This window comes from Podarcis melisellensis, assembly GCF_964234715.1.
Source record: "Podarcis melisellensis genome assembly, chromosome: 11".
Taxonomy (NCBI): domain Eukaryota; kingdom Metazoa; phylum Chordata; class Lepidosauria; order Squamata; family Lacertidae; genus Podarcis; species Podarcis melisellensis.
In genome coordinates, this window is record NC_138543.1 from 43,640,356 (window position 1) to 43,784,534 (window position 144,179).

The window sequence follows — 144,179 nt, forward strand, 5'->3', positions numbered from 1 at the left end:
ATAAGTTGGAGTTCTTGTTATTAAATATACCAAGAAAAAAGCACATCAAGAACTCAGAAGAAGAAGAAGAAGAATTACTTGATATCCGGCCTTTCACTCCCCTTAAGGAGTCTCAAAGCGGCTAACATTCTGCTTTCCTTTTCTCCCCCACAACAAACACTCTGTGATGTGAGTGGGGCTGAGAGACTTCAGAGAAGTGTGACTAGCCCAAGGTCACCCAGCAGCTGCATGTGGAGGAGCGGAGACGCGAACCCAGTTCACCAGATTACGAGTCCACCGCTCTTAACCACTACACCACACTGGCTCTCCAAGTGTAAGTTGAAACTCAGGACAATGTAAGTTTCAATAGACTATGGCCTAACATGAACCTACTGGTTTCTGTTCCATAATTGACTTCTGACTTCTGCTCAGTGATTGAAACTAAGACCTCCACATCGAATCTGACTATGGACTAACATGAATTTATCTCTACTCATAAACTCTTGTTTCTAATTCTGTAACAAATTATTGTGTTATACATATCTTTATGAGTTTGAGTTTATAATCTCTATTTGAATTTGTAATCCTTGTCAGAATACATACTTTTGAATGGATTAGTTTTTGTTACTATTGACTAGCGATTTGCGAGTAGGGACCACTCCCACTATTGAAACTTACATTGGCCTGAGTTCTTGGTGTGCTTTTTTCTTGGCCTCACTCATTATAAGGCAGCTTCTAGTGTCCCTATGTGTTTCCCAATAGAAGGGGAGGCTCTATAAAGAATGGATGGACATACTACCTACTTAACAATATTAAAATCAAAGGCACTTTCTGCTTTATTTTGATGAGGGTGGAATATATTTCAAAATGATATATGGGTCAATGGGTCATTTAAAGAGCTAGTGCAGTGGAAAGTATGATACTTCTGATAAGGAAACTGAATACAAATCTCTGTTAGCCATGAGTGAGGCCATAGCCACTCCATACATTTAAAGCACTTATGGGTATCTGTCTGCTTTGAGAGACAGTGGAGTGCTGCTCTGGGACTCAAGTCAAACCGGTGCATTGCCAGAATCAAAGTGACCTCCCCAGGGCGCAAGCCTGGACAGTGTGTGTGGAGGTCCCGGGCTGCCCAGATGATAAGGCCCCTCTCTCAGCCCCGCTGATGTGGTCCAAAGGAAAGCAGAGCAATACGTTTGACACCAGACTAGCTGCAAGAGTTGCCAGAAGGAGGCGTACAAGGTGCCATCCAACTGTCTTAGGAACTCACTAAGGATTTGTGTAGGGTTTGCTCCTCAACCTTTTCTTCTCCCGAAGATATTCCGCAAGGCAGGTGAAGTTTAGGACCACAGTTTTCCTTCTCCTTAGATGGGCGACCTTCCCAGGTTGACAAACCCCATTTGCTCCCATTTAAAGCACTTTGATACCACTTTAACAGTCATTTGTTGTTGTTTAGTCATTTAGTCGTGTCCGACTCTTCGTGACCCCATGGACCAGAGCACGCCAGGCACTCCTGTCTTCCACTACCTCCTGCAGTTTGGTCAGACTCATGCTGGTAGCTTCGAGAACACTGTCCAACCATCTTGACCTCTGTTGTCCCCTTTTCCTTGTGCCCTCCATCTTTCCCAACATCAGGGTCTTTTCCAGGGAGTCTTCTCTTCTCATGAGGTGGCCAAAGTATTAGAGCCTCAGCTTCAGGATCTGTCCTTCCAGTGAGCACTGAGGACTGATTTCCTTCAGAATGGATAGGTTGGATCTTCTTGCAGTCCATGGGACTCCCAGGGAGCTCTGGGAATTGTAGTTCCTCTTCCAGATCCTGCTTGCTCATGTGCATGTGCTAAACCTTGGTTTAGCTTACTGTGACACGTGAACCAAGCCAGTGTGTGCATTCATATCATGAAAACCCATCTAACATGAAAAATATGCATCTTTGGTCAACTGTACCTGCTTTATTCCATGCTTTCTAAGAGCAAGTAGAGAAGTGCAAGGTTGTTCACTTTCAATGCATAGGATGGCTGTTTCCACTGGACCTACCTCTAAACCAACATAGCCAATGTCCAGGTGTTATTAGACTCCAGCTCCCATCAGCCTCAGCCAGCATGGCCAATGGTCAGGGGTGATGGGAGTTTTAGTTCAGCAGCATCTGAAGGCAACTATGTTGACTACCACTGATCTGAACAGTCTTCTCTGGTTTAGGTTGGGAAAGCTAAAGTGATTTTGTTGAGGCAACTATCAGGAATAGTGTTTTATCTAATGTTCCTTTTTGTCTGGACTCAACAGGGTAATGTGCAATCAAATTTGCATATAGTTGAGCTCCAGGCAACAGGGCTGCAGGACACAAACGTATCTGTCAAAAGTTAATGAGCATCTGTTTACTATACTTGGGCTGCAGTGTTAAAAACACAAATTTAACTCGCTTTTCCCTCCAAAGTAAATATGCCTGCTTTGAACATGAAGGGGTTACCTGCAGACAAAAACAAAACACAACAAAAAACCGTAACTTGAATGTATAGAGAGACTAAAGCTGATCCCTGTAATTTAGCTCTTTTGTAGTACAGCAGTCTAAAGAAACAGATAGCTTAGTTGTTTCAGATGTTAGACTTCAATGAGCCAGGATGGATTTCTTTTAAGATGGCACCAATTTTTATCTAATTTATTGGCTTTGTAGTCTTTATGAGTTTGCTTTCTTAATGTCAACAATTAAAGAGGGATTCACACTCATTTAGTGGTCACCTTCTTCTTTTTGGAGTCCATATATTCTTTTATATTTAATTCCCATGTGGATTATTGGTGTGTCTTTTAAAAAAAAAATCACCTGTCTCACATGATCAGGGCCAGCTTTCAAGATTTAGTAACCACAAGTACAATACCTGAATATCATCTAAAGTTGATGAATAATGACTAGCTAGCTATATGGCTGGCCATCCTGTGGCAAAGGAACCACAGTAGCAACAATGAGTTATTACAGGACACGAGAACCGTTGCAAGAGGGTCTATGAAGCATCAAGCCTGCACTCTTCAGACAAGGGATCATTGCTCTGTAGTACAGACAGGATAGTGGGGAAATTAACTTCAGTTCACATTTAAGGACAAATTGACCTATTTTGGCATTTTCTTTATCCGTTTTCTCCATGCCATGCATAATTTCATAAATTTCTACCATGTCACCTCTTATTGCCTTTTCTAAAAAGTCCCCATCACTGCAAACTTTCTTTGAAGAAGAGTCGTGGCAAAAGGCAGAATAAACCCTCATAACGGGGCATCTGGGGGGCAGGATTGGGCTGCACCACCGTAAGATCCACGGGATCCTGGACAGATCCTGCTGCCCTAACATGATGGCATTGGGCTCAATTCGGACCTCTTTGCTATGCGTGCCCCTACAACTTCCAACATGGATGACACAAGTGTTAGTGCTTTGCATGCGGTGCTGGCTGTGCCACTTCATCAACTCCTGGCACAGACAGACAGGGCTAAGGATTGCACCCTAAGCCAATATGGTTCTCCTACTACCACTCTGTGTGCAGTGCTGCTCAAATGGAGGCCACATTCATGCCATACATGTAAAACACTGTGATACCAGTCATGGCTTCCTCTAAAGAATTCTGTGAGTTGTTGTTTTTTTGAGGGCATTAATGGGTTACTGCCTTTGGTTTGATTTTGTATGTTGTGGTCTTGTTATGAACCGTCCTGAAACCTCTGGGTATAGGGCGGTGTATAAGTTGAATAAATAAAACAAAAAATAAAATGGGGTGCGGAGAGTTGTTAAGGGAATCCTATTCCCTTCCCAGAGCTACAGTTCCCAGAATAGGGAACTATGGGGTCTCCTAACAACTCAGAACGCTTAACAAACCACAGCTCCCAGAATTCTTTGGTGGAAGCCATGACTGTTTATGGGACGCAGGTGGCGCTGTGGGTTAAACCACAGAGCCTAGAACTTGCCAATCAGAAGGTCGGCGGTTCGAATCCCTGTGACGGGGTGAGCTCCCATTGCTTGGTCCCTGCTTCTGCCAACCTAGCAGTTCGAAAACACGTCAAAGTGCAAGTAGATAAATAGGTACTGCTCTGGCGGGAAGGTAAACGGCGTTTCTGTGTGCTGCTCTGGTTCGTCAGAAGCGGCTTAGTCATGCTGGCCACATGACCCGGAAGCTGTATACCGGCTCCCTCGGCCAATAAAGAGAGATGAGCGCTGCAACCTCAGAGGTCCCTTTATCTTTACCTTTATGACTGTTTAAAGTGTCATTGTGGTGTTTTAAACGTGTGGAGTGAATGTAGCCTGATTCACTTCATATCGTGATTTAGCATGGTAACTCAATAGGACAGAGTCTCCACCTGTTGACATGTCCTAACATCTTGTCCCTCCTTCCCTTCCCACTTCAGACAATATGGCCGAACTCTTGGCTCATGTTTTTTGGATGAAATTGTTTGAAACACTTCCATAATTAGCTAGAGCTCCACCATGGAGAAAGCTGAGAAGAGGAATGAGTGTGTGTGGGAGAAGGGGAGCCTGCCATGTTCAAGACTGTAAAACCTCTGCAGTTTTATAAGTAACACCAGAAAGAGCGAACTCCTGCATGCGGCCGTTCTCATGGCTTTCATTAGCGCAGGGAGTTAATCAAAAACACTTCGACCTCAGGCAAGTACCACTCTGCAACGAGAATATTAAAAGGGGTATAAAAACATCATGCTCACTCTTGCATTAATTTGCTTAGTCCTTTTAAAAATAAAAATAATGAAGGAGTTTTGCCTTTAAGAGACAGCACTGTAGGTGTCAGCTAACACCTGGCATGTCTTTGAATTTTCTATGTGTGTGCAAACAAATGAAATCTGATCAGTCGCTCTAGAAGGAAGTTACAGAATATCCTCCGGATGGCTCATCCATTGGACAGAGAGATGGGTATGGTTGAAAAATATAGTAAATGGGAGTGGTGAGATGGTGGGAGCAGAGTGCATATATTCAGGGCTATTTTTCTAGAAAAAAAGAGAAGCCGGAACTCATCACAAACACCTCCCTTGCTCTCTTATAATGGCAATGGCGCCTACCCGAGAGGTGCCAGAACTGAGCTCCAATGTGTTGCAGCTGAAAAAAGCCCTAGCATATATTGGTGCTAAATAGAGGGAAAGGGGGTTCCAGAGGGAAAGGGAAACAAGACATGCCAATGAAAATAAATGAGAAAAGTGGGACTTGAAAGGAACTTGAATAGGTTCTTGCAGGGTATGCATAAAGGAGCAGAACTTTAAAAATGGTCCCAGCCACTTGTAGCTTCTGGAACTTAAGTGGTGAGAAAGGGGGGCTTTTGTGAATAACCCCCATGGCATTAGTACTAGTCTGAGCATTTGAAAGACTGAAAGTCTGAGCAGAAGGGTGATAACAGGGGGGTGGAACTTCATCCCTGCTTTCACCTGTTTGAAAACTGCTGCTACATGCTGGGAAGACTGGCTACTAAATGCCCAAGAGTGGTGATTCACTGGTTTGGTTTGTTTGTGTGGTTTTTGTTAAGTTGTGGATGAACATATCAGACGACACAGCGATTCTTCAAACAGCTCTTGTTTATTCACAGGCAGAACAGAACTGAACTGAAGGGTTCAGTCAGCCTGCTTATATAGAGCTCCAGTACAACGTAACTGTAACAATTTTCTAAAACTATCCAATCACTGAATGTCACTTTCGATCCCTTATTTGCATAACTATCTACAGCATCCCCCTGCTGGCCCAGGGTGAGAACTTCAGTACATAACAGTTTTTTTTGTTTTTTTGTTTTAAACTAAATGAAAGAACAAAAAACATTTACCTTAAAAAAAAACACTTCATGTGCTGATTTCTTTAAAAGCAAAATAAATTAAAAAAAACCCATTCACTTCAGAAAAAGAAAAGTATCATGTGCTTAGTAGGTAGCCTCCCTACCACCTCACACTTAGAATAAAGCCAAGCCAAAGATATCACAAGGTTTTCAGGAAATGGGAGCTCTCAGGAAGATGGCAGAATGCAGACCACTGAAGAGATAACTTGGAGAATGGAAGAAAGGACTCTCACAAAATCTCTCAGCCATCTCAAAAGTCGCAGTGCAAAAAAAACCCCTGATACTCTACTCAGAACTTCACCAAATTTTTCTCTCCTCACTTGATAATTTTCAGATGCAATTACTTTTCTCTTTAATTGACGGTGGGGGAAACTGTGAAAGAACTTTTCATTGCATTATTAATTGTACCTTCATAGAGGATTGTCTTCTGTTAGGGAAATGCCATTGTCAACATTAGGAGAGTTTAAATATTAGATTCATTTGTCCCAGATCTTAAACTTTTGGAACTTTATGATGATGTGTGTCCATTATAAGTTATTCTGTTGCACTAATTAATAATAGAGCGGATGCTTTTGAGTATTTCTGTTTACTCAGCTTGCTCTTCTATGAAACTAATCCACACCTACATTATTTATGATTAATGAGCACCTCTCCAGTTTACAGCAAATAAATTATGCAGAATTAAAGGACAACAGACAAATGAATTAGTGGAGTCACACCGATTCAGTCTGAGATTATTACATTTGTTTGCTCATGATTATCCACAAAATATACTGATTACAGCCAAACTGATATAACTTCATGGATTTAAAAGAACAGACATTAGTTGAGTTAATGTCTGATGCGCATGAAAGATGGCTTTGGAAGGACAGCTGAGCACATCCTTATGATTTCAAATAATAATGATTTGCTGTAGTGAGCATGCAAATTTGCTCCCAGATTGCCTTAAATTAACTGCAAATCAGTGACAATGTTGAGTGATCATGTCCTGAAACAAAAGGCATCTATTGCGTTTAGAATAAGCCCAGGCCTTCAAAATAAAGGTCCACAAAACACCAATATACAAATATAATTTCTGGAAAGCTGTGCTTATTTGTTCATTGGCTAAAGATAAATAACCTCTGAACAGGAAATCAGTATTCAGCATCAAATTCACTACAATACATCATTTATTCAACACCAGCAAAATGACGATCACAGCTATCAAATCACAGTTCAAAGGGGCAGTGCTTGACAGTTCCCATAGTAGTGAAGAGCATTAATTTGTGTAGAATCAAATTAAAACACACACACATGAAAAGAATGTGCTTGGTGATATTATTGTGCCAAGAGCTAATCCTCTACCCCTTACCTGTGTTGCCATGTACCGCAATTTTCGCTCTATAAGACGCACCAGACCATAAGACACACTTAGTTTTTGGAGGAGGAAAACAAGAAAAAATAATATTCGGTTTTTGTGTGTGTGTTTTTTAATATTTATTGAAATTTTTAAGTCAGTGTAACAAACAAACAAAGTTATAACATAGCATAACATGTTTTCTCATCTTCTTGTGACCTCCTCGCATATCCCGCCCCTACCTTCCATGTTAAAAAGTTAGTCCAGCAAATTATCACCTTACTTCCATCCTTACTGTCTGGTTATCGGTTAAATTTAGCCAAATAGTTATCCAAAAGAAAATTTGTTTTATTTTACATTTTAACTTATCTTCCTACTCCACTTCATCTATTTTAATGGTGCCAAATTGTTTATAATCAAGCATCCTGCTTAACATATAAGACGCACCAGACCATAAGACGCACCTAGTTTTTGGAGGAGGAAAACAAGAAAAAATAATATTCTGAATCTCAGAATCCAGAACCTGGTGCAGAAGGAATTACCGTATTTTTCGCTCTATAAGACGCACCAGACCATAAGACGCACCTAGTTTTTGGAGGAGGAAAACAAGAAAAAATAATATTCTGAATCTCAGAAGCCAGAACCTGGTGCAGAAGGAATTACCGTATTTTTCGCTCTATAAGATGCACCAGACCATACGACGCACCTAGTTTTTGGAGGAGGAAAACAAGAAAAAAAAATATTCTGAATCTTAGAAACCAGAACAGCAAGAGGGATCACTGTTGCTGTTCTGGCTTCTGGGATAGCTGTGCAGCCTGAATTTTCTCCATAAGACACACACACATTTCCCCTTACTTTTTGGAAGGGAAAAGGTGAGTCTTAAAGAGCAAAAAATATGGTAAGTTATCCTATTGCCTGCAACTGAAATACTTCCCACCCCCACAAAAAGAATAGACTCCTAGTTTTGGGAACCCAAATTTGCCCCTGAACATTGTGGGAAATTATTATTTTTTCAATTTTCAATTTTGGTTTTCAATTTAGTCATAATGGGTTGTAGCCAAATACATTCTACTCAGAGTAGACCTTTTGATATTAATGAATCCAAGTTAGTCATGCCTGTTAACATAAATGGGTATACTCTGAGTAGGACTAGCATTGGCTGCATCCCAATATTTATAAAATAGGTATCGGAGTCACAGCCACTATAATGCTACACCAAGTGAGAGAGACCAGGACCAGGTTATGCTGCTAAAGGGATAGAATCAATAAGGACAATTCTGCTCAGCACTGCTAAGTCCTGGATTCCAAATTTGCTATTGCCATAGCGGAAACATTTCCACAAGTGCATTGTAGCACTAGCTGTCAGGCTGAAATAATGCCTTACATGCCCTTTTGTAGCTTGCAGAATTAGCTTTATGAAATCCAGCTGTTTCATAGAAATCCCTGACTAGCAGTGCCATCTAGCATTTTACAAAATGCTGCAGTGTTCAGAATGGGTGGGTTAGCATTTATGAAACCAGCCATTTGGTGTAATGGATGCATTTATGGAGTTATTTGCCATCCTTGAATACATAATAGGACTTGCTTTCACAATCGGTGAATTACCCAGTGAAAAATCTGTACACACAAACCATACTGGCAATTAATGTGTCAGAAAGCTTGGAGTCTGATGTATCCTTTAAGAGAGCAGAGAAATAGGAAAGAAGAAAAGGGTTGCATTCAATAGCTTCAGGTTGTATTGCAATGTAGCAAAAATGCTGTAAAGACAGAAATAAGGGATGGCAGGTGTTTAGGGTGTCCCATCCCCACCCCCACCCCCAGCTTTGCTTTAAAGAGCCCACACCAATGTGAAATGAACACAGGCAAGAGCAGCACAAAAAATATGCCAATATTTTAATGATCAACATCTGCCTCCCATGGCTGCGCAATTTAACTTCTCATAATTTACTGTCATTATAAAATAAAAATGCTCTGTGTACATCTTAGGCACTTTTTAATGTGGTAGACCAGGTCCTGAACTTAGGTCCACTTTGGAGGGAAGTGACTGCAAATTGATAAGCAGTGGAGCCCAGAGTAGAATTTTACCCCTATTCCCATTGTCCCTTCATCAGCAACCAAGCAAGGTGAAGACTCTTACAAGGTGAAAACTCAAAGAGTTCCCTGTTTTCAACCTTAAGTGGCACAGCCCAACAGGTGCCTGAGTGGGCGGAGTCCGTTCAGGACCTGAAAATGCTTCACTGTGAAGCTGCTATCTACAGTTGAAAGGCTCAGCAAATGATGGAAACGACAAACAGATCTAGCTGTTCTTGACATTGAGGCAGGTCTCACAGGGAAGGGCCGTAGCTCAGTGTTAGAGCAGAAGGTCTCAGGTTCAACCACTAGCATCTCCTGGCAGGGTTGGGATAGACCCCTGCCTGAAGTCATGGTGAACCGCTGCCAGCCAATGCAGGCAGATGGACCTAATGGTCTGACTCAGTAGACTGCAGCTTCCTAAGTCCCTTTATCAGGGATGTCCAACAGGTCGATCGTGATCTACTGGTAGGTCCTCGGAAGGTTTTGGTAGATCGCAGTCAATCGCTGGGTCCCTTTTCTTAGCGTTGGCAAAACAGAATCCAGACCTGTTTGTTTCCCCTGTGATCTGTTGGTGAGTGACTGTTCCCCTTTCACCCTATGAATGGCCAACAGCTTAGCCTAAAAAGCTCAACAACTTTGATCTGAACCCCTAAAAAAACAGGGGTAGATCAATGCCAGCTTTTAATTCTGTGAGTAGATCGCCGTCTCTTGGGAGTTGGCCACCCCTGCCCTATATGGCACAGGGTTAGAAGCACCAATGTTGCCCCTGCTGCCAGTCATGCCCACCACCCCACTTATCACCAGTGGTGGTTCTTTGGGCAATACTGGAGGACAACGGGCCCCTCGTTCAGAAGGATGCTTTTGCTTGGACCACAGCAGTCAGATCTGTGTTGGGAAAGCATCCAGCCAACTCCAAAAGAAACCCAAAGCATAGATGTCCTGAGGGAAGTTTATCAGCCTTCACCGTATCAGAGGAACAGATCAGCAAGCACACACGGTGGACACAGTGTACAGCATGATAGGAAGGTGCATTTGCCAAAAGCCATTTAACTGTGTGTGTCTCTATGTGTTTTTATAAGCAGTGGAAAGCAAACCTTTAAAAAAAAAATTTAAAGCATACAACCCTGGAGGGAAGAGGGGCACCTCCACGCTACAAATTCTCTCTTATGAAGCTGATTAGATGCCAGAAGCCCTGGAAACACAATTACCATGAGCAAAGCCTGAAAACTGTGGACTTCTGTGACTGTCCGGCCCGATCCAACACTTCAAAGCACTGTGCCACAGTACAAAATACATCTACAGCACAACTCACCCAAGTTCCACGAGTAGAAGTCAGCTTGCCAGTTCTATGTTTTAAAAGATACTGGACCTCTAGGTGGAGCTAGGAGGCAGAGAGAGGGGGGAATTTGGTGGATTATGGGCAAAGCATGGAAGAACGTGGTAGGGCATGGAAGAATATGGTGCCCTACAACCTGGTAAAACCTGGATTGTGTGAGTTTTCACTCCTGAATACTAGCAAACCAGCACAATGCAGGTTTACTGCTCAAACCAGTAAAATTCCAGCTGGTTAGTGTTTCAAAGTCCTGGGCTTTTTACACTTGGTTCTGTCTGTTTTGCCTAACAGGCCATGAGCACTTAAGACATGTTTTTGGCCTTGCTTTTTTGTGTGTTCTTTGTGGGAGAAAATTACATCTTCCAAAAGTAATATGTTATATTAAGCTTTTAGGCTTTGGACTCCAAAACATACAATGCGTTGAGGCATCTCTTCTTTCTTTTTATAATTAAAATCAACTGTCGGAAACCCAATCCCTTCAGAAAGAACGTGGCACCACAATACCGCTTTTACTCTAAAGTTTCTTATTTTTTTTCCTCCCAGTTCAAGGAAGCAAAAATATGTGCTGACTAACTGAATGCCTGTTACAGGGAAATTTCACTCTTCGTCCGGGCAACCTCTGACATTTTTTTGCAACTCTAATAACCCAAAATGTAGTTTATGAAGCAATCAGTATTTCCACTGGAGCTGTAAAGGAAGAAGTCTTTTTCACGTGCCACAGAATAAACAAAAGGTGTTTCCTTCTTTTCTTAGCTGGAAGCTATGTTACTATAAGGCCGATGGAGCAGGAAGACTGAGCTAATAACTTAGCCATTTGTGGATGCATCAATTTGCTGTCACTGCCAGTGAAACTGATGAAAAGTGTTTTCCTATTGCAGGAAAAGTAGCAAAATTACAGAGGCTGCAATCCTACCACCTATTACTCATAAGGAAAATACTGCTCTGCCATCTAGTCAAGAACTTTTTCCTCAATGATCAGAGTGGCCGTCCCATTAAGCAACCTGAGGCAGCCTAAGGTGGTGGACTGGGTGGGGTGGCAGAGTGGCGCCCCCATGGCCTACACCCATGGCTCATCTCCACTTCCCTGCCGCCCCAATGCCTTAATTTTAGGAGGGGTGGTTTTTAGATTGAGGTATTGTGGGGCAAGATGGACCCAGGGAGCTCCCACACTGCTCACACTGAGCGCCAGTGTGGTGTAGGAGTTAAAAGCGGTAGACTCCTTATCTGGTGAACCGGGTTCGTGTCTCCGCTCCTCCACATGCAGCTGCTGGGCTAGTCACACTTCTTTGAAGTCTCTCAGCCTCACTCACCTCACAGAGTGTTTGTTGTGGGGGAGGAAGGGAAAGGAGAATGTTAGCCGCTTTGAGACTCCTTCGAGTAGTGATAAGGCGGGATATCAAATCCAAACTCCTCCTCCTCCTCTTCTTCTTCTTTACACTGTTACAATCTTAGTCAGTATTTGCTGTTGCAGCAATCTGATTGGTGCTGCTCCTATGGGGCCACCTGAGGCCATTTTGCCCTGGTCACCCCAATGATTCAGTCTGAGGAAGGGCTGTCTGGACATAGGGTCCTTCCTCAGAGTGAGGCATTTTGCCTGTGTTGGTGCTATTGAAGCAGCAGCAAAAATGCCGAGATGGTGGTGATGATGAGGCCAGGGGTGGAGGAAGGGTGTGTGTGGTCGGTACAGGCCCCCCCTCAGGTGTCACCTCTGAGGGGGTGGGTGACAAAATGCCATCTGGCACTCACCGTGGGGTCTGCAACACGCCTAAGCTATGTGTCACTCTTGGGAGAGACGCAGTGGCTTGGGCACCCGCAGGTTCCATGCTGCCCCAAACGGTCCACCTGCCACCACCACCCCTCAGTTGTAGGATGGCTGAGTGGGAGGAGGCAGGCAGACTCCTGAGTGGGAGGCTGAGTGGGAGGAGGCTGAGTGTCCTGCCCCACCCCAGCTAGCCCCCACGGGCAGCTGGCCCTGCTCCTGGACACAGGCACACACGCCACCCCAGGCACCCAATCGGCTTGCTCCACCGCTGGGTGAGGCTCACTGATCTGGCATTTTGCTGCCTGACTCAGAGTATCAAACTCTCCCCACTCAAGGTCCATTGTATCCAAGGCCGATCAAGGTTTATAAGCACCTACGGCAGAAAACCCCCAAAGCATATCTTCCCTTTCCTGGTAGTAAGAATACAACAATAATACATCAACAATTTGCTTCACTTTCATGGCACTCAAAACCAGTTGCTTGATGTGGCTTCCTCATTCTACGCAATGGTAGGGCTGGCTGATAAAGACGACACGGGCACAATATCCCTCCCTTGTAGTATTCAGAAGTATGCTGCCTTAGACCTCGGAGGGTTCATTTACCCATCACTGCTAACATGCAGGTAGATCGGCCTCAAGTTTTCATATAAAGACAAATGCCTCAACCACAAAATCCCACAAATTCATATTTTTTTACTAACCTCAAATGAAAGAAGAGTTTAAGCCACTTAAAGAAGATACGGATTTGTGGCCCAAAACTGTCTGGTTTCCTTCTCCAGCTCTAAAATTATCCCGAGCATAGCGGATGGGGTTTGGGCTGGGCTCTGACTAGGAGATAGTTGTGGTGAGCCCTTTAGCCACAATGAAATGGATGGATTTCTGTGGGCTTATTGGTAGCACAAAATGTCACACATTTCCTGTTAGTCTGGCAACATGAAATGTCAAAAGAATCTGGTTGCTTGATTGAAATGATTGTGTGGATGCACAGAAAAGCTTTGCTTATTGATCCAGGTATATCCAAAATGTTTGGAAAGTAGGATTTTGGATTGATGAAATTAAGATTCATGAAAGTAAAATTCTGGATTCATTCCAGTGTTGTTTGCTGCAGCCTGATGCATTTCAGGGTGGGGGGGGGCAAACAGAATGTGTCTTATCTAGAATTTGGAGGGGTTGATTCAGTTTGTATTTAAAGGCAAATCTATCAAATCTGCACTTTTCAAAACAGCACGAGAACTGAAACACAGCCATTCGTTGAAATCCAAACTTACCTGAATTTTGTAATGGAGTTATCCAACCAACATTTACAAAAATGCACCTATTAGTCAAAATAACATATCAAAATGCATTACATTGGGGGGGGGGTTACTTGCAAAAATGTGTACATTCGTCCGAACTGCACAGCCAAAGGTGTTTATTAGTAGAAATTTGCACTAAAATGCCAAAAAATAAATAAATCATGAATTACAGAATTAACAAATTGCTGCAGTTGTCCCATGCACACAATGATTAAGTTGGATATAATGCTATATTTCTGCAGCATAATTTTTTTAACATTAATACATAATAGATATACACTTTGTTGTATATATATATATATGCCATTTACATTACGAAACCTGGACAGAATATATGTGTGGCATCGCTGTAATAAAACAGGATTGTATACATGTCATAATTGTGAAAACTGAATTGTTTCCCTGTCCTGGCCCACCAAATGCATCTCTGGAATAACTCTGGAAAGATCCTACAGCTTTGACATGAGTGTAGACCTTTTCGGAAGTTGTGCTGACCATGCAACAGGGGCAGGCAGGCATGACTCCACTCTCCCACCAATGCCCTGTGTGCATTCGGTGCACACAGTCAAAACATGTGCACAATCTTACTGCCAGCCTTATTTCCCAGTCGTCTTTAAACAAGGCACTGAGGCCAATACCTGCCCAGTCAAAGGAAGAACAATAAAAGGAACATAAATATAGGTGGAGAAGATTTTCGTTCTGGCCAGGATATCTTGGCAGGCTAAATGTGAAGGTGTTCTGCATAACAAGCCTACAGAGGTCAGGAGGGCCCTGGTTTCCCCTGTGATCAGGAAGGCCCTGCCTCTCACAGCACAGTGCCGCCTGATGCTGGCGCAGCTCCAAAGAGCTGTCGAACTAATTCTGTGAGCCCAAGAGGTCTTGACATTTGGTGTGGCCCTTATCACAAACAATTGCCCCCGTGCCACGGAGCCAGTTGTTTTCGAAATGGAAGGGAGGTTCGACATCAGTTTGTCATAAGAAATTTGGGTCTGGGGGTGGCGCTGCCGTGCAAAGAGAAAGATTTAAAACATTATATCACCAGCTAAACATTGTGACACACCGATATATCGTGATGTCTGAAATAAGGGTGGAACTGTGTAGAGAAGAATGGGGTAATGTCCTGGCAACGGCTACTACTTAGGGGTCTAAAACCAATACATTTTTACTTACCGTATTTTTCGCTCTATAAGACACACCAGACCATAAGGTGCACCTAGTTTTTGGAGGAGGAAAACAAGAAAAAAAATATATTCTGAATCCCAGAAGCCAGAACAGCAAGAGGAATCTGGCTTCTGGGATAGCCTCTTGCTGTTCTGGCTTCTGGGATAGCTACGCGAAGCCTCTTCAGGGCAGCAGGATGAAGGAAGAGGCTGTGTGTTCCCCCCTGGCTGGAAGAGGCTGTGTGTGGCTAAGGCAGAAGCCAGGGCATCAAGCGGGGCTCCGTTCCTCCTCCCGCTTCACAGGAGAGGTGCTTCGCTGAAGGGGCGCTGCACAGCTCTCCCTCTCTGCGTAGCGCCATTCGCTCTATAAGACGCACTCACATTTCCCCTTATATTTTAGGAGGAAAAAAGTGCATCTTGTGGAGAAATACGGTACCTTTAACATATTGTTACAACTGTTATTTTATAGTACAGAGGAACAGGGGCAGCAAGAATCACGAGAAAAGTGGTGACAGGCTTCACTATTTTCCCCATATCACAATTATTTACATAGCACACATGCTCATTGTGATTCGCAATATATATTTGCCATGTCAAATATGATGAAACCGTTATCATGATGTGGACTTCAAAACCATTTTGGATGATACATTGTCCAGCACTAGAGCTCAGTTCTAGCCGGCACACAGATGATGGCCTCTTCCTAATTGTGACCACATACAGTATGTATTATTTGTGGTTTGCATCAAATTTGCAAATACTTATTTATATGTATATATGCAGACTTTAAGTACTATAATTTAAATAGAAGTAAATGCTTCCTATATTCCCAAGACGGTGATCAGGTGAGTGTGCCTGCTCAGTCTTTTCCCCCCTCTGTTTTAATTTTTTATTAAATTTTCCAACATACATTTATTGTGTCCAATCTAAATTTATCACATATTTTCTCTTTTAGACTTCCTTCAACCTGTCTGACAATCATCCATTATTCAAATTTTTAAACATGCATTTCCTAAATTTATATGGCATTTCATAAACCTTCACACACTTAGTTTTCATCAATATTGATGACGCCTGCTCAGTCTTTCGTCCAGGGACTAACTGCTGGTGTGCTAGTGAAGACCCCTGCTATCCTTTCTTATGATTCTTTGTCTTTAAATTGCACTTGGAATAGACAGCTCTTCAAACAGGGATTATATATATATATATATATATATATATATATATATATTTATATATATTTATATATATATATATATATGAATGAGAGTCTATAGAACACTGTAGGACACATGACCACCCTATTGAAGTCCCAGAGTCTCTGAGGCAGAGATTGGGTGGGAAGGGATGCTGGCTTCTCAGAGACATACCAGGAGCTCAGTCAAACACAGGACATTGAACTAATACATTGGGTGAATCATCTTTCATAAAAACGATCTCAATAATAGAAGGGTGGCGTGCAAATAGTAAAGAGCAGAGCAGGGAGGAGCAGTGCATGTTCTAGCAAAGACAAGGAAACACAGATATTTCCTTTCTTTATTTTTCCCCGGAGCCCAACCTGTTTTGGTGTAATGTGTTCGACCCCTTTGCTTCTGGGAAATGACCAGAGTGAGACCACTTTTGTAAGAAGTGGCTCCAACGCTCACAAACATGGGAGAAACGCCTTGTCTGTTGGCAAAGTGGGTTTGCTAGGACAGTCTGTGGCTAGCTGCTCTGTGGATTCTGGAAAAGTGCCCGTTGGGCTTTTCTAATATGCTGCAATTTTTCAGAAGAAGATGCCATTTTTTCACATACAAATAGAAACATAAGCAATGCAAATCCCATTGTTTGCAGTGGGATGAGGTGCACATCAAACCTAGTGGCGTGTTTAGGGGGAGCTTAGCATGAGGCTGCAATGATTTGGATCTGTGTGGCCAATTTCTCAAAGGGTTGTATGACAGAATGACTAAACTTCAGACAGCCTACTAAATCTAACTAACATGCTGGATGAATTTGAAATAATGCTCGAAAGAAGATACCGTATCATTAAGCTTTTGCTCATGCACTCTGATGTTTGTGAAAGCCTAAGCAATTTGCTAATAGCTCTAAATCCTGATTCATTTCAGTATTTAGAGGTTGTGTGACATTTCCCACAATTTAATTAGATTATTCTAACTAGAGAAAACTTGTAAAAGTATGGTCCATCCCAAGCCATGTGGCCTGCAGCAATGGCAGGTAATTAAGCTTCACAAAGATACAAAAAATAAAATTAAAAAATGACAATAGCAATGCTGGGAATGAGCAGTGGCCTTTATATACACCTTAGCTCTCCCCTTCAAATTGAAGCTGGCTTGGGAGTCCATAAAACAAAGACTGAACCTGACTGACCAGTTGCCCTCCAGCAGTTTTTTGTGGTTTTTTTCTAGGAAATGAGGCACCATATTTCAACATTTTTTTCTCAAACCAGCAACCAGGTACCTGTTTCCAATTTCCAGAGGTCACTTGTTCGGGAGCCCTTCTTGAGGAAGCAAGATGGGTCACAATTCTGCAACAGCATGGTCTCAATACTGCTGAATGCAATTGCCAATCTACCTTGAAATACATGTGCAGAACTGAGGAACATCAAACTAAATTCCTTATGCACAGATACCTGTTTTTCTCTCTTTCCCTTTCCTCATTGTAGCATGGTCTAATCTTCCTCTATGAATGATATAGAACAGATACTGAAACTTACAGCCCTCCCCTCCCAAACTCTCTCATCCATTGGGATAGCTCTGAGGGAATACCCCAAAATATAAAGCTGGCCTTCATAGTAAAAATGAAATTAGTTATTGCAGTTATTCAATATTAGTCCAATTTTCAACATTTGCATGTTGAAATTCTCCAGATTTTTGGCTTTTGAAGGTATCAAATATAAAGTATTACCAGCTGACAGCTGTCAAATATGAAACACGACTCCATGTCAACTATTCTGTCAACATCAATCTTCAAATACGTTTCAAATAATGAAATCAAATGCTACTGGGTTGATTATGCACTATCATTGGGTAACAGTGATCTGGTGGACAGTCAACATGAATCGTGGGTAGGATTTTTTAACATTGAGATTTAAATGTTCAAAGGAAGTTAAAATGACTCATAACTCAGAATCTGAGATTACATTGAGAAACACTGTGAAGAACAAATTAAGTTATTAAAAACTCATAAACTTAAGTATGGCTACTGAATAACATTGTTTCCCAAAACTATGAATGGGTCTAGCATGTTTCAGTTTGTTATGTGGCTGTTCTAGATTAGCATTTTGTTTTCCACCTTTGGTTTATTTTAATCAAATCAGAATTAGATGGCTACCTATGGTGCCCACAGAGGTGGATTCCAGGCAGCGTGATTGGTTTCCCCGCTCTGGGCGCCAAGTTGGGTGTAGGGGCACTGTAGGCAATCACAACTATGTTGTAGTGCACATGCACATGAAGGTGAGAGGGCACCAAATTTTGGCTTCCCACAGGGCACCACTGATATTTGAAATACCCAAGTCCACCCCTGGGTGAAGACATGACTTTTTACGCAGACAATCCTGATTGTTTCCTTCTCATAGATAACCTAGTGTTAAATGTCTGAATCAGCAAAACATATGAAGGATATGCCTTGTGACTAAGGCACAAAAGCCAAATATGCTGCTGGCTAATACATCTCTAATAAAACCGGGGGGGGGGGGAGAGACCAGTTAAAGAACAACCACTTGCCCTCCCTTTGTACTGCGGTTTTCTATATGCTAACTTTTCTTCCTTCCTGATTGTCAGGGAACTGCCATCGCAACTAGCGGAGGAGGCGAGGCTCCACAGCGATGCTGGAGAGGGGCCAAGCAGGGAGAGAGGCAGGTCTCCGGCTGGGGAAGATAATCGGTGCTACACCAGGGATAGAGGGGGGGGGCGATGGAGGAAGCAGAGAGGAGGCTCCAGGACTCATCGCCAGAGACCAGTGAGGAGAGCACAGGTCCTCCGCTGCCCACACCCACCCTGCGCAGAAGACTTCCGCGCAGGGAAAGTAGGCGGCGACTTGGCATCAAAGAGCTTCTTTGCTGGAAGAGGTTCAAGAAATGCCCACTGACGGATTCTGCCAGTGACTGAACAGCCACGGAGTGGATGGCTGTCCAGCGAGAAACGGTTTAACCAGGCAACCTAGCCCAGAGAGGCGGTAACTTACGCACAAGCAACCCTTAAAGCCATTACACCGGTGCACCACATTTTTTACCATGCTATGACAGCACTAAGCAGATCACTCCATCAGTGCAAGCATTTGTGCTTCCCTGATGGAACGACAGTCCCAGATTGAGCATGGTGTGGGCTGTTCTCCCGCACAGAATGCTGAGCCAAGGGGGTGCATAACACAATAGTAAAACCTATATTTATACGGGTACATACAGAGAAGATCCATAAACAAGCATCTGTACCAAAATGAATTATTGTGAAAATGATAAATATTTAGTTGGAGGGGCACCAAATTTTGTCATCGCTCAGGGCATCTTATTACGCAAGTGCACCCCTAAGCAATCTGCTTTTTCAGGGGCTCTCCTGACTCCACCAAGACAATTTTGCACAGGGGGTTTTGCAGGGAGAGGAGAGGCAGGGAACGCCCCATTGCACTTTTGGAAGTCCTTGCAGGGACCTCCGCTGGCGGAATCTGGCCTGTTAGTTTTAATGGGTATGCTGTGACATAGGTGTGTGACCTTAGGGTCATATACAACCCTTAGTCTTTAAAGGATAATCCTTATGTGTAATGGTTTCCATAAGAGAAACCACATGATCTCTCTAATGCAGGGATGGGAAACCTGTGGCCCTGCAGAAGTTGTGGGATTAAAACTCCCATAATCTCTGACCAAAGTTTTCTCATTCCTGCTGTAATGCAAAAATTGGTGCCATGACTCATTTTATACATCTCTCTCTCTCTCTCTCTCTCTCTCTCTCTCTCTCTCTCTCTCTCTCTCTCTCTCTCTCTCTCTCTTTCTCTCTCTCTCTCTCTCTCTCTCTCTCTCTCTGTGTGTGTGTGTGTGTGTGTGTTGTATACGGCAGCTTCCTATGTCTGATAGCTAAAATAACATGGCAGGGGCTGGCTACTGCTTTGTTATAAACTTTGGGTGAAGGTAATACTTTCAAGTGAAAAACAAAGTAGACAATAGGAATACAGTTTCATCATGTTACAAAATCATTTAAAATGGATTGAGCATATATCCTCTGCTGGGGTAGCCTATTGCTTCAATGTGAAAAGCTCAGGGTTTATTCTTTGCCCTGAAAAACAAAACAAAACACTGAGTTGATAAAGTGAAATTGTGACACCTCTTTTCTGTTTTCTGAATTGTATTATGAGCCCGTTGCAGCACGGATGTGTCAGAGTTCACAAATGTTTGTAGGACTACATCAAGATGAATAATTTGCAAATTTGCAAAGGTCTTGGAGGGGAGAGAGCGAGAGAGAATGAAACACAATTTTAGAGGTAGTAGGTACCTCTTCTAACCTAGGACCTGTACTGAAGATAGCTCCCTTTCAAACCTAGCAGGGGGAACAATTAATAAAGGAACCCATTAAGGTCTGATTGTTGCTGCTAAAAAGGAAGGTTGAATTTCAGTCCTTTGAAGTAACTGAGAATGATTCAGGCCTCATTACAGAGATATAATCTACATTCATACATTTATGTTAGTGATTCAGATCTATTGGGACAGATTGAATTCCGTTAAATAGTGGATCTTTCCTCTGGAACTTTTCTCAGGCTTTTTCAGGCTAACCTAAGAGGGGGCCTAACAATACAAAGTAGTAGGGTACTTAGGGATTCCACTGTGCTATAAAAGAAAGGCTATACAGAAAGTAGGAAAAAAGGAGTGAGATATAATCTAAAAAGCTATGTCAGCTTTTCATTGGGCCTCTGTTTTGTAAGTGCCCATCCTGTCATCACACAGTATACAGAAAAAAGGAGCCCATGAGTGTTTCTTCACCAAATATTGCACCTGCTGTAGCTGGGTTTAATAGGATAGTTTCTAAGATTATTTTTAAATAAAACATTTTGTTCATGCAATCAAACCAAAGCTGCAAAGAGGATCTAAGCAGAACTTTTAACAGTAGGAGCATTGTTGGGGGGTGGGGTGGCCCAAGGGGCTTTCAACCCAGGTCTTTTGCAAATGGTCCTGGATCTCCTACTCTTTCCTTTGCTCTTTTTTAAACTTTATAAATTTGCCGCATTATTTATTTAAAGCATTTATATACCACTTGCCCACTAGCATTTCGAAGAGTTGAATCAAAAATAACCATACAGAATAGAACATTAAGAAAGCACAGATTCTAGGAGTTATGAGCCATGCATCCAAACCAACAGAAAGCCCCCAAAAGTTCTCTTTGATCTATAAGTGATCAGGTGTTCCTTATCAAATATATACCCCACTATCCCCCCCCAAAAAAAAGCAGCCCAGGAAACATATCTGTAAAAAATGCAATTGAAATAATAATAATAATAATAATAATAATAATAATAATAATAATAATAATAATTTATTATTTATACCCCGCCCATCTGGCTGAGTTTCCCTAGCCACTCTGGGCGGCTCCCAATCAAGTGTTAAAAACAGTACAGCATTACAATTAATATATATAATTGTTAAAAACATCTAAAAACAAGGAAACAGGTAACTAACCATGTGTCCGAATACTCACCCAACCAGAAATGTTTTCAACAGACATTTAGACGAACACAAAGATGGCACCTGCTCAAACTGCAACTTCTGCTAGACTAAGGCCATGACTGCAGAATGGAAACTGCATCACACTTGTAGAAGTCAAGTTCTGTAGACTGATTGAGACAGCACATATAGGGTAAGATAATCCCTTAAGTAAACTGGTCCCAAGCCAGTCAGGGATGTATATACCAGTAGTAACACTTTTAACTCAACCTGGTATTGAACTGGCAGCCAGAGTAGATGTTTGAGCACAGGTGCAACACGCTTACAGACTCTCACTCCTGTAAGCAATTATGCTGTAGAATTTTGCACTAACATCAAGCAAAAGGGAAGCCCCATGCAGAGTGCACTGGAGTAGTCCAGTTCTGAAGTTAGCAGTTCCTAAATCACTGTGGACAAGCAGCCCTGGTCCAGGAACAGCCGCAGTTGTCTAACCAGCTGAAGCCTGGCACACACAAAATCTACTCACCCACAGAGCCTTTATCTTGCTGGGATTCAAGCTCAGCTTATTTGCCTTCATCTAGACACCAGTCCGAGACCTGCAGGGACTGTCCTCCTTCAGATGTCATGGAGGAAGAGACCCAAATACCCTAATGAGTACTTGCGCGTTATCCTGGGCCCAAGTTGCTAAGGGCCTTGTACATTACTACAAGAACTTTGAACCTGGATAGCTAGTACAACCTTTTAAGCACTGGTGAGCTGTGCTGGTGGTAGTCTGACCCCATCAATAGTCCGACCACAGCATTTTGCACCAGGTGGAGCTTCCAGACCAGGTGGAAGGGGAGACCCACATTGAGGCAACGTAATAACCAAGTGGGTGCATGAGTTCCCAGCCACTGCCACCCATCTTAATTTCCCAGGGGGCACTATACAGATAAATTAGGGTATTTATATGCAATGTAACATAACAAAACACTTGCACCATGGGCACATGTCCCAGACCCTTAGAGTACGTAGCAATGTCCCCAACTGCTGCATATAATAAAGCCTTTATTATTTCTTTTTTAAAAAATGTAAGAGCACTGTGCATATCTTAAAAATATAACTGCCCTCCTCCCTCAAAAAAACCCACAAAACCAAAATCTGAAAGCACATTGCACATTAAGGCTGCAGTCCTATATGTGCACTTATTAGGAGTAAGCCTCACTGAACTCAATGGGGCTTCATAGTTGTTGTTTTTTTAAAAAGATAAATAGGATTTGCCTGTAAAATTACTGAAGTAATAGTTAACGAATTAGCACTACTGAAAAATGGAACACTGCTTGCAATTTTCATCACTATTGTATCACAGATCTTGTTTAGATAAAGGCCACTGACCAGCTCTACTGATGTGCAACTAGTCACACACATCATCTCTAGTTGCCTGAATCAGGATAAACATTCAAATTAGATGGCTTTAAGAGGGATCAGACCAAGCTTCCTCAACCTCGGCCCTCCAGATGTTTTGAGACTACAATTCCCATCACCACTGGTCCTGCTAGCTAGGGATCATGGGAGTTGTAGGACAAAAACATCTGGAGGGCTGAGGTTGAGGAAGCCTGGATTAGACAAAATCATGAGGGATGAATCTATCAGCAGCTACTAACTCTGATGTCTGTGTTCTACCACCATAGTCAGAGGCAGCATGCCTCTGAATACCATTTGCTGAAATCACAACTGGTCGCACTTAGGTCCTTCTCATGGGCTTCCCATCTGGTTGGCCACTGTAAGAACAAAATACTGGACCAGATGGGCCCATTGGCCTGATCCAACAGGACTCATCTTATGTAATTGTCCATATCAAAGATCACATTCAAGCCGTTCAATGCCACCATGTACATGCACATAAGCCGAAGCATGCGTCCCTTGGGTGGCTCTCTTTCTAGATTAGGGCAAAAGTATCTTTGTAAAGGGGGTCAACCTATCCATTGGGCTGAAATTTACCTCTACAAGGGCAAAATGTATCACAGGCGGGTGTATCTGGTTGGCCACTGTCAGGGCCGGATTTTGGTTTGATGAGGTCCTAAGCTACTAAAGGTAATGGGGCCCTTTATATGTCCAGCTGTCCTTTGTCAACAACAAATTGTTGCTGTTTCTTTGTGTTGAATACAGTGGTACCTCGGGTTAAGTACTTAATTTGTTCCGGAGGTCCGTACCTAACCTGAAACTGTTCTTAACCTGAAGCACCACTTTAGCTAATGGTCCCTCCTGCTGCTTCCACGTCGCCAGAGCACGATTTCTGTTCTCATCCTGAAGCAAAGTTCTTAACCTGAAGCACTATTTCTGGTTTAGCGGAGTCTGTAACCCGAAGCATATGTAACCTGAAGCGTATGTAACCCAAGGTACCACTGTATATGCTACATGGTAATTTATGGACCTAATAGGTATCTAAAGCCATTTGCACATGTTGCCATGCAACCAGTCCATGCAGAATGTAGGCGCCATATATATAGAATCGAGCAAACCAGTGATATTTTAGGAAGCCGGCTAGCAGGCGGCGGCCATTACTTACATCATAGGAGCCTACACAATACACAACACTGTTGCTGTATGTAGGTTTTATTTGTTTTTTAACTTATATTTTGGAAATGTACATCAGGGGGTTTTTTGCTTTGAATTTTTTGAGGGCCCCCAAGAGAGAGGGGCCCTAAACTAAAGTTTGTTTAGCTTATACGTAAATCCAGCACTGGCCACTGTGAGAACTAGATGTGCCATTGGCCTGATCATCAGACATTTCATTCATAACCCTATTAAGCAGCTAGTTATATCACTGAGTGAGTTGGATGATAGTAGATATCCATAATTTCTGGGGCTTCTATGTAATTCCCCACTGTACACATTCCCCCTCCTGTATTATATAAACTTGCCAATTGAGGACTATGCAACTGATGTAGTAGTCCATGAAAACTTATGCCATAATAAAATTGAAAAGGTGCCGCACAATTCTTTGTTGTTTTTACAGACAGACATGGCTATGCTTCTGTATGTTCCCAATAGCTTCCCCCCTTTTCTCTGTAAATAAAGACCTCAACCGTTCCCTAAATCATATGCAACCCCGCAACTTTCCAAAGCGTTTACGCGTGGATCAAACATTAAGAACAGCTATTTCAGAATGGCACAAACAACGTAATAAAACACATGAATTCCAGAACTAGACTTTTTCTTTTTCATTTTGAAGGCTGTTTAAATGTTTCCCCCAGAATCAAAGCCCATAAATTTCAGAAATGAGTCTTTGGTAACGAAGTGCACATCATAATTAAAGAAAATAATTCCTAATTTTCTGCTGCAGCATTCCCAATACACTCGAAAGCCCAAGCTAATGAATCAATCCAATCTGAGAACTATTTGTTCAGCTAGTCAAGGAAAAATTGATTCCAAATGGATATAATATAAATGCCCTGGCTATTTTTCCATTGCATTCCATGGATCAGCATTTTATTCAGATCATGCTTTCTTCCAAGTAATCCGTATGTTTACATATGAGAGAATTTCCTTCTTTCTGTCTTTTAATTTGGAAGGCTAATGTTGCAATAATTACTTTATGCTGGCGTATGCCAGCACAACACTGTCATGGCATGTAACTCTCTAACAGCAGAGTAATCTCACAGGTCCTTAGGAACGAGAGAGAGAGAGAGAGAGAGAGAGAGAGAGGAGGGGGGGCAGTCTCTGATTCCTTAACATCGAGGAAGGTATACAAATTTGGCACATCCCACTGGAAGCCTGTTAAGTGTTGGCAACAACAGAGTTCATCACAGGAAAAGCCTAGTATATCTGTCATGATAGCCCTTGTGGAACATGACAAATTCCCTGGGAGGGGTGGATAATAACAGCACCTTCTGTGGGAAATAAATCACTACTTGCCCTTCATAAACAATAGATGGTTACCCAAAAAAAGTTTTCAAAATGGAAAATGTGCTTCTTTCTGGTAAAGGAAATTGCATTAATAATAAAAAAACAGACAGATTTTATGGGCAAACCTTTGCAATGCCAATAAAAGTCCCCCCCCCCATTTCCCCCTCTTATTTTCTTTTGAAGTCCAAGGCGTGATTTGGTAAGTTGAGTCATGTTAGCAATTAGAAATTGGCTCATTTAAGGGGGGCTTATTTCACGGTGAGTTGGGGAGTGATAAATCTTGAGACGCTCAAAAGGAAGAGTAAGCTTTAAAAGTGCAGTACCCCCCTTTTTTTTTTTTGTTTCAGCAACGGAAGCCAGAAATCATTGATTCGTTAAAATAAATGGGAGAGGGAGTAAGAGAGAAAGAAAGAAAGAAAAAGAGCGAGAGCGCGCTGGAGACCTCCAGGGAAGTTAGCAGGAGGGGAAGCAAAAGGAGCTAATTATGGATATCTGTATTTCCCTCGGACCAGCTTATAAACTGCTTTCTTAGAATTTGTCTGCACTTATATCCTTTCTTCCAGATCTTACCCACACGGCCTCCTTTCTTTATAGAAGGGGGTGCTTGGGGCGGGAGGAGGGAGAGAGACTCCGTCAGCAAAGCAACAAGCACCAGGTGGCTCTCAACTACACACTGCCAAAAAAATAAAATAAAAATCCTTCTCTAGAAAACAAGTTTTAAAAAGAGGGGGAGAAGGAGGAGGGCTCCCTAGAGGGGATTGGCTGAGAGGGGAAGACAGGAAAATTAGTAAAGCATGAGTCTCTCAAGCCATGCTGGTGGCCAGAAGGACTGCTTGAGGAGCAATTAGCTGAAGGCTGCTGCTTGCTGCTGCTGCTGCTGCTATAGGAGAAGAAGCAAAAAAGAAAAAAAGAAAGGAAAAGGAAAAGGGAAAAGGGCAGATTCTGTTGGAGTCTCTCTCTCTCTCTCTCCCGCTCCCAATAGGCGCTTGCTCATTGCAACTTGCAAAAGGGTTTCAGATGTCCCAGCACCGCTGCTTGACCCCCTGCAAATAAAACTTGACCACCAGAGGCACGTCCCACCTCTCTCCTTCCTAATCTCTAGCATTTAGGATACAGCTTCCAACCTGTTGGCAACCCTACGGAGAGAGAGGGGGAAAGGACTTGTTTTGCAATCTTTTTTTCTTTTACTTTTTTCAGGAAATATATATATGCAGATATTTGAGATACAGATATCTATCTGTTTCTGGAAGATTCAAGAGAGGGGGGTGCAAGCCCCTGTTTTCTGCTTCTGAGAAGGACTGCGTTTCTGGGCTTCGGTGAGAGGAAGGTGCAGAAGTTGTTCAGGGTGGGGGGGCGCTGACCCCCCTCCCGTTTCGTTTTTGCTTTCTCCCGGATTTTTTTCCCCCTTGTCCACCACCGGCTCCGCTGCAAGTGTCGTCGCTCACCCGCCTTGTCATCTCTCTCTCTCTCTCTTTGCAGACTTTCCCTCCTTGCCTCTGCGAGAGATGGTGCACAGGGCGAAATAGCCTCGCGCGCTCGCAGCAGCAACAGCAGCAGCAAAGCGGCAAACCAGCCCCCAGGAGTTTGGTGATGGGGGGTTGAAAGGCCTGGGGGAAGAGAAAGAAAGAAAGAAGGAGGGAGAAAGAAAAAGATCGCCAAGAAAATCTGCAAGCCAAACAACCGCCTGAGCTCGCCCAGAAAACTGTAAGGCAACTTTGTGGTGTGTGTGCGCGCTTGTGCGTTCTTGGAAAGGACTCGAAGGATTAATAAAAGGAGGGCGAAGGAAGCCGAACCAAGGAGAGCGCGTGGAAGTGGGGGAACCCAAAGTGGAGCGAAGGCACCGTTTCCTGCGGAGCGCTTGGCCCCCTGAGGCATGGAAGTCGGCGCCCTCCCTCCAGGCCAGATCAGCGCGCCGAGGTCTGTGAGCAGAAGGGCTCCCCATCAGCTGTCCCCTCGCCTCTCCCCGGGGTTCCCCCTTCCAGTATGTTTCTTTTCATGAGGCATCTCCCCGCGCCCAGAGCTTCAGTACAATGTGCAAATGGAGACTGATACAGGGTGCCTCAGCCTTCGCCCACCTGCCTTCCTCCTCCTCCTCCTCCTCCTCCTCTTCTTCCTCCTCCTCCTCCTCCTCCCGCCGCCGCCGCAGCTTCGTCTTCCTGCTGCTGCTCTGGATGTCGTCGTCCCTGGCTGCCCCCTGCCATGAGCACGGCCAAGACATGCTGCTCCTCAAGGCCACCAACTCTTCGTCTTCGTCGTCGTCGTCGCCATCCTCCTCCTCCTCCTCCTCTTCCTCCTCCTCGCCCGCCAGCGCGGGGAGACACGTGCGGAGCTACAACCACCTCCGAGGAGACGTGCGCTGGAGGAAGCTCTACTCTTACAACAAGTTCTTCCTCCGGATTGAGAAGAACGGCAACGTCAGCGGCACCAAGAGGGAGAACTGCCCTTATAGTAAGTCTCTCTCTCTCTTTTCTTTTTTTCCTCCTCTTCGCCTTTCCCTCGAAACGCGGGGAGGGTGGCGTCGCGCAAGGAAGGTTGGCTCTCTGCGCGCGCTCAGAGGCGCCCTCGCCCTTCTGCGGGGCTTGGAACAGAGCGCGCGAGAGGAATTGCGGAATTGCGCCCTGGTTCTATGTGTGTGAGCGAAGTTCTCTTCACAAACCACTTCCCAGGCATTGTTGAAATGGCTTAGAGCGTTACCGTTACCGTCCTTTCCATCTCTCTCAGAGGTGGAATCACTGTGGGGAAGAGAGAGAGAAGCTTTCATCGTGAAGCTTTCTCTCTCTCTCTCCCCCTGCCTCTCTCAGCATCCCTTCAGGTCAGCGCTGTCTCTCCCTCGTCACTGGAATAACCAGCCGGCCCTTTGCTGCGCCTCAGCCGGGGCAGGAAAGTGTCAGGTCTTCGGGAAAGGCGGCAAGAGCCAGGAAAGTTCCGAGCACAACTTAGAAAGTGTCAAAAATGAATTAATAAAACCGGTGCGCGCTCGTGTGTCTGCTCACACTCAGACTCGGCAGATCAAAAGGCTCGGAAGGGGCTGGGGCGGAGGGAGCTCTGGCGGTATCCTGACACGAAGCAAATGCTCTCTTTTGACAGTGCTTTTTAAATTGAGGGGCGATCTCTTCAAAGGGAGGGGAGGGCAACTGGCAGATAAAACGAGCAAGATCTCTTTATATGGCCAGTGGGTGCTTGAGGGTTCCCCTTCACTTCTCAATTTCCCCCTAAATTTCATTAGCTGGAAAAGCTGGTACCCTATGGAGTTTATACCGTGACACTCATGGGTTTTGTGTGTGTTTTGTCTTGTCAAATTCTATGTGTGGCTTGGTGGCGTCCTGTCAGTCCTTTCTTTCTCCCCCTCGCCCTGCTTTAAACGGTCTCAAGTTGCATCCCTGAGAGAGCCTTGTAAACATCTGGGGCTGCATCAAGTCATCCAGACCTCACACACATCTCGCTGTCATTTTTTTTTCTTTTTAAAAAAGAAGTCATTCTCACATATATATCTCTTTCCAGACTGAAGTGGATATAAGTAGTTATTTTTTTAGTTGTTTCTCACAGCCTGTTTCAGGATAGTTTTAAACGACTCTGTCCTGGTGGGTAGATAAATAAATAACTGCAAAGACAAATGTCTCTAGATAAGCCGATTTTAAAAATAATAATTAAAAATTGCCTCTTGATATTGGTTGGGAATCCAGCGAATTCATTTTATTCAATGTTTTGTTCACGCATGGCCCTTTCTCACTCACTCATCTCAGGTTTATCCTCACAACAACCTTGCAAAGTAGATTAGACCTAATGATGACATGGTGAATGTGAGCAGGTTGATCCGGTTTGTTTCAGGGAGTGTGTGAAGGTGTGAATACTGATCTTTCCTGGCCAAATCAGTCTACCACACTAGCCTCAGGAGACAGTCAAGGGAGAAACAGGTACACTTCTTTTCTTTTTAAGTACACTGCTCTACACACACCACACACACACACACACACACGACCTATAAATAGTGTGTGATTAACTCTGTGCCTCACAGCTATAGCTGGACAGAGCAGTGCCAATTTAATCCAAACAAGTAGCATAGCTAATGGGGGACTTATTTAAACAGAAGGCAATGTGCAGTTTTGAGAAGTGTGGACAATGTTGCATCTTGCAGAAGATAACTACCGTATAACTCTCACCAACCCATTTATTTGTGCTTAGTTGGTTAAAGCAGCTGTGCTTTTAACAACTCATGCATTCCTCTGCTGTGGCCCCTGCTGGCTGGCTACACTTGACTTTCTGTCTGCTTTCACAGGCTTGTGTTATTTATTATCACATGCGTCAATGTGTGCAGCGGGAATGCTTGCTCCGTTGAAGAACCACTGTATATGCCAGAGACATTGTTTAGTTCAGGTTTTGTGAAACGGTAATGCCAGAAAGCAATCATATGACACAGAGTATTCTGGGATGTCTGAGGACTGCTTCATGAGTTCCAGGAGAAGCAGGTACATATTAAATATTGTACAGTGTAGCATATTGTATTGGTGCGGTGAAAAACTGGGAGTTCAGACAATGGAGACCTGGGTCCAAATGACTAGAGCAGTCATCTTCGCTCTGCTTCACCTACTTTGCAGAGCTGTTGTGACACAGAAATTGGACAACCGCCATGAGATCCATGGAAATGATATTATTAATATTTTTTGTTTTCTGACCAGAGCTGTCCAGACAACAAACCCGTTTTCATGTGTTCAGTGAATGTGCAAATGTTAGTATGGGATTGGCCAGGGTTCCTGCTCAGAGCCTTGCATTCACAGTCATGCCAAACAAACATGGACTGTCAGTAGCTGGTGGCATGAACCCCTTTCACAGATCTGTATGAACAGCCAGCCAAACCTTCTTGAGAGCTTTGTGCACAGTGAGAATGCAGTATGGTTGAGGCCATGAGCCTCTATTCTCTAAAGACAACCTTAGCTCTGCATATTCGTCCTGCTGTGTTCGTGAAAGCACATTGCAGGGCACCAGAGTTGCTCCCCAGGTGTGGGCTGAGTCTGCCATTTGAGGAACTGAGCACATACAGTTGCCCCTGTTTTATGTGGTGGTAGTATTAAATTCTGCATGCTAAATATTTACTGTGTACTTGTGTCAAGCCGGCGTTGACATATGAAGCAGACCTTTGTTTTCAACTGGCTGTTATCTTTATTCATGTAGGCATCTCCTCTTACAGAGCTGGCTCATTGTGTTTACGGAAAGTGCAGTTCTTAGGGCTTGTGCTTTTCTTTTTTCTTTTTTCGCCTTTGCAGGATTTTCTCTGGGGTATATTAGTTTTATCCTAGAGATGTTGCCATCTGTCGTCACCTTATGTTAGAAGTAGGCTGCATGTATTCTGATCAGAAGTTCCCCTCTGCTCCTTCTCTGTCTCACAACCCTAGAATTAAGATTTACCAAATGAAGCTGACAGGGCAGCCCTTTTCAAGGCAGGCTTCTTTGCGTAACTTGCAGAATTCAACCACTGCAAGATATAGTGATGGCTGACGGCTTAAACTGCTTTGAAAAGGATTATTAGACTCGTGGAGGTCTGTCAACAGCTATTAGCCATGATAGCTTAATGGAACCTCCACAAGCAAGTAGAGTATACCCCTTAGTACCAGGTGCTGGACAAACAGAGAAGGCTATTGGTTTCATGCCCTGCCTGTTAGCTTCCCATAGCCATCTGGATAGTGTTTGGGTCAGATCCAACAGGGCAATTCTCATTCTTTCCCATTCTGAATTTGCTGCCCTCTCAGTCACAGTGCATTCTGTCTTCCTATGCATTTTGCTTTTGGAAATAGAATTTTGTTTGGTCATAATTCTGACCTTGGAAAATAACATGGTGATATGGTTGCCACCTGGCTCTCTGCCTCTCTGCCTCTGCAGCTTTTTAACATGATCCACAACTTGACACAGAGGTGTGTAGGGTGGTAGTACTGCCATTGCAACCAGTGGCGTAGCGTGGGGGGTGCAGGGGGGCCGGCCGCACCGGGCGCAACTTCTGGGGGTTAGGGGCGCAAATCCACGGGTTAGGGGGCGCAAATTCACGGGTTAGGGGGCACAAATTACTTGCCTTGCCCCGGGTGCTGACAATCCACGCTACGCCACTGGTTGCAAGTCACCTTAGATCTGGCTGTGGTGAAGGAGTGGGTCCCGACTCATGAGTTGATGACCAATGTGGGTGCAAATGGTCTGAATGCACCATTAGTCTATGCTTCTCATAGGAAGATATCTGTTAGATACATCTCCCATTAAAATTAACTTGTGACTTTATGTTAACAGGAGATGTATCTAACAGAGAACCCTGCAGGCTATTTCTCAGTGTGGCCACAGAAGAAGACCTCTGAACAGATATTCATAAAAATAAAACACACATTTTATTTTCAGCCCTCTGGGACACATTCTCTTTTGTTTTGGGATTCATTTTGGATGCTCTTCAGGTTTTTGAGTTTTTGCATTTCTTGCAAGTAGCATTCACGTGGAACGTTTGCCACATGGGTAAGCTGGGATGCAGAGGACTTCAGGCGACAGATAATGGCTGCACCTAATGGCAGCAAATTGCCAGTTGTCCATTTGTTTGCAATCTGAGCTTTCTACTGCAGGTGCCATTATCTTGGGCAGATGCTGGGGATGAACATAATGACAGCAGTTTAAAGATGGGTACTTGGGAGCAAAATTCAGAGTGATGTGGGTGAACAAGGAGGACATAACTTGGAGCCTTATTTAAACTGATTTTCCTTGTCTGTGTATGCAGCACTAGCACAGCAGAGTTCAGGGCAGGCTGCTATGTCACTTGCTGCTTTTGCGCACATAGTGGCTAAGTATCTGTTTTGACAAGGCATGGGGCATATGCAATGCCACCTGGGCTAATTCTTCGTGCCAATTCTGGAGTCATGCATTTAAATGGGTCCTGACTTCACTGGGCCTGATTTCCTAGGTTATGCTTAGGGTTTCAGAGGGGGTGGGGTGGGGAGAATAAACAGAAAGTTGGGGAGAGTAACCAGCACCCGCTGATTAAAGTAGCTTCAACAAGATTCATTTCCATAGCAGGTTTGCTCTATAAATACTGTATATTAAGCACTAAATAAAGGTTTACTTTGGCAGATGTTTCCCAACTTGATTACACAGAGCTATTACCTCAGCCTTTTCTATACCTTTAGGATAATGGGAATTGGGGGTGAATTATGGTGGTTCTGTCAAAAGTCTGGGACAGCTTGCATAATTTAGCATTGCTGGAGTATATCTGTCACTAGATACGCGTAGGATGGCTTGGGTTTTGTTTTATTTTCTTTGCAGTTAGAGCTTTGCCCTGAAACTTGACCACTCAGCACTCCTTCTTACCTCAGTGTTGCAGCTGCAAAGGTCCCCCTGAAAAGCTTTCTCTTGAGAAGCTGATTTCCAGGAGTGAACAAAGCAGCTGTATGTCTCTCTCTGATGATGACGACTTATAACATGTGTGAAATAATAGTTAGGAGTAAGCACTCCAACTTCACCCCAGAGACGGCCCATGAAACGTTTGAGGATTGGGTCTCTCTCATCTATAGTAGATTGCAAAATAGAGGACCAAATTTTGGGATGTTTGCAATTCTGTCCTAAACACGATTACTCAGAATTAAGCCCTAACGAGTTTAAGCTGCCTTACTTCCAATCTGGATAAGTTCGTATAGGATTGCAACCCCAGTATTGGTCTAAAGATGGCAAATGTAGACCCATGTGAATTTCACAGTGATAAGTTAATGATGCGGGGGGGGGAATAGGGGCTTGTTTTGCAGTTGCAATCTTGGGGTTGCATTAGGAATATGTTCTGCTGATCTTTCAAGCAATAGTTTTGGGGGCTTCAGGGTCTGAATAATAAAAGTTGTCAAAAGCAAATTGAAACTGGGGAGCAAAGCGAGTCAATAGCCTAAGGATGCATTACATATAAACCTTGACAGCTGCTTTTTCCCAGGGAAAAGCCAATTTGGTAGGGGACAGTTTCGAGCAGAGAAGTGGAGAGGAGGGGTGCCTAAGCCATTCTCCTCCTGCCGCTCTTCTTCATTGATTTCTCCTCTTGCCACTTTTGTACTGCAGCTATCCCTCCCCAAGCTGATACATGCACCCAGCCTTGTGAGTTCCAGTTAAATTGTAACCCCTAGGAAGAAAAGCATCAAGGGGAGAAGGAGCTGCAGTAGGAGAAATAACAGCCATCTAAAAGGTTAAGCACACACATACACACATTATGGATTCACCAGTGTTAACAAGGTTCTTTAAGACCAGGATCCAAATCCTCACTCAGCCATGCATCTCATGGTGAAATGTGGAACATAAACACAATATTAAATAATTTCACAAAAAGGAGGTTGCATATTCACAGGGGTATGGGCTATTGAACAGCATAGCTGTCAACCTTTCCCTTTTTTAAAGGGCGATTCCCTTATTCTGAATAGGATTCCGCGCAAGAAAAGGGAAAAGTTAACAGCTATGTTGAACAGCGGTTTCCAAACTTCTCCTTAAATAATCACTTTCAACTTCAGCTTGTTTACTGAAGAGATGCTTCCCGCCTGCTGTGGAAGCCCTCTGTTTACTTGCAGAGGATTCTGGGACATATTGTAGGCTAGGGCTAAGAAACCTGCGGCCCTCCAGGTGCTGCGGTACTGCACTTCCCATCATCCCTTAGCCATTGACCATGCTGGTTGGGACTGATGGGAATTGGAAGTCCCACCTCATCTGGAGAACCACCGGTTCCTCATCCCTGTTCTTCTGCTTTGAACAAAGTTGGCTTCTGTTGCACCTACACCCTAGAACATACCCATTGTTCTCCACATGGCTGCACAAACTGTCTTTCTCAGAAGTTTGTCTGCCATTGCTCTTGTCATTGACAAACTCTGATGGGTTCCTGAAGATCCCCAGTATTTCGTTTGAAAGCTACTGCTATGCAGCATAGTTCATGTCACAGGGGGTTTCTTCCCAACATAGCCTGAGTCCAGCTCCTCAGTTTTAAAACCATCAAACAATAGTATGGCCAGTTTGCACTTACTGAACAGGCTTTGCAGTGTCTGGTTACGTAAAAATGTTGGTTCCTCTTGAGTCTTTGCTGGCCATTATATTAACTTGAAGGACTGTTGGCAAGGTTAAATGGGAAATAAGAATGTGACGAACAACAGGTGACCATGAGAAGGAATGAATCTTTTGGATTAGGCAGAAGTTCTTAGATGTTTTATGGGAGAAGGATAAGTGGACAGGTCAATCCACTTGCTGAAATACTGTTACGGTGCTTCCTACACCAGAGTAGCATTCTGTTCCTGGATTTGTTGTGAAGGTTATTACACACCACTGATGCAGGGATGCATCATTTAGGGTTGACCCAAGTTAACATTCTCTAAGCAATAAATGTTAAATGCAGCCTGAATGCAATAAATTAGGCATTTATTTGTTTTTTAATTGTACGTATGTCCAGTTCAATATCCTTCTGCCTTCCAATCCACTTTCCATTTGCGTTGCATCTTTAGATTGTAATCCTGAGGCCAGGGACCATCTTTTCCTTTATTGGTCTTCAAGCTGCTCTGGGAGCCTTCTTTGGATGAAGAGAGGGATAAAATTATTAAATAAATAACTGTTACTCGAGTCTTCCTTCAAATTAGGACTCCTATATTATTTATAACTGGTGTTTGGATGTTCCCCTGACTACAGCATTATTAGTGATGCAGTTATATATCTCATTCTAACCATGTCACTTAGAAATCACTGGTTGCTGCAGATCGTGACCCAGCTTGGGATAAGGCAGGCATAGGCAAACTTGGCCCTCCAGATGTTTTGGGACTACAACTCCCATCACCCCTAGCTAACAGGACCAGTGGTCAGGTCCACTGTAGTTCCAAAACATCTGGAGGGCTGAGTTTGTCTATGCCTGGGATAAGGCTTCGTTGTAGTAACATGAGACTTTGAATGGAAATGCAGCAATTGGTTTTCATTGTTCTAAAAGCGTTTCACAAATATGCTGCTCTCTTTTTTCAAATATGTCCTATAAAATACAAATGGGATCAATTTCTCTGCCATCAACACTGCTCGTCTTATTTTGAGATTGGATCTAATCTGTAAATTTGTCCATGTCGGCAACCTTGAGTATCAGTTTCTAGTCTTGCTCTGATTGTTTTGAAATTTAATGGGGAACTGCTTACTTTCTTTCATTTTGGGGGAGGACTTCATATATATATATATATATATATATATATATATATATATATATATATATATGATGTTTAGAAAAATGTATGTGGCAAAACTGCTATTTGGTTATTTTCTTTCAGTAGTTTCCACATTAAGAGACAGATCTTACTTGCTGTCAAGAGTAATTAAATCATTTCAACAATTTTATAAAATAAGTGAGATAACGGCACGTTAAATTCAGAGCTAAAACCTTAAATAGAATAAAAGCAGAATTAGCAATGTGTGCTGTTTTATACTGAATGAAAATGCTTCTGTAAAATCACATTTAATGTTCCTTCAAAGTCTTGTCTTGCATGTTAAACAAGTAAATTTGTTTTTCTTAGAAATAAGTCTTCACAATATTACTGTCTTATTCACTAATATTCACTTTCTAATAAAGGTTAGTTCATGTTGCTGATAGATAAAATAAACAAACAAACATGACATCCAGAAAATAGAAATTTATATACGGCCTTCTAATAGATACTGCTGTTTCCTGGGTAGGGAAGTTGTTGCTTTTTATTATACCAACTGCTTTCCCATTTAAGCCTGGACCCAGGTTACATAATTTATAACCAGTGACTTACAACTGTGGGCATTTAGGATTTATGAATGCGGAAGGGATTGTATTCTTTAGTGTCTACATGACACTCTCCTGTTACCTTTACCACATTCCCATAGGGTAGACCCTCCACACACATCACCAAAGCTTTATCATAAATCTATTAAAAATATACAGTTGCAAGGAGCCTTTGTCTTCATAAATCTGATTTATAGCCACCTGCTAAAGATGACTATAAAAACATTTGGTAGGAATCACCCTGACAACCTGAGAGGAGTACAACACAAAGGCCAAAGGAGCTTGAGTGTCCCACGCTATTTCAACGGGGCTAATCTTACGGCCTTACATAAGCAAAAAACACATGCTCGGATTTTGCACAGGGAGATGGAGCATCACATAGGAACATAAAGTAGGGGAAATGGGTCATGGCCCCACCAACCTCAATCTGTCCTCAGCCAGCACCAGTACCACCCCTTACCTGCTGTCAGAAACTGGATGGACGCAAAGGAATGCTGGAGGAACCAGCTGGGGAACCCGAAAGGGAAGCAGGCTCAGTGCCCAGGGAGAGGTGGTGGGATGATGATGAGTAGTCAGAGGGAGAAGACTGGGAGGAGGAGGAGGTATCAGAAGCTGAAGAGGTTACAGGGCTTAGTGAGAGGAGAAGGTAGTTTCATGCGGCCACAGTCTCAGATTGCTTTGGGAAAACCTTGGAGAGAGGGGGACTTAAACAGCTGTGGAGAGGCAGGGACCTTCAGTCTTAGCAACTGCTTCATAGGGGAAAGACTTACCAAAGATGAGTTGCTGTGCCCATTAAGCCTGACACTCCTGTGCAGATCCTGTTTTTGCTAACTCCACTTGCTTGGTGCAATTTACTGCAGGTTTGCTCCTGTCACCTGCCTTCATACTTACAACCAGCTTGGTGGATGACACTGCCTGTCAGCTTCCCCCTCCTTAATCTCATCGTCACCGTGTTGGAACAAGTTCTCAACCTCAAGAAAACTGATTATAAAAAGTGGAGAACTACAAACTGACAATTGCAGCATGTCTAAGAGCTCGGGCAAAGGTTTAAAAATGGTGCCACCTGCTCAGTGATAAAGGGCCTCTCCACAGGTGGTTTAGGTGGACCCTAGGTGATACTGTGATGATCAGGGATGGTTAATACATCTTCAACATTTGGTGAAGATCTGCATATCTGAGTCATCAGATATTAAATTGCCATCAGGTAAAGCTTTCATATTCAGCCACTGAACTTCAAGTCACCCATTCAGCCACTGAAGGGTTGAAAAGCCAAGTGTACACGTATCTCTCTCTTTGTGTGTATCGGTCTTACGTTGCACCTTTAGCTTAGAAATAAATATTTTTGTATGCAAAGCACTCACATCTAAAGTACTCCCACTAGAGACTTGTTTAAGCCTCTGGGAGTTAATACGTTAGGGAATTGCATTTTTTAAACCTTTGAAACAACAAGTTTAACAAGCTCTACAAATACTGTGTAGTTTTCCATTGGCTTCAGTGAAAAGTTTGATGGGGACCATAGTCTATCTTCACACTTGTACTTAAGGCACAACAGTCAACAGTAGAGCTGGGTGATGAGAGCTTGTACACGAACCCCACTGTAATATGAATAACATAATTATTAACCCCCCAAAATGTGTGTGGATTCACACATGTACATGAACTGGACACCCACCCCTGCTTCTCAGTCTATGGTGAAATGGATAGAGCAGCTTTGGATTACTTCAGTTTTGGAATCTAATTTGTTTAGGGATAACTTTTACTACAAAATCTTAAAATCATAAACCTTTTTGCACTTACTCCCCCCCCCCTTTATTTTTTTACTTATCATGCTCCAATCTTCTTTGGAATAAATCAGGATACATTCTAAAGCACACACAAAAAGAAAGTACAAACCATTTCTCAGAATTCTGTATTCTCCTTCTCCAGTGGATTGGTTATTAAAGCAAGGTTAATTATATTTGGTCCAGATTTTTATTTTTATTTTTACTCAAATGTGATCTAGGAGATATGAGGACCTTTAAAATGTGACTTGGGTCACACATTTAAATAACAGCTTTACAGGCATTCTTTGCTTTTAAATTAGGTCACTGGTGTTCTTTCTTTGAACACTCTGTTCTAATTGGAACAATAAATCATTGACGATATGCAGAATAGATTCCCTTCTAAGGTGGACAACTGGACTGTGCCTTATTACTGCTCCTAACATGTGCAGTGCATTCTGTTATTGCCTGTTAAGAGACATGGTGTCAGTATGAAAGCATTGCCTTGTTTCATTGTTCAGCTAAAGCCAATCTCCTCCTGCATTTACTTGACGTTAATTAATGAATTGAGGCATACTTTCTACATGCCTTTTGCTGGAAGAAGAGCTTAGGGTGCCCTAAGATATGTTAAATCAGGGTCATAGATGACATAAGAGATATAACACTTGCAGATAAGCATTTGTGTTCTCAAGCTTAGATATTTGTGAAAGCAAGAATAAAAAACAGTAGCAAATAGATTTTTCCCTTACCGCTTTGCATAGGTCATGACTTACCCATCCCATACATACCTGCAAAGGATTCTCTTTATTCCACTTCCATTGATTGATCACTGTATCATTCTGGGTTTCTTGTTCAGAAAATGTATTTCCTTTTGGTATATCACAGTCCTATGCTTATTTACCTGGGAAGAATTCTCACTGAACTCAGTGGGGCTTATGACTGAATAGGACTAGACTGTTAAATGTAGTTTATTAATTCTATCTCAATTTTCTCCAGCTTTTCAGTTCTCCCAACCCAGCCAGGGGGGATTTTTTTTTTTCAGCTAAGCGAATTGCAAATTTGTAATACAGCCAAATTCTTCACATCCTTCTGGTTATTACTCTAATATACGAACATGACATATGCAAATGGTGCAGAAGCTATCTATATCTAACATGTCCATACCTCAGAGTTTTGCATTCAGGCCGAGGCAGAGTGCGTTCATCAACTGGGTTTGCTTTATAGGCAAATAACACTGGTGGAAAGTAATAGCCTTTGATTGTTCTTCTTCTAGCCATTTGAATCTATGACATTCAATTCCATTTATTTTCAGTTTGTAGTGTTGATTCCTACTCTTTTATTGCCTCAATCCATGAGATTATTCAAATCCTCTTAATCTAGTGTACATCTATTTAGGAGTAGGTTACATCGAAGTTAACTTGCATTACTTCTGACTGAATTCTGCATTGGATTTGACTGTACACATCTGGACAGAGAAATGAGTGTTTCTTCTGTCCCCCACCCCAAGTGGAAACAGCTCCAGATTGCATCTGGAAAAGCTGTGTTTTCCATAATCAGAGTTGGAAGCTTGTTAAATATGGGCAATTCTTATTGGTAGCTGCACACCCTAGTTGGACTTGATGGTTCTTCTCCCTATGCAACTACTGGAGCTAGCGTACGTAGCTTGGTTAGAAAACTAGCTTTGATCAAGTAACACAACTGCAGGAGGGGAGGGGTAAATTTACTGACTCCTGTGTGCATACACGTTTAGATCAGGCTGCTCAAATGGCTTCTGAAATGCGAGCAGATTTGTCCTCACATGTCAGATGTTGTGGTGGAAGACCCAGAGGTGGACTTAGCCTATAAAAGAAAACAGGCTTTTAGTGCTGGAGGTGCAGCTCCCTGGAATTATTTACCTGAAAAAATCAGGCAGGCATCTAGCATGTTGCTGTTTAGGCGCCTACTGGAAACATTTCTGCTTAGGAAGGCTTTAATGGAAGATATTAATGTCATTAATGGAAGATAAATTTTATAGCTAGTGAGATGGTGTTGTTGCTTTTAAAGGTTGTGTGGATGGGTTTATCCTTTTTAGTGTTGGATTGATATTATTGTTTTTAGGGCTTGTGTTTTTTATTTTCTATATTGTACACTGCCTTGATGTTTTTATGCTATGAAGCGGTTTATAAGTGTGTTTAATAGGTAATGAATAAATATTTGCCTACCCTGGTGTAAAATCGATACATGTTTGCTGCATAGCCTTGAGTGGCTTTCCAAGCCCTGTTCATGCAGCAGCAAATAGAAACGTTTTCTGTTTACCACTCTGTTGGGTGGTAAATCAGAAACAAAAGCATGGGACAATGGATTAGGATAGGGTCACTGAGTAGCTATAGGCCAAGAAAACTACATGTTGTAGCCATGGTGTTTGTGTTAAGAAGCCTATTTTCACATCCCCGCCTCTCAGATGTTCTGATGATAAGTGTTGGCAGAACATTGTCACGGTATAAATCTGTGAATTCCTTCGGAGTTGTTGTGGATATTTAGTTAATCTACAGTGATTAGTATATTGGAAAGCTTCTTTTTGGACTTAATTTTTGTTATAGGAAAGAGGAGTTCTGTTCACATGCTGAGATCTTAGATGCATCAGGTTTCTGGTGGAAATATCATTGTTTCCTCTTCGCTTCACTTTCTAATCTATCTTCTCTTCTTCAGCCTATCCAGAATTCTCTTTCTGAGGTTTCCTGGCATTTACTCTTGGCTGATGATTGGCAGTCATTATTTCATCCTTTTACGGGGACCACATAATTAGACTGTTAACAGTCACTTACTTGTCTCAATAGAAGTTTCTATAGGGATTGGGGAATTTTCAGCACCTCTTCAAACTTTATTTCCCAGGATCCTTGGGTCATGACAGTTTAAGTAACAGAAGCCTATGAACACTTTGGATATAGATAAATGCTCAGTTTTGAGAAATCATTTTAGAGCTAATCACAATCCTTTTTTAAAAAAACAAACAAACTAAACTATTCTGAATAATTGAGTGTTACCATCAATCATCACCCCCCCCCCCAATGATGCAGGCATCTTCAACCTTTTCAGACCCAGGACACACTTTTTACCCAAACATGCACTTGGGGATCCATTTCTTAACCATTTACTATATATTTGCATGGTGCTCGTGCTCCTCTTGTGACCTACATTGGATCAGACCACAGACCACTAGTGGGCCCTGACCCACAAGTTGAAAACCAGCGCTCTAATGAATTTGTTATGACTTGCATTTTTCACATTCAAATGCTACATTTTTAGGTGTATGCATGTGTGAAGAGTGGGAATGAGGAAGAATTTTGATTCAGCATTTAAAGGCAAACCTAACACAAGTCACACTCTTCACAACAATATGCAAACTTCACACTTCTCCAAATTTTGCTGTACAGAATTTATCCAGACAAGCAATAAGTACCGAAATGCATGTAATAGGTTAAAGTGAGCACCTAAAGGTATATATTAGTGAAACTAACATAAATGGCTTTACAAATCTATCTGTGTTAGGCAAAAATGTGTCTATAAGGAGAAACATGCAGTAAAATGCTGGTTAATTTTCATGAGGACTAAAAAATACCACATAATTTCATTTCCCAAGGTTAGGAAAATGAAAAACTTAGAGAAATCAAAATTGTCAGATCCACCCATCCCCAGTGAAGAAGACTACAATTCATAGCCATTTTAAATGGCTGAGAAGAACCTCGGAATGTGTTGCTACTTCTGGTTAAATTGTCCAAATTGGCCTTCCAACTTGATATACTTTGTCAATGTGTTAAGTTAGCTTTTTAAAAAAGGTGAGACTTTGTAACAGGGCTGGGGAACCTGTGACCCCTCTGAAGTTGCTAGACTAGGCTTTCTTCATGCCTGACAATTGACCATGCTTGTAGTTGGAGTTGAAGAACATCTGGAACTCTAAGGCTCACTACCTTTGCTTTCTAGAAACAAATTATGTAAAACAAACGAAAGAAATGTTATGATAATTCAGCATGTTATATGCTTCCCTGAGCTACACTGCAATTAAACTCAGACATTTCAAATAGTGAGGTGAAATATTACCTTATGCCTTTTGGTTAATATTAAGATATTATATACACTCGTTCAAAAGTAGTATCCACAACTTTTGTGTTGTGCATAGAAATTGGCAAGTTGAGAGAGAGAAACTTCAGTGTCTCCTGCCAAACACAGAAGCCTGTGAGATGCCAAAATAACAATGTTTGACATAGCCTTGTCCAGTTCTGGCACTAAGTGATGATATTTCAGCATGGCGTAGGTTGGAATTGGTCTGGAAACTGTGCTGAGGGGAAAGGCAGGCACAGTTCAGCCCCCAGCTAAATCCTTTCTTAGGCAGCATGCTAGGGGAAGTCGCACAGGCTTAAAATCTGTTGGCCTACTTATTTTATTGGCTCTCAATACAGCTTACAAAAATTAAAGTAAAACATAAAGACACAACTGAAGATATCAGGAATGCCTTTAATTTAAGTTACAACTTTTAACACACACCGAGAGAGAGAGAGAGAGAGAGAGAGAGAGAGAGAGAGAGAGAGAGAGCGCGCGCGCTGGTGCACAAATGCATTTCTTCCTTTACTTGATTCTTCAGTATCCTCGTTCCGGAGGTCCGTTCTTAACGTTCTGAAGGAGCATCTCCACCCCCATTGTTCAGCCTGAGATCCAGTGCTGAGGGCCTTCTGGCGGTTCCCTCATTGTGAGAAGTGAGGTTACAGGGAACCAGACAGAGGGCCTTCTCGGTGGTGGCGCCTGTCCTGTGGAACGCCCTCCCTTCAGATGTGAAGGAAATAAGCAGCTATCTTCTCTTTAAAAAAACATCTGAAGACAGCTCTGTTTAGGGAAGTTTTTAATATTTGATGCTGTATTGTTTTTAACACTTGATTGGAAGCCGCCCAGAGTGGCTGGGGAAACTCAGCCAGATGGGCAGGGTATAAATAATAAATTGTTGTTGTTGTTGTTGTTGTTGTTAACCTGAAACTGTTCTTAACCTGAAGCACCACTTTAGCTAATGGGGCCTCCCACTGCTGCTGCTGCACCACCACCACGCAATTTCTGTTCTCATCCTGAAGCAAAGTTCTTAACCCGAGGTACTATTTCTGGGTTAGCAGAGTTGTAACCTGAAGTGTATGTAACCTGAAGCGTATGTAACCCAAGGTACCACTGTATAGGGTTGCAAGGGACCCCAAGGGTCATCTTCTCCAATGACCAGCAATTTCTGTGTCCCTTCCATGGAGAACTGTCATATAGACATAGCCTCCACTACTGGGCTAAACAATCTGACAAAGGTGCCTGAATAACTTTGCAATCCCCACTCCCACCCCCTTTTCAAATGTCCATAGAAGTGAAGTGCTGCCCTTTAAGATACCTATTTCACATGAGTTTTTGGTTCAAAAATGTGTGGTATGCAAGAAAAGGAATGAATTAATAACATCTTCCTGGTAGTTACCTTCCCTTGGGCAGCTGTTGTTTTCTCTTTATGCTTTCCAGAGAGAATATTGCAAAGTCATGTTGTGTCATCAGAAAGAAATAAAATAAAATTTTTGGCTGTGGCATGGAAGCATCTTTCTAGGCACGTACGCATGCATTTAGCCAAATGTTTTTGGAGGTTTGGCAGCCACTGGCATACATGCATTCATCTGGAGAGCCAGTCATCTGTGGCCATGTCGTATGGTGGACTTGATCCTATCACAACCTTTTCTGCTCGGGTTCTGATCAGTGGTGTGTATGTGATAGAAATTGTTTTGCCATGCAGCCAGATGAAACTTATTGGACCAGGTACCAAGTAGTGTGTAGGCTTCCTGTTAACCACAGTTAAAAGACTGGGAGTGCACTGTAGCAGTGCACCAATCTCTAATCTGATCATGCAGTGCCTTATCTTCTTGGGAGTAATGTGCAACCCACCTGCACACCTGTATGCCACCATCAAGGCATTGGGTACTAAGGAAGAAGGGGAGGAGGAGGAGGAGGAGGAGGTGTTTGGACTTGATATCCTGCCTTTCACTCCCCTTAAGGTGTCTCAAAGCAGCTAACATTCTCCTTTCCCTTTCCACGCTCTGTGAGGTGAGTGGGGCTGAGAGACTTCAGAGAAGTGTGACTAGCCCAAGGTCACCCAGCAGCTGCATGGGGAGGAGCGGAGACGCGAACCCGGTTCACCAGATTATGAGTCCACCACTCTTAATCTCTACACCACGCTGGCTCTCTTTATGCAACATTTCATTGTCAAAATTAGGTAGCTCCTATGGATGGGTGGATTTGTCTCTTTGTAAAGGTAAAGGTAAAGGACCCCTGACAGTTAAGTCCAGTTGCAGATGACTCTGGGGTTGCAGTGCTCATCTCGCTTTACAGGCTGAGGGAGCTGGCATTTGTCCGCAGACAGTTTTTCCAGGTCATGTGGCCGGCATGACTAAGCCACTTCTGGCACAATTGAACACCAAAACCAGAGCAGTGCACAGAAATGCCGTTTACATTCCCACCAGAGTGGTACCTATTTATCTACTTGCACTTTTTGGCATGCTTTCGAACTGCTAGGTTGACATGATCTGGGACTGAACAACGGGAGCTCACCCTGTTGTGGGGATTCGAACCACTGACCTTCTGATTGGCAAGCCCAAGAGGCTCAGTGGTTTAGACCACAGCGCCACCCGCGTCCTTTTTGTACTCCATGTCAATTTTACCATATGTTCATTCATAAATCCATTCTGTCCCATTTCTGCATAAACCTGCATTTTTTCAAAAAACAAAACCAACCACCATGAACAGTAATATTTAGATACACACCTCAATAATATTGAAATAAGTATATTATCTTAATGTATGCATTTCTTTGAGCTGAAAACTCTGTTGCAAAATTAAGATAAGTGTGAAATCTGAAGGATAATAGCATCCTCATCTAAGCATTAGACTGGGACTTGTGAATTAGGTTACTTCCTTAAAAACATGGACTGAAAGAAATTCACCTCCATGCTTAAAGCATCTTAGTTACTATCTGTATCATACACAAATCAATAACTATAGCACAAAATTAAAAGATCCCAATATACTCTGGCACAATGCAGGAAAATCAATCATTTCGTAGTAAAAGCACCAGTTGGAAACCGAGTGCTCCTAGTGGTAGATTTCCAGTATGATTTGAGTTAATGTGGTTTGATATTTGGCACCATTTGTAACCTTGAACATTATCATAATTGTTTCTCTCTCCTGCAGACGCAATCCTCTGTGAATATGGTTTCACACAAAACCAGCAATTGCAAGATAAACAGCAGTTGATTGTGGTACTTTGGAAAGCCTATCTTGGCCCTAGAAGTCCTGTCTCTCTGTCTCTCTCTCTGGCAGGAAAGAGGGAAGCATATCAAATAACATCTGCATTTAACATCTGAATATGGGTTTTCACCACTTGTCCCATGGAGAACTCTGTCCCCAATTTTCCTCCCTTCCCATGCGGTCTCTCGAAAACATGTTTTTTTATTCTTCTTTTCTTTCTTGTTTTCATCCCACCTCCTTTCTGGAGAAGACAGCAGAATGTGTGCACACTACCTCATGCAATAGATTTGGAAAGGGCGCATTACACACCCAGTTGCCTTTTTTACCTGCAGCAACACAGTTGCATGTATTTCTGCACTTGTGGGTTTTTAAATGTGTTTAAGGGGTTCAATAGCTTTAAACCTTTTAAGATCTGAGGTCCAGCTTGAGCCCATGTTGTGCTTGGAGTTACATTTATTTTTATTTTTGAGCAAATATTCCTGTCCTTGGTTTTCTGTCTTTCTTCTTCCTATTCCCCTTCACTCGATGCCTGTTTTGGGACCCACTTTTATTTATTAAATTTCACTTTTACCCTGCCTTGCCTCCAAGAAACTCAAGGTGGCATACATAGTTATGATCATTGCCTCCTCATAAACAGCCTTGGACACTAGGTTAAGCTGAGAGATAGTGACTGTGCCCAGAGTCACCCCAAAACCTTCAAGGCTGAGTGGGGATTTGAATCTGGGACTCCCCAGTTTGAGTCTGATACTATGATTCAGGGATGGGAAGAGCCTGTGGCTCTCCAGATGTTGTTGAACTCCAAATCACATCAACCTCAGCCAACATGGCCTGTGATCAGGACTGATAGGAGTTGGAGTCCATCGACATCTGGACCAACACAGGTCCCCTATCCCTGCTATAAATGCTAACTCACACTTGACCCACTTTACTCATCAGGAGAATAATATTTCTGGTTTTGATTTTTTTCGATGCTACAATTTGTTTTTCTGCACAAGCATTTCAAGAATGTAAAAAAAAAAGTGTGTTCAACAAGGGGAAAGGAAAAATGAAAGACCACTGAGAGTGAAGGGTGGAGATGTAATCTATATTGGATAATTACCTCAAGGAATACAACAGAACATAGTGGAGAAATTTCACTCACCAGTGAGGCCCCTATGGTAAGGTTATATAAGGTTCATTAATAAATCTAACTTGGAGATCAAATAAAAGCTGAATCGTTTGCGGAGAACAGTGCTGCAAGCCAAAGAACCTCATTAGTTTGAGAATGGAACTGCGTAAAACTTCTTGAAGGTCATTTATATGCCGAATGGACATATACCAGGACCAGCAAATTTTTATTATTATTATGTGCCCACATAAATCAGGGAAAGTAAAGCAAAATCAAATCAACACTAGGGTAGAATAAAGAATGTAAGCAGGCAGATGCTGCCATGTTCCCTTGCAGGTTCTCATTCGTCATCCCACAGGCTATTTAGCAGGCAAGCTGCAAACTGGATTAACCTGCAAAGCATACCTTAGCAAGGGATCTGCCAATTTGGACAGGTGCAGCCAAGGATAGCTTGCTCTCCTACGTAGCTTTGGATTCTGGGGTGCAACTTTAAGCTGAAGCCTTTATAGGGGATCCCGAGGGAGGCATCCCTCTAAGATCATGTGATGCCTTCATGGGCACCCCTAAAAAGATTTCTGCATCAAGCAACAACTTTGATTAGCCACCCCCAAGTTTGCATCAACCAACACAGCCAGTGGTCAGGTAGAATGGTAGTTGTAGCCCGGCTAAGCTGGAGGGCACCAGGTTGAGGAAGGCTGGCTTAGGTTGATTTTGTAATCTAGCCAGCCATGAGTTTGGAACTGTCTACCAAAGTGGTCTCTCCTTATAACACAACAATTGCTTACTAAACAGCTCTGCCTGATAATGCCTAAAGGAATAAATAATGCAGCTTCAGTGCTTTTTTGGCAACTTTCCCATCACCCCTCCTATAGTGGACAGTTTTTTCCCCTCCTTCTCCCAACCTGGAGAGAAGTTGGGTTTTCCAAAGATAGACATTGGGATGAGCTACAGATATTCCAGATTACTTCTCTTTTCAGCCCCAGCCAGCATGGTCAAGGGAGGGCAGCAGGTTGCTTATCCCTGGTCTATTCCATTACCAACTGCACCATCCTGAAGTCCTGATTATATAATAAAACAGCATCTGGAAGTGTTCAAAAATTCAGAAAGGAATTGATCTAGTCTGGTATTAGATGTGTAATGAGCCCCTCCTATCTGTATGGTCACTTCTCCATGACCTGACTTAAGGGAATATGTGAAATTCATTTCAGTTAGTAAACGGTATTCTGTGGCTTTGCGCCTCAGACCACACACCCAGAAAGAAGCATCCAGATTTTTGCTCAAAATTTACCGTATTGGCTTTGCTTCTCACATTTTGCCACATATACACTTGCAGACAGAGCTCACAGCTGATTCTGCTTATGGAACAGGAAGTGTTTTGCAATGGCAAAAGGTTCACAAAGGGAGGAGGAGTAGGAAAGAGAACGAGGGCTTCTACAAAGAGATTATTTTGAAAAAGGCAATGTTCCCTTCACCACCGGTTCTGTGCATGTGTTATGATGGTGAATAAGGCTCAGACAAGATGGCCTGTCTTGGGGTAATAATAATAAAAAACAACATTCTGATGTGGCAAAGGGGTTTGAAGAGGAATGTGTTTCCAAGCTATTTCCAGTGCACCTTAAGAATCCTTTTTCATACTAAGCCATAGGCCATGCTGTTAACATGAGAAGTCAGCATATTCATCATTCGTTCACTGCATTACAGCAATTCACAATGGTGAATCCTGGAGCTGGAAGCGACCTCAGAGCTCATCTAGTCCAACCCTCTGCTGATATAGTGTATCTGCTGCTACAGCATTTCTGATTGGTGGCCTCCTGGGCTCTGCTTAACAGTCTCCAAAGGAGGATGGTCCATCATCTTCCAAGGCAATCTGTTCTATTGTCAAACAGTCCATACCGTCAGGACATTCCTCCTAATCTCCTCTCTCACAATTTCAACCTTTGTTCAGGTCTTTGCTTAGCTCCATAATTTTTTGTGACAGATCTTCAAATAGTTGAACATGGCCATCATATCATTCATGTAATGGAGCCTTATTCAGGCTAGACATACACAGGCATACCTTATAGAAGTCAGTCTCCAGGAGCTCCAGCCCCACACCATGATGGTGACATAAATGGCCTCTCACCACCTTTCTTGCAATCATCCAGTACTGATGACGCTTGTTTTCTGAGCAAACCTTCATACTAAAAACGTAACACGAATGAGGGCAGAGATACACCAGAGAAATAACAAAGCATGTCTGTTCAGCCTTCAAATGGATATAGGATCTAGAACTGGCAGCAAGTAGGAGCCAGTGTGGGGGAAGCAAAATACATGTGCATGGGATGAATTCAAAATATAATATCATGTTGACCAGAGCTGGGAACTTGTGGCTTTTCAGATGTTCCTGGCTTTCAGCTCCCATAATCTCTGACCAATGGCCATGCTGGGTGGAGCTGATGGGAGCTGGCATCCTACAAAATCTGAGGGCCACAACCCTGACTTAAAACACAGCACCAGAAAATACACTGCTTGTGAAACTGCCCAAAACATGGTCACTACCAGCCCTAATGTGTTTTCCCCCTTGCTTGTATCAAAATATTCCTGCCAAGTAATCATGCTCACTTTGTAAGGCTACATGGGATATAAGAAAACCAGACATGCTTGCCTCACAGCCAGCCAGATCCTTACTGCTGCCTGAAGGATGCCTTGTTTGAAGGAAAGTTTTGCAATCCTGGTTCAGTTGATCTCAGCAAACTGGCTATCCAGCAACTTGAGTTGGCCAATGATTTTGAGCAGCTGCAGGACCTCTTGCAAAGAGGCCATCTGGGAACTTAAATTTGTGTTGGACTAACAGTGGTCAAATAATCTGGGGCTAGAGAGACGGTGTTGTTGAGCAGGTGCAGATTATCCTCTCCAAAATTCTTCAAGACCGGATTGATTGTGCACAAAAAATTGTTCATGTTATGCTTTTAATGTAAAAGGTGAGCCATAAGAATGTTACTATATAATTCCTGTTTGCTGTGTAATATTATTACCCGCTTTGAAGGCAGGTTGAAATTTTCTTTTGCAAATATTGTTTTGTACAGCTCCAGTTACGCAATAAAATTAATCAGATATGCTTAAGGGCCTTTGGCTGTTTACAGCACTTGCTATTAACTACAATCTGCAGAGTATTAAGGGATGTGGTGGGGTGATCAATCTAATAAACTGAATGTGGCTGGGCACATGAATGTTAAAAGTTTTCTTTGGTGTGTGTTTTTGTTTTTTGTTATGGAGCTTGGGAAGACAATTTGTTATATCCTGTGAAGTTACATCTAATGCTATAATTGGCACAGTGCCTCTCTATGATGCCATTTTGGGTTACTTCCTAGCAGCCAATTCATAAAATTGACAAAAAGCAGGAGATTTTTTTTCACCACAGTTTGGCACAATCCAGCAACAGCAAGCTGCATTTGGAAGCAGTCTCTTTTCTTCATGGAACCCCTTATTGACCACACTCTGTACATGTACAGAGAGTGATGCAAAGGGTAAACAGCAATAAATAAATAGAACTGAGTGCTATTGGTGAGTGGTAAACATGGAACAAGCACTTGTGGGGTTAATTTTCCAAGACTTTTTTTTTTCCAAAGAAAGAAAATAAAGAATCTCTGAGAGATTTTGGCTCAGTTGATGCTGTTTAAAACTCTGTTGCTATTTCATATTGATGAATAATGGAATTAATGAGCTGAAAGTGGAGGACTGGGAGGATTACGAGACAATCCTATTGCTTCCTTCAAGAATATTAATATAAGCAATATTAAAACTGGACCCACAGTTACACCCAAAATTCATGGGTGGTGAAAGTCAGAAGGCTGTGTTGCAAAAAAAAAAAATTTTCCAGAGAAGGACTGAAATTTCCCAACAATTGAAAAAGAGCTCATGAAGGAAGAAAATTAATGTGTGTGTGTGTATTGTATTCAGTCCACAGAGTTGTGTGTTCAACCAAAACACAGCCTTGTCTGTAGCACCTACTCCTATAAGTCTGACAGCTTTTCCTACAGATAAGGATGTAAGTACGCATTGTTTTTCATTCCATCCTGTGTTTGTCGCATGCAGCTCTGTTTCTGTTCCGCTGCAATCCATCTTCTGCCAAAAGGTACATTATTGGTTCTTGCTGTCTGCCCTTGGTGAAAATACACAACTTAAGTAATTTGTGTAAATTACGTTGTCATTATGTTAATCCACCCCTTTCATTTCAATGCAGAAGAAACGCAATGCAAATGTTGAAAAGCTATAATCAGTTGCATATTGTTAGCAGACTGAAAGCAATAGCGGTTGTCTTTGGTGGATTGATTTCCATTCCAGACATGGGACAAATAAACGAACACTCGCAATTTCTGTTCCCACTTCCGTTTGTGTCTGAATTCCCCAAGTACCGGACTCCTAAGTTTCATCGCCAATTCACAAATCTCTTTCTCTGGGACAATTGTAAACTGGCAGAAGGTTTCCCACGAAACAAATACTTTGCACATAGCAGCCATACACTGAACGTAATCCCAGCCTTAACATCCCAAATCAAACCTCACGTTTGCAAAACTGGTCTGGCGTGAAGTAAAACCAATCATGAGCAGGACCAACTGGGAGAGGGTTGAAAAATGGCTAAATGTCTTCTGTGATGATAGAAGCCTTGTTCACCCTTTTGACGTAGAGTTTCCCCTCCCTCATGGTAGAATGGCTTCATGTTTGACAGATATGCCACAGATTTACAGGATGTCTAAAACTAATCCCAAATTTCATTCGGATAAAGTCTTTTCCTGTTTCAGCAAACGCCTTGTTAATGACCTTCCCTCTTTATATCAGTTTTCAGTAATTTGCAACTGAATGTTAGCATTCTGTGTACAAATGGTAGATTTGTTTTTTCTGGCGTGCGTTGAGTGGGCGGATGGGGGGCGGCTGGTACTCACAAATCGTATGTCAGAAGCCACTAAAAGTGTCAGAATCCCACAGCAGGCTTTTGGTGGCTTGTTAATATCTTCTCCTTTCAAGGAAACAGCCTAATTCACTTAAATATAATGAAAGCCATGCCCTCAATGGTGAAACCTCTAAACAGCGTCAACGTTTACAAGTCCTGCCTTCTTTTTTCACCTCCTCCTTTTCTGGCTTCAACCATTTCAACATGAACTATGATGTTTTTCTGTCTGTGGTCTCTCAGATGTCACACATGCGGAAAAAATGAATCTGTAGTTATTGGAAGGGGGGTTCATATACAACAACAAAAAAAGGCATTCTGTAACTGGTTTCCTTCCACCCTCACCTCCCTGCTATCTTCTAAACTATTATCTGCACCAGGTAAAAAGAATAATCCTAAATGCAGTTTGGACAGTTAGGAAAATCCAAAGCTGAAAGCGCAGAAATATTTACCTAAGGCCACCCAGTATATTCATGGCAAAGAGGAGATTTCAACTGGGGACCCGTCCCAAATATATCCAGCCCTCCAATGGTGATACTACAATTGGAAATTTAGTTCTTTATTGGCAAAGTACATCAGCTCCTAAGGTGCAAGAACAGCAGGCACCATTCCTGCTAAATAGCTACCTAGGCATCACCTTCTTCAGACCTGTGCCCCAACCCAGATGGTTGGAGCAACAGCACAACCACAGTTAAAACCCTCACAAGATACAAGCAACTTCTGTGCATCAGTCCTTGGGGACAGTGTTGGAGGGGGGAGATTTTAATGGTTCAACTCTCTCTGGGACTGTATCTTCCACGTCTGCACCTCCCTCCTCTTCTCCCTTCTCTGCCTGACCCATTCCCTTCCTCCCTGCCTCATGGGTGGCAGAGAACCCCCAAATCACTGGCCCCTTCCTCTGTATTCTCCTTCTGCCACCTCTGCCACCTCCTTTGCCCACCCTTCGGACTCCTGCCTGTCCCTGACATCACCTCAGATCAGTTACTTCACTTCTGTTTTACAGTAGCTCATTCTGACACCCCTATGTTGCAAAGGTGCTGACAGCAAACACTGAACTTGAAATCTTTAGGGCATCTCTCATCCATCAGTCAACATGTTCCTTACACTCTGTTTTCAGTTTTGGATGGCTAATCAGTTTGATCTGTTTTAAATATTTTAGCTATTTTGCCATTTATTACCCTGTTCCATAGATGGCATACCTTGCAAAGCAATTATCTTTGCTCATTATTCAGAATTTCCTAGGTATGCCTTGGGAATTACTGATTCTAGTTTCTGTGGCCAGTGCTATAGACCCATTGGCTGAGATCCCGAGCTCCACATGACTCTCTGCACATCTCTTTCAGTGTGGGGAATGTTCCACATATACAGTCAAGAGAATTAGGCAGGTCTTGCTTCTACAGAGCTATATTCCTTTGCAATAGAATCACATCTGTTTGCCTATCTGTTTCTCTATCTATGGGTGCGTCCAGATGATGTGTTTACCAAGCATTCAGCCTGATTTGTTTGCATGTAGATTTGACAACATTGGCTATTTAATGAGCATTCATTCTGATTTGTTTGCTGTATGATGTCAAGGCAGGTTGTCATCCTATACTTTCCTGCACATTTCACTGTCACTTTCCTTATTGCAAAAAGTTTGGAGAAAACCTGCTTCCCTGAAAAAAAATAAAACAGTTTTAATTGGGAAACCTGGTTTGCTGGTATGTTATTAAATCCCACCAGGGAGGGGAGCGGGGGCAGGCAGGCAGGCAGATTGCTGTGCCAGCTTGGAGCTACCACAGTGATTGGGCTAAATTCTGTCACATGACAGCACCTAAGCTAGCATGGGATCCAATGGCTAGCTGCCATCGACTTGGATCCTACCAACTGCAGTTCTGGCTGCTCACAAGTCCAGTGGGCAGAATGAGCTTGCGTCATTCCATAGGCAACAGCCAACTGAACGCCAACGAAGGCTGGCAGGGCAGGAAAAGGGGCATTTCCACCCATTCCAACCCCATGAGCCTGCCATAAAGGGAGGTTGAGATGCTTTGTTGGCTAGCAACCATCACCTCATCTTGTTTCAGTGAATTGTGTAAAGGAATAAAGAAGGCACATGCCTAGTACACTTTCAGAAATATAATAATATGCTAGTGCTCGTTTTTCAAAATCAAACATTTGGAAGGAATTAATTCCTTCATGTTTAGACTCCAAAATGGCTCCTAAATAAGAAGTCAGGGAGAGGGGGAATTTTCCATGCATACAGGGCATTCCATCTCTCTCTACTTAACATCTTTTTTGGTTATGGATGCTGAACTCCAAAACCTTAGGCTGTTACACTGACAACTTAGATGCTGTATTAGTTTGACAATTCTTTATGGCATTTCCTGTTTTCGCCAGTGATGGATTAAAACAGGTATAAAAGGACCCCAGGGGTAGAAAACAAAAACTGGGCTGTGTGGTATGTTCAGGTTAAAAAAAATCTTAAATATTACTCCAGCTTTGAACTGAGAGGGTGGGCTTGGCCCTAAATTTCGGTGTTGCAAGCCAAAATCTCAATCTTTCTTTCTTTTTTCAAGAAATGAAAAAGAAAAAAACAAATAAATAAAAAAACCATTCCTTTGTACTTTACACTTGGCAAACCCAGGGAACTAAAGTGCTCATGCTGTGAATCTAGCATCTACCCAACATGTTTTCATAAGGCTCTAGGAAGAAAGATAATATACTTTGGCCCTATTTGACACATGGGTGGGGAAAACATTCTGAAATCCCAAGAGTAACAGAACAGAGTGGCCAGCAATAAAGGTAATGGCACGGCATGTTGTAATGTGGCAATGTAGGGGAAAGGAAGGAAGACCAGAAGGGATATGCCATATTGCAAATTATCTGCCCCTGGAATGTTCTGTACTTTGGAGCAGCCTATCATGTTTATGTGTATTTCCCAAAAATGTCCAGGCGTGGTCAACATCTGGCAGCTCCAAGCCAATTGTGGCCTTTAAAAAATGTCCTCCTCTGTGTCCCTGTGCTCCCCCGCACCAGATTGTGTAGCCATAATTTCTATAACATTAGAGCCAGTTTCATGTTGGCATGGAATTACATTCAAGAAAGAGGAAGTAGAGAACTGGGTACTTCATAGCTAATCCAGACCCTCCAAGGGTCCCTATTTTCCAGGGACAGTCCAAGATTTACAGAAGCTGCCCCAGTTTCTGATTTGATCAAAGAATGTCCTGCTTTCCTTAGAACATCTCTATTTTCACGAGAGAAATGTTGGAGGTTATGGTAGGACGTCCCTATTTTCTTGTGTGAAATGTTGGAGGTTGCAGAGTTATGCAACCCCCGAGCCAAGGAGATAAGTAACTATACAGCTTTTAGAAGACATCTGAAGGCAGCCCTGTATAGGGAAGTTTTAGTGTTTAATGATTTATTTTGTTTTTATATATGTTGGAAGTCGCCCAGAATGGCTGGAGCATTTATACTGCGGGGTATAAAAAATAAAATTGTTGTTGTTATGGAATAGGACATCCCTATTTCTATCGGAGAAATGTTGGAGTGTATGCATAACCTAGAGGTAGCAAATGCTCTTGTTTGATAGACAGGCTGATTCCCTTTCCTCTTCCCCTCAACCTCTGATAATAATCTTCATACCTGCATGAAGTTGGCTATAGTAATAGCAGTGCCCTCTACCTATTCAAGCAACAGCACCATCAATTCCAGGCTACTCTGCCATGGCCAGGAGAATGGAGGTGACACCATTGCTTGGTGGTTGCCTGACAACTGCAACTTGGTCATCCTCTTCCCCGTTGCCCTCCTCCCAGATCAAAGGGATCTAGCAAAGGCAGGAAGCCTAGGGCAACGGACAGAGCCAGAAAATAGTGGAAATCTTGTGAGAGATGCAAAGCTAATCACCCACTTGGAGACCTCTTGTAGTTTGGGCCAATGCTATTGGAAGACCCTTCCAGAGATCTCTGAAAATGGCTTCCCTGGCACAGGCATTGCTAGCTGCTCAGCCAAATCACTTCAGCCTAGCTGCTTCCTTTCCTAAAAAAGCAAATCAAGTTTTCCAGGTGGATGGATTCCAGGCTGCTTTTCAGAGTTCAGGGACATTATGTTAATGGTGCTGCATGGTGCTGCTAATCTTCTGGTCGTGGATTGAACTCACACATGCAACAGTGCATGATTAGTGCATGGTTTAATAGAAGATATCCAAGTTAGGTGGGGTATAAATATTGTGGTGATGATGGTGGTGGTGAGTTGAGATAGGCCATGAGAGAAAAGCAAAACACTCCAAAAGTACTCAACATAAGCCATGTATAATCCTTTCTGGAAAACGGCTGAAGTTTTAACAATGATCATTTCTAGAACACCCTTCACTCTACTGGCTAGGGCTGATTGGAGCTGTAACCAAGAACATCAAAAAGGTGCCAGATAATGCATTAGAAAATGAACTTGTAGGTTTAAACACTACTGAAAGGTATGCTGTACATTTGAGGTTTAAGCTAAAGAGTCTTTGGTGATTTATTAATGATGTATATAATCTCTTATCCTGCAGCAATTATTACTAATTAGTGCTGTGCCCAAACCAGTTGTGCAATTTTCATAAAGTTTCCTTATGCATTGGGTTTTCTATGTCATTTGCAGGGCACCTTAGAATTTCTTTAGGGTTTTGGTGCATTGGGTGGGTTCCTCACCACCACCACTTCATCTTTCCATTAAATGTTTTCCCTGCACTCTGCAGCCTCCCTGGCTGCCTGTACTTCCTGATGTGAAAAGGCCCAAGGATGCACCTGCCCTGGTGCATCCCTTTGAGATCACCAACACACCTTCCCAATCTTCAAAGGGACATGCAGAGTGAAGACACTTCACCCTGGTGTGCCTCGTTGAAATTGTCAGGAAGTCCAACATTCAGGTGGCACCTTGTCCCCATGGAGTTGGTGCACTTGACCCCATGGGCACCTGGTTCTCCACTGGACTAGATGAGCCTTTGGCCTGACCTAGTAGGTTCTTCTTATATTCCTATGTCCTTCATGTGTATTTTGGATATGCCTGGACAGAACATTCAGTGTTTTTTCAGCCACACACACATTTTTTGAATAAAGTTTTAAAGTCCAGCATTAAAAGCAGCAAACTCTATGGAGCGCTCATTGAATACATTTCTTTGTTGTTCCATGTCTTTTGCCTCATTGCTTCCATCTGCAATTGCTTTGACAGTCTGCTGAACATATTATATCTGAAATGTGCAATGCATCAACAAGAAACAAGGAATACTTTCTGGCACACCCCATACTGGTGGCAGTGGTGGTACAGGATGAAATTTATTATCTCTTCCCAAATATAACAGATCTCCTGAGATCTGCATGGAATCCATGGCAGGAAATCATTGATTTAATGGAACATCTCCACATATTGTGCCTCTGCACATATTCTGTAGAAAGATTGATTGCAAAAATATATTCAAGCAGTTTCGCAGACATCGTAAAATCATCTCTTCCCTCCCTGCCTCGTCTCTTCTGCACCCCCTCCAAGCATCTGACACCGAGTTTGGAAACATTATTTTGTTCCAAATCAAACCTGAAACCCAATGATGGATATATATTTTTCTTAAGCTTTTGAGTCCAGCAAAAGAAAGGGTTTGGGCAGAGAGAAAGGAGGAAATGGCAAGCAATAAGATCAGAAGATCTACACAAATGATATGTGCATAACTGTAAGGTATGTCATTCCTTTTATCTGCTCTTAACATACGGTTTTTAACAACAAAAATTAAAACTTTCCTCGGTTTTTCTTTTTTCAAACTCCTTCAGAACTTCAGTCCTTCCGGGACAATATTCAGTGCCTCCCCAATTTCACCATCCATTAATTTTGTATTCAGGTGTAATATTGATTAATGTTACTTTAATAGTATTGAAGGAAGCAATGGACTTGTCCCCAAATCCTACCTGCCTTCCTCTCCTGGTGCATTGCATCCTTCACCCACTAGAATGAACTAGCAACAGAATTTAACTCAAGAATGGTTTCTTTTTGGCCTCTGTCTGTCTCGAAAGACAGTGGAGTGCACCTCCGGGGGTGAAGTTAAACCACTGTGTTAGCGGCATTGAAGTGATCTTCCTGGGGCATAAGCCTGGGCAGTGTATGTGGAGGTCTAGAGCTGCCTAGACACAAGATCCCCCACTCTTGGCCTCACTCATGTGGGGCAAAGGAAAGCACAGCAGTATGTTTGGCACCAGCTTGGTTGCAGAAGTTGCCAAAATGACGCCTGCAAGGCACCATCCAACTGTCTTAGGCATTCGACTCCAGATTTGTGAAGGGTTTCCTTCCTTCTCTTCTCCTGAGGATATCCCACAAGGCAGCGGGGGTTTAGTATCAAAGTTTTCCTTCTCCTAGATGTGCTACCTTCCTAGGTTGATGAGCCCCACACCAATGAAGAGATGAAAACTGAATTATAGAAATATTCTAACACCCTAAAGCAAACATCAGCACCGAAACCTCTATTTGTATTGAGTGGGCCAAAATCTTTCAAATGACAAATTTCTGAGAAAAACTGTTGGCAGATTCCTCTTCCCGCTCTTGCTGACCACAAAGAGCATGGAGAATTTTGGGAGGCGATTTTCACTTGTCCCTAGATTCTATGAGGTGCAGATGTATCCTAGACTGTTGTCATTTATGAGACGGTCTGGGAGATGGCTGGCTCCCATACCTTATTGCTCAATGCTTTTTTATTATTATTAGTCATTTATTTTAGTTATTTATTATATCCCAAGTTTCAGGACCAAATCTTGTCAAGGCAGTTTAATCAAATTATTGTAAGCTATATCAAAACATAACAAGTCATTGTGATTTTCCTCAGAGGGTAATTGGTGGCAGTGGCAGATGGAGTGACGTCCCAGCAACTGAGTCACTTCTGCTTACTGGGGCAGGAGGAGGACAGTGGGGTGGCGGGTGAGGCAATGAGGACATTGGCACTGTGCAAGCAAACCAGCAGGAGTGCCATATTAGCTTTGCTGCTGCATTTTCACAGCACTGAATTGCATCTTCATTGCCTCTCTTGATTTGCAGCTGAATGTGTGAACTAGTGTCATGCACAATAAACTGAATGAGTTGATGTGGGGTAATCATAGCATCAGTAATAGCTTCTTCAAACATACAGTCATACAGTTCACCATTTAATGCTCCAGGAATGATATGCAATTTTGGAACAGCTTACCAAGTAGATGATTTAAAAGCATGCCTCACTGAGTTCAGTCGGAATCACTCCCAAGAAAGTTGGTATAGGGTTGCAACAACTACAATTGTTTTTGTAACTTTGCTTCATGTTTGGGACTCCTATCTGCAATACCAATAGATAGATGATAAAGGTAAAGGTAAGGACCCTGACAGTTAAGTGCAGTCGCAGACGACTCTGGGGTTGTACAGGCCGAGGGAGCTGGCGTTTGTCTGTTTTTCTGGGTCATGTGGCTAGCATGACTAAACCGCTTCTGGTGAAACCAGAGCAGCGCACGGAAACGCCGTTTACCTTCCCACTGGAGTGATACCTATTTATCTACTTGCATTGTTCGGTGTGCTTTTGAACTGCTAGGTTGGCAGGAGCTGGGACCAAGCAACGGGAGCTCACCCCGTTGTGGGGATGCAAACCACCGACCTTCTGATCGACAAGCCCAAGAGGGTCAGTGGTTTAGACCACAGTGCCACCCGCGTCCCCTAGATAGATGATAAATATACATAAAATAATGGATACATGGTATAAGAAATCCCTAGCTTGCTAATCACTCAAGGGTTGTTAAGATGATGGTTGGTGGGAGGGAGGTTTGGGGTCTTCTATTACTTTTATGATTGTTGATATATTGTGAGCAGTTTTTTTGTATTTTATAATGTTGTATGTTTTATGGATTTGAAATCTTAAACATTGAATCATATTCACATGCAAGCATCATGCTTGCTCCTGAGATCCAACTCTGTGTGGTGCATCTTAAGATACAGATCTAGAAGTTTGTGGAACATGGACAGAAGCTCTGAGCTACACACTGTTCTGATCACAAAGTTTGCATTATTATATATTTCATTCATCGTTTTACCTCTAGAAGTTCTCAGAAACCTTTAGAAGTTTTCCATCCAGTACTATGCAACAGAAATAGGATGCCAGACCAAAATATTAAATCTGGTGTTCCGAAAGCCTAATCTAAGCATTTAATCTATCGGAACCCAAATATTGCTACTTGGCTCCTTAGCCAGAAGCCCATGGGTTTGGGGCAATCACCAAGCACAACTTGTTTGTACCACACAAATCCACCTTAGGTCATGAAAAAGCTCCTGGAATTTACAAACCAGGATTGAAGCTGACCAGTCACCATCACTCCTAAAAAGCAACAACCACATTTTAAGCAAATAACAGTATTTACAATTATCTGCACTATGTAAACATATGGAAATGAGTAACAGGCAGATTTTTATTCCAGGAGAGAATGGATATAATATTGTAGCTAATTTTGTGGTGCAAGTATAGTCCATGCTCTATACTGTTACTCCACTCAAAAACAGTAGCATAATGCATTTAATATCTGGTACTTGCATGAATTAACTTTTAATCACTGATAGCGACTTATCCACTAAAAAGTGCCATTTCTTTCTCTCTTTTTTAAAAGGTGAGATATGAAAGATCCAGAACCTTATTCAATATCAAAATGTACCTTTATTTTAGTATGTAATGTGGCTCTTTGAGTATGTAAAGCACAAAGAACACATTTTAGCAAAATTTAGTAAGACCACTCTATAAACACCTCCTATCTATGATCCACCAATACCTCTGTTTCAGGAGCGCTTAAAATAAACAAATGAATAGAAACCTTGATAGATGTGTTTTCCTATTGTGACAGATCTTTCTAATATAATATTTCCTGGGGCCAGTGTGTGCCGTTTTATCTGTTCATCACTTTTCCTGACAGATGTATCAACAGGGGATATTCTCAGCAAACTGACTTTTAAAATATGTCATGGCTAGAGTGTTCGCCATTACAACTGATGTATGCAGATAATGTACACCACATGGTTGGTTGGGCTTTTTGTTTTTTTCCTTTAAGAATCCATCTTCGCGTCTGGCTTTAATCATTGACTAATCCATGAAATGTTGCAATCTTGGATTGGAAGAGCCTTTACACTCTTCTGTGGAATATAACTGTGGATTATAGGTGAAGCTGCATTAAGAGACTACAGGAGTTAATTATGCCTGAAGGTTTCCAGTGCTATCTGCATCAGCTGACGCTCTCAGAAAGCTATATAAACAATTGGGGAGGTGTTATTAGTGGAAGGAGAAATCAGCCAGCATTTTCCTTAACTGGCGGCAATATCTTTGGGAGGGCTGCCGAAGTTCTGTCTCTGACTGTACAAAGCCCACTCCCACTGTCTTTTGCACCTCCTGACGTATGGGTCTTCCATCCCTCTGGTTATCCCCTTTGCCAGTGGCTCTGAGACCACAAGGGAGACTCAGTGAGCTGCCGCTTTTCTAATTTTTCCTGGCAAGGGCAACGCTGGGCACCGTTTCTTTCATTATGTCCCTTTCGACAACCCCTTCACCCTTTCTCCCTCTGTCTTCCTCCTTTTTTTCTCTCTCCCTTTCCTTTCTTGGAAGGAGTACTCTCGGGGGCCAAGTCATCAGGCCAAACTGTAGAAAATGTAAATTTCTATATGTGAAATAATAAATAAACTACAGCTAGGAATATAAGGAAGTGGAATCAGACCTCTGGGCCATCTAGGTTAGTATTGCCTAGAATAGGGGATGGGGACATTTTTCAGCCTTTCTCAGAACCCTTCCAAGAGCCACATACCAGAGACAAATGTGGACTGAGCAACAATTGTAATTTTTACCTTTGTACAGTAAGCTAGTTTCAGCATACTCAAGTACTCCACTCTGTGTCTTCCACCCGGAATCAGAGTTCAAAGCAGGGATAATGAGGGGTGTGGACCAGGGAGAGTTCCAAATACCAGGTGGAGAGGTCTAGAGGACCACATCTGGCCCCCAGGCCAAACAAACAAACAGGCTGTTTTCTACAAACAGGCTGCAGTTCTTCAGGGTTTCTCAGAGGGGTCTTTCCCATCCCCGACAGGAAGTACTGAAGGCTGAACCTGGGACCTTCTGTATGCAAAACATTGGCTCTATCCCTGAGCCATGTACCTTCCCTTACTGCTGAAGCTATTAGGATTTGAAAGAAGAGAAGATGTCAGCCTTCTTTTCTGGCCAATTCACACTTGCTAAGAAACTCAAGCATAAAGGTCAATTTAAGGTACCATCAACAGCAGTCGTGCATCTCCTTCATCCTCTCTGTGTGTCATCTAGAGAGGAAATAATGTGGCATCGTGCTGGTGTCATCATGTGGTGAGTTTCATACACATCAACTGCCCTCAAAAATAAGGGACATGTTGCTTTTTCTTGTGGGAACATGGCTGCCATTTGGGGTACCTTCCTCTTGGGGACTGAGCTCTCACCCTGAAAAAGCACTTTTCCCTCTCCACAATCACCTGGAAGATGGTGTTTCAGATTTGGGGCATGTCTTGTTGGCAGGTATGCTGTCTCCTTAGCAGACTTTATTACAGAGGGAAATCTTCGTGATAACTGTCATAGAAGGCTGTCCACACAATAGCAGAGTAGTGCTATTGTAGACTTTAACAAATGATTCACTACATATTACCTTAGCACTGTCTCCCCTCCACCCTGCTCTTATTGGAGAACCTATCCTGAAAGAGGCAGGATTGAGAATTTTCTTAGGCTGCATCTGAACTGATCACAGGTGAATGACTAAGGCGTATGTAAACCAAAACGATATACTGCCACTTCAGATTCCTTGGAGAGATGTGGCTGAGATTCTCTGCAATCTCACTTGTTGAGATTGGTAATTTTAAAAGTTTATCAGTCTTTCCTCCCTGTCAAATGGTAAATCGTGTTTAAGGAAGTTAAGAACAGATACTTGTGATTTTAAGAGGAACACAGACCCTTCAGCCTAGGAACTGAAGACAACATAGATCACCCACCCTATTTTGCCTTCACAACAGCCATGTGAAGTTGGTTAGGATAAAAATCCAAGGCCTCCCTGTGAGCCTTATGGATAGATGGGCATTTGAATCCAGGTTTCACCAGCTCAGCTTCAAAACTCCATGTACAACTCCATTCAAAAAGTGAATGGAAACCCTCTTGGTCTCTTTGAGGGAGGCAAGGTTAAAGGAATGTCATGTACAGTAGATATGCTCAGGTCCTCTGTATCTGCAAAGTATGGGATTAATTACATAAGAGAGATGCTATAAAATATCTAAAATATCCAAATACATTAGAGAATATTTGAGAATCCAGACCTGGCCAATGCCCGATTAAATAACTATGTGTTTATCAACTTGCCATTATCCCTGCCCCAAACCACCACTTTCATCTCTACCCTTTGGCATTTTTTTCTATGTATTCCTGCCCCCTCCACTTTACCATTCATCCCACTATTCTGTTTCTTTCCTCTTTGGACTATACTTTCTCCTCCATTTGTATTCAGCCAGGAAAGACGGGTATGAAGGGAGAAAACTGAAAATCTCCAACCCAGCTGCTTGATGCTGATACTTGGGGAAACGAACAGTTTTAGTGGGGATAGAGGGTGAGGGGGGAGTGCTCTTCAAACTTGAGGGATAGCCCTTAGGAATTTGAAATATTCCTTTTTCAGCCTGCCATGAGGAATGGATGAAGAAAGGTTCCCTAGGCTAGTATATATACATTGATGAGCTGAGCGTATTAGTGCAGCTGTTTCAAACCACTTTGGCAGATGCTTGAAAAATTAGAGCTCTTCTGAAATGTTCAGACACTGGAGGATTCCCTTTCCCCTTCTTATTGATGTAATGCAGGCCTCCTAAACCTGATGCTCTCCAGATATTTTGCACTGCCACTGCCATCATCCCTGACCATTGGCCATGCTGGATGAGGTTGTGGTCCAACCCCAGGTTGGGAAAGGCTGTTCACGCACCCTTCGGCTTTTCTTTCAGTCTTAACACTAGCCCAATGAGTGTATCGTACCAATGTTTAAATAGTTTAGCTACAGGATCAGAATGCACTGATCTGACCACACTGGAAAGAAAGTTACTGTGCTGTGCACATGTACCAACAATTAAAGTAAACTAAGGACTTTTACGGGAAGTGAGCTACTGCTCATGATGATTACATGGTACCTCTATACTCTTTACTTCACTTTGGGCATGAACATCCATGCCATCTTCAACCACAGCAAAGCAACCTTTTAAAAACATGGGTGATGGGCAGTGTGCAAATTACAGGGTGGCGGTGCCCTTCTTCCCCTTTGTAATGGCCCCCTTCAGCTATTGGTTTAGAACAAGGGTCAGCAACCTTTTCCAGCCATGGGCCGATCCACCATCCCTCAGACCATGTGGGGGGCTGGACTATATTTTTTTTGGGGGGGGGAATGAACGAATTCCTATGCCCCACAAATAACCCAGAGATGCATTTTAAATAAAAGGACACATTCTACTCATGTAAAAACACACTGTTTCCCGGACCGTCCATGGGCTGGATTGAGAAGGCAATTGGGCCGCATCCGACCCCCGGGCCTTAGGTTGCCTACCCCTGGTTTAGAGTCTAAACTTTGGAGCGCTTGGGGGAGTGATTTCCCATGCACACATCCCACATGTCTCTCTGTGGCTCTGCTCTTGGCTAAGGCAGGCAGTCTGGTCTTCAGCTCAGTCTCATTTTGTTTACTCGTGCTACCTATCCAGAAAGACCCATGTCCAGTGCTCGGATTACAAGAGGGCCAGAGTCCATTTGCCCTTGCCTCCTTACCTTTTGAGATGCCTCCCCCTTAATTACTGTTTTTAGAAAGCTGTAGGGAGCATGAATCAGCTAAAACTGGGAGGAGGAGGAGGAGGAGGAGGAGGAAGGGTGGAGGAGTTGGGAGACCTGTCTTTCCCCCCACAATTTGAGCACTGTTGATGAGCTATGTCATTCAGTCATGCAAAGGAAAGAGATCGTAGGCATTTAATTAGCTGGATAAGTGAATTTGCTTACTACGTGAGCACTGATGTTCACTTGATGTGTCTAGAACCAGGAGTGCAGTTCATACCTGCCTGCTAGGGTGGAGACTGAGGCCAGTACGCTGCCTTCTCTGGACATAGGAGGGCTGGATTGAGTTTTTGCTATAGGCTGGCAAGAAGTTGGTTTGTAAGTCATGCTGTGGCCTGTTGCTGCTCCGAAGATGGAGAAAGTGGTGTGTATGTTTTCCCACTAGAGAGTTGAAAGCAGTTTGAAAGAGAGATCACAGCTCACCATGTGTATTCTCATTTCCCTTTTCTACCAGCAAACAGGTTTCTGTAAGCTACTCTTGTTTCAAAAACCTACAGAGCCTACAGTGGGATAAAGCAGTTAGGTATTTTTGTCGTGTTGTTAGCCACCTTGAGCATGGTTTGAATTATGGAAAGGCGGCATACAAATAAAATTATTTATGTATGTATGTATGTATGTATGTATGTATGTATGTACTTCACATGGGTAAGGTCCTAGGCTTAGTTTCCAACATTTCACATTAAAAAGGGATGAGGCAGCAGGAGTTGGTAAAGTCCTCTGCCTAAGGCCTAGGGTTCATTGTAAGTCACAGCAGATAGCTCTAGACTAGACAGTCAAATAGTGTAACCTACTGTAAGACAACTTCCTGTGTAGGGGTGGGTAAATCTGTAAATTCTAGTTTCCCTTGGTTTTTCATTTTTTCAATCTTAAATTCAGTTCTCTACATTTCCCCATTAGTTTGTGATAGTTTTAAGGCCTCGTGAAAATTCAACTGCTCTTTAGTGTGAATTTCTCCCTATATAGATATCCTTGTATGCAGTTTTGTTCAATCTAAACATTTCTGCAAAGCAATTTTATCTTACATTATGTTTTTTCATATGCCATTTTCATATGCGTTTTTCTATGTTACTTGGCATTGCAAAATTCAGAGAAGAGTCCATTTCAAAGGATGACTGTGTATCAGTTCACATGATACTTTGGAACATGCCAGTTAAGAAGGTTCACCTATAAATGCAAACTGCACCCATCCCTATACCTAAGTCCTTACATCTTTAGCTTGGAGTTGCCTACGTACCTGCAAGTTCTTTTCTTCCACTCAACCCAACTCTGCCTATATTATATGTTCTTAAATAAATTTAACTAATTACTAAAGGAATCCCAAGCCTCAGAGCCCTACCTTGGCAGGGGTGTGTGTGTCCTGTTGCCACATTTCCCCATGGGGTAAACTCTCATCTCCCAAGGATACCTGCCATGGCTGCCACTGTGCAGTTGTTACTGTCTGGGGACAGCGGATATAGTTAATGTGCAATTTTGCATAGGTCCCATCTTCACTCTACATTTAGAGCAGTATCATACCACTTTAAACCAATATGCATTCTCCCAAAGAATCCTGGGAATTGTAATTCCCCTCACAAAGCTACAGTTCGCAGAGTGTTTTAACCATCAGTGCCTCTTCCCAGAACCTTCTGGGAATTGTAGTTCTGTGAGGTGAACAGCATTTTCCTCAACTCTCAGCACCTTTATCAAGCTACAGTTCCCAGGGTTCCTGGCTGTGGTTTGAGACTGCTTTACATTTATAGTGCAGAGGGGGCCCTATTAGCTTTCCTGAAATAGCTTGTGGGCCAAGAGTGCCAAGGCACATACAATTAAAATCTTTTCCCCAAAGCATTCCTTGACAAAATAATAATAATAATGGATTTCATTTTAAAGTTAGAAACGAAAATGCATGTGCAAGTGTGGAGATATAACGCAATACATTTCTTGCTGTCAAAATGTGCTTAGAAATGTATAGCAGAGGCCAGCAGGATGTTGCGGGGGGTTGGGGAGGGGAAAAGAGGTACACATTTTGCTGGTGTCAGGTGCCAGTAAATGTCTGCATTTGTTTATACATTAATACTGCATGCGAAATCCAAGATGGTCAGTCGCCAAATGTTGCGCTGTGCTGTCCAACTTGGTTCTCATTCTGAAATCCTCTGTGCCAAAAGTGATGTTTATAACATTTTAATGTGTTGTGTAAGAAGAGAACTAGGTAGTTAAGCTGATTGAATAATTAATCTTACTGTCCTGGGCTGCATGGATTTAAACCGAGTGTACATCTCAGACTATTCATGGGAAAGCATTTCTTTTGAAGTAATTGAAATAGGCTTGGCGAATGCTGCAGTTTAAAATCCTCCAGATCAGCATTTTAAGAGCTGATTCTGCTAATAAACATGTAAGCTGCTGAATACCAACACCCACACTCAGGCTTCTGAAATCCTTGGCCATGCTTATATCAGAGCAATCTTTTTTAATAAGGAAAGAACCAGGTATAAAACAGTGTGACTGCAAAGGAGGTACACATTTGAAAGTGACAACTGAGCTACACTGCCTTATCTTATTTCTTTTTCTCCTTACCCCATATTTCATTTTCCTGGCTCCTTCAAACCTTGTTCTTTTTTCAATTTATCATTTTTGAGAATAAACAATGTCTATAACGAGTTAAATACTAATATGCTTTATGTGACATATTAAATTTAATTTTTCAGCATTTTGATTTATAATTCATACAAGTCACTGGATAAAAACTCAGAAAACAATTCAAAAAACACGGGAGAAAAACTCAGGAGAAAACAACTCAGAAAACATATACAGTATAAGCATATATGCTTAATACAGCCATTGAAAGACAGTCAAAAGTGGGAGGTCTTCTTACTGCACTTCCAGAAAATTCAGGATCCTTCTCTGTACACTCTTTCCGCACAGTGCATCATATTCTCAAAGGGCTGAACTTTTGGAGTCAAACTGATTTTTTAAACAAATCATAAGAGCGTTATCTAAACTGCAAATCTCAGGAAATTGAAGCATTTCTCTCTTTGCGCCTAGGGCAGTTCCTGCTCTGAATAGACCATATGCGCCTAGTGACTCTCTTTGTGATGCACAATTTGGGAATTAGCCTCTACAACCTATGGGGATTTGGAATTAGTGAAAGACCTTTCCCAGTGCTTCTCCATACATTTCTAGTGCTTTTTATGCCACATGGATTAGAATCGGGACGAAGAGTTGGGCACACTAGAAACAGCACAGGGAATGTCAGAATGATAGTGACAGGCAGTCAGGGCTTAGTTAGTTTTAGACTTGCAGGTTTGGGACAAAAAAGATCCTAACAGAGTTTCAGCCCGCCATCTCCTCCAATATGGGCATTCATGCTCCCTGGCTCCCATCACCTTAATTTTTTTCTTCTTTTATAACTATTACTTTGAATTCTCCAACCAAGTAACCTGTGCAAAAATACATACATTAGAGGAAAGTGTGCATAGACATACAGCAATGCATCATGTTAGGGAAAATTCCTTATAAAAATTGAGAATCTGCTCTAAAATGCTGAGAAATGTTCATGAGGACTTCTTTAAAAATGGAATTTGCAAGCTGGAAATGTGGAGAACTGAATGTTTTGATGAACTGCAGTTTGATAAACAAACTGCCTGCTGTGGGAAGTTTTTAAAAGATTCAGATTATTATTTCACATTTGTGCATTGATAGTTCAGCAATGGTATGGGGGAATGGATATGCAAACTTTATAATGACTCGAAATACACATTTCGAGGGGACGTTTTCATCATTTGCTCATCCGTGCAAAAAAAAAAACTTCCCCTTGCACTGTAATATTTTTCTAACGTCTCTCAATTTATAACCTTCTTTGGAGGATCTCTCTGTCAAGTGCTTAAGAATGTGTGACTTTCTGGCAAGGCACATCCATTCAACAGGCTAATTATATCAAGCATGTGCACTTTACATTTGCAAAAGCTTTGAAAATGTAAACTAATTAATGTTCCAGAAGCACAGGAAGCAATAAAGTTTTAGTAGGGCTTAGCATGGAATGGAGCAGTGCAGCTTTAATCAGTCTGTTGGACTAAGCGGGAAATTGGCTCAGCTGAACACCCTGGTATTGGGCTAGTTGGAGCTCAGTGTCTGAAGCAAAAACTAATTGAAAGTCTGTGGAAGTCTTGGCTATGGGTCCTTCTTACCCCCAAAAAATATGCCCTGGCTTTTTCAGGTGTCCAATCAACATGTTTAGCCTTAGGACGTCCACAAAGTAGTATATTCATAGAGCAGTGTCTCAGTACTATACAAATCTACTAGGAATTGAAGTCCCATTGAGCTATCCCTGGCATCTCTGGGTAAGACTGGATAAGACCCACTGTTGTCAGTCAGTGTAGACAATATTGAGCTAGATGCACCAATAGCCTGACTATTACGGCAGCTTCATGTGTTCCAATTCCCAGATAAATAGATAAAGAATAGCACCACTCAAAACTACAAGCTTACTACTTCAGTATATTATATAAGAACATAAAAAGGTAAAGGTAAAGGACCCCTGACAGTTAAGTCCAGTCGCAGATGACTCTGGGGTTGCGGCGCTCATCTCACTTTACAGGCCAAGGGAGCTAGCGTTTATCTGCAGACAGTTTTTCCGGGTCATGTGGCCAGCATGACTAAGCCGCTTCTGGCGCAACAGAACACCAAAACCAGAGCAGCACACGGAAACACCGTTTACCTTCCCACAGGAGCGGTACCTATTTATCTACTTGCACTTTGGGGGGGCGTGCTTTTGAACTGCTAGGTTGGCAGGAGCTGGGGCCGAGCAACAGGAGCTCACCCCATCACAGGGAGTCAAACCGCCGACCTTCTAATCAGCAAGCCCAAGAGGCTCAGTGGTTTAGACCACAGCACCACCCGCGTTCCGATATAAGAACATAGATACTTATTTATTAAGGAAAAAGGCATATAAATTGGGATCGCGTCTGTGGGGTTGGGGGAGCACAGCCAGTTTAAGCTAATGCTGAAAATGGGTTTATAAACTTGGCAGCCCCCCACAAGCTGGGAGCCAGGGTTGTTGGCTCTCGTTGCATGTGTAGAGGAGCAGATTGCATGGAACTTACAAGCTGGGCATGTGACTGGCACAGTTTCTGAAATCATGGCAACTTGAAAGAAGCTGTTTGTCTTCTGCCCATGGAGTCATGCACCACCTGTACAGTGGACTCAACTCAGGGTGAAGATGACTGTAAGTGTACTCTGTGTACTGAGCACTAGAATGCCATTCTTTCATACTTTGGATTTGACAAGTACACCCATGCTGAAGAAGGTTGACAAACAGGTATATGCCAGAACGTTTATTTTTGGAACGTGAATTGGTTCATTATAACCATTTCGAGTATCTTCTCTACAGTTTCCAGAAAGTTTTTAACTTTTCAAATTTGTATGATTTCCACCACACACACGCCTCATTAGAGGAAAGTTTTATGTGCCAGCTAAATATATCCAACCAATGACAACTCTTAATTGTACAAAAGAATTTCCCCATGGGGCAAATAAACTTACTTTCTACTTTATTGCTTATTGGACATAAGGATCTGTAGTCCACTAACCAGTGCCGCTACCAGAAGCTTGTGCAAGGACTTCTGCTTGTGCAATGGGACTTTCCCCACTTTCATTTCTGCGCAACCCACCCCATTGGTTCAGGAAGGTTGGAAGAACCCCGTTTCCACCACCGCCACCCGAGAACAGAGGAGGAAAAGGGAAGATTGTTCCATCTGTCAAGCAGAGATTATTTGTTTTCATGTAGACTTAGTAACTTTGGCTTGGCCTGGCGATGTGTTCTCGTTTCAACTGAGAATCGCACATACAGCACATGCAGTCAGCACATTTCTACACAGTGGTTTGAGATCCATGGGAGAAAAGTTTGGAGAAAAGGCGAGTCAAAGGAGGCATGATAGAGATGTATAAAATGATGTACTGGTGTGAAGAAAAGGAATAGAGGACAGATTTTCTTCCTCTCTCATAACGCTAGCACTTGGGAACACCCAGTGAAGCTGAATGTTCAGAACAGATTCAGAAGAGACAAAATAAAGTAGTTCTTCACACAGTGCATAGTTAAACTACGGAATTCATCTCAAGAGCCCACTGACTTGGATGGCTTTAAAAAAGGATTAGACAAATTAATGGAGGGTAAGGTGATCAATGGCAACTAGACATGATGGCTATGTTCTGTTTCCATTTGCTGGTGAACGCTTGTGGGAAGAGTGGTGATGCACTCACAACCTGCTTGCAATCTTCATTTTGGGTCATTTGGTTGGCTACTATGAGAACAGGAATGTTGGACTAGATGGACCTTTGGCCTTATGCTCGTATGCCATGAAAGTAATCAGGGTGAGTTTGGTATATGGATGGTAGTGGTGCCATACAGTGTCTAAAAGTAGCAACTCACAGGCAGGATCTGGCTTTTGGGTGGCTACCATCTGACCAACGATCACTGAACAATACTGTCCTACAGTTTCATCACATGCGGCCAGAAAATTGGTGGACCATGTACTCCCCTATTGTTTCCCACACGAGGCATCTCAGATTTTGTCCTAGGCCTGACCACTGGCGGAGGAAGGGGGTGCGGTGGGTGCGGTCCACCCCAGGTGTCATCCCTGGGGGGGGGTGACATTGCTAGCCCCGCCTCCAGATGCACAGCACGTGCGCCGCTCTGGGTGCCAGAGCAGCTAGCTCCGCCTCTGGGCCCGACTCCTGGAATTCTTAGTAATTCTGTCACTCACAATCATCACAGCTAGTATTGCAATATGAGGGATGCTTTCTTTTGCCTCTTTGGATCCTGCTGTTTTCTGTCCTTGCCAGGATTGTTGAATGTGTGACCCTCCCAGGCTGAAGACAGCACATGAGCCCAGCCAGCAGAGCTCATTAAACCGCCTGCTTTTGATGCCTGCCAGTGACTGGGGCGGGAGGGGGGACCCAGCTGTTATCAAGCACATGGTAGAGCGCAATGCATGGCTGCTGCTGAGGCATACAGAATTGGGCCAAGAACATTTAACATGTGTATGTTGTTAATGACATAGCATAATTCTCTAAGAAATCTGTGAGAGTAGTGTTCCCCCCTCCCCACCTTCCCTTCAAGAAATACTAATCCTGGGTCACATCCACACCATACAATCAAAGTGCATGACACGTCTTCCCCAAGAAACCGAAGAACTGTCATTTTAAATGTGCTTTAAATGCACCGTGTGGTGAAGCAGAGGTCTGCAAGAGCTAGTTGCAGGAGAGCATTCCATTGCTAGATGGTGTGCTTCCATCTTCATTTGATTGGAGTGTTTCAAAGTAGGTGGTATGTACTTGTCAGTCAGCTTTTGCCAACTTCGCTGCTTGCTAAACGTTCGCCTGCTCTCTTCGTAAGTATTTATGTCCCAAAAGAATGAGTGAGAGCTGCTGAGTGAGACAGTTGCTGATAAATTATTGTGCCAAGTGCAATTCAAAATAGGGAGGTGCCCAAATAAAAAACAAATGTTTCAGCAGATGGGAATTTTTTCAGCTAAGGATTCAGGGTTTTTGTTTTTGTTTTAACAGGGCTCTGTGGTTGGGATCTGCTGCTAATTCTAATCCTGCTGTTGAACGCTGAAAAATATATTTGCTACACTCAATAACTTCTAAAGAGCTGTTTCACACATTACGCAAGGCAAGCCAAATTTGCCACCGCATACACATTCAACGAATCCCTGCAACAGGGTGAGCTCCCGTTGCTCGGTCCCTGCTCCTGCCAACCTAGCAGTTCGAAAGCACGGCAAAGTGCAAGTAGATAAATAGGTACCACTCCGGCAGGAAGGTAAACGGCGTTTCCGTGCACTGCTCTGGTTCGCCAGAAGCGGCTTAGTCATGCTGGCCACATGACCCGGAAGGTGTACGCCAGCTCCTTCGGCCAATAAAGTGAGATGTGCGCCGCAACCCCAGAGTCGGTCATGACTGGACCTAATGGTCAAGGGTCCCTTTACCTTTACACACTCAACAGGGAGTGCCACCCAATCCAGTTTCCCTAAAAGTATAATACACATTTGTCACATGCATGTTTGGCATTTTTAGCTTTGCACTTATGCAACTACTGCACGACAACCTGCACTTGCTGCTTGTTGATTTAGATCAGGGATTGTGAACCTCCAGCCTTCCAAATGCTGTTGGACTTCCAACTCCTTCAGCCTCACCCAGCATAATTATTGGCTAGGGATGATGGGAATTGTAGTCCAACAAAAACTAGAGGGCAATCCCAAGCAGGTATGAAAAACATAGTCATTGAGCCCATGATTGGTGAGTAGACCTTAGCTGATCACAAGAAGTCCAGGCCCACAAAATACAAATAACAAGACCCATCTGCACTCTACAATTAAAGCGGTATCATACCACTATAAATAGTCATGGCTTCCCACAAAGAATCTTGGGAACTGTAGTTTGTAAAGGGTGCTGATCGTTGTTAGGAGACTCATATTCCTCCCAGAGAGCTACAATTCCCTGAGTTCCCTGGGAAGAGCGGCTGACTGTTGGCAACATGGGGGAGCCATGATTGCTTAATGTGGTGTGATACTGATTTAAATGTGTGGTGCAGGTGGGGGAGCAAGATGAATGCTCAATAAACATGTCACCTGGAAGAGCCCTTAGCTGTGATTCTTTGAGAGAAGCCATAATGGTTTAAAGTTGTATGATACTGCTTAACATGTATAGTGCAGATAATGTCTAAGACTCAAAACATTCCATTCTGGGTAGTATTTTCAACGTGACCCTGAACTTGCCCTTGACAAATCAGAAAAGTTTGTTTCCTTATCTCAGCAAAAGCCCTTACAGTGGTACCTCGGGTTACATACGCTTCAGGTTACAGACTCCGCTAACCCAGAAATAGTACCTTGGGTTAAGAACTTTGCTTCAGGATGAGAACAGAAATCATGTGACGGCGGCAGCAGGAGGCCCCATTAGATAAAGTGGTGCTTCAGGTTAAGAACAGTTTCAGGTTAAGAAGGGACCTCCAGAATGAATTAAGTACTTAACCCTTGGTACCACTTGGACCCCACTTGGATTACGTAGGTTTTACTGATATCTTGAGGCCTGGTCACTAGAAAAACCCTTTTTTTACTCATATATTCCACATTTCTTAGGTCTTTCTCACTCCAGTCTCTATAATGAATTGTATCTCATGGTGATAGATGGATAGATAAAGCAGGATCAACCTTGACACAGAATTTCTTGGTCATAATCCACCTATTATTTAACTCAACTGCAACATGATAAATACTCAAATCATTCAGGTCATTAGAGCAAATCTGCCAACAATTTGAGTGCTTATCTTATATTGATCCATCACTAAGATAATTAGTCCTCAGCCAAAGTATACAGACCAGACTTTTATCAGCGGGCAAAAAATAGATTAATACAGGGGGGGGAGGGTTGGAATATGAAATCAAAGAATCTAGGATGGGAGTGACAAAGTGGAGAGGTTCTTCTTCCTGACCTTCAAAAAGTGTGTAGCAATGCTCACAAAAAACGACTATCTGAAGTCTTATTCATTGCCACCTTCATTGCAGCATTAGTGTTCTGCATTTGAACATTCAAAGACTTCACATGACCCTGTCTCAGTAATCAATGACATAGTTTGCGCCTGAGCACAGTCTCAATCATCCCAGAAATCCTGTTGGGATTAAAAAGCAATTGTTGAATCCCTTCAAAGAGTGTAAGAACATAGGAAGCTGTCTGCTGCTAGGTCAGACTATGTGTGGCAAGCCCTGTAGTTGCTCTCCAGAGTCTCAGGTGCTGCTGCCTGATGTTTTTAGTTAGAAGAGTAAGAGGTTGAACATGGAATCTTAGTGCTTTGGCACTAAGGTGTGGTCCCTCCCCAAATATTGTACTATCTCACCTGAGTTATTGATAGTAATCTAAAGTTGCAATAATTCCTCTAGGCTTGAATTTTCCAGGGCTTGGGGGATAGTAATCATGAGTTAACTTTGGTTACACACGTTCTCCATGCCCAACAGAGTTACAACTGAGACTGCATTCTGACATGGGTTTATTGCATTGGTTTTGCTGGTTATAACAATAGGGCATCTGTCCTGGTTTCCAACATTGATTTTACACCACAGTAGCTCTTTGCATTATGGACCTGTGGCCTTTTCACCTATATATTGTCCCGCCATGCTACATTTTAAATGACAGGAAAGAACTGTATGCCAGAATACTGCCTTAAAACTCTTGTGATTTCCTAAGTTAAGGTGGGTTGCGAACATTTTTTTTTTCTGGAAACAACAGGGAAATGAGAGCTAATTTTCGACTAGGTTCCACTAGATTTCCAGAAGTGGCCTTTTACAAAATGTAAAAAAAAAAAAAATCACATAAAACGTGAAAATGAACAGATATTCCATGAAGATGGAATAAAGTGCCACCTAAACGCAGCCAGAGTGCATATTCTGCAGAACACACATTATTGACCAGGTTTTATCACGTACAATTAGCTTCCAGGGCCTTTGTTCCAAAATGACCAATTTCCAAAAGCTTAGTAAAAAAAGAGGGCTCGTTTTAATTACCATGCAGACCACAGATATGCAACAGGTCCCCGTACATGCAGGGAGTCCAAGCTCCAATCCCTTGCATCTCCAGTTGAATAGATCTCAGATACAGCAACTAGAAAATATCTCTGCCTTAAGTTGTGGTGTGCCTCTGCCAGTTGGAGCAAGTAATTCTAGCTCTAGCAAATCCAGCTCAGTACAAGGCAGCTTACTGTGTAACACAAAGGTGAGGAGCTTTTTCCAGCCAATGGGCCACAGTCCTTTGTGGGCAACCTTCTGCGCCCCCATGCTAGTAGTGTGGCAGGGCCAGGGGCAAAAGTGGGTGAAACAACTGGTGTGACTCTTGCCTTTTGTATCAAACTAAGTAGCGCTCTGAGTAGACCCACTGAAATTGGCCACATCCATTAAATTCAGTGAGTCCCATCTGAGTCAGACTAGCAATGGATACAATCCTTCGAATCTTTCTTTACATTTATAACATGACTTTGCAACATTGTCTTCTACGAGGTGTAAAACTGGTGCTGCAGCATGCAAGGACTGCGAAAAATTCGTGTTATCCTATTTCTTGTAGTACTTTTATTTTTTTAAAAAAAAATATGATCTTGCCTTTTTTTTCTTTTGCCACACTCTAGGAAAATATTTAGGAACACATTAATCAGTTGGACCTCAAGAAACAGCTGTCTTTTAGAGCAGGGGGATTTTGTGAAGAAAGATGTTCCATCACCCACTTCCCTACTGAATTCCATGAAACTGTAGAAGTTATTTTTCCCAGCTCCCCCCTTCCCCCACCCCCCGCTGCTGAAGAGGAAGTTGCCATGAGAGCTTGTCATAATCCTGTGCTGGGTAGTGTGGCCCCACACACTGTGACTCCTATCATCATAAATTTCTCCTTCCCCTTCCCCTTCCCCTCTTAGACACACACAAAAAATCTATTGCATTAGAGTTAACCTTTTCAGTTGATGTAGTACCTGGCAGCTCACATAACTCTGACAGATAGAGAAGGTGTCAAATGCTCAAAAGCACTTGAGAGCAGAGGCACTTTAATCTGTCAGCGGGTGATCATTATGCTTATGGTGTGTGACATACTTGTGATCACAGCTCTTGCTTTAGAGTTAGTTGTCTGGCCTGTGGACAGCCATTTATAATTGGTGCAGGGAGCTCAAAATATTGTTTTGCAACAAGCAGAACCTGTAGCTCAAGTTCAAGATCCAATGCAGAGATTTTTTTTGTCCTTGGATACCCATACTGAAAAATCTTCCCCCAAATTATTGATAGAGTCAACCAAGTTTTACTCCAAGTAGACCCAACTTAAATTAATGGCCCTAATTCAGTCATGTTCATTAATTTCAGTAGGTCTACTCTGAGCAAGACTTAGTTGAATACCTCCCAATAATTGCAAATGAGAAGTTGGGAGGAATTCAACATTGCTTGGATGGAACTGATTGTTCCATTGATTGGATGGAACATTGTTGCTTGCCAGACAGAACAATATCCTCTCTCCTCTCTATCCTATGCACTATTTTGGGAGTTCTCCTGCCCCTACCAAGCTGTTGGGGGGCATGTGTGGGGAGGAGAGGAGAGGAGAGAATGTCTCATTGTGCTAGTGGCTCCCACTAGCATATCTATTTAGTTTGATCTGGCCCAATGTGCTTTGACCGTAGCTGAGCTTCATCTCTGACTTACATTTAGTTCTTAAGATTACATTGCTATTGACAGAGTTCAGCACAAGTAAAACCAACTCTTGAATTCCTAAGTTGTCCTTCAACTTGCAACTGATGTGTTGTGTCTCATGCATAGTCCTTCTTCATGCAGTCTGCAATGTGTAGGTGTCCAGGGGTGGGGATCACCAGATGTAATTGTGTACCCAGTCTCAAGAGTGAGTCTTGGCATTCAGTTCCACAGCCGGCTTCTGTATGCAAAAATTGATGGAGCTGGGAACTGCCGCTTATATCCCTGCTAATTTTTTTTTGAAAAAATCCAAAGCATTTATATCCCACTGTTGGACTTAAAAGGTCTTCTTCTGCTGCTGAAATTGGCCTTGAATGGAATAGGCTGTGGTGTTTGCTTGGCTGGGAAAGGTGTGAGTGCCCACATCCATTTCTCCAGTTTGCAAATGTACCCACAGGCTGAAAAACATTGGTGACTCCCGACTTTGGTGAACTTTACTGAGCTGAATGGCTCAGCATGCATATCGTCCCGACTTTTTATTGTAGCTGCCTTCTCTTTCTAAGATCTCCAGCTCCTGCTCTTCATACGACCTTAATTCCCTCTTCACTTATATGGTTCCTTCTTTGAAACAACCACCTGTAGCTGCAGTGGCCCTTTCATTTCAACAGCACATGCACACTTTCCAACCAAGGTGCCTGGCAATGGGAAAAGGAAACAAAGGAGCGGTAGGACTGGTCTACAGGAAAACGGTAGCAACATTTATTGAAATGCCTTTAACAATACGTCCTCGGTGCATCTTCCTTCAAAAAGCAGTGCAGGCTATTCAGCTCTTCTTGAAAAAGTTGCATGGGTTGACTTTGGCATGCATAAATAAAATGGCCCACGAATTCTCCAGTTCTCCCTTAAACAAAACCACAAATTAAAATAACACACAGTTTATATTAACATGTATTAGTCTAATTATTGTTCCTATATGTGCAGGTTGGTTTCAGGTTAAGATATAGATATTGCAAGGGCAAGTATGGTTGGCAACAACCCATGACCCTCCAATATTCTCCATGGGGACTTTGTCCCCTGCTTTGAGTAAGACTGTAATAACTTCACTAACAGGTTTTGACACATTGCAGCCAGGTAAAAACACTCCGGGAGGGTGTGAAGCTGGGCAGGTGTGCGTCTAGAGAGGGAGGGTGGCCTTTAGAGGGACCCCTGAGGGCCAGATAGGCCACAGGGATTGGAAGGCTATAGGGAGTTGCCACCCTATTTTACAGCTTGCTTTCCCACCTCCCTCATATTTTAAATTTCAGTTTTAATAATCAATAGGGGGAATCACTGGATTCCCTTTATTCACAACATTCCAGCTATAATCTTTGGAAACTGGACTTAAAAAGTGAAAGGGGGGGCATATCCTGGGTTCAAACACCTCCCACATGCACATCAAACTTTTTAATATTATCTTTGTCTCTGCACCTGAGGGAGGGAGAGGAGGTCCATGCAACTCTTTCAGAGTGTGCTAGATGAAACGGAATATACTCATCATTACACCGCTCACTAAAATTAATAGGCTACATGACTTTGACTCAGATGTGGAGGCATTTCTGATAAATAAAGTTATACTGATGCTTCTTTGGTGTTGCAGCAGTTCAAAGCGGCTAGGAAGCTTTGGTTACATTGAACCTCCTTGTAGTTCTTTGAACTTGTACCTCAATGAGGGGGAAAGATGAGAAAAGGGTTTTCCTGAAATTCTAAGCACATCAAAGGCTTAAGAAACTAAACACGTTGGACAGATGCTTTTGTCGATCTGGCGAATATCTCCTCTCCCCATCTTCCGCAGCACAATCGTTCCCGTTTCCTACCAATAAGAAGGGGGGGAGTGCTAGCATAACACCAGGATAATAATACAGGGCCTCAGTCAATATCCACCGTGGCATCTGCCAGTTCAAGTGATGATGCCCCACAGAAACCTGCTGAAACAATGGTGAGAAGAGGAGGTTGTGGCTGAACTTTACCTCCGTGTGACAGTGCTGGCCCTCTGCTCCGCAGCTTCAGCATCTTGCGCTCTCCTTTCCTGTCTCTCTAGCCCTGGAGCAAAACAACATGATCAGAGAGGCATATGGAATGTGTTTTAAGCTTCTGGCCAAAGCTGGAGGGTGGGCGGGCTGGGGGGGGGAGAGGAATTTGTTATTTCTGGGAAACGAGGCTTTGGCTCACCTCATTTCAAGGAACAGGTGCACCAGTTGATCTGTGTCTGGTAAACCTTGGCCATTTCCTTAGACTACAGAAACATGGATACTTCTGCTTTTCTTTTGTTTTTCACATGGCAACTTATCTGATGAGCAATGTATAAAGTGGTCCTCAACCCCATCCCAACAAAACTTACTGCTTGTGATTTGGCAGTTTCTGTATGCAGGCATTGAGCCCAATGCAGGATTTAACATGGGCGGAGAGAGAGCTTATATATAGCACTGCTTTGTTTGTTTCTCATGCTAAACCCTGCGTTGTCACTGCAAGGACCTTTTGACAAAACTCTGACCAAACAGGCATTCTCCAATGGATTGTGTGGGTGCATCCAATGATCTCTTAGGAGAAATGAACTTGGAACAGCACGATGACATCACACTATTGGCACTCTTCCAAGTTAAGAGGATGCATAGCTTGTATGTTTTGGTGTGCAACAGGACACCAGCCAAAGAAGTATATCTAGTTTCTGATGCTTGTGAGTTGTCTTGGTGAAACTATTTGGGAGCTAACATGAATGACTGCATAGTTAAACCTTTTGATAGCCATGATGAAATGTGTTTTGATTTTAATCGTAGCATCCAAGATTAAGTTTGGGGCTTTTTCACTTAGAGAAATGGTGAGCAAGGGAAGTAATAGTGCCACTGTATTCTGCTCTGGTCAGACCTTACCTGGAGTACTGTGTCCAGTTCTGGGCACCACAGTTCAAGAAGGACACTGACAAACTGGAACGTGTCCAGAGGAGGGCAACCAAAATGGTCAAAGGCCTGGAAACGATGCCTTATGAGGAACGGCTAAGGGAGCTGGGCATGTTTAGCCTGGAGAAGAGGAGGTTAAGGGGTGATATGATAGTCATGTTCAAATATATAAAAGGATGTCACATAGAGGAGGGAGAAAGGTTGTTTTCTGCTGCTCCAGAGAAGCGGACATGGAGCAATGGATCCAAACTACAAGAAAGAAGATTCCACCTAAGCATTAGGAAGAACTTCCTGACAGTAAGAGCTGTTCAACAGTGGAATTTGCTGCCAAGGAGTGTGGTGGAGTCTCCTTCTTTGGAGGTCTTTAAGCAGAGGCTTGACAACCATATGTCAGGAGTGCTCTGATGGTGTTTCCTGCTTGGCAGGCGGTTGGACTCGATGGCCCTTGTGGTCTCTTCCAACTCTATGATTCTATGATTCTAAATGGGAAACATGGAATGGGTGTGTAAACCTTTGCAGGGTGTGGTGAAAAGTGTGTAGAAAGAAGTTTCTCTCTTTCGGGATACTAGAATTAGCCCATCCCTAACCCTGAGTGCTAGAAGAACAAGGGGACTTGTTTCTCCACACAGTGCATAGTTAAACCGCCATCTTGGATGTCTCTGTTCCTGGTACCAGCATATATCCCACTCAGGAAACGGGCTCCCACAATATCAAGGACTGTTAAAATCTGGCCTGAAGGTGCTATTCACCAGCTGCAGGACTGTTTTGAGAGAACCAATTGGGATATTTTCGATCGTTCAGACCTGGAGGAGCACACGGCGGCAGTTCTGTGCTATATCAATCACTGCACAGACACTGTCACAGTAAATAAATCCATCCGGTTTTACCCCAATCAGAAACCCTGGATGAATAGAGAGGTCCAGTGCCTGTTGCGGGAAAGGAACAGGGCTTTCAGGTCGGGCGAGGTGCAGCTTTACAGTGTGGCAAGAGCAAACTTGAAGAGGGGTATTCGACGGGCAAAACTGGATTATAGGCAGAGGATTGAGGATAATTTAAGGAGCAACAACACAAGACAGATGTGGCAGGGGATTCAGCATATTACCAACTACAAACCTAACCTTGGTGCTGTCGACGGTGACCCTTTGCTGGCGGAGGAGCTTAACCTCTTCTTTGCTCGCTTCGAGAAGGAGCCACCTGAGACGCCGGTATTACAGCCACCAGCCCATAGGGGCCCCTCATTCACTGTAGAGGAGCACGAGGTGAGACAGGTATTGAGGATGGTGAATCCGAGGAAGGCTGCTGGACCTGATGGCATCACTGGAAAGGTGTTGAAGGGCTGTGCGGATCAGCTGGCGAGGGTCTTTACTAAGATCTTCAACAAGTCCTTACACCAGTCTATTGTCCCACCCTGCCTGAAGTCGTCAACTATTGTTCCTCTGCCTAAAAAACCCACAATCAGTAGTTTGAATGACTACAGACCAGTTGCACTGACTCCAATCATCATGAAGTGTTTTGAGAAACTGGTGCGCCGTCACATTATTTCCTGTCTTCCATCAACTTTTGACAACTACCAGTTTGCATACAGGGCAAATAGATCCACAGAAGACGCTATCACCACCACTCTCCATGCTGCTCTGTCCCATCTGGAGCAGCCGGGGAGTTATGTGAGGCTGCTGTTTGTGGATTTTAGCTCTGCTTTTAACACTATCCTCCCCCATAGACTGGTGTCCAAGCTAGAGGCGATTGGACTCTCCAACTCCACCTGTCTCTGGGTTTTGGATTTTTTGTCAGAACGTTCTCAGAGGGTTAGAGTAGGGTCACATATGTCCAAAGCCCTTAGCCTTAACACCGGCTCACCACAGGGTTGTGTGTTGAGTCCCCTGCTCTATACTCTCTATACGTATGACTGTACAGCCATCTATTCCAGCAACAAAATCATCAAGTTTGCTGATGACACTACGGTGGTGGGGCTCATTTCAGGAGGGGATGAGTCCGCCTATCGGGACGAGGTGGAGCGGCTCTGTGTTTGGTGTGGAGAGAACAATCTGGCTCTTAATACGGCTAAGACCAAGGAATTGGTGGTGGATTACAGGGAAAAAAAGGCGGACATTCAGCCCTTGTATATCAACGGGGAACGGGTGGAGAGGGTGGCGGAATTCAGGTTTTTGGGAGTAGAGAGCATTCTCACATACTGTATTTGTGCTTGGTTCTCCAGTTGTACAGCTAGGGAGAAGAAGGTGCTCCAGAAGGTCATAACCACAGCCCAAAGGATTATTGGTCATCCTCTCCCATCTTTGGAAGAACTGTACGGTTCCCGTTGTCTTAGGAAAGCAAACAACATCCTGCAGGATTCATCTCACCCGGGATACAGTCTGTTTGCACTACTGCCTTCTGGCAGGAGATATAGAAACATCAAGTCAAGGACAAATAGACTGAAAAATAGTTTCTATCCAAGAGCTGTGGCCTTTTTGAATGCTGTAACTCGATAGTGTGACCTGGGAGTTTGATGGGTGTGGGTGTGGGTGTGGCTGGAATGTGGTTTGTTTGGTTGTTGTTGTTGTTTTGCTTTTGTTGTTTTTTAAGGGATGGCATCCAATTTCGTTGCACTTGTGCAATGTTGCACTTGTGTAATGACAATAAAGAATCTATCTATCTATCTATCTATCTATCTATCATCTATCTATCTATCTATCTATCTATGTGGCGAATGCCATCAATTTAGATGGCTTTAAAAAAGGACCAGACAAACTCACAGAGGGTAAAGCTATCGCTGGTCATCAGCCATTATATTTATGTACATAAGTACTTAAATACTTAACTATGGAATTGTAGAGTTTTCAGGACAACCCCCCCCCCCTCAAGACAGCTAACAAAAGAAAAAGATTTTCAGATATTCATAGTAGGATAAATATGCTTCGAATTAATAGCAGAAACATTGTGTTTCCAAATGATTCCCATTACATTTCACTTGCAATGGTCCAGACCCCTCAGTTACGTATCTTCCTTTCCCACATCCACTTATAATGCATGATTCTGTGTCCGAACCCTTATTATACCTTCCCCTCTTGGCTCCAGCCCCCACCTCAGATGGACCTGTGCCTCTGTCTGTGGATTTATTTTTTGTTATAACGCTGGGAAGATTTTGGAATTTGAACATCGTGGTTAGACCGTCAGGCATGGTTTAGACCATCTTGGCTTCATCTCCAAAGCCCTTCACATCCGCGTGACAGGCAGAAATTGAGCAGGTCATGGAACTGGATCCAAGCGCAGTGGAAGAAGGGCTGCTTCTTATTCTCCCTCTGGCAGCTTCAGTAATGGCAGCTGGTAGCTAGCAGAACGGGGAGCTTTCTGATGGAACTGTCTTCAGGCATGATGATAAAGGTGCTTCTTGCTCTGATGCTCCCAGGAATGGCTATGTGCTACATTCAGGATCAAAGGCATCGTGCCTCTGAATACCATGGGCTTCCAATGAGAACCTCATTGATTTATGTGAGGAGCGAGACGCTGGACCAAATACAGTGGTGCCTCGGGTTAAGAACTTAATTCATTCTGGAGGTCCATTCTTAACCTGAAACTCTTCTTAACATGAGCTACCACTTTAGCTAATGGGGCCTCCTGCTGCCACCACACCGCTGCCACGCGCTTTCTGTTCTCATCCTGAAGCAAAGTTCTTAACCCAAGGTACTATTTCTGGGTTAGTGGAGACTGTAACCTGAAGCGTCTGTAACCTGAAGTGTCTGTAACCTGAGGTACCACTGTAGGTCTTTAGTTTCATCTAGCAGGGTTTTAATCATGTGTTTTTAAGTTTGATCCCATGGGAAAATCGGTTTGTTTGTTTTTCTCATTTGCTTGTGTAAATGCATTTAAACACTTTATATGTGGTGCTGAGCATTTACCAGAAATGGAATTTTCTGAAAGTCTCATGTCAGGCTTCCACATATATATTTTCTAATTTCTGACTGCAGTCCTAAGCAAACTTACCACCCCCCAACCCCTGATGGTGCTACTTTTTTGGAACAATTCTCACATTTTATGTTCATTATTACACATACAATATTATATGCATATATTTAACTCCGGGGCTGGATCTAGACACATCAAATAAACGTTTCAGTTTAAAGCGTAAATGTAAACAGGGAAAACAGGCAGAGAAAAAGAGGGCTCCATGTCACCATCTGGTGGCACAATGTTATATCGCATATGCAACGCATATAAATTGCTTTTTCTTAACCAGTCTAGCTGAGTCCCAGGTTTCCTAAGTAACTAATACATAAGCAGAAACATAAAACAGTGTGTGTAAGTGCGTGTAACTCTGTTTTATTAGCATGACCTGGCTTTAAAAAAAGAACGAATGAACATCCTCCCATTTTTTATTGCACTTCCAGTTGCCTCATAACATAGAATCACATTATAAATATGTGAGTTGCATTCTACAGTATGAATGGGAACCAGTTGTGGTGATCGTATTTGCAAGATATACCAGTACAGTGCTGACTTGCAGGCTGGAGAGTCGTCAGTGTGGATCCGACCTTGATTTAAAGAACAGAACTGTATGGCACATCCCTATTCAACAGTAGAAATCCTTGCTTTTATTCACCAAGAGGTTCTACTGAAATTGACCATTTGCACTGAAAGTATCTGTCTGAGGCATGTCTGTGGGAACAATGAGGAGACTGAAAAATTACTTTCTTTTGGAATTGCTCATCTGTAGAATATAATACTGTCTTCTCCCTGTTGCCAAACTTCCACACACGGGCAGTTCATAAATAACTTTTAAAAGTACCATCCAAAATACCTCTTATTTTCTGCAAGCAGGGCCTCAATTGCCCTCTTCCAGAGGAGAGAAGCCAGGAGGACCATGAGGTTCTTTTTATGTGGAAACAAATATAAAATGCATATGTACTGGGGGATGAACACAGTGCTGTCAAATCCAGGCAGTTAAAAACTCAAGAGTCTCTCCCTTTTGAATCGTAAACTTTCCAAGACCAGGGTACGCAAGGGCATCCAGTCTCTGAAAAGAACTGCTGCTTGACGGCTACTTTAAAATGTCACCATTGTGCTGGCTGTATGAAGAGCACTGGGTTTAGAATAAAACAAAGGGTGGTATTCAACTAGGTTTTACTCATTGAAATTAATGGACCTAGCTAAGGTCCCATCTGCACCGTACATTTAAAGCCGTAGGTATCAGACTGCTCTAAGCAGTTGTGATTTCCCACAAAGGATCCTATCCCCCTCACAGAGTGGCAATGCCCAGACTTCCCTGGGAAGAAGGGTTGATTATTAAACCACTCTGGGAAGCCTCTCCTTCTGGCCCTTCGGGGCTCTCGCCAGGCCACACTCCTTTAATGGTGCCTTTGTTGACTCATTCCTTGCACTCTGATCACTCTTCTTGCTTGTCTCAATGGGGAGGACAGAAAGCGGTGTGTGAGTGCATGTCAAAACTGGCCTACTGTACAAAGCTTCATGTGCACACTACCCCTAAGTGCACAGGGCCCTTTCATGCTGTTGTCAAATGGATGGCCAGAAGCAGCCACGGCCAACACAGGCATCACTGGCAGGATCCATGCATCCCTCTCACACATATTTTCAACCTGTGCAAACCCCCCTCGAGGAATGTGAAAAGAAGATTTCAAAATATCTTTTCTCGCAGTTCACAAACCTTGGCTTAGCAGGAAGGAGTGAGCATGGCAGAGCGCAGATCACAGGTGCTGCACTCCTCACACAGTCATGCTGCTGTCACAGTACCCCAAGCTATTCCATGGTTTTGGCTTAGCATTATGTCAGAAGAACCCAGGCTCGTGGTTTTTCTCCCACAGACAAACCAGGAGTGGTAAACCAGCAGCAAACCTTGGCTACAGCTTGTGGGGTTTTTCTGGAGCAAGATAAACCATGAGCCTGGGTTCAGATGGGACACAAAGCCAACTCATGACTCAGCCACAGGTGGTACAGCAGCAGGAGGAGGACCAAAGAGATATTAGTCACAATCACAATCCTATGCTCCAGAAACCTGCATGTTCCTTGTTAAGACTAAGCCAAGCTTTGGCTTAGCCTAATATGTGAACCAGGTCAAGTATAATTTTATCAACTTTTGTAATTCTATAAACCTAAGTCATTTTTTCTTCCATTTCTTTTTTTTCCCCACCACCACAGATTGGTTACGCCACTCCACTTTCACTGATTTTTTATGACTGCAATCTTTTTTTTTCTTTTTTAATGCCCTTCTGTTCAAGAACTACTCATAACTGCACCCCCCATGAGCATTTCATTCTCATGCCCCTGCCCCCACACTTTTGGGATTTCCTTATCTTGCTTTAACAAAAAGAAAGAAATGAAGAATGTCAGCTTTGCTTTACTCTCCTATAATAAAAGTTCACAGCCTTTAATCATTACCAGCAATATTAGTGGCACACCAGTGTTTACATCCTAAATATGCTTCTAATTTTCCCAGTCAAAGGCAAGTTGTTGGTGATATCTTAATATTTTGTTCGTTTTAGGCAGTTAATGCCAAACTTCAAGGTTATGATCTTGAACTGAATATTTCCCAGATGTGTGGTAAAGTGAAAGGTGGCACACCTAACAGAACCTGACTTCCTATCTATGTTAGTCTAACTTAGGTGAATTTTAAGTCAGGCTTAATTAAAGAATGAGCCCCGACAAGCTTTCACCTTTGCAATGGCTTGAGATGAAAGGTTCAAGATTGTGTGCATGGTAACATAATCCACATGTAGGAACCAGCTGTCACAGTCTGCATAGTTTATAGCGCCCCCTTAACCAGTCTCTTGTCCAAGCTAAGATGTCTTGGGAGAGCTAAACTATGCACATATATTATTGGATTTAGGGCCTTTCCTTCCTCTCACTAAAGTGGCTTGCAAAGACCCTATTAACGTCTGTGATCTGTGTGATTCTGGAATATGCTCTTCAATAAATGTCCAAATGATCCAGTCCTAAGCAAGCTTACCTAGAAGTAAATTCCACTGAACTCAGAGGGCCAGCCAGAACCCAGTCAATTCTGAACAATAGCTATTGCTGGGAAAAGTAACTAAAAATTTAAGGTATATAGTAGAGGACAAACAAAAGGCTTGTTTTCAACTGGATGGCAAAGATTTGTGAATGAGGACAATTTCGCTTGCAGTAAACAAGTTTCCTGTGCATGTATTATTTATTCAATTTATATCCTGCTCTTGCTTCTGAAGGAGCCCAGGGCAGCAAATACATCAGTGCAACAATTTCAAATATTTTCTCAACTGATGTTTCCAGGGTTGCCAGGAACTGTAGTTTTTAAGCTATCAATAGCCTGAGTAAACAGAAATGTTTTGATTTTCCTCCTGAAAGTCAGTAATGTGGGAGACAGAAACATTTCACCATAAAGAAAATTCCACGAATAGGGAGCCATCACTGAAAAGGACCTGTCACAGGTCAGTGCCAACCAGGCACCCCCCCCATTAATATATATTTAAAATCGCTTTTTAACCACCTTTCAACAGAATGGCAGAAACACTATGAAACCACACATACAGAAATGTTTTTAAAGTTTGAAATTAGAAGTCTGGTTCATTGTGTGCAGTTGGACTTTATCAGTTCTGTTCCAACAACTTCTGTAGAGCCTCCTAGCATACAGCAGGCTAAAAACCTAAATAAGTAAACAAAACTTGAGTTTGGAACTGAAAATGTCCCCGTGGCATTAGCCAGGGACTTTCAGCAGAAAACATATTGTTCACCCTAAATTTGCTGGAGAGCCAAATACGTTCTGTACAAATCATATTCTCCAAATCATAGTGTTGACATAATAGGGATCTTGCGCTGAAATGGATTTAAAGTGACTTGGGGTGAAACCACTCACTTCTAGATCCAAGAAGATAATGTTTACTCTGAAGTATTCAGTGGAGATACTTTGACTCAGAGATTCCAGTATGGCAGTGTCCCATCATAGTTGATAATGAACAGAAGAAGAAATCTTCTGGATCAGGCTCAAAGCCCATCTGGTCCAGCATCCTGTTCTCTCCATAGCCAACCAGATGCCTCTGGGAAACCCTCAAGGCAGGACCCAAACACAAGAGCAGTCTCTTCTCCTGCAGTTTTCAGCAACTGGTATTCAGAAGCATTACTGCTTCTGACTGCTGAAAGAAAAGCAGACTTGGGGGAGAGCTACATTTGGTAAAGGGATGCGGGTGGCACTGTGGGTTAAACCACAGAGCCTAGGACTTGCTGATCAGAAGGCCGACGGTTCGAATCCCCGTGACAGGGTGAGCTCCCATTGCTCGGTCCCTGCTCCTGCCAACCTAGCAGTTCGAAAGCATGTCAAAGTGTAAGTAGATAAATAGGGACCACTCCGGCGGGAAGGTAAATGGCGTTTCCGTGCGCTGCTCTGGTTCGCCAGAAGCGGCTTTGTCATGCCAGCCACATGACCCGGAAGCTCCCTTGACAAATAAAGCGAGATGAGCGCCGCAACCCCAGAATTGGTCATGACTGGACCTAATGGTCAGGGGTCCCTTTACCTTTACCTTTTACATTTGGTAAAGCACATTGGATTACACTTTTTCACTGAGGCTAAGCTAAATTAAGTTCATGCTTAGGTTCTATGATACTCAAAGTAAGCGTGGATAGAACTGGGCTTTGTTTTCCATGTAAATGCTTGAAATCTGTGTGAAATGGTTCTGTATTAGGAAGAGGGTCTTCACATTATTTCTGAAAGGAGGAAGTAGAATTATTGTGGCTAGCCAAGACATGGGGCAACAGGCTTGGGCAATCAGACCATGAGGTCCACTGCACAGAACGCAATGACTGCCTATCATCTGAGGCTATTGGAAAGCAAGCTGGTAAAGCGATACAGAAGTAGACTGGCGCAGAATGAGATCTGGAGGGGGCACAAAACAATTGTGCTCTTCAGACAGGCCTTCCTGATTTCCCAGCAAGACTTGAAACTTTGCCGTCCTGCTTTCGGTTCTGGTTTTTTTGTTTTGTTTTGTTTTAATGAGGTGTTGAAAGAATGTTTAGGGAAATGGTACTTATTGTTATTACATCAGAGTGAATGTTAAAGCATTTGCTCCGGGGAGACAAGCCACATGATCCAGACAAGCGGTTGGGTATAAAAGATGAAAATACTGAGAAAGACATATGTCAGGTGCATGCAGTATAGTGCGCAATTGTTTACATATGTGTCCGAGAGTCAGCGGTCTTGGGTTGTTTTTATTACAATTGCATAGGGAGCATGGAAAGGCACCTTGTTAACCAAAGCGTAGCAACGAGCAGTTTTTTTGAACCACAGCAAGTTGCCATTGGGGTGCAGAGATCTCATCAAAAGTGAAGAGGAAGTCAATAAAAACTACAGCCAAGTCCACTATGTCTCCATGACCCATAGAAATTCATTACGCTCTTATTCTGATTGAGATAAAGGATATTTACTTTATTGGAAGGCGTGTCCTGTCCGAATAAAGGAAGCTGCCTTATACTAAGTCACAGCATTGGCGCATCTAACTCAGTGTTGTCTGCAGTGACAGGCAGAGACTTTCCAGGATTTCAGAAATGGTTCTCTTGCAGGCCTACCTGGAGATTCTGGGACATTCGGCCAGCAAAGCAGAAGCTCTGCCACTATCATGGACCTTGCTGAGGAGGGCTGCAGTGAGGAGGAATGGTGGGAGCCTCCCCCTACTCCTGATCAGGATCCTGAATCTTCCCAGGAGCAGGAGGACAGTATAGATTTGGAACAGCGGTTTGCAGAGGGACATAGTTCAGAAGGCAGAAGCTGGGAAATACTGGATGGGGAACAGCTAGGAGAAGCACTGGGAGAGAGAGGGTTAACACTGTCTCTGGAAAGCGTTCATCCACTCAGCCCAAGGTCAAAGAGCAGCTAAGGTGGCAGCACAGAAAGCAAAGTGGCTACGAGGTCAGGTTACAAGACGCGGTAGTGACGTGGGTGACTAGGGAGGAAGCGGGTGGAACCCTTAATTGGGAGCACCTTCATTCCTATGAATAGATTCTTTGTTCTCTCGCTGTGATCATTAAAGTTTCTAACTGGTAAGAAGGCTCCTTTCCCTTTGTTCTGCTTATCTACTGCCAAAGCGGGGAGGAAGCTGATTCCCTGAAGCCTGACAGCCATTGAGCTGCAGCCCTTCCCCCAAAACATAAGACCCTAGGAAGCTATCTGCCTTACACTGAGTCAGGCTGTTGCTCCATCTTGCTTCGTATTATCTACACTAACTGACAGTGGTTCGCCAAGGTTTCCAGCTCTAGCTGGAGATCCTAGGAATTGAATATGGGGCCTTCTGTGTGCAAAGCAGGTGCTGTACCACTGAGCTACAGTCCTTCTCATACAGCCGCACTTCCTAGCAGTTTCAAGAAGATATCGGCAGTGCAACTAGGGGATGAAAACCCATCTCATCAAAAATGGAGTGTTTCAGTTCAGTCATTTCTAAATGGTTTCATTTCTGATCACCTTTTTTTGGATGACCAGTCAGTCAAGCAGATGAATTTGTACAGAGAGAGGCAAAAGAGAGTAGTGGGCTGACTTCATTTTGCGAAAGTGACAGCAAATTGGGCAATAGTGAGTTATCCAGGCCTTGTAAATGCTAGAACACAACCTAATTTAAGGAGAGATCTAATTTAAGGAGAGAGGAGAGATCTGCGCCTTGTGTGGGTCAAGGGAAAGAAGACAGCAAAGACGGCTGTCTTACAGTAATAGGCAAAGGATACACTAAAAGTGATTCAGAGGACTGGAATGATTTTGCATCATTAACTTTTAAGTGGGGCACAGCCGGAGGATTAATAATGCAAGTTCCAATAACCCAAAGGCCTCAGTTTTTAGCATTGCCTTGAGCTCCTGAAATATTTAACTGGTAGGTGACCATCTGGTAAGATAACATAGTTTTGACTAAGTATGTAGCGATCTAAGAGAACTGATAAGAAGCCCTCCCTGAAGTAGCTCTGCTACAGGGAACCTGCACCCTCTCAAACCTGTGCCTGTCTTTTGACTTCTTAACACAACAGCTGCTTTATCAGTGGTGCTTGTCACCCAGTTGCTCCGAAGGGAAGGGAGGGGAAGGGGGTTTCTGGTTAGACTCCTAATTGGATTACCATTAAGTTGGGCTAGCCCACCGACCAAATGGTTCATAGAAAGGGCTTCAGGAATTTTACAGCTAGTGATGCAAATAAAATATACATTGGGGTTAGGCATGTTTATGTTTGCAATCCTTAGGGGTTTTAAGTGAGCTGATAAAAAGGGAGGAGAACAATTGAAAGTTGGAACCATTTGTGAATGTTGCTCCATAAGAAAAATTCAAAAATCCGTAAGTGGATTGCGGGGGACATGTCTCTAGATGTAAATCACTTTCCATCTTGTTTAACTCTCAGACTCAGAGCTGCCGATAAGGAACAAAGCACGGATGATGCCCAACTTGTGGTATGAGTGCAGCATGCGTGATACGTGACAGGAGTGTGTGTCACATCTGAGTAAGAACCACACACCTGGGAACTGGCTGTCCCATTCTGTGCTGATTCCTAGCTCAGAAGACTTGGAGCACACCTAGGCAGTTTGGGGTTGCATACATGCAGTTCATCATCATCATCATTTTATTTGTATGCCGCCTTTCCACAGTTAAAACAATGCTCAAGGCGGCTTACAATATGAAAAAATTCACATGGTTACAAACATAGCAAAGTAGTCATAAAGATAAATAAAACACATCAAAAACTACATAAGCAAACTGAACAATTTCCACATAAAAATAAAGATATGAAAAATTAATTTCAATAACAGCAAAAACTCCCGACAAAACTTCCCTCCAAATACCCCAGTCCTTGCTGGGTGGCAGCAGCAGAAGCAGCAGTTCTTATGAAGCCTGTCAGGTCCCGCCCTGGGCCAGGTAGAGAGAGGCAGGAACGGGGCCCTCGGTCTCCCAGCAGGTCAGACTAGATGGCGCATTCTTGTGCTTTTGACTAGCATTATGGGACACTTCCCAGCATACACCAAAAAAGGGCTAGCTACTGCTAAACCAAGGAAAGTAGTTCTGTGAAGGAGTTGGGGACCTTCAAGAGAGAATTCTCAGCATCCTCACCAGACTATAATTCCTAGGCTTATTGCACTGTGGGGAGGCTATGACAATATATACCAGTTGTAGTGCAGATGTGCCCTTGTGTTACTCATGACCCATGAATTCATGAGGTGGCAAAGCTACTGGCTGCCTAATTTAACATGGTCTGATCTTACTTGCCCTAAGAAGAAAGCAAGTAAGAAGTACCAAACATGGCATGGAGAATTAGTTGAAAAGTAAACCAAGGCAGATTTGTCAATTTGTTTCAGCTGGAAGCAGTGTTCATTCTTCTTCATCTGACAGTCATTCCAGCATGGAATGACTAACGCTACTGGACCGAGTCACTTAAGAAATATTCACTTGCTTACTCAAATGGGCCCACCCATGAGAGTGACTGCGAAGAGTATGCAGCAACACTATTGAGAAAAGGGTGCATCTAATTTTGGGCCCAGAATACGCTCTTGCTACTTTCCCGCTGTGAAGGCGAACAAAACAAATATATCCGACAAGTATCTTTGGTTCTGTTTCTTATTTGCTTTTGAAGCTCTCTCTTGCTTCATACCCAAAAGCTAACGATGCATTTAAAAACTACAAAGCAAGCCACTTGCAAGGGAGAGAGTAATACTTAACACATATATTGAATACTAGCTTAACCTCAGCTACCAAAAGCCAACAAACAGAAGAACACAGTGCTTTCAGAATATCCTCACATGCAAAGTCTGAAGTCCCTAGAGCAGGGATGGGCGGCCTCTAACCTCTAGTCCTCCAGGTGTTCCTAGACTGCAGCTCCCATCATCCCTGATCATTGGCTTCGCTGGCTATGGCTGATGGGATTTGGAGTCTAACAACATCTGGAGGGCTACTATCCCTGATCTAGCAAAGCATTAAGGATAGCTGTGAATAAATTTCTCCACACTCTTGCAATCCTCACTGGGCAAACCGCTGGGGGTAACTATGACTCTTTAGAAGTCAAAAGTCACTTATTGCCATAACTACTGGGTGACCCTGTGCATGATCCTGGTGAAAACGAGTGTATCTTTTGCTACATGCCAGACAAACACTGTGTTTTCTTTCCGATATTAAACTAAACAAGCACCCTGATCAATCATCCTCCCTTCTGTGGGTAAGTTCTAAACTTTCTTTAATGAAGTTGTTGGCATCCATCTGTCTCAAGAGACAATGGAGTGTTCCTTCAGGGGTGAAGTCGAACTCCTGCATTAGCAGTGCCAAAGTGACCTCCCTGGGGCACAAAGGACAATTCTTGGTTCATTTTAGGACAAGATTCCAAGCTCATTTCATAATCTGATGATATTCAATTGATGCTGCGAAGCAGAAAGCCTGTTCCATAATATCTAATGCACTCCCAATTTTGCAAATATCTGAAATGGGAACTGAACTAAAAATGAAACCAGTTATTTGCAAGTATTTGAATTATGAATGCATAACCATTTTCCCGTGGGCTCTGTAACATTTTCAAGTATTGGTTTAAATGAGGAAGTGGGATCACCTATGAAAACAAACTGTTAATAATGTGAGTTGCATCTACTGAAAAGTTGAAAAATGGTTCATGCTTTCAGAAATATTCCAAGAGAACATTTATTCTACCCACAGTTGATAGTTGTTGGTTTTTTTTCTTTTTATCGGGGGGGGGATGACACCACACAAAACTGGATTTATTTATGTGAACTTTGTTCCCTTTCTTGTCATGTATAAATGTAGGATCTGCTGAATAGCATCCTCCAAGCACTCATGATTTTGGAAGGGCATCCTGTCCTATAAGTAAGGAGAAAAATAGCAAATGTGTTTTAATTACTCCTGCCTGTCAGACAAAATTATTAAAATGCAGTGTGACACTTTGTTTTATAGAGATCAGGATTCATCAATGTGGTACTTTCCAGAAGTTGAAGCCCCAGCCAGCATAGCCAATCACATAATCAGTCTTGGGTTAAGAAGCTGGATGCTAAGCAGGACTGGAGAGGTCCTGGAACTGTGGTTCTTTTTGAATGCCACTAAGAATAGGATGTACTAGGAGAAAGGACCTAGGTGGACCAGGGGGTTGGACCTACCATGGACCTGCAAAGCTCTTGGAATCCCCCACTCCTAGTTGAGGGGCTTTTGCCAAAGGACTCCCAGAGGCCTGGTGCCACCCATGAACAAATTGTTCCTGGATCTGGGAACTGATCTTCCTTGAATGCTATAATATGTAGATTTCCTGAAAATTCAGTCGATAGACCAGTAATACTAGCCTATGTAGTAATTTGCTGTTTTAGCAAATTGCTGTTTCATCACCAACCTTTGACTCTTTCCACAGTTGCCTGCGATTTTCTCCGAATGCATTCAGTTTGCTTGTCAATATTTTTTGAAAAAATGTGAGCTCAAAGAAGTTAGGAAACAATGCGCACAACCACATAGGGCTCTTGCTAATGATTCCCCTTTGTGGGGCAAGATGACCAGCCATTCTTTCTCTCCCTTGTCATTTTGTGTAATGAGTACTTGCTTTAACTATAAAAGGGCAGTTGATTTTAAGGTAAGTATATTTGGCTCCTCTGGGGAACATGCTTCAGACTTCAGGGACCTATAAAGCGAGCACATGTAATGTCCACAGGGCATATCTCATGTTGATATTTGGAATGTTTCTAATTATAATGAGTTGGGAATGATTCGGGCACTGAGAACCATGCTTTTACAGTGGATGTGGTCAAGTGGGATTTACCATAATTGTTGCAGTTTACAGAGTTCCGACTGCAAAAGAAAACCCTCAGTGTGCTATCTGTCTTAAAACAATTATAGAGACCACAAGTGTGTGTTCCCAAAATTCCACAGGGAGCAAACATGAATTGAGCAACTACTGACGAGAATTGGTAACATTGTTTTATTGCTTTTTTGCTTGTTGTCGATGTCGACTTCTGTTTTACACATCTAGCAGAGGTAAATGCTTTTTATCATTAAAACCGCTGTTCCCAGCTTTTATTATCTGAACCTTCCTGGGGACCTCAGAGCCTTAGAGACTGTGAGCCTTCACAATCACTAAAATCAATCAGAAACACCAGCTTAATGCAACCACACTTGCACAGGTCAAATGGCAAGAGCCTGAGTAGATGTGTCCGTGCCCCCTCCTTCTCCCTTGGCTGCAGTATCACAGATGTAGAAAAACTAAGAAGGTGGTGCACCCAGTTAGCAGGGATCCAAAAGAACAGAATCAGTGATGATCAGGAGTAGAGTTCCCCTCTGATGTGCACAAAGTATTTTGGGATTCCCTTTTCTTTTTTCTTTTTTTTAAATAAATCCTGTTTTGTACCCATGCTAGTCTGTAACCTTTGTGGTTATAAGACTTCCTTGCATTGGAGGTTCATTGGAATCATTTACTGTGGTACCTCGGGTTAAGAACTTAATTCGTTCTGGAGGACCGTTCTTAACCTGAAACTGTTCTTAACCTGAGGTACCACTTTAGGTAATGAGCCGTGCCGCCGGAGCAAGATTTCTGTTCTCATCCTGAAGCAAAGTTCTTAACCCGAGGTACTATTTCTGGGTTAGCGGAGTCTGTAACCTGAAGTGCCTGTAACCTGAAGAGTCTGTAACCCAAGGTACCACTGTATTCATTTACCACATTTGTATCTCAGCTTTCATCCAAGGAGCTTAGGACATTCAACAAGGAATAAGCCCGTTGTATGCATGCAACTACCATGAGAGCCACTGTGGAGTAGCAGGTAGAGTGTTGGCCAAGGATATGGCAGATCAGGGTTCATATCCCTACTCAACCATGAAGTTCACTAGGTGATCTTGAGCCAGTCAGTCAGCCAAATTTACCTCACAGGGTTGTTGTGGGGAGAAAATAGGGAGGAAGGGAACAATGTACAGCACATTGCGCTCCTTGGAGGAAAGGTAGAGTAGAAATAATAAATAAACCTGTGGTGACTCAAGCCCCCTTGAGTCCCAGACTGGGGAGTAAAGGTGGGGTGTACTGTAAATAAATTGTTGACATCCAGCTGTCTCAAGAAACAATGGAGTGTGCCTCTGTGGGTAAAGTTAGCAGCACTGAAGTGACCTCCCTGGGGTGCAAGCCCGGGCAGTGTGCATGGATGTCCTGGGCTGCCTAGATGACAAGACACCCTCCCCCCTTTCTCAGCCTCACTGATGTGGTCCAAGGGAAAACAGAGAAATAGGTTTGGCACCAGCTTGGCTGCTGGAAGGAGGCCTACAAGGCAACATCCAACCTTCTTAGAGAGTCCACTCTAGATTTGTGTATGGTTTGCTCCTTAGCTTTTTCTTCTTCTCAAGATATCCCGCAAGGCAGCAGAGCGTTAGGATCAGAGTTTTCCTTCTCCTAGATGGGCTCCCTTCCTAGGCTGATGAGCCCCACCTGCCTCTCACTTTCTACAGCGCATGCAGAAACTGCCTTCTTGACCATTGAACCAACTATTAGCCTCATCTGCTCGATCCACCAGAGCCTGCGGGGGAAGTTGCTAAGTCACTGAGGATTTGAGAACAATTGACTACTCTTGTCTCATTTAGCCAGCCAGTCGAAGCCATTTCCCAGGATGTGGCCACTGTTGCATGCTGGTAGTTTCTAGGAGCCACAGGTGAGAACTGAGTGCAGCGTAGGACCAAAGGTGGGCAAACTACCTCAGAAGGAGTATGACGTGTCCCCTGCCAGAGCTACCACCCCTCCCCTAACACCCCGTACACCCCAATAAATAATGATAATAACGATGATGATATGTTAAGGGGAGAGTGGAAAGGTTAAATTCAGGGCAGGGGTACGCATACAAGGTCCCAGTCTGGCGGTGGGTTGTTTATCAGATCTTCACCAACTAGGGACCTTTCTGCACTTACCATATACAGTTGCTCTTGAACCCAGAGAATGAATTTGTAGCTGATGGTCTGTTCCTTTGGTCACATGTCACTGTTATTACAGAGTGAGTAAATGGCTTTCATTTCCATACGAGATGCGAGTTGTTCCTAAACTGAGAAAAGTGAATAGGCTGTAGTCGCACCCCTTATTTACTCTCGTATTCCTTCAGCCAGCAAATGTCAGAGAATGAGAACGTGCAAGAGGGCATTTGTGGTGTGTGTGTGTGTGTGTGTGAATGATGCCTAGCATTCTCAAATTCTAATCTTGTAGATTAGAAGGGAAACTCTGTGTACACCTCAGCTATGGTGAACTAGCTTATTGTAATGACATTTTGTCTGCAGCTAATGACTGATGTCATGGGGAAGCACTTCGACTTACTGTCTCTTATCTACCAAATCTCTCCTCTGAACTGAGCTCACAGCTTGCACTGGTCAAAGGGAAGCGGTGTCTTCCATGATACGCCCACCAGCCCCTTCACTCAGAAGCTGGGATGATGCTTGCACACATGCCACGTGAATTAAAATATTAAGCAGACCTTACAGATCTTTCTCAAAAGCTGTATATATTTTTACAGAAAAAGAAAAAGTGGAGGTGGGGGTAGTATGTCATTCCTGAATATTAGCTGAATAATGGGGCCATCGTGCAGCAGCATGCCAGAAAATCTTGAGAATCTTTTTTAAAGCCCAGCAGCTATACCACTACAAATGATAAGTGCAGAAAAGTCCTTTCACAAAGGTGTTGGGGTTTTTTAAAAGGCAAGTCCAATGGAATGCTCTAAGAAACCTCCCTGCAAGCAAGAATTCTGGACAGAGATCTAGTGACTAAGATTCATGGCTGAAAGGGGGTTTGAACCCAAGTGCCCCTGGATTTGTACTCTGCACTGTTACTTTCGCTTGGCTTGAATATTTTCCAGAAGTGAAACTTTTCAAATATTTTGTTGTTTGGGTTAAGCAAGCACAGTGTTGTTTTGAACATCTATGCATGGGATTCAACTCAGTTGCTGCGTGAGCAAAACGAGGTCCATTCACACAACGACACTTCCCACTCCCTGAACGGCAGAACTGAACAGGTTTAGGGGGTCCACATGGTGCATGCAAGGAGGCAGTCTTGTTGCACACAGAGACCTTGTTCCCTGTGTGCATACCGCACTTTGTGCTACATTGAATTCCAGCCAGTATTTTTAATATTTTACATTGGGTCCTATTATTCCCATTGAGAGCTAGTTTATAAATTACACAGAATGAGATGGGAGATCCTATGGTAGGAGAAGGTTTGGTATACCACTACATCACACACTTTTAAATTATGTCCCTAATTCTTCTGCTTCAACAACAAAATTATCCATATGTAACCAGCTAACAAACCAGACTGACAGGTTTAGCATAGCGCTCTGCCCAATCTGCTAGTTTATTGTGTGCAGGAAGTGTGTTTTTATGTAGGGAAACATGAAAAAATAAGACAGACAGACAGACACACATGCAACCTGAAACGGTAGATCCCAGAATTTCATCACCTCTGGCAAGTACTTTATTCTGCATAATATGTAGAACAGCTGAGGTCTGGATCTACCGAGAGGCAAGAAGGAGAAATGCCTTGTACATCTGATATTTTGTGCTATTTTCAGAAAGCTATTTGGGACCAAACTATATGTGACATTAATTGTGTGGTTTTCTCTTGAGTGCAAGCTTTTTCTTTCATAAAATGGCAATCTGGGTCAGGGCCATGACTTAGGAGGTAAGTTCACCCCTGCATCTGATATTTTCATTGGCTGGGTCGGGGGGAGGCAAAGGTATTGAGGCTACAGGGGAGGCAAAGGGTTAATGCCCCCTATCACCCACATCAGGGTTCTGATCTGGATTAGGTCATCCCCACCCTGCCAATTTGTGAAAGAAAAATTGAAGGACAAATGTCATCTGTAGCTTGGACCTAGGAGCTTTTATTGTGGGTTTGGGGAAACTTTTGACCCTCCAGATGTTGCTGTACTACAACTCCCATAATCCCTACCCATTGGCTGTGATTGCTGAGGCTGATGGACATTGTACTTCAGCATCATCTGGAAGCCCTGAAGTTCCTCACACCTGCTTTGCAGCATTATCACTAAGAGAAATAAAGTTTTAAGTGGATATCGTTACTTCAGGCATCAATATCTTCAGCCCTAGTAAAGAAATTGTAAACTGACAACTTAAAAAAAATCAATAGGAACTTTGTGGGAAATTGTGAAACTATTTAAGATCTGTCTTCCAAACCCATAGCTTATACAACATTACTGCAGTCTAATGATGTGTTTTTATGTTCCATTTTTACAGAATAGTGTCCTCACATGCTTTCTGTTATAGTTTGTACTTTTGTAGACATGCTTCTTCAATCCAGCCCTCCAGGTTTGGAAACTGACAAGATAAGGCCCAGATCCTGACTTTCCTTTAACATGCAGGCAAATGACTCAAACACTCAGACATGTCAGGCATGTAGTTGTTTGCTGCTTTTCATGATTTATATCCTGTCTTTCATTCTAATGCCTTTTTACGGTGGCTTGCAACAAGTTGCAATAGTACAAAAAACAGCAGCCAATATTTGCACATACATACACAGGGCAGCAGCGCGTACAGCTCTGGCTGATGAATACAGCTTTCCTTTCTTTGGTTTGCAGTCCCAGGGCAACGGTTGCTTGGAATCTTTCTTTCTTTCTTGAGTCGTATCTGCATTATGCTAGATGGACTGATGATTCCTTTGCGGATCCAACTAGTCCGGCATCCTAAGTTTTATAATCTCTTGAAAGAATACTGATGTTCTGTTTAAGGTATGGTCTGCCTTAGTGAAGAATTACAAATTCTCCGGGAAGAGTTCTTGAGTGATTTGACAAACTGCTGCAGATTCTAGAGGCTTTAGGGTTTCATGTATGTTGTGGTATTGTGAAACTGAACAGAAAATATCAACGATTGTCAGGTTGAGCCATATAGATGTCATTCATGTAAGCCCAGAAATTCTCGTCAAGGTTCTAAGAACCAGTGAAGACTGTAAGAGTAAGAGTGAACACTCTTCAGGAGAGTAAGTTAAGAGTTTTGAAGAATGACTCCTAAGTTAGAAAGTGTTTGCCACTTTCTGTAAGCCTTTGTTATGCCTGTTGGTTAAAGGTCTGACATTACATAAGGAAAATGGAATCACACTTTTGTTCACTCTACTTTTATCTCCACCACCTTCACAACACCCTTTTCCTGTTACCCCCAAGAATTTTGACCGAGCTAATGCAACCTACGGGGTTATAGGGAGGGATTTGAGTCCAGCTCTCCCATGCTGATACCTAACCTTTGAATTTTACCACTCTTTGAGAGTTGGCCTCAGAAGCCACAATGCCCACAATCCTGATCCATCTCACTTTTTGCCAATTAAGCTACAAATGCAGTGTAGCCTAACAGTACATAGTGTGCACCTTGCAGGTCTAGACCACAAACCAACACAGTTGATGCAATGAAACCCCAAGGTCAGGGCTTGTGTTTGGAGTAGAACAGGGTGGAGATAACTTGGAGTGTTAAGGTAAGCAGGAGGGGAGAGTTGAAGGGAGTGTGGAGGGATTTTGTCAATGGACAGTTGGAAAAGGAAGACAGGGGCAGGTACAGGGGACTAGCCAGGTGCAGATGGGTTTAGAGCAGGAATGGGATGGGAAACTTGTGGTCCTCTGGATGTTGTAGGATTTCAGCTCCCATTAGCCCCAGTCAATTTGGTCAATGATTTGGGATGATTGGGAGTTGTAGTCCAACAACATCCGCTGACCTTCAGGTTCTCCATTCCTGGTTTGGTAGATTGCTGGTCCTGATTGCATCCACCCCAGATTTCAGTTTACTGCGGATTTGTTTTCATAGTTCATTACAACTCTGCCTTTTTTTACTCTGGGGAATTGTGAACCCAGTCCATAAAGGGTTTGCAGTGTTGCTGATGCAGCTAGACTGTGACAGCATCATAGGTGGTTTGATTTAAACAAGCAGAGTGGAACACATTCACATTTCATTCCTGTGGCATACAGTGTAAATGTGATAACTTCACTTCTGATGAGCTTCTTCTAGGTTACCTAAAACTATAAGGCTATAAAGGATAAATGTGAGGATGTGACCAAGTGTTTCTAGAAAAGTGTTGCATTATGATATATTGTATTAAAATGCACTGCACAAGCCAAGCGGCTGTATCAAAGCAAAAGACATGGCTGGATCATTCCAGTCCTCAACACTCGCCAGTTTCAGATTTAAACAATCTGCTTTCCCACTCTACGGCACCCAGAAGTTTCACAAACATTTGAAAAATGATACTTTATTAGTCGATCCAACTGCAGTTTGTTTTAATGTGTTGCAATCCTTACAACTATAATATGATAAAAATATATAATTCAATTTTGAAACCGTTTGAGCATAAACTAATAAAATTCCTTGAAAATGCTAATGCTGTGAGGAATTAATCCAACCTGGCATTGCAACAGAAGCCACAACAAACAAACATGTCCTTATGAAATAATAGCTTGTGTTCTTCCCCATTTCTGTCTAACAAGTGAAGGACCAAAAGCATATCAATCACGACAGGGAAAAGATGCCAGCTAAAGCGACAGTGGGAAACAACTAGGCCGGCCCTGCCATTTGCCAACGGCGTATTGCAGCAGAGTGCACATAATCAGCCTGACCGTTTTCTCCTTCCTATTTAACAAAACTAGATTAAAATGGACAGAATTTTTTTGCCCCGTTCTTTTTGAGACTGCCATGCCATCTGTGAGTCAGATACCAGACGGCACCAGTCTGTCTGTATGGCGTTTAACATGTGATGGGCTCCATACCCCATGACCATTGAACCACATAACTGTAGTGTTTCCAACAAACAGTGGCTCTGGAGTCCATTTTTGGAGCTAGTCCTTTCTGAAGATTGAGTTCCATTTGATTCTAACTGGAGAAGTCGGCACTGGTCGTATTTATTTTCATTCTCACATTCACACTCTGCCCTTCCTCCACCCTTAACAAAAGACTTTACTATATAGGAAAGTTGGCTTTGAAGTTGATTCAAGGGCACAATCTGATTTAGGAAGGGTCTCATATATGACATGCCACTGTACTTGTCCTAATTCACACATAGTGTCTAGGGCAGCACAAAGGTCTCTTGAAATCTGTACCAATGCATCTCTTTTAGAAAATGTTACCAGCATTTAGAGATTTTGATTATATCAAGTGGTATAAACATTTTATAAATAAATGAATATGCAAGTTTTCAGACAGCTACTAAGACCAAAGAAGTATGTAGATTAGTGTTGATATATTTTGTGTTTGCGTGTATATGGCTAATAAAGCTAATCTGCTTTTTAAAGTGTGTATTTGGAAGTGCTGGACATGTACGCACAGCCCATCCCTGTGAAACTTTGCCCATAGTTGTTGGAGGCGGGTGAGGGAAGCTAAACATATTTTATTATGAACAGACTGGAGTGGTTTTTCTGTTATCTGACTGAGCGAGACAATGTGTGGCATCAGAGTTAGCCTAACTATACTCCAGAATGTCAGACACGCTTGCCAAGAGTGGATGTATCAGCTTTATATGGCTGGGAGATTTAGTTTTATCTTAATGTCCTAAAAGGAATAAAGTGCTTACCACTGTTTCTGTGTTTTGGGATGACTCTGCCGCTCTATTGCCATATGCTATAGATTTAATTTAATGCTGTGGTTCCTATGTCTCTTTTGATAAATTTCGGTGAAAATCTACACTAAGAAGGGTTGAGCTATTTCAATATTTATGGAGTTTCAAATAGAGGAATAGGAAAGGAAACACGGTAATTGAAACAACATTTGTGTATATTCTTGCCGTGAAAGTTTCTGAAGCGGGTTTGTCAGTCGCTCTGGATATTAACAGGATTTGAGTGAGGTTTGAAAAGATCCATTTTAATTCTAGCTCTTTATCATAGTTATCCAAAACATCCGCCTTTTCCCCCTCCCACCTCTCTCTCCCTGCTTTAATGATGAGATTCCAAATCTTAGACCTGAACCATTCTCATTTTCCTTTTCCTTTTCTCCTTGGATTGTAGGCATATTGGAGATAACATCAGTGGAAATTGGAGTTGTAGCAGTTAAATCCATTAGCAGCAACTATTATCTAGCCATGAACAAGAATGGAAAAGTCTATGGTTCGGTAAGTATGTTTCTCTGCCTTTATTTATTTAATCTGTTGTATACTGTTCCTACGCTGGTCCTATTGTACTGAGTAGGACTGTTTTTGGAATTGGGCTGAAAGACAGTCTGCTAACTTGTTTTCAGAAGCAGTTGGTTTTTTGCATATATATATGTAATATATATATATACCGGAGTAATATATCATCTCTGAACAAGTTTTGGCATAGATTATGGCATTTGATTTGAGGCCATGTTTACTGAAGTTTTAGACCACTGTTCTTCAACCTTTGGTCTCCAGGTATTGTTGGACTACAACTCCCATCATCCTAAACCAATGGCCAGGAGAGTTGGGAGTTGTAGTCCCAAAACATCTGGGGACCCAAGGTTTGAAGAATATTGCTTTAAAAAAATATAAATATCTAATCTTGATCCTCTTATCATCTCACCTCAATCTTCTTTCCAAACCTTTTGCAGCCCTATTAAATTTCCCCAGTCTATTAATGCTCTGTATAGTTCAGAAAGCAACCCTTTTGCTCTATTTTTAGCCACCATTAAAATAGTTTCAAACATAGTGGTTTGAGAGCTCCTCCCCTTTTCTAGAAGCATTAGCTCTATCATTTCCTGATGATCTACAACTCAGACCAAGAAGATGTTATGAATAGATATTTGTGGCTGTCTGGCCAAGCCCCATAATTTGTTGGAATCCCCAGCTGGTTTCTTCCACTTCTCTCATGCCCAACTGTTTTAACCATATTGCCTCTTTAATGTAATAAACATTGCTAGGTTGTACCAGATGCTAAATGATACAGGCCCGTAGCTCAGTAGTAGAGCCAACTGCTTTGTATGAAGAAGATCCCAGATTCAATCTCAATGTAAGACCAGGAGATTCCCCCTACCTGACACCATAGAGAGCCACTGCCAGTCAATGTAGACATTACTGAGCTACATGGACCAATGGCTTAAGGCAGCTTCCAATATTCCATATTCACTCTGCCTGACTCCTGAACTATAGGAAGCTTGCTTTATCACTTCACACCATACATTCTAAAGCAATTTGACACTGCTTTAAACTGTCATGGCTTACCCAAAAGACTTCTGGAAGCTGTAGTTTGTTAAGGGTGCTGAGAGTTGTTAGGAGAATGCTGCTCCCCTCCCAGAGCTACAATTCTGAGAGTGGCTTACATGTCAATCCAGGGAACTCTCAAAACTACAGAAGTCTTTGCTGATGGCAGGGATTGGAACGGGGCCCTTTGGCATCCAAAACATAGGCCCTTCCACTGAGCTATGGCTCTTTCCCTAACTATGAAGCCACCTCCTACCAGGGTAAACTATTTTCCTTCTCTGCAGTGGCGCCCTCCCTGTGGAATGCCGCCCCCCATCAGATCTCAAGGAGATAAATATAGCTTTTAGAAGACATCTGAAGGCAGCCCTGTATCAGGAAGTTTTATTATGTTTTTATGCATGTCGGAAGCTGCCCGTGGTGGCTGGGGCAACCCAGTTGTATGAGCGGGGTATAAATGATTTATTATTATTATTATTATTATTATTATTATTATTATTATTATTATATCCCTTTAACTGGTGATGCCAGGGATAGAACCTGGAAACTTCTACCTGCCAATCATGTGTTCTACCACTGAGCTGTTGTCCGTCCTTTCAAGGTAAAACTACCTCTTCACTCTTGAGTGGGCAATGCTCCACTCATGACTCAAACAAGTAGCTAGAGAATTCTCTCATCAGCTCGTTTCGCCTAAGAAGCTGAGTGTTAATTATTTCAAGAAATGCTTATATTTGCTTCCTGGATTAAATAGCCCCTGAAATATTATGCTATTTAAACTTCATTGCTGCCTATGAAAATAAACACCTGCCATTCAGTAGCTACACAGTTTGAAAGCCATGTTATGAAATCTCGAATAAAACTGAAGCCCAGCTGCATCATTTTTTAAAAGAAATAATCAAAAGCTTTTAAGTAACTCTCAGGTGTGTGTTCAGTTTTCTTTTCACCATTTTTGCTAAACAAACTTGCTGTGATATGTCTCTCACAACTGTGTTGTAACATCACGTAATGTGAAAGCAGGACTGCAGCAGTGGGATTTGAGAAGTGGGATTTGAAATCAGCTCACCCCGTTTGCAAAAAAAGGGACAATGCCTGCCGTTTGCAATTTCTAAAAATATTTCTATTTTTAAAATAATTTATATTGTTGCCCAACAAATCAGTCGTGCCTTTTCGGCTTCTTAAAAATGATTTAATTGATTGATTAAATCAAGCTGCAGTTCTCCAAGCTAGACATTGATCCATAACATATTTATGCCCACCCGTTGACTTCCTACGTCACAGCACAATCCTGACAGTGTCTCCTCAGAAGTAAATCTTACTCAGTTCATGGAGGCTTACTCCCAGGTAAATGTGATTAGGATTGCAGTCTCAACTCCAAACATCTAAAATTCACAAAATATTTATTGTTAATTAAAAAAAAATTAAGGTGTTGGAGATTGATCTTTCCTCCTCCCATAAGTCAAAGAAGGAATGCCTGCCTGCAAAACAGGTATTTAAAAATTGCATATTTTTCCAGAGGCCGTCGTATAGTCAGAACAATGGAACCCACATGCTTATGATCCAGATTTGGCTGTCTGGAATTGAGATCAAAATACCAGAGGGTCGAGAATGAAAGTTCCCTATTGGCTCTGATATGCAGAACGTTTTGTACCTTAGCACCAAACCCATGATTAACAGGTTATTTTATAACCTTTCCAGAATGTTCTAGTTAGAACTTTTATTCCCAACAAGACCTCCTATGCCTGGATTCACACTGGCATAGATGTTTGGCTTTTATAAGCAGATGGATATGAAAAATAGCCTCAATAAATTTTTCCTAGGGAAAGCTCTCAAAGATTTCCAGCCTAGTTTTTTCAATAAGATATGAGGCATGTGCAGAACATGTGTAGAGCAAAGGCAAAATCAGTTCATAGACTTGATGCTCAACAGAACCTCCATGGAGCAGGGAGAGAGAATATTCATTTCACACATATACAGCCATACTTTGAAATTTGCATTTCTCTGAATTTTGCAATGCAGTTCTCTTGGCAAGTAGTGTCTATGAAAATATATATTCACTAGGGTAAAGCTTGCATAAAAGCACACATATTAGTGCAAATAGCATGCAAAAATGCATTCTATAAGAGGAAAATAATTTTCAAAAATGTGTATTAGGCAAAAAAATGCAAACAAATGTGTGCATATTAGGAGAAATTCACACTATAACACTGATAAACTGGTACGATAGCTTTTTTAAAAAAAATCCACAAACTGATGTGGAAATGTGAAGAAATTAAGAGTGGGGGAAATGAAAAACAAAGAGAAACCAAAATTCTCTAATTTGCCAATCCCTATCCTCTTGTTTGAGTCACATACAGTGGTACCTCGGTTTACGAACAGTCCTGTTTACGAACTATTCGGTTTACAAACTCTGCAAAACTGGAAGTAGTGTTCCAGTTTGTGAACTTTACCTCGGTCTACGAACAGAATCCGAATAGTGGAAGGGCACCAGCAGTGGGAGGGAAAGCACACCTCAGTTTAAGAACAGATTTGGTTAAAGAACGGACTTCAGGAATGGATTAAGTGCGTAAATCAAGGTACCACTGTATGTACCACTGTTTAGGCCCTAAAAGCCCTAAACGGCCTTGGTCCAGTATACCTGAAGGAGCGTCTCCACCCCCATTGTTCAGCCCAGAAACTGAGGTCCAGCGCTGAGGCCCTTCTGGCAGTTCCCTCACTGTGAGAAGCAAAGTAACAGGGAATCAGGCAGAGGAGGGTCTTATCTGTAGTGGTGCCCACCCTGTGGAACACCCTCCCATAAACAACTACCAGACTTTTAGGAGACATCTGAAGGCAGCCCTGTTTAGGGAAGCTTTTAATATCTGAAGGACTGCTGTATTTTAATATTTTGTTGGAAGCCACTCAGAGTGGCTGGGGAAACCCAGCCAGATGGGTGGGCTATATCATTGTTGTTGTTGTTGTTGTTGTTGTTGTTGTTGTTGTTGTTATGTTAGCTTCCTTGGAAAGCAGGAGGAAGGCATTTTAAATGAATTAGATTAAATTTACTTTCCTACACTTCTTTCTTTTTTTAAAAGAAGAAAGAAAAACCCACCACACAGGAAACTACCTCATACTGACTGCCTTATACAGAGTCAGATCACTGGTCCATATTCAGATCATTTGCTCAGTATTGTCTGGTGTGACTGACAGTGGCCTTCGAGGATTACAGACAGGAGGCTCCCTCAGCCCTACCTGGTAATGCTGGGGATTGGACCTGGGACCTGCAAGCTAAGCCAGTGCTACACCCCAGAGCTAGAGCTCCTCTCCTTTAAGAACAGCAGTGCAGCTGAGAATGTGTGAGACAAGCTAGACACCAAGTGTGGTGTGGCTTGTGCAAATTGGCTGTACTGATAGATGCCAGAATGTGCCCAATGCAGACGTGGCCTGAATCTTCTCTACTATCCTGAGTTTATGCTCATCATGCTGTCTTTGATGGGTGGATACTGCTTCACCGTTATCAGATCCCATGCCACACTCCTCTAATACTTGACATGGGGGAGAAATCAACTGGGTAGGTGGCTGGGTGAATGGTGCAATTGCTTCCCACATGAGCCAAGCTGCACTCTGAAGTTTTTCCCTTCTAGGCATGAATGCTGCAGTGTGAGGCACAACCCTGTGAAAGAAGTCATGCAAAAATCAGCCCCCCCCCCAAGTAAATGCAAATTCATATCCACATTATTATTGTTATTATTATTATTATTATTATTATTATTATTATTATTATTTATACCCCGCCCGCCCCAGCCAAGGCCGGGCTCAGGGCAGCTAACAAGCAATAATAAAAACAAGTTGAATGAATTCAACTTAAAAACAAAATTAAAATACAACATTAAAATATTGAAACATTAAAATATTAAAATGCAGCCTCATCACAGGAGGAGAAAGGAAAAGGAAAAAGAAAGAGGGGGAGGGAATCAAATTGGCTCCAAGCCAAAGGCCAGGCAGAACAACTCTGTCTTACAGGCCCTGCGGAAAGAAATCAGATCCTGCAGGGCCCTGGTCTCATGAGGCAGAGCGTTCCATCAGGCTGGAGCCAGTGTTGAGAAAGCCCTGGCTCTGGTTGAGGCTAATCTAACTTCCTTAGGGCCCAGGACCACTAGGGTGTTGCTATTTAAGGACCCTGAGGTTCTCCATGGGGCATACCGGGAGAGGCGGTCCCGTAGGTACGAGGGTCCTAGGCTGTGAAGGGCTTTATAGGTCAAAACCAGCACCTTAAATCTGACCCTGTACTCCACCGGGAGCTAGTGTAGCTGGAAAGCATGCATTTAAAGCACTGTTATCTGACATTAACAGTTATGGAGAATCCTGGGAATTGCAGTTTGTCAAGAGTGCTGGGAACTGCAGCTCTTTGACGTCCTCACCCTACACTAGGCTTCCTCAACCTCGGCCCTCCAGATGTTTTGAGACTACAATTCCCATCATCCCTGACCACTAGCTAGGGATCATGGAAGCTGTAGGCCAAAACCAAATGAAGGGCCAAGGTTGAGGAAGCCTGCCCTACACAATCTACAGTTTACACCTTTCTCTATGACTGTTAAAGTGGTATAATAGGGCTTTGAATGTACAGTGAAGATGTGCCCAAAGTTTACCAGTTCTTTCTTTCTTTCATCACTTTGCATTCTAACCTTCACTCTGTCCATATGTTTCTTTTTTTTTCATGTGAAACAGAGGGAGTTTAACAATGACTGCAAACTAAAGGAGAGAATAGAAGAAAACGGATACAATACGTACGCGTCGCTCTTTTGGAGAAACAACGGGAGGCAAATGTTTGTGGCCTTGAATGGAAAGGGAGCCACGAGGAAAGGACAGAGAACCAGGAGGAAAAACACAACCGCTCATTTTCTCCCCATGGTCGTCGAGCAACAGATGAAGGGCCTGTTCTATTGATAGCAGTTGAACCAAAGATCATTTGTCAGGAATACTTGGTAATCCTCTTGAAGAGGAAAGGCAGAAACAGTGCAGACGTCTGCTTGATTGAAAAGAGGGGGGAAGCCTTTGAAGGTTTTGTGCTCTCTGCTGGCACGTGAAGTACTGCTAATTAGTTCTGTGTCATATCTTATAATCAAGACACAAGCTGAATCAAATGGGATGGGAGCTCTTTCCAGTGTGAACAAAATTATTATTATTAATAATATTATTTTTTATCTCCGCGATAGAACTTAAAGGACATGAGACAATGTATGGAATGATGTTGGGGGAAAGTTATTTATGGAATACTAACTCATATCAAAGACCTTCATTGCTCATTCAAGCCTAATGATCCCATGAACAGTTAGGCACGCAAGCATTTACTGGAAATTCATGGATCCTCATATGCAGCGATAAAGAAGATTCTGGAATGGTCTTGTGAAAGAAATGAATAGGATTAAGAAATATAAGCACATTAGAGTAAAACTGTTCTAACAAAATAAATAGTATGGTTCCCCCGCCTTGTATGCTTATGCCATGCTTTTGTACTTCTCCCTAAGTTATTTATTTAATAGGATGTTAAATATCTTTCTTCTCTCTTTTTTGTTTGTTCGTTTGAAGGATTTTCTCAGTTGCTTCCTGTTGCGTTGTTGTTCTTTTTCCTTCTATGTGTTTCATACAAGATTGACCAAGTCAGATGTCAAAAAGCTCACACAAGTGTCCAAGAGCAGAGAATAGATAAGGCTAGGGCTGTGGTTTTTGTTTGATCTTGTTTGTTTGTTTGTTTGTTTGTTTGTTTGTTTGTTTTTCCTCTTGAAACTGGGTTTCTTTTTTCTTTTTTTAATTTTGCACTTAAAATCAATAGGATCAGATATGCATGGGAACTGCAACGTGACCTGTGTGTTTGTTGTGTGTGTGTGTGTGTGGTTTTTGTCAGCATCACTGATAGTCTTTCCCTGCCACAGGAACAAAAGTTCTCATCCTGCATCATCTGAAGAGTCTTGCTGCTGTTTTGAAATGGGCTGAGTTGAACTGGTACCCAGATGTACATTTCTCTCCAACATATTTCAGTTAAATGCCTGGTCCCAAAGATGCTGAAATTTAATCAGAGCTCTTCGGCAGGTTTTGTGGAACAGACCGTAAATGCATCCAACTGCATCTTATATTGGTGGGATTATATGTTTTCAGACTAAAGCTGAATTAAGTCTATGGAGTTGCTAACATCTGACAGAACAAATTTGCCTTCTCCTTCTCCCCCTGAAAAAAAGTAAGACAGAAAAGAGTCAAACCTTTTGACTGCAGTCAAACAATTTCAGAAGAGCCGGGATGTATGTGGTGTTGAAAAATTGCAGCCTCAATCTGAATAATCTTCCCTTTTTAACATAGGGTAGCTTCAGATGTTACATAAGACCTGAGGGAGGAGATGTAGGAGTGAATGGCTGTGGTCCTCTGGAGAGATGCAGGTGCTTCATATCTCTATCTGTGGGAAAGATACTAACATTCCAACAAGGAGTGGGCCCATGCTGCTCCTATGTAACATTTGGAAGCTGGCCTACAGCTTTTCATCATCATACTGGCTTTGGATACAACATGCATACCACTGGTGTGAAATAGCAAAAGTTAGTGGTAGCCCCTATTACAATCATTTGGAAACAACAGGGAATATGTTCTTAACTGAAGAGATGGGGTTGGGTTGGATGTTAATTTGCTATCTGATGAGAGCATTGTGCATCAACTCTTGTGCTCTCATTCCCTTGCTTTTGAAAACCTGAGGAACAATGGCTGAGTGCAAAATGGCGGAACATGTAAGTGGGGTGGTCAACTTTTTGTGCAGAACGGGCAGCAGGGGGCCCTACAAACACCAGGGACTGATAAGCAAGACCGAGCAGTTGTCTCGTGCTTCTCTCATGTCAACACTGTGATAGTTTGGAGATTTAGCTGTACCTCTGAGATAGGAGCGGGCGAGAGCATTCTTTCAGCTTTATGCCATTTTAATTTTATCCCTTTCTTTGTTTCACTGAAAAGAACCAATGACATATAAGGCACCCCAAGCCAGCTTTGCTTTGCTCACCATGCACATGGCAATGTGTCGAGAGCCGGTGACAGGCCCTTGTGTCTCTGTCTGACTGGGACCTAACATGGAAGAACTGCATAGTCCTTTCTCAAACCAACTCGGACAAATAGGGATATCTGGAACCCCCTCCCCACGAAGTACCTCTGAATCACTGATAGCTTATACAAAGAGCAGACCATGTGATAAAACTATTCCTGGACTTTGCCATTTCAGTCCGTTAGGGAGGGCATCAACATATACTGTATATACTCAGTGTAGAGAAATGAAGGTACCAGGGAGATAGCAGATTCCTTTCTAGCATTCTTCCTGGTGGTATATTGTTTTTTGTTTAAATGTGTAGGGACTTTTCCATGGGAGAATATTCAAAGAGTGGTCTGAGCCTGGAAACAGTTTGACCATGTGATCTGCTGTTTGTGTAGACTAGACGTGAGACTGGAGGTCTTCAAGCTGTTGGGGATGCTTCAGCTCTGGATTGGGCAACATGGCGTACAAGGTCCCCTCCAACTCTATGATTTTAACTCTAGAGCCCAGGATTTCCTGCATTTAGCAGGGAATGGGCTGTGTGGCCTACAAGTTCCCTTCCAACTCTATGATTCTGAATAAAGCTGTTTGCCCTCTTGCGGTAGACGTTTCATAACCCCTCACTGGCAAGGTGGATACTGCCATTCTTGCCCACTTTAACACTGACTAGAATAACCACACTAAAGTGAACAGATCTACTCTGAAGTAAGTGACTTGAGGATTGCAGCCACTATTATTCATATGTGTATATAACTTCCGAGAGCCAGTCTAAAAGCAACATCTTAAATGTTCTTCATTTATCGCAATATATACAATGGCTCTGAAATGCATTATTGGGCACATTTTTAAAATGAAGTGCTCATATTTTCACAGCTTACACTGAGCAAATGCGATCTTCAGTTAAACATAATTATCAACTTCGTTCAGTCTGAAAAAAAACACCTATATGTTTTTTTGTTTTACTTTTTTTTTCCTTTAACGTTAGAAAGCTGTGGATAGTTCATCAATATAACCATAAAGAGATTCATTTTGTTAGAGCAAGTTAAGTAGAATACTGTACATCAAGCCAACATGTACCACTCTCTTCACATTGTATTCCACTAAATAAATGAATAAATGCGTATGTCTTCTTTGCAGTGTCTGTAGCGGGAAACAGAAGTAGTTTTGTTAATACTTTGATTTTGTTCAAAATACTTTAAGGGACTATGTCGATGCCGTGACTTTGATATTTCTCGTCACGAAAGAAGTCAGTTTGGTTTCTCATTTTGTTTGGAAATAGAATTTTGATACAGAGATTTGTTAATTGTGTCCCTTTTTTAAAAAACAAACTAATGTATAACCTCTGCAAAGGCTGATGATATTGCAATCTGTTATTATCTATTAGCTACTTACCCGAGTCCCTGTTAAACCAGCATGAGGGGAAAATCTATATGCACAATCCATTATAGTGTGGAAGGGATTGGTATAGGGAAAACACAGCCTGGCTGCTGTTCGCTCCATTTTTGGCAGATGTGCAATGCGTCACCTGAGCCATGTGATATGGGCCATGGAAGGAGAGTGCATCAAACTATCCTCATTCGGCTTTCCCTTGCACCTGGTTGCGAGTTACTCAGAGTCATTTGGCCAAAGGGGCCAGGACATTCAACTGAGCCCAAAGCCAGTTCTTTCCTATTTGGACCATAGATGTGTGCTAGGATGGAATGTGCCTACAGCTTTCTCCTCGAAGTATGAAATGTTCAAGCTGTATTTCCTGAAGTCTCCCTTTAAAAAAGTGCTTCCCTTATACATGGGATACACTAGGAAGTTCTTCTACACAAGGCGCACCCTCCCTCCAGTGAAACACATGGCAATCCCAGTCTGATGTGGCCTGAGCCGACGAGGCAGCCTTAGGACGTGTGGCTAACATGGTGTGCTCCATATCTTGCTGCACTACAGCTCACATCGCCACTGGGCCTTGCTGATGGAAGCTGAGGTCCACCAACTTATAGAGAGCACCACACTGACTACCCTGGGGCTAATGCATACTCTTAATTTCGTTTGTGGATGGGAAAAAATATATGTAAAGCTACAGGCAGTGGGTGTTTTGAGATGCTGGAGGTAAATCTGGTAACTTCAGACTGAATAACGAAATGCTCGTTGTCATATCAGGAGAGCACTTCCCTTGCGTTACATTTGCTTTTGTTTTGTTTTCAAAGTGATAATTGCATCTGACAAGGCACCGTGGACCACCCACAACAAAAATTAAATGTTTGTTTGGCAAATAAAGGATTGAATGACCACTCTTCTGAACAGCATCTAGGGTACAAACAAGGTTCTCATGTCACAGAACCATTAACGTTGCTTTGGGGTCTGGGGGGGGGGAGGGGTGTGTGTAAACATTCATAATTATAGCATTTCGGAAAGTTTTTTTTTTAAAAAAAAAAAGCTTCTTGCAAAAAGAAAAAAAGATATATTGCTGCTTGCAGAAGCTTGGAAGCAATAGTCCCCATCCCATCATGCCGAAAGACAAGAGTATGGATATGTGTTGTCTTTGGGGTGGGAGTAGCTGAATTTTTCTTTTATAGCCTTATAGAAATTTGTTTGTTCTACCCCTCCCACCTCAAAATCCCGCTGATGTTTCACCTGAGGAGCAAACATCCATATTTGATTTTTAAATTGCTTTCAGTGAACTCGGGAGACAATCCTGGGGTGTGCTGAAAGTAAAACTCACTCCCTGATAAATTCTGCTATTCTTATTGAAATTCCTCTGGGGTTTACTTTGAAATCCTCCAGGTAGCATTTCACTTGAGGAAGACCCACCAAATTCTCTTCGCATTTTGATTTAAGCAAAATTTTGGGAATACCTCTTTAAGTGGAAGCTTTTAACCACTTTGCTGGTTCCTGGAGAGTTTCTTTCTTCCCCCCCCCCCCGCCCCCAAAGCTGCCAAAAGCCTTTGTTCAGCTGACGTGCTTTGGTGCCCTCTGTTGCAGGACTGTGCTGCAGTTGGGTTTCCCAGAGTAATACCGTTCCACCAGAACACCGGCATGATCCTCAAGGAACTTAATTGTGCACAAATCTAATTGAAATGAATCAGTAGGATTCTCATTCATTGCAAAGAAGCTTGTGCCAGGGAAGTTCCCAGGTAGACGTGCCCTAAGTATTTTTCTGTCTCCGTCATAAATATGAGACAAGATAAAAAGAAGGTTATTGTATGGTGTTTTTTTATTAAAAAAAAAAGATTGAACATGTATAGTATATTTAAATAATAAAAAATAATAAAATTCTGGGAATAGAGAATGTTTTTGTATGTGTGTGTTTTTGTTTTACTAATTTGAAACAACATGAACTGTAACCGATGAATGCAAAGGAAGAAAAGAGCATTGTGCCATGAAGGGTGGGGTTTGCGAGCCTCCATACAAACACTGGGTAAGGGAGAAATCAAATAAAAAATATACTCATTTAATACAGGTTGGAACAGTCACCTTGACTGACTCCATTACACTAAAATAATAATAATTACTAATAATAATAATAAGCTGAATTTCATGGAAGAAAAAGTGCCATAGTCCATGGCCACTGATGGGTACAGAGAATTTTGATAAAAATTGAAACGGGACTAGAAATTACCAAGGAATAAAATCGGTGTTTGCTGTTGCTGCTTTCAGCCCATAAATGATAGGTGATAATTGATTACATTTCTCCCCCTTTTGCATTGTGTTTTCTTTCCATTAAAATTAATGGGGTGGTAATAACGTAATTATTAATGGGGTGGTAATAACGTAAGGAACGCTATTAGCACTGTGGGTTAAACCACAGAGCCTAGGTCAGCGGTTCGAATCCCCACGACGGGGAGAGCTCCCGTTGCTCGGTCCCTGCTCCTGCCAATCTAGCAGTTCGAAAGCATGCAGTGCAAGTAGATAAATAGGTACCGCTCTGGTGGGAAGGTAAATGGTGTTTCCGTGCGCTGTTCTGGTTCGCCAGAAGCGGCTTAGTCATGCTGGCCACATGACCTGGAAGCTGTACGCCGGCTCCCACAGCCAATAAAGCAAGATGAGCGCCGCAACTCCAGAGTTGGTCATGACTGGAGCTAATGGTCAGGGGTCCCTTTACCTTTTTAATAACGTAATGATGTAATTTCACCACAGTGGATGGTGGTTGCAAAACATCACTTATCATGGAAGATGAACAGCAGCAGGAGTCCTCCAATGGTCCTTTTTATTATGTAATCAGTATGATTTTTGTTCATGGTGGTATATTGGGGTATATTGTTAGTGCCTGCAAAAGTTCTGGGGTGGACCTTTGGCTTCATTCCCATCTACCACATGTCCCACAACTACCCGTTGAATTCCTGTAACTATTTATACCACTAATGTTCCTGGCATGGTTGGGGTGTCCACTTTCACTGTACTATAGCACAAGAGTGCCCCTCCAGGTAACACTCGTAATACAATCCCAAATGTGCAAGAACCATCAACTTCAAGGGTTTATTTGTATACCAAAGCCGCCCCGCCCCCCATTGGTCAACAGCATATTAATGCAAGAGAAATACAGTGGTGCCTCAGGTTAAGAACTTAATTCGTTCTGGAGGTCCGTTCTTAACCTGAAACTGTTCTTAACCTGAGGTACCACTTTAGCCAATGGGGCCTTGTGCAGCTGCCGCACGATTTCTGCTCTCATCCTGAAGCAAAGTTCTTAACCCAAGGTACTATTTCTGGGTTAGTGGAGTCTGTAACCTGAAGCGTCTGTAACCCGAGGTACCACTATATGCAATAAAAGCACAACCAATCATTCAAAACAATAGCAAAGTCCCAAACTACCCATCAATCATACTGAATATACCTTAGGAATGCCACGTAACCCTCTGGCAAGAAACAGAGACACCACCCAACAAGTCGGCAGGTACAAACTGCCCTTCTGTTCCACCAACAGGTTCTCTCCTTGTGGCAGAAACTCCTCCTCTCTCCCACCACAACCTACCAGCCAGGAAACAACATGCTGTAATAACCAGAGCCTGGAGGTAAAAAAGAGGGAGGAAATCCTACAAGCCAGGGGGTGGGAGGAACAATATCCACACCAGCAAACTCTCGTCCTGGAGCGTGAAACAACTTATTTCTCTCTCTGCTAAAGTGTCCCCGCCAGTCCCACTGGTCTGAAGCAGGATCAAAGTCAGCTCTGCTTTGCCAGGATTTGCATCAGCGCTGCACCAAAGCAAAGAAAGAGCATCCTTCCATGGTTGTTTCGGATGTGGGAAAGGCAACAGATAGAAGCCCATTTTGTACATTACTGGAGTGATGTTGTGAACTGGCAGGATGAAAAGGAGAAGGAAGAGGAGGAAGAGGATAGCGAAGGGTATAGCCGGGACTGGGATACAGTGGGGCAAGCAAGGGATGGGGAAGGAAGTACTCACAGGTGATGGAGGATGGCAAGGGGATGGGGGTTGGTGCACAAGAACCAGAGCAACAGGACCCATCACCAGAGCCAGAGGGGTCGCTGTTTCCACAAACACAACAGCAGGCTCTGAGGGAGCATTGGGAGGGATGTTCAAGGAGGCTGAGGCAGGTAAGTACCCACAGCCCAGCTCCCTAGCTGGCCAGCTCTGGAAGGAGGTGTGTGATTCCTCAGCTGGAGTAGGCTCACAACTGGTGAGGGACACATGTCTCATCAAGTCCAGATGCTGCAATCAGCATGCAAAGAGAAACAGCACTGAGATACTGTGTCTACTCAACTGCCCACGTTGCTAGATCTTGGCTTGGATGCTACTGGACCTCTATGGGAGTGTGCTTTGTGTTTGACTCTGGACCGTATCCTGACTGCTAGACTTCAGACTTGGCTCCTTGGGTTAACCCTGTACTGTGTCTCTTGACCTTTGGACTTTGGACTTGGCATACTGACTTGCTGCCAAGTAGACCAGGGGTTCAGAACAAGCAGAGAGGGGTGTTCTTCTAGGTGGCCTTGTCCCATACTGCTGCGGCAACAACAACTTTTTTACTGTTTATAGAATTTATATCTTCCTGAAGGAGCCCAGAGTGCCAAACGCATAGGCACCCTATAAATCACCTTATGTACCCATGCATGCACATAAAGGCTGATCTTAGCCCAAAGGTGCTCTCTTTTGTGGTAAAGGATCTCCAGTTATAGGGCAAGCTAGTTGGAATCCATTTTAGACCATTGGGAGAGAGAATCTTGTTCTAAGGATATAGATTCTATTGGACATGCACCTCCCCTATTTAACTTTTAATGTTATAAATTCTAGTTGATTTAGCAAAATCAAATGCAAAATTGTATGCTGATATATGGATTGTATACTTATATATGAATATATAAATGGTATACTTTATGTGGAGTCTATATGTATTTTATTTTTGATGTCTTTTGATATTCTACTTTCTTCTATGTACAAGTTGATGTTACTCACGAGGAAACGGGGCAGCCTTTTTCATAGGTTACTCCTCCTTTGCAAACCTATTTCCAAGAGTATCTTCTCTTTGAGTTCATTCAGATGCCAGTATCTAGCTCATACCTTTATTATTGCACTGGAAATGGACTCTTGTTGAATCTCCTAACTTTGAATCCCACAGGTAGTAAAGGAGCCCATTGTTACATGTGAAAATGTCGTGCAATGGGGTTGGATGCTACAACATATTAATGCAACCAGATGTTAGCAGGGGGAGAGGAACTGATGCAGTGGAAGGTAGGCTGTTAAATCATTTGCTCAGCTGTCTCCCCACTGAGAGGAGGACTTTGGCATGCCTACGGAGTATGACTCATATCTGACAGCTCCTTTTAAAGACTCAAGGCAAATACAATCGCTAACACACAAACCAATTTATTATTTCTGAACGGTGCCAATTTTCTGTGATTTTTGTCATCCATTTCTTTCAGCTCTTCTTGCTGATTTGGCTTTTTTCCCCCTTCCTCCCAGGCTCTTAGGACTCCTTTGGCATCCTTTGCCTTGAGATCAGCATATTTGTTTGAAAATAAAAATACAGAGTCTTTGCCATTACAGTCTCTCAGTTCTCTTTGCTGGCTTCCCTGTCAGTTCCAGAATGAATCTCATCACCCTTTCTTGTTTTACTTTACCCCACTTTCCACAGCCTTCAGTCTTGCAAAGAAAAAGGTACTTGCCATCTTTTAGACAAAGCTTTTTAATCTGCAAAGTGCATTACAATCTTTATTGTAATTGGTTGCTCTTGTTGTGGGTGCGTTAAAATATTTTTATTAAACTCTTAACATAAAAATGGTTACATAACATTTGCAGTGAGCGTGTCACTTCATACAGAGTTGGCTTTGTTAAGGACGAGACCTCTCCAAAAGATTGTATGGAGTGGAACCTAAGTCCTGCTGATGGTTGATAAAATCAACAAATGGCTGCCATATAGCCAGAGCTGTAGCTAGGTGATCTTGCACCCCTGGCAGAACCACCCAGATTGCGCCCCCCAGCCACAGACAAATTAGCTCTTCTTTCTGCCTCTCCTCAAATCCTGCCCCCTGCTCTTCCACCCATTCAATCCACCCTCTTTTTAAAACCCTTTCTTATGATGCAATAATCAATATTTATATTTATGGACATATTTTCAGCCAATTTTGCTCCCCTCCATCGCTTGTGCCCCTGGTGGGGGCCTACCTCACCACCCCCTAGCTACGGCCCTGCATATAGCATGGGACCAGTCCTTGTTTTGGTGGTGCCCCTTCCAAGCCAGGCATAGTGAGTTAGTTTTTCTATCAGGGCTGCCTGCCAGACTCTATTTAGCTACTTGCCATATGGGAGGCCTGCTGCATCCTTTCAATGTGATGCTCGTTCCGATCTGGCTGCCACCAATAGCACAGAGAGGAGCGTTTTAATATGGGTGGGTATATTGTCTATTTCAGTGATTGACAGGAGGGCTGTGACTGGGATGAGCAGTGTGCTGTGTCCAGAGATGGATAACTGGGTGGCAAATATATCCCTCTAGAGGCTGGTCATCTTTGTACAGGTCCACCACATGATAGTGCCAATTTCAGGCATCCTCTCCAGTAGAGGGACGATAAGTGATGTGTTAATTCTATGGAGGCAAAGGGCTTTCCAGTGCCATTGGAGCGGTATTGGTTGATTTTTTGCTATTGGTTCTTAGGGTATGGTGTGAGCACATGTAGTTCTTCCTGTTTGACTATTACTATGAAACTGACAGGATGACTACAAATAAAACTCTATCTACATTCTAATCTAGTCATTACATACATATACAAATATTGACTTCCTTCCTTTGTTCTAAGACCTCAGAAATTTTACTCTTTTTAAATTGTTGTGTCTAATGTAAAGGTAAAGGTAAAGGTACCCCTGCCCGTACGGGCCAGTCTTGCCAGACTCTGGGGTTGTGCGCCCATCTCACTCAAGAGGCCAGGGGCCAGCGCTGTCCGAAGACACTTCCGGGTCACGTGGCCAGCGTGACATCGTTGCTCTGGCGAGCCGTTTACCTTCCCGCTAGAAAGCGGTCCCTATTTATCTACTTGCACCCGAGGGTGCTTTCGAACTGCTAGGTTGGCAGGCGCTGGGACCGAGCAACGGGAGCGCACCCCGCCGCGGGGATTCGAACCGCCGACCTTTCGATCGGCAAGCCCTAGGCGCTGAGGCTTTTACCCACAGCGCCACCCACGTCCCTTCGTGTCTAATGTAGATTACCTCTATCTTTATACTTTTTACATCATTTTTCTTTTTCTTTAACCCTGCGTGTGTGTGTGTGGTTTTGTTTTCTTTCTTTTCTTTTCTTTTCTTTTTTTCCTTTTTCCTTTTTTGTGTTTTGTTTTTCTTGCTTGTTTGTATAGCTTTATTTTGGATTCAATGTTTGTAATTTTTGTTGTAATTTTGCATTGAAATAAAAAGAAAGAAAGAAACTGACAGGATGGTTTGCACCCATTTTCAGGAGTATTGCACATACAGCGAACAAAACAGTATGTCCTTTATACATTAGATCAGCAACTTCATTCCATCCCTATACCATGGGGAAAAAATCTGTGCACTTTCGAAAAACTTAATGAGGTGCTCCAAGGGCTTCCCTGAATGCAGGAAAATATGGGTTTCCATATTTACCTCTGGGGATAGCAATATATTTTCCATCTTCTTCTCTGGCGATAATCTTATGCCAAGTAAGATTATCTTTCATAAACACGGTTTTGAGTCCGTAGGTGGCTGTGGAGCCAATTTTGGATCCCCACATCCTTCCACAGTGGGGACATTGGTTTCTGGGTGGGAGTTGATCACGGTGTGGATTTGCCAAGTGTGCCTTCCTCTTAGCATGTTTCTTTGCGTCCTGAGTTCGAGTGTTTTCAAAGCCCATGACACCTTTGGTATAGGCTGTTCTCCAATTGGAGCACTCGCAGGCAAGTGTTTCCCACTTGTTGGTGTTTATACTACTTTCCCCCCATACAGTGTACATATTTTCCATAAAGTGTACCTGGCAGTCCTCTGTACGTATATCCTGGCAGCCCTCTGGACAGTTGGAATCTAATTACCATTACATTACATTGCAACTCTGTTGTGATACACCACTGCTTCCAGGAGCTTATTATACATGCAAATTGAGGGCAAACCAGTATTCCAGAGGTATTTGTGGCATTATCAGAGAGGTACCATTTGTGAAGTTATCTGCATTTCTGTTTTGCTTCTTGATCTATACAAGTATTGGGGACATAGCTGGCCATCAGCTGGATATCAGCAGGTGTTTCAAATTCTCATTTAGCCTTCAGTGCCTGTTAAAACTGCTAGTTATTTTCAGTGGTTGTGGCTGTTATGTGATGTAATGTGCATTTACCTGTCCACAGGGAACAAGTCTGAGACCACCAGGCATGTGCTCCTATGTAAAAACACTACACAGCCATTACTGGTAATAGTTTTCCATCATTAACAACCTGAGGTCAAATGCAAGGCAACAACTTAGAAAGGAAGTGCACCATATCCTATTACAAATCCCCTGAGCTATCCAGTCTCCCAGAATTAAGTGTACAAGTGTGCTTAGAGTGTTGAACAGACTAGGAAACATAAGCAGCTAAAGCCTTAGCAACTTAAAAGATATGGAAGCCAACCCAACTCTGTTTGGGGGCAGTTTTGTGTTTGTTTCTTTGTTTTGCTGACTAAGTGGTGAAATGTATGTCTGGTGCAATTTGAGAGCAACAAGACCAACCATGTTATGGTAGGTAAAGTATGCAAGGCAGCTATGTCTAGCCCACCAGTGCTTTTTGTCCAGATCTCTCTTGATTATTGCTGACAATCATGAGATGACTTGTCCATGGGATGGTTGATCAAGGAACAAGAAGCCTAGAAGTGAGAGAGGTCATAGAGAGGACTCCATTTTTCCTGAATTGGGGTGGTCCATGTAGTGCCACCCAGATGTTATTGGACATGAAACATGAACATTGGAAGTGTGTCCAAGAAACAAGTCAAGGAAGAATGGGAAAAATCAAGGAAGAATGGGAGTGCTTTGCAATGTTTGGGACCTCCCTCCATAGAATCATGGAGTTGGAAGGTCCCTCAAAGATTATCATGTCCAACCCTCTATCTATGCAGTCTGCCTGCCTACAAGGTGACTATCCAGCCTCTGCTTTATAAACAAACAAACAAACAAACAAACCTCCAATGAAGGAGAGTTTATCACATTCCAAGGCAGTCTGTTCCACTGTCATACAACGTTTGGGTTCTTTCTACTTTTCCTTCAAAATCCACTTTCCTGTCATTTGAACCTGGTGTTATGGCTTCTGCCCTCTGGAGCAGCCTTCCCCAAGCCTGGTGCCTTCCAGATATTTTGAAACACTGCTGACCATTGGCCATGCTAAGCTGATGGGTGTTATAGTCTGAAAACATCTGGATGGCACTACGCTGAGAGAGCCTGTTCTGGGGCAACAGAAGATCCATCTGCTCCTAAGTGCATATGGCAGCATTAACTGGGGTCCTTTTTGAAATCGGCTATCGTATCACCTCTTCTCCATCCCGATGGGCTATCAAGATGAACCCTTATATTCTGTGTTTGGGAAGGATTCCATTTGCCCCAAAGGTGGGGGGGGGAAGCATGCTGTTTACACAGGAGACAAAACCTCATTCTGAGATTTTATTCTAGAGAATCTTTGGAGGAATCCAAAGTCTGATCAAGTTACAACTCGCAACTAATAAAACTTTAACAAGGCATTCTCAAAAGACAAAAGTGGGGACAAATTAGGGACAGCAATTTACTAGGAACTTTGACCAAAAAAAAAGTCCTGGCGTAAATAGTGACTAGTAAATAGTAAAAAGCTAGGGACACAGGTGGCGCTGTGGGTTAAACCACAGAGCCTAGGACTTGCCGATCAGAAGGTCGGCGGTTCGAATCCCTGTGGCTGGGTGAGCTCCCGTTGCTCGGTCCCTGCTCCTGCCAACCTAGCAGTTCGAAAGCACATCAAAGTGCAAGTAGATAAATAGGTACCGCTCCGGCGGGAAGGTAAACAGCGTTTCTATGCGCTGCTCTGGTTCTCCAGAAGTGGCTTAGTCATGCTGGCCACATGACCCAGAAGCTGTACGCCGGCTCCCTCGGCCAATAAAGCGAGGTGAGCGCCGCAACTCCAGAGTCACGACTGGACCTCATGGTCAGGGGTCCCTTTACCTTTAAATAGTGACAATTGGAGCTTACAGACCATCACAAGTAGTAAGTTGTTTCCTTCCTCCCCCTCCTCAAACTCCTGGCTGAGACTCAGTACTGGGTGGAGGTAGGAGGTGTTTAAGAGTTAACTTCCTCGTTGCTTAAATATCCCATGCCATACCTTTTTCAGGTTCAGCAAAGTTTCAGAATGGACCCAAACTGCATTTTATCCCAACGGCTTCTCCTGTCTGCAGCATGCAGCCACTTTTTGGTTTTAATTATTGATGTTGTCTTTGTTTGTTTGAGGCCTTCCCAGTTTCTCTGTGTTGTTAACATTTCTCCAGTAACATTGCTGTGCCTCATGTAAATACAAAGAATTTTCTTAAGTCGAGCCAGATCGCCTTTAATACTTCACCGTATAACTAGTGCAGCCCTAATTAAATAGAGGACAGATGGCAGTCCTCATATAATACACAGAAATCTTGTGAGGTTTGCTCTTTTTTTATTGAGCATGAAATACATAACAGATTTCTTGCCACCTAGGTAGAATTGAACGAGATACAACTTCCCTCTTCCCTTTCACGTTTGTAGAGTCTTTTGGAAACACGCTGAGCAAAAATAAATTTCAAAAATTGTGCTTTCAAGGCTTTTGGAGCAAACACTTGAAAAGCCCAAGTTCTTTGAGAGCAGTGACCAAAGAAATAGAAAAATCAAGGTATTAGGTGGGGCAAAGGTTGTAATACAGAGCATCAACAGAATTGTCCTCTCCCCCACCCCGTCTCTTCCAAGATCTAGTTGTTTGAACATGCTCAGTAGGTAGCATTTGGAGAAGCAACTGACTACATTGAGAAGATTCCCGAAATCCAGGCTGGCCCCAAAAGAGAGAAGCAGCTGTTCGGGTGTTGGGAATTTTGCTAATTTATATGCCCGCTGTTGGAGGTATTTGCAGGTACAGTGGTACCTTGGGTTACATACACTTCAGGTTACATACGCTTCAGGTTACAGACTCCGCTAACCCAGAAATAGTGTTTCAGTTTAAGAACTTTGCTTCAGGATGAGAACAGAAATTGTGCTCCGGCAGCGTGACAGCAGCAGGAGGCCCCATTAGCCAAAGTGGTGCTTCAGGTTAAGAACAGTTTCAGGTTAAGAACGGACCTCCAGAACAAATTAACCCAAGGTACCCCTGTATGTCCTGAGATCAAAGCGTCAACAAGAGGTCCTTTTTAAGACAACAAAAGGAAGTTAATTGTTTTAGGAGTGGTTAAGGGTATTCTCTGATGGAATTAATATGGTGCCTTAATAGTGAAGCCAATATGGTGGTGAAATGTTTCTTTTTTGCTAGTAAGTGTTGTCAGATTCCTCAACGAATCAATATTTTATTAACATTCCAGCAATCTAGGCTGGCACAGGAAGAGAGAAGCTGTTCTAGAGCGGTTGGGGAGGCCTGCTTTTAAGTAGAGGGCCACATTCACACCATACATTTAAAGTGCTATGGTCACCATTTTAAACAGCCATGGCTTTGCCCAAAGAATTATGGGAACTGCAGTATGTTAAAGGTGCTCAGAGATATTAGGAGGCCGCTATTACCCTCACAGAGCTACAGTTCTCAGAGTTCCCTGTGAAGAGTAACTGATGACTAAACTACTCAAACTGAATCACTGGCATCTCCAGGTAGGAATAGGAGAGATTACCTGTCTAAAGCCTAGACAGTGTAGACAAAGCTGAACCAGAAGGACCAATGGTCTGTCAGTATAAGGCAGCTTCTTATGCTGCTTTCCATGGCTGTGACATCATGGATCTTTCGCTGAACAACTCATTCATGGTGTAGCAACAGTGATGGGATAAGCAAGGGAATACTGTCAATCATATGCTATGTCTCAAAAGTTTTAAGATGTGTAACATAGGTGTCCCTTCAGGGTGAGCTTTCAATATGTATTTCACTCTTCTTCTTCTTCTTCTTCTTCTTCTTCTTCTTCTTCTTCTTCTTCTTCTTCTTCTTCTTCTTCTTCTCCTGCTCTGCTGGATCAACAAGGGCACCAGATTTTTATATACCCATGGTTGCAAACTCCACAAATGATTTAAATTCTGACTAAACAATTGATGTCTTTTGTCCCAGGATGATAGGTCAGTCTGACATGTTTCTCAGAAGCTTCCCCATGAAACTAACTGTAGAGAAATCTTCAGCATGTGATTTTTGGAATAACAGTAGCTTTCCCTGATGTCATCTCTTTCCCTGATGACACATCTCAGAGGCAAGACTTGCAAACTACAATGCATTTAAGACTATGAAGAAGAGCCATACTGGGTCAAGGGGGGGGGTGTCCATCTAATCCAGCATTCTGTTTTCTACAGAGGCCAGGAGATGCTTCTAGAAGGTCCGCCAATATTCCTCCTTTCTCATTTGCCCCAGCGTTTGGTATTCAAGGGTATATATAGCCTCTTGAGATGCGAGCTCCATGGCTCAAATCCATTCATGGCTCTGTCCTCCATGAATTTGCATAATCCCTCTTCAAAGGCTTCTAAGAGGCAAATGACAAGATGGTAGAAGCCAACCAGGTTGGCAGTTGAGTCTTATTTCAACACTGGCAATGGGACAGCATCCTGCACCAAAGGGTGGCAGGATAGCTTAGGTGGGGAGCACAGGGGAAGCCAAATGACACACACAGGAAACAGACTTGAAGCCAGTACTGGAGGTGGTATAAAGCCATTGTGGTTAGTAGCTATTGATGGCCATTGATGTGTCTAATGCTCTTTTAAAGATATCCAGCGAAGTCCTGGCATAATATGGTTGAATTGCCTACTCCAATCTAACCACTATTAAATCTATTCAGGACCAACCAAAGGTCCCAGGCCATTTTCTAAGGCAACCTCACACACAAAGCATTGCAACAATCCAAACAAGCAGCTCCCTATTGCTCTAGCAATTAAGTATGATCCCATGAACCAAAAGTTATATTGTTAGGGGCTGGAAATAACTGCCTTAGATGTCTTCAGTAATGACCTTTTTCTGATAATTACCCACAAATATTACATGAGCTGAAGTAGGGGGAGGCTGTAACGTCCATAAAAGTTATGAGCAGCTGGTTAACACAATTCAGAACCAGGAGAGCTTGTAAATTATTGTTCTTTTTTTCCCCCCTCAGTGCCTTAGGAAAAGGATAACTTAAATGCAGCTGTTCTCACATTTTATACAGAAGTGTTGCTTGATATGCAGGAGCTCCCAGGAAATCACTTTCATCTAATAAAGATGGCGGGTGATAAATTCAGATCAAGGGGCGCAAATAATTCCATCCTCCTGGAATTTCCATGTATCGAACACTATTGTCACTTGTGTTTTTGTGTAGCAAAATGTAAATGCCCAGCTCTACTAACCAACCTCAGCAGGATGTCACAAAACAGCAGAGTCATCAGAGGTGCAGGGAGGACTTAATGGTCATAAATGGGGAGGGGCTATTTAAATGGTTCATGTGCATTACCGAACTTTAAAATATGGTGAGCCAACCCTGATGTATTTTTTTGGGGGGTGTCCTATTGTTCATTCTGCTAGGTGAGGCCCTGGACTTCTGCACACACACACCCCAAGTCCTGCCCTGCTGGCACCACTAACGATCATTAGCATATTTTCGACCCTACTATGCGGAATCCAAACTGGATATGACGTGCAGGATACATAAAGTGTCTTTCAAAATTATTTTGAAATTCCATTCAGCTATGGTCAGCAGAGAGGAGGTGAGCAATCCCATACATGTCATTCATATCACACCTGAGACCCTTAAACTGTAGATAAAGAGGTCTGAGCTGGAGACCTCATCAGTTCAAAGTATGGGCTCTCCCACTGATCAACGGTACCTCCCTATGTTCTAGCACTCTGCCTTCTTCTCATATCGGAGGCAATAATCAAATCCACCATTTTCCAATGTTTTACACATGAACAAAGTGACAGTATGGTGTATTTGTAATACCTCAAGCTTCCCACCAAGAACCACTGCCTAATCTCTCTCCCATCCACAGTGCTAAATGCTCCCCTCTACCGCCTGCATTCATTTACCCTGCAATAACCTGTCCCGTGTTGGCTTTTGAAGCAGGTGTGCTAGTAAAGAAACTACAACACTCTCCATTTCTTTAATGTTTAATACAATGTTTAATCTTACAGTGGCAGTGATAGTACTTCCAGAATAGTGGTAGCCCAAATGCCTGTTTTATTTATTTCTTCTCACACTATCTGGATAAGTAGCTATGATGGGGTTTGGAGAGACATAGCCCATGAACACAATATAATTAGCGAACAAAGAAAAAAATGGTGCGGCCACAGCCTAGATACAAATTGTCTCATAATTTGTTGGTTGAACCCTTTCAAGCAGGCCTCATTAGCTGCCGTATGAGTGCGAAATTGCACTTAGACATCACTGAACAATGATGATTTGCCTTAAAAATGTGCTACCCATTACTTGGCCGGATAAATGCACTGAAAAATTCAGAAAAGTGCAAATTTGAAGGATAGTTGTGTTTGGAATAGCATATTGTTTTTTTAAAAAAAAAGTCTGAATTAAGTAGGTTCATCTTTAGATCTGAACTGAATCAAATTTCTCCCCCACCCCTAATTGTTGGGCTGTAGAGTGTATCAGTTTTTAGATTATGAAGGGTGATCTTCATATCTAGATTTTGATTTGCATGGGTCCTGGGGAGGGGCAAAATGGGTTGGTATGCTCCCAAACACAGAAGAAACTGAAACCCCCTCCGTGTAGACACTATTTTTTTAAAATAAATAATTTTTATTAATTTACAACAAAAACAAAAACACACAATAATTTCACATCCAATTTTTCACAAAGTATTTCTTTTCTGGACTTCCTTCAGCTTTTCCATAAATCATTCGTAGCCATTATTTATTTTACGCATTTCTTAGGTATGTATTGTAATTATTTGAGCCTTTCTTTTTCTATTCCCTTTTAACAATACTTCTCACATTTCACAGTACTTCTTTAACCCTCTGTGTAGACACTAACTCTGGCAGCTCGGCCATCAATTTCTGAACAGCCACAGATGAGGCTTCCCCACTACAAATCCGCTCTCTTCCTTTGTTCTGCCTTTGTCTGAGTAATTATGAGAAAGTCGGTGGCTGAACAGCAGTTTGTTGTTGGGTCGTCTCATCCCCCCCCCCCCAGCCTCCTCCATGAGTGGGGGATCAAGTTCTCTGTTTTGCTTCCCAGTAGTTCCCTGCACCTGTGCTGTGCCGGATGGATCACATCTGTACTTTGAGCAAAACCCTTTGTAGTTACACGTATTGGTACATGTTTTATGGGAACCGAACAGGGCAGGGGCAGCCCCAAGAAGTTATAATATATTAGCAACGGTTGCTTCTTCCTCTTTGTTAACTCAGTGAAGTCATTGCATTTCCACTGCTCCGTGATGCCTTAGTTGTTTTCTTAATTAAACAAAAGATTTCAAAAGGAGGCCTTGTTTTACTTGTAGGAATTGAAGCTGCATGGGAAACTCTAGAACGGCTGTGTATTTAATTTAGAGAATGGTCCAAAGCGTGTTTACTCAGATGTAAGCCCCACATAGTTCAGTGGAACTTTCTCTCTTGTAACTGTGCTCGGGATTTCAGGCTTAATTCCAATTAGGAAAACAATAATAGGAGCCCCCCCCCCTCACTCACTCTCTGTATACTGGTGCATATGGCATGTATCAACACTTATGAAATGCCTTGTGTCTGTTGAAAGGTCACCATCAATGACATCATTTCTTGGATGCTTCTGTATCTCATTGTTCCCATAGACTCAGAACCAGCGCGCACACGTTGCATAATGTTAGAGGCTCTTGGGACATGGCTTTCTAGCACTTTGTAAGCCACACTTACCTCTATTTTCTAGGAGCAGTTGCCTCTCTACATGGCGCCATCAGGCCTAGCCCTCAATGAGGTGCTAAACATATGTCTCTTCTGTACCATATTAGACTGTGGGTGGGGATTCATAGGACTGAATTGCCTTCCTTGCAAAACTATAGCATGTAGAAAGCTTGGACTAGTGCAATGTGCTCTACATGGGGCTACTTTCGAAGGTGACTCAGAAACTACAACTAATCCAGAATGCAGCAGCTACACTGGTGACTGGGAACAGCGATTGGGACCATATAATACTGGTCCTGAAAGACTTACGGTAAATGGGCTCCCAGTATGTTTCTGAGCACAAGTCAGATTTTGGTCTGACCTTTAAAGCTCTAAATGGCCTTGGCCCTGTATACCTGAAGGAGCATCTCCACCCCCATTGTTCAGCCCAGACACTGAGGTCCAGCTCCGAGGCCTTCTGGCGATTCCCTCACTGCGAGAAGCGAGGTTACAGGGAACCAAGCAGAGGGCCTTCTCAGCAGTGGCTCCCTCCTTGTGGAACGCCCTTCCATTAGATGTCAAGGAGATAAGTAACTATACAACATTTAGAAGACATCTGAAGGCAGCTCTATATAGGAAAGTTTTAAATGTTTGATGTGTTGTTTTTATATTTGTTGGAAGCCATCCAGAGTGGCTAGGGCAACCCAGTCAGATGGGCAGGATACAAATAATAAAACTTATCATTGTTATTATTTTCTTATCATTATTATTATTGCAGAAATATTTGGTTTGGCCTGTCCATCACATGGCATAACAGCCCCCAGATATTTGCCCACAGGGTGTTATGGGGTTCATACAGAAAAAGGCTTCCCCCCCCCAGTGGTATGAGAAAACCTATGTTCAAATCAGGTCGTAGTAAGATCCCTGTAGGGGGAAATCAGCTTTATTAAAACCACACTGCAGGTGGCAAGGAAAATGGTGTCTTAGTCAGGTAAGATTTGAACCAGATACTGCAAGGCTCCTAGTTTTCAGCCCTAGGCAGCTCTTACACCTCACCATGTTACTATCATGAACATTCAAGCACGGAGAATATTTTAGCATCCATTGGATCTAGCTCAGTCATAGAAACCTCTTCTAACTGGAAAGGACAACCTCAGAGTATTCGGTTTGCTCCACTCCCAAGCCGGGATTATTATCATTAAGTCAATTATTTTTCCAATAATTGACATATTTTGCATAATCTGTCATAATGTTTGTACTGCTAAGCCTCTGCTGCTTTGAACTCAGCTATGTTTGTTGAGGGGGAAATGGCTCCCAAGAGTTTTCCATCCTTAAGTGAACCCTAACCTGGTCTGCGAAAACAAACTCAGTGTGGCCAGAAGGGGTGGGAAATGTAACACAGAACTAAGGAAGCTGGTTTATACGCAGTCAGGTCATTGGTCCATCTAGCACAGTGCTATCTACACTGACTGGCAACAGTTCTCCAGCACAAGTTCTCTTTCAGCCCTACCTTAAGATACCAGATGTTGGACCTGGGACTTTCTGCATGCAAAGCAGATGTGATATGGCCCTTGCCCAACTTAAGGAGTGACAAATAGGTGTGTATTGCACTACATCAAAATAAATGAGCTAATAGGTGCCATGGTTTGAGTTCATAAATCTCAATATTGAATGTAGAAAACCTTGACCAGTTTACCCAAGATGCATAGCCACTGAGGCCACCTGAGCCTCCAGCAACAAGATGGATTCACGAGTACCCCCCAAAATCTGAACCTGTTCCTTCAGAGGCAGGGCAACCCCATCCAGAACAGGCAACTAACCAACCTTCCAGATATGGGGTTCACCAACCGACAGTTACTCCAGGGTTACAGCTCAGGTTCTTGGCCTTTATCCACTCCACCATTGCACAGTCCACATTATGCACAGGCTCTCCTGACTTAGATGTTATGGAGATCTAGTATGTTTCAAGTGCTTGTGTCACCCTCGTCCAACAAATCCACTTTTTAAAAAGCCCAGATATTTTGAGGTTTTGAAAGTGACAGGGTTTTAAATCAGCACTGAAAAATGTGGGATGGATGACTAATGAGAAGATGTGTAAACAGCCCACGAGCAAATTAGCACAAATGTTAATTCCTGTGTAACCTCCCTGAAAACAAATTGGAACAAATGCTCCAAACCAGACATTGTCTAACCTCTGTGTAAGCTTTGCGCAAGCAAATCAGGATGCATGTTCAGTAAACAGGTCATCTGGAACAGTCCAGCAAAAATAAAGACTCAAATTAATGGAGGTCTTTATAATGAAATATCATGGAAAGCACCAGAGTACAAGATTCTGCATAACATTCCAAATCCTAGCCATAAAAGCCACTGAGCAAACTGCCTCTGTTCTCCTCCAGCCTTCCCTTGCCTTTATGTATCAGAACAAAATCAACTCTAATTCTAAGTATTTAATATAGACTATATTTTCAGCAGTGTCCAATACTGTCTTTGGGCTGGCTGTTTTGTTTAGGGAGACTGTTTGCAGCTGCAAGAGATTGTAAACTATCATAGCAAAATGTTTTCTTTTTCTGGTTGAGAATTAAGCCTGCTGTGGGGAGAATTCATGCCTAAGTCAAATTGTATGCAGTCGTGTGTGTGTGTGTGTGTGTGTGTGTGTGGCAACCATAAATGCCCATTTGCTTGCTAGAATTTGTCTTCATAAAGAAATGGGTCATTATGATGACTGCCCTTAACAAGTTATTTTTACGTAGAATTTTCATCCTTCACCCACCCCAAAATCTTACTTTCAATCTTTGTGTTTCGTTTCAATTACTCCAAGACCTTATTGTGGTTTCCTGAGCAAAATTACATCCTGAAGTCTAGGGTTTACTATAGACGGAGGATCATAAAAAGTAAAAAGCCAACAACAGGGGACAATATGTTTTATATGTGCATTTAACTACCCCAAACTGGAAAATATTGGCAAGTGGCACTTAATTATGGCACCCTTGGTTTTCAACCACATTTTCAAGAAGACAAATTGAGCCATGGCTTATTTCTTGAGGTTCTTTTAAGGCATTGCTTCTCAGGTCAGCTTTGTTCAAAGCTGATCAGTCCTGGTTGCTTCAAGATGGAAGGAGCTTAATTTGCAAACAGGACACTATCACAAATGGGCAACAGTGTTTTTGGTTTTTTTAACTTATCTAATTTCTGCTGGAAAGGGTAGATCTTAATTAAATTTGGAGCAAAGGAGATATCCAGTGCTGGATTTACGTAAAAGCTAAACAAGCTATAGCTTGGGCCCCACTCTCTTGGGGGCCCCCCAAAAAATTAAAGGAAAAAACAACTGGATGTACATTTCCAAAATATAAGATAAAAAACAAATAAAATAAAACCTACATATAGCAACAGTGTCTTGTGTTGTGTAGGCTCCTATGATGTAAGTAATGGGTCCCGCCTGCTAGCCTGCTCCCTAAAATATCCCTGGTTTGCTCGATTCTATATATAAGGTGCCTACATTCTGCATGGACTTTGGACATGCCTGGTCTACTCTGACTGGCAGCAAGTACCCAAGCTTTCAGACACGAATATTTCCAATTCCTTCCTGGAAATGCTGAGGACTGAACCTGGATCTTCTGCATGCAAAACATGCCGCTTACAGTATACTCTCCTTGCCATTTACAGTAGAGATGGGGAGGGAAACTTGCACTCCTCCCCAGATGTTGTTGGACTACAACTGCCATTATCCCTGATGCTTGGCCAGGTTGGCTGGGACTGATCAAAGTTGGAACCCTAAAACATCTGGAGTGTTACAAGTTCTCCATCCCAGCAGTAACGGCTGATGTGTTCTGGGCAACGTCTTACTAGGGCTGGGACCAGGGTCATGCTAGTTCTGGAATCAGGGAACAAGCTACCTCCCTCCTCCCCAAGATCCCAAGTTCTCCTATCAGGTTTGTATTTTGCGATCACTAATAGAATTATCTGTCTTTGTTTATCTTCTCCGTTTATGTTAAATCCTTTTCAATTATTAATTGGATTGAAAAGTAGTTTCATGTGAGACACATTACAAAAGAGAAAGGGGGAAAAAGAACTATAATTCCAGACAGATGTAATTCCAGTTTATTTACCATGTTGATTTTGGGCTTGTGAGTTTTAAACAACACCATAGTTGGAGAATTTCCTGCTGGACAGCAGAACATCTAGATCTGAAAACAAAAACAGGGCTGGGAAGGAGCCATGGAAGTGTGGAAGTGAAACGGCAGGGATGTTGACAAGACGGCGTTTCATCTAGTGGCAGAATGGCTTGAGTGAAACATCGCTCAGCATACTGCAGAATTATTGTTTTTTTTCATACACTATCCAGAACCAGGAGTGGTTTATTTTATTAGCCTTCGGGATAATTGCTTGGATAACCCTCCGGGGGGGAGATGCCAGTAGTGGGCATGAATGATCACTCTTAAGTGCACCTCACAGCTCCCCCCACCCTCAGCTGATCCATACTAATATTATTGTCTCCTCTCAGCTCATTGAATCATTGATCTGATTATCAGAGATGCGGCAATTTGCTTCCCAGTGTGGTGTAGTGGTTAAGAGCGGTGGACTCGTAATCTGGTGAACCGGGTTTGCGTCTCCGCTCCTCCACGTGCAGCTACTGGGTGACCTTGGGCTAGTCACGCTTCTCTGAAGTCTCTCAGCCCCACTCACCTCACAGAGTGTTTGTCGTGGGGGAGGAAGGGAAAGGAGAATGTTAGCCGCTTTGAGACTCCTTCAGGTAGTGATAAAGCGGGATATCAAATCCAAACTCCTCCTCCTCCTCTTCTTCTTCTTCTTCTTCTTCTTCTTCTTCTTCTTCTTCTTCTTCTTCTTCCCCCAGTCAGGGTGCTAGGTCGAATAGAGGCGTTTAATCCCCTGCTCACCCCAGCACTGTGTCTTTATTTTCTTTTTGCCATCCCTGTCTAAATTGCTGGAGTCTTGAAGGATGAGCAGAAACATTTGCTTGAGGGGGGAATATCAGCCTTTCCGTGGGCCAGATCAGTATTGCAAACTGACGTCGATATGTAGAGAACTGAACTTATTAAGAATGAAAGAAAAGAGAAAGAAACTGAAATAATTGACACGATTCATCCATCCCGCCTGATGTTACCAACTGCCCCTATTGCCTCCAATTTGAGGGGGGCGACATTTAGGCCCTCCCCCAACTGTGTTGTCAATTGCAGCCAGCTTATTTTGTCACATAGAACTCCATAAGAGGCAACTAACAACCAAGGTCACACCTACCTGCAGAGACCTGCCGAGGTTCTACTGTGTGCAGGCAAATCCTATAAACATTTATACAAAAATAAGTCCCATTGAATTCAATGAGGCTTACTTCCATGGTTGTGTAACCCTTCACCACAATCCTATGCATTTCTACTCAGAAGTAAACCCTACTGAGTTCATCCAGGTAACTGCATGTAGGACTACAGCCTTAGTCAAGGTGACAAAGGGACTATTGGGAACGGACAGTGACGCAGATACATTAATTTATTTATCTGTAAAATACAGTGTTGAAATATTGATATTATTCTGGCACCATATATAACAAACTGACACACTTAACAGCATTTGTGGATAATAATATTATTCCATTCAGCATTTAGACTTGGGGGGGGGGGATAAGATGAAACATTAGGCATAATAATAATAATAATTACCAGACACTTTTCAGATCCTTACAACAAAGTTTCAGTGAATGTTATTCAGTTGACAGTGATCTGGGTTTGCCCCCTAAGGTTAAAAATAGTTCAAAATTTGCAGTGTTGAAAGACCACAATTCCTGACATTTTTAGCTAGTTTATTTTCTCAATACAATGCAATCTCTTACAATAACTCTGCTTTATTTTGAGCAGCTATATAAATGGAACTGGGGAAAATAGCCCAGATTCATAGCCAATATAAACTGCCACTTCAATCCACAAGCCAGCTGAGTTCAGATAGTTGGCTTTAAGGTGATTAATGGAGCAATACTGTGAGAGGTTATGATCACAGGAGGTGGAGTAGGGCCTGGTAAGTATGATTTAGAGGACAGGGAAGGAGCCATTCCATCCAACTGCAGAAGAAGGAGAGATGGGAAGAAGGGAAATCCATCTGCTATGTTGAGAGATTATCTGTTTTTGGTTCCTCCACTCCCTAGTGCGGCAGGAGCTCACGAGAGTCCCCGTGGTCACACCCATAAGTAGAAACCCAGCATGCAAACTACTGTGTTGGCCCATCTCACATCAAAGAGCAGCAAGTACATACCACAACATCTATTTTACTGGGGTCAGCATGAGTGAAAAACTCTTTTCATAGTTTCCTGGAAGTAAGCATCATTGAACTGAGTGGGACTTAGCTCCGACAGCCCTGGTTTAAATTTTAACGTACTTTGAGCTTCAACAAAAATATATTTAGCCAGCTGCAATGCAAGCAAACTTGCAAAGAAGTGCCACCATTTAACCTGTTAGCAGTAGCCTTTTCAGCTGAAGAGCAAGGCTAGGAATGCTAGAAATCAGAGCTTTGTGAGCTTCATTCATGTGACTGGTGGCAGTGGGTCTGCAGAGTAGCATGTGTGTGATGGTGGATAATAATAATAATAATAATAATAATAATAATAATAATAATAATAATAATAATTGTACCCTGCCCATCTGGCTGGGTTTCCCCAGCCACTTTGGGTGGCTTCCACAAAGACCAAAAATACACTGATATGTCATACATTAAAAACTTCCCTGAACAGGGCTGCCTTAAGATGTCTTCTGAATGTCAGGTAGTTGTTTATCTCTTTGACATCTGATGGGAGGGCGTTCCACAGGGCAGGTGCCACTACCGAGAAGGCCCTCTGCCTGGTTCCCTGTAGCTTTGCTTCTCGCAATGAGGGAACCGCCAGAAGGCCCTCGGCGCTGGACCTCAGCGTCCGGGCAGAACAATGGGAGTGGAGACGCTCCTTCAGATATACTGGGCCGAGGCCGGTTAGGGCTTTAAAGGTCAGCACCAACACTTTGAACTGTGCTCGGAAACATACTGGGAGCCAATGTAGGTCTTTCAAGACCGGTGTTATGTGGTCTCGGCGGCCGCCCCCAGTCACCAGTCTAGCTGCCGCATTCTGGATTAGTTGTAGTTTCCGGGTCACCTTCAAAGGTAGCCCCACGTGGAGCGCATTGCAGTAGTCCAAGCGGGAGATAACTAGAGCATGGATGAAGCATGGCGGTATAATTTTAATGTACCAGGTTGTTTGACCATTAGTCACTCCTTCTAAGAGCAAACTCAGGTGGCGAATTCTGATGGAACTGGAGGCAAACAGCCCAATGAGCACAAGGCATACTAAATAGCCATAGAATGTTGAGTATCAGTTGGGGTGGGTGGGGATGGATGGAATAGCAAACTAGAACAGCACTCCTGCTGGAGGGAGGATGCACTGCAACTTTTTTGTTCCAGGTCCCATTGTTGGGACTAAACTGAAATTATCTGCTCAGCTGTGTCTATTGTATTGGGAAACCTTGCCCCCCCCCTTGTATTTTCAACACTTCATATGCATTTACATAACCTACATTATTTTTCTACCTTACCTTTTTCTCAAGGAGTCCAATGCGATGGTTACCTCTACCCTTGTTTAATCCCCACAGCAACCCTGTGAGACAGGTCAGTCTGAGAGGCAGCAACTGGCCCAAGGTGACAGGATTTGAACCCTGGTCTCCAAGGTCCTAGTCCAACATTCTAACCACTACACAACACTGTATTGCTTCTCTGATCAATAGCATGTGATATTGGATTTCAGCACAATTACATGACTGCCTATACAGTGGTACCTTGGTTTATGAACAGTCCTGTTTACAAACTACTCGGTTTACGAACTCCGCAAAACCGGAAGTAGTGCTCTGGTTTGTGAACTTTACCTCAGTCTATGAATGGAAGCTGAAGGGTGGAAGGGCACTGGCGGCGGGAGGCCTCATTAGGGAAAGCGAGCCTCGGTTTAAGGATTTGGCTTAAGAACGGACCTCTGGAACGGATTAAGTTCATAAACCAAGGTACCACTGTACTCAGTGTCTAGACTAGAGCAATACATCCTAAAGCGGTTGTACAATTATTCCCTCAGGCCAAGTGGCCTAAGATCTGTTTGTGTATGCACGTGTTCTAACAATGAATCGCAGTCTCCAAATATTCACTGACCCCATTAAACAATCAGAATATGCTGAGTAAGGAATCTAACTATAATTTGTGGTTGAGACGAATCTTCCATTACTTGGCTCTGTGGGTTTTTAAAAGAATTTTAAAGGCATTCATATTTTCCAGCTTTTTCTAGAGAGACTAATACTTTCTCAGCAGAATCAAACTTTTCAATAAAGAGGGGAAATTGAAAGCAATTAACAAGAGCTGTATATATCCAAGAAATAATAGCTCTTCCTATGTGGGCCTTTCATTAGAACAGAGCGTGGAATTGTACCTTCTGAGTCATGGACATAACGGCTATGTATTTTATTATATTAAAATGTATTGATAATACAAATTACATTCCTTTCTTAAGTGATGCCCTTACATTGGGAAGAATAACACAGTCCTTAGAACATTCCTGTACTACAGACATGTATCATTTTGATACCAGCTTGACTGTCATGGCTTTTTTTTCCCCTAACCACATCAATTTACCACTTTCTGACAGCAATTCAACTCTGCTGGTTTCTGGTTTAAAACAATGGTTTAATCCAATAGACAAAAATGGGAGTAGCAACAAAAAAATGCAGCATGAATTGCTCTGCCCCAATGTTTCATTCAGTCAGTCAGGCCTCTTTCAGGGGAAAGTGGGGAGCAGAAATTACCTGGAGACCCTGAGCCAAGGGTGTTCACCCAAAAACTTGAAGCATGGGTAAAATGTTTGCATGCTTCAGATTTATAAGATCCAGCACTGTTCTGATTCAGTTCACATAGCAGTTGTTACCTGTTGGCAGATCTTTTAAGTGTAAAAAAAATGTATTGCTATTGTGGTCCCAAAAATCTGTCTCCTCTTCATGTCTCTTTTTTACGTGTGTGTGTACGTACAATACACCAGTTGAGCAAGGGGGAGCAGGCAGGATACACTAGTCTGTTAAAAAAACAAAAATATCCCTTCCCTCAATTGCAAACAGCATCCACCTGGTCTCACCCCTGTTGCTTCACCCAAGGCTGTGTCTTCTAGCCAGCTGTAAGTCTCAGATCTCTGTGTCTTTTTGGTCAAATTGCATCTCCAAAACCAATCTTTTTATTTTTAATTCTTTGCGCGGATACACATACAAACCTTCAGAACATTTATCATTCTCCACCCTACCCGGGCTGGGAAGTGTGCCCTTGTTGGGAGTAACCTCCAACTTTAATGGGCCATCTAAATAACCATCTTCCAGATGCCCAGGGAAGAAAGTTCCACTGATCATCAGCAAGAAATCAAGTGCAAAAACGGGTCACTTCATGGCAGTTCCCCACAAATATGCTCAGCTATGGTAGATGTTTATTTCTCAAAAGTACCAGTCTACAAGCTCCATGTTATGAAAAAGGGTGTCTGCAAGATTTCAGTGTGAGCAAACAAAGCATTGTTTGAGTTATGGAAGTGTGGAGGGACATCTGCAAGTAGTAACTTCCTCTACCCCCACACCCCTATCAATTTTGTTTGCTTTCTTACACTCCTATAATTTAAAAATAGACACACACACATTCGACGAAATGGGTTCCTCTTCTCAAACTTTTATGAAAATAAATATGCTGTCAGGCTAAATGCTTCTGTTCATAACATCAGCCTCTTGACTGCATCTTTACAAGTGCGTCACCCAATTCACTCCCTGCGAGTTGACAGTTGTTGCAGCAATTCCATACTGGCTAGTCCAGATCCAAAAATAAGGAACACATTTTATTCTTGATGCATAGGTAACCCAGATTTGGGCCTTGGGTCAGATTTGTCAAAGGAACGCATTTGAGGGAGGATTCAGCTTAAGGGAAAGCATGTCAAGGAAGATCTAACTTTAAAGGTCCACACTAAATATATCTAGATCTGGTGAAACAGGAAGAAATGCTTTCATACCATCCCACCGAAAAGGATCTCTCTCTACTCCATCATAGAAAAGCCACCTTTTTACAACATGTTCCAAAATACGTTAAAGCGTGATTTTATTGTTGGTGTATATGCAGGGTAACCTCTCCACAAACAAGTCACTTTTTGTGGATTTTTTTTTCCCCACAGAAAGCTTAGACTGCAGTCATTATGGGATTGGCTTCCATTTTGGTTTCAGTCATGCTACCAGAGAGCGTGGTTCTGATACTCAAATGATTTATTCCAAAGTAACCCAACAGGCTTCAGTATAACTATACATTATGTACAGTATAACTGCACATTAGCATCTTGAGACCATGCAACAAAATCCTTACTCGGGAATAAATTCTCCTGATTTCTATGGGACTTTGAATCCAGTGTGTTCATGACTAGCCAGAGACACTGAGTACCTAGGATTCACTAAAGTTTAGTTGAAACTTCATTTCATAAAACATTTCCTTTAGAATATTTGGGACTGTGGAATTCATTCCTATATGTTTTTCAGTTACATGGCATTCTATGCAGACTGGAGTCAAGGACAATTTTTGATGGTGATGATGAATATAGTGTCATTATTATATGTGGTGCTTTGCAGACAGGAGGATCTTACAATCTGCTGCACAGTGAAGGCAACAGAGAGAAGAAAAGAGAAAGATGAAAATAAACAGAATAATATACATCTTCAATTCTGTTATGCATCTTCTCTCTTTCAGACAGCTTTTGAAAACTTTTTTTGTTTAAGACAGGCCTTTGTAATATGAATTTTCTTTTTTTTAAAAAAAATCCAATCGGTTTTGTTGATGTTTCAAATGATGTTTTTATGGGCATCTTTATTGACTTTATTTTTGGTTGGAAAACAGTATTGCAAAATTCAGAAAAGTGTGAACTTTGAAAGGTAGCTCATTTTCAGTTCCTTGTTTCTGCCCCACCCTTACTCCAGCATCCATCCAGCTGAAACCATCATAGTTTTGTAAAGTTTCAGCGAACTGTGCTAAATATTTGCCTTCACCATGCAGACTTTTCACAAACATTAGGACTTCTCAGTGGTCACTGAATAGCGCCTGCCTCTAGATGGAATAATGGTTACCTTACTTTGTTTACCCTCTACAATGTTTCCATCATTCCTGTGGGCAAAGTTAGATGTCTTTTTTTGGCATTTTTCAAATTGGTTCCCCATTTTCTGTCTGTGGTTCACTGTTTTCTGGGAGATAGGAAGCACAGTAATAGAGGCAAATCCTTAATTAGAGATTATAACTAATGATGTTTTTTGGTGCAAAAAAAACCTCCAATCTCCCACAAAGGCTGGAGAGGAACCATAGATGTGATGAGTTTCGGCTTTCATGTATGCTAATAGTTTCTTATTAAATTAAACCTTAAATACCAGATATTTGTGTCTTGGAAACTTGAAAATAATTTCTGGCTTTAATGTTAGATTTTTCTGGGCAAGCTGATGACCCGTTAAAGCCATTTACTGATACAAAGTTTTTAATTTAACCCAGTCTGTGGCATTAAATGATTGAGTGTGTTTTAAACCCAGAAAGAACCAACCAGCAATTTGACAAAAGTCATGGCCAATCACTCAAACAGTTGAACAGGGCAAGAGCACCAATTAACCCCATCGATACCATGCGACTGAGCAACATTTTAACCTCAGGGAGACATCTTGAAACTATCAAAGTACAGAGCACTTCATTTCTCATCCAGACTTCTTCTCATGAAGCAATAATATCTGCAGAGCTCATGGCCTATTCTACACTGGGCTCCTAAGTCCCTTTCAAAGTTGGTTTAGCAAAGCTGAAGTGTAACTGCGTAAAAGCTACACAACTCCAGTATAAATAACAATTATGGCTGCCCATCCACTACCAATTCATGTTCAATGTCCTTGTATTAATTTACAAAGTTGGTTGTGTGTCAATTGGATGTGTGTTATGGGAGGAATCATTAGGAAAGGAATTGAAAATAAAACTCCTGATGGGGTCTGAACTGGTGGTGACTGAGCAGGAATGAGACCTTGGGGTCGAAGTGGATAACTTGATTAGCATGTCGACTCAGTGCGTGACAGGTATGAAAAAGGTGAACTTCATGAGAGGAATCATTAGGAAAGGAATTGAAAATAAAACTGCTGATACCATAATGTTGTCATACAAATTTATGATGTGCCCGCACTTTGAATACTGTATACTGTTCTGTTCTTTTCTGGTCTGGTCAGCTCACCTCAAAAAGGATATTGTGGATCTGGCAAAGCTTCAAAAAGGACAACCAAAATGACCCAGAGGATGGAGCAGCTGCCCTCTGAGGAAAGGTGACAACTGGGGGGTTTTAGGGTAGAGAAAAGGCAAGAGGGCACATGATGTGAGGTGGATGAAAGCATGCACAGCGTGGAGAAAATGGACGGAGAGAACTTTCTCCCTCAGACATTCAATGAAGCTGAATGTTGGAAGATTCAGGTTGGACAAAAAGAAGTACAGTGGTACCTCGGGTTACAGACGCTTCAGGTTACAGACGCTTCAGGTTACAGACTCCGCTTACCCGCTTAACCCAGAAATCTTGGGTTAAGAACTTTGCTTCAAGATGAGAACAGATATTGCGCGGTGGCGACGGCAGCAGTGGCAGCAGGAGGCCCCATTAGCTAAAGTGGTATCTCAGGTTAAGAACAGTTTCAGGTTAAGAACGGACCTCCGGAACGAATTAAATTCTTAACCCGAGGTACCACTGTACTTCCACGCATAGCGCAAAGCTAAGCTGTAGAATGCACTCCCATAAGAGACAGTCATGGTCACCAACGTGGATGACTTTAAATGAGGATTAGACAAAAATTCATGGGAGGATAAGGCTGTCAGTGGCTATTAACCCTGACAGTTATGCTCTACCTCCACTGTTGAAAGCAGTGTGCTTCTGAATACCAGTTGTTGGGGACTTCAGGAGAGGAGGGTGCTCAGGTTCTGCTTGTGAGCTTCCCACAGGTATCTGATTGGCCACTGGGAGAACAGGCTGCTGAATCAGACGGTTCCTGTAGTCTAATATGGTCCACGATGCCCTGTGAACATGGTACCAGCTGCATTGATAGATCAGTCCTTTCGACAGCACAGATCACCTGTTTGGTTGTATGGGAGAGTCTAAATCTTTCCTCATTCTACAACATATGATGGACAGCTAGAGATGGGGAAGAAAATTGATTCAACTCTCATTTAAATATGAAGTTACCTAACATACAAGTGTGCATTGTATTTGGGGAAATTGCCTTGCAAAAATGTTTCTGTTATGCAAAATTACATACAAAAATGTGTATATTAAGAAGAATTTGTACTATAATGCCGGTGAATTTTTCAAGAGGATTTTTATATTTTAAAAATCACAGACTGATGTGGAAATGTGAAGTGAAATTAAGAGTGGGAAAATGAGAAACTGAGAGAAGCCAAAATTTAGATGGGTCCCTTAACTTTATTTATATATATATATGTTTTCTATTTTCAAAGAGAAAGTATTAAATACTCTGGGAACCTTTTGCAAGAGTTTAAGGTAACTCAGCTTAGAAATGGCACTTTTTTATTTTAAGAAAGATGGTACCTTTTCAACGTACACCCTCTTTTAACTTTTTTTCCCCCATCAGTGAGCTGAACTCACAGGGAGCTAATTGCTCTCATTTATTATTGGAAACTTAATACAGTAAATCTTTTGCTGCATACTTATGTAAACATATAAGCATAAATACACTTTTGGAGTTCCCTATGCTATCATAGATACATTAACCCAAGTCCATTTAGAGAGTGTCATGACAAAATCCTAGGGGCATTTTTTCCATAGATTAAAGAGAAAATAGAAGCAAGATGAGAGAGAAAAGTAAGCAAAACAAAGCCATTAAGTAAATCAGAGTTAGAAGAGGGGGATCCATGTGTAACCAATTTAGCAATGTCAACACATCTGGCAGGCAGGGTCTTTTCTCATGTATTCACATGATAAATATTTTTTATATGTAAACTGTACATTATCAAGTATGAGTCAATTATGTTGAACTAACAGTTGGGGTAATTATATATTATCAGGCAATACAGAACAGCCCTGTTATCTGAACACCTTGCAAGATGGGGATTTTGTCTATAATGTGCAATGTCTGGGAGACGCTAAATAAAATGGTTAGTTAAGACTTATTGGTGGCTTATCTCTAAACAGCAAATTAGTAGGCAGTTGAATGTCTTCATGCTTCTTGCCTAGACTGTGCCAATTTCACTGGCTCCCAGTCCATCTTTTCTGAGCTCAACTCAAAGGGCAGACTTTGATCTTTTAACCAGTTTACAATGTAGGAACCGGGTACTCAAAGGACTCCTTGTCTCCATGCCTAACCTTCTGCAGGTGCCTCTGCCATCGGAAGGTGAAGTTGGCCGACTGTGGAACACTCTCCCCAGACAGGTTTGCCTGGCACTGGGGATGGGCGAGAAATTTCATTCAGGTTTATTATTATTATTATTATTATTATTATTATTATTATTATTATTATATTGTGAACCTGTCCAATTCATGTCTCCAGAAACAATACGCAAACTGAAATGCAGTTACCCTTTGAAATTCATACTTTTCTGAATTTTGCAATGTGGTCCTCTAACCAAACGTCACATACAAAAGTGTATGTGCTAGTGGAATGTGTATTCAAAAATGCATTTATTAGTGAAAAGAACATGCAAAAAGTCATTGTATTAGAGATTATTGTTTGCAAGAATGTATATATTGGGTAACATTGAATGTGAATGTATAGATGTGGGAGGGAAATGTGCTAAAATCCTGATAAATATATGTGAGATTTCTGTGTGTGAGAGAGAGAACTTTTGTGAGAACTTTGATTTTTAAAGAATTGCAAACTGATATGGAAATGTGGAGAACTGAATAAAAGATTTGATAAATGAGATAATGAAACTGAACAATGTGGCCATCCCTACCCAGAAACAACTTTTATTGCCCTTTTGGGGTCATGCAAATACATTTGGATTCTGCTGACCGTTTTGTGCTGCCTTTATAAATGTGTGGCTTTTATTTGGTGATTTATTTTTGCATGTGCACTTTTGTTTTCATTTTTCATTTTTTGGTTGTTTTGAACAAAAATATGTCCAACATTTAAAACACACATATATATACATACATATATACATGCCAAAATTACCTCAACAACAAAACACAAATATCACAAATCAACTATGAGTTGTGTCCAGGGCTGTCCCCCCCACACCCCAAATCTTATCCTGAGAACGGGGGGAACCTCACACTTATCTGCTTCCCCTGTTCCACTGAGAGATTCCTTCTATCGGCAGACATACAGCATTGGGTGCCCCCTACACGTCAATATAAATTGCATAGCCTCACAATTACATTGCGCATTGTATGTTAAAATATACTTTGAAATATTATGGGATGTCTAAACTCTCATAAGGCCCAGCCAACATGGGCAATGGTCAGTGGTGATGAGAGGGCCACAGGTTAACCACCCTGGTTGCATATGCATTTACATGTTCAGAACATAGGAAGATTTTAAGTATGTGTTATGTGACCTACTTTCTTTTGTCTGTTCTGAATCTACTGCCAAACCAGTCAGCTGCACTGAGTGACCCTGAGTCCTGAGAGGGAGAAAAATGTCCTCCTCTACCCACGTTCTCCACACCCTGTGTGATTTTATACAGCATATAATTTTTTACCCGATTGACGCCTCTGTTTTAGCTGTAGGTGGAATTTGGTGGGACCTCTTGGTGTGCAACCATCACCCGCAATTCCTGCTAAATGTTGCTGGTTTTACTGGAGCTCTGCTTAAATTTCTCAGATGTTTTAGTCAAGGAGAAGCCTTCCAAATTCTCTGGATCTTTTCTGCTTTTGCCTCTAGGTTGTCACTCATTTTGTGGGAGGGGGAAAGGAGGTGTAGGCGCAAATTAAAGTGGATTAAACTGCTCTGTTGCCTTCATGTAAAGGTGCCACTTTAAAAATGAAATTGACTTATTGCAGTTATGTAAAATGAACGAATGATTAATGGGAAGACTTAAAATCGCTTGTCAAGCAAGCTGGGATGAATTCAGGATAAATACTCATGGTCATGACATTTCCCCACAAACCAGGATGAATGCTCAAAAAAGACCCGATATGATCTAACTTCAACGTTAGCTTTGTGCAGGTCATATGGAGGGGTGGCTTCTGTTATCCTGAGCACATTGTGGCCCATCACATAAAAATATAATGAAATGACAATTCCCTCCCTCAGAATCTTAAAAAAAAAATTAAAAAATTATGAATGTAGTGGGTGGAGATATGTGGTCATTCAAAATTAAGACTATTTAAGCCTCATTTATTTCAATGAGGGTTTTATAATAAGAAACAGATACATGAAAAAATGAGGAAATCAAGTACGTTCTTAACCAGTGACAAATATATTATTTCATTAACATGCTTACAGACCAGTTCTGAATGTTTAGTTGGGATGTATCATGAGCTATGCTGGTGTAATATCAAACAATATGGCATTACACTGACCTTAGAAGGATGTTATACTAGCATTAAAAGTGGAAATACATTCACACAGATGTTCTGGATTGGGGTGTCCAAGGCT

The 144,179-nt window shown here is 42.6% G+C and overlaps 1 protein-coding gene across 1 annotated transcript; it reads left to right on the forward strand.

The window, feature by feature from the left end:
• Positions 1 to 25,690: 25,690 nt before the first annotated feature.
• FGF10 (fibroblast growth factor 10) lies at positions 25,691 to 113,439 on the forward strand. The gene is made up of 4 exons (XM_081930032.1): positions 25,691 to 26,593; positions 26,746 to 27,714; positions 101,979 to 102,082; positions 107,828 to 113,439. The coding sequence occupies exons 2-4, from the start codon at positions 27,297 to 27,299 to the stop codon at positions 108,044 to 108,046; spliced, it is 741 nt and encodes a 246-aa protein (XP_081786158.1). The 5' UTR covers positions 25,691 to 26,593; positions 26,746 to 27,296; the 3' UTR covers positions 108,047 to 113,439.
• The last annotated feature ends 30,740 nt before the right edge of the window (positions 113,440 to 144,179 follow it).

Coding starts and splice junctions, on each gene's coding strand:
- FGF10 (XM_081930032.1), top strand. CDS start 27,297: ATGTGCAAATGGAGACTGATACAGGGTGCCTCAGCCTTCGCCCACCTG. Junction 27,715..101,978: donor GAGGGAGAACTGCCCTTATA/GTAAGTCTCTCT, acceptor CTTGGATTGTAG/GCATATTGGAGATAACATCA. Junction 102,083..107,827: donor ATGGAAAAGTCTATGGTTCG/GTAAGTATGTTT, acceptor CATGTGAAACAG/AGGGAGTTTAACAATGACTG.